At 41.9% G+C, this 142,964-nt stretch overlaps 2 protein-coding genes across 2 annotated transcripts; both read right to left on the bottom strand.

Moving 5' to 3' along the window:
* Positions 1 to 22,791: 22,791 nt before the first annotated feature.
* IL18R1 (interleukin 18 receptor 1) lies at positions 22,792 to 58,041 on the bottom strand. The gene is made up of 10 exons (XM_062208793.1): positions 57,984 to 58,041; positions 54,374 to 54,617; positions 49,847 to 50,012; positions 45,511 to 45,664; positions 40,353 to 40,415; positions 36,934 to 37,054; positions 34,477 to 34,616; positions 30,508 to 30,669; positions 25,617 to 25,775; positions 22,792 to 23,147 (listed from the first exon to the last, which is right to left on the bottom strand). Exons 1-10 carry the CDS (start codon positions 58,039 to 58,041, stop codon positions 22,792 to 22,794), a joined length of 1,623 nt encoding a protein of 540 aa, XP_062064777.1.
* A 9,333-nt stretch (positions 58,042 to 67,374) lies between these two features.
* IL1RL1 (interleukin 1 receptor like 1) lies at positions 67,375 to 84,002 on the bottom strand. The gene is made up of 10 exons (XM_062208792.1): positions 83,942 to 84,002; positions 82,903 to 83,113; positions 81,623 to 81,797; positions 81,363 to 81,525; positions 79,439 to 79,510; positions 77,529 to 77,670; positions 77,293 to 77,438; positions 71,589 to 71,735; positions 69,313 to 69,480; positions 67,375 to 67,706 (listed from the first exon to the last, which is right to left on the bottom strand). Exons 1-10 carry the CDS (start codon positions 84,000 to 84,002, stop codon positions 67,375 to 67,377), a joined length of 1,617 nt encoding a protein of 538 aa, XP_062064776.1.
* Positions 84,003 to 142,964: the final 58,962 nt, after the last annotated feature.

Here is a 142,964-nt window from a genome sequence, read left to right as displayed (position 1 = left end):
TTGCCATTTTTCCCTCAGGGAATTCTTTCTTTAATGTTCTCATCTAGTATGCACACATATACACAGGAGTGGGTGTGGGGGGGGGGAGGGATCCACAGACATATACATATTAAATTGATGGTTTTCCCCATGAGTAATTTAGAAAGAGTTGAGTGTAAGTTTTTCCCAAAATGATGACACAACTCTGATGGAAATGTCATGTTCTCCATGGTTAGGGAAGTTAGAGCTATAGCTCCTACGTAAAGCATATGAGACTGTCTGAACAGTTCTTGTTTACCAAGTTAACTGGTAGAGAACAAAGGAAGCCTGCCTCTTGTCTTTCTGTCCCTCCTCCCCATCTCCCATACCCGAGCACTCCCTCCAACTCCCTCCTTCTCATGCTCTCTGGCCATTCCTACCACCACTCTCCCACCCTGATTTTCCCAGACCTTTCTCTCCAGATAGCTTCATCTTTTCTCAGAAAGAAGTACTTTGCTTTTCTAACCTTACAAAAGTCTTCATATCCAACCATTTGCAACACACACACACTTCTACACATACCCACCACCCCTACCACTACCACCACACACACACACACACACACATACATCTCTAACATCTTCAGATGCAGGAAGAGAGGGTAAGTTTAATCAATGTAAATGAACTACTCAGGGGCCAGTGTTGTAGTCTAACAGTGCAAGCCACTGCCGGCAACACCGATATCCATATGGGTACCCATTAGAGTCCCAGCGCTCCATTTCTGATCCAGTCCCCTGCTATTATGCCTGCGAAGGCAGCAGAGGATGACCCAAGTCCTTGGTCCCCTGAAACTACATGGGAGAGCCAGATGAAGCTCCTGGCTCCTGGCTTCAACCTAACCCAGCCCTGGCCATTGCAGCCATTTAGGGAGTGAACCAGTGAATGGAAGATACCTCTCTCTCTTTCTCTCTCTCTCCATCCTCTCTCTGTAACTCTGCCTTTCAAATAGATAAAAGTAAATCTTTAAAAACTAAGTTAATTATTCATACTCAATGTTTCTCTAACAGAAACAACTGGGGAAGCCAACTAGAGCATTCCCAAGGGTGTGTGTTGGAGGGGTCTCATGGCAGCAGCCCAAGGGAGAGGTAAAACCATGGGTCTCTGCAGTGACAGAGGAGAAGCCATGGCCCTGAGGAACACCGGCCTTTAAAAGCAGAGCAGGGACAATGGAGAGCAAACAATAAAAGCCCAAAGGAAGGAAAACAAAGTAGAGAGATCACCCTGACACTGAGGACAGAGTAAGTTTGGGAAAGGGACTAGATGTTAATGTCAAGTATTGCAGAGCAGCAGGCACAGAAGGACTGGAGTGTGTCCATGTGATGTGGCCACCAAGAAGTGTGCCCCTGCACTGGGGTAAGACTCTGGCCAGCTTTGGGCTGGGGGAAAGGAAGAGATGAGAGCATGGAGGGAGGGGGCAGAATCTCACTCTCATGGGATGCTCTGAGTGGGGGATATGAGAGGAGTGTCTGCTCCTATCTTGAACAAGACAGAGCTTCAGGAAGGGTTCCTCTGTTCAGGCAGTGTGTCAGTAGGATGGTGAGTTGAACCCAGATGAAGATGAGAAGTCACTGCAGGCACCCATTTCTCCAGGGAGGCCTGAAGACAGAGGATCCCTGGTCCCTGTGGAATGCATCGTAAGCAGGGGGCAGGCAGAGCTATGCAGGGGAAAAAGGCCTACCCAGGTTTCTCTGCCCAGATGGGAGAGGGAAGGACAGCAGGTTCCCACTTGGCTGCTCACCTGGCCGTGTGCAGGGAAGGACAAGCTTGGGGCAGAGGGTCCTCGTGAGAAGTGCCTTGAAAGTGTGCTCTTAATCCCCAGTGGTGACAACCAAGAGAGAGAACTCATCTGACGAGGACCAGAGTCAGGGAATGAGGCAGGGTAAGCAACTGGTCTCCTGTTTTCCCTTCCTCTATTTACTGAGGCCCTAGTAGAACACTGCCCCCTCCTGTGCCCCTAAGGCCAGGAACAGAGTGTTCCAAGGCATGAACCATTTCCATGCCATAAACTGCAAGACCCTGTGGCCTCTGAGATAAGGAAGTTATTCCAAAACTCCATAAACAGCACCCTGTAGTTTCTGTCTCTCTCATGTCTTCTCTCCTACTCTTTCCTCAGAGTCCTTTCCTTACCACCTGAATAAAGATCCCCCTCCCCTTCATCATGGCACCAGCCAGCATCCATCTCTCCTATTGCTTGTTTTGCATCCCTGTTGTGTTAGCACATTTTATTACCTGGAAGTCTCCTATTCTTAAAACTTCTCCCCCAACTAGACTCCATGACAACAGGAGCTGAGTCTGTCTTCCTGGCTCCTGTATCCGCTGTCCAGCATAGTGTGTGGCTGATAACAGAAGCTCAGGAACCATTGCCCACAGTGGGTCACTTGGCAGTGCAATTGTGGGCCCGTGGGCCTTGTCTTCCCACTGGACAGGGAGATCCTAGAACACAGGGATCCTGTTTCAAAAGTCAGATCCAGCCCAGGGAACACTGCTGATGCTTAAGTAGAAATCAGTTTATTGGTCTGAACACATGAAACAAATGCTTTGGGAGTAAGCAGAACAAATATGCACCAATCTATTAGCACAATCCACTTGCTGTGGGACTCCAGGTAAGTCATTTAGGCTCTCTTTAGATTTTAGCTTTCTTACCAGCACAATAAATTGTTTCCACTGTTTCAGTAGTTATTCTATTTTATAGCTAGTGGATTTGATTTTTTTTAGGGGGGTTAAGCAGGGAATTTTTTTTTTCTTTTTAAAGCTCCCTGATTTCTGAGGTCTAGTACTAGATGGTTGGTAAGATTATCCTAGCTCTCCCATTCTGTGAGTCTGAACGCCAAAGCTGGTAGCAAATTGGTTACCGCAAAGCCCAAAGTAACCCTACTGAACACATCTCTCTTTTCCATCTCATGCTCTGATGAACAAACGCTAACCACTGAGCTTGTGACTCATCACAGTGTTCAATTCCACAGACAAATAATGCTTGCTTTATAATTCCACAAACTGACCTTGGGATTGGCAGCTGAAGTTGCAAAGTAATCTGGCCTTCCCTGGTCAGCACAGCCCGAGGATCAGAGTTATGACTACAGGATGAAAGTAGCCACTGTGACTCCACCCAGCCCCTTATGGTGTGACTGGAGGCCAACATGCAGCTGGCTGTATACTTTACTCTCCTTATTCCTGACTGCCCTTATCTCTCCTTTATGTTCATTTTAAAAGGCCTTTTGCTAGTTTGCAATTTGGGAAGAACATATTTGGGACTAAAAAGAAGTCTGCCATCCCCCAAGAATGCTGGCTTCTATATCTTTGCATCAACTCTTTTCTCCTGAGTAATGGCTTTCAAGTGGTAAGCAGCCTGGACCTTATTTTGACCAATAACACTAGCAGTCTCCAGTCCTCAGGAATCCCATCCCAACCTTGACCTATAGATTCTCCATACATGGTGCATCCACCTGCTGATCTCCAATGTCACACTGCCCAGGGCTCTTCCCAAACTGCAGCTTTGCCTCTAGGAGAGTGTATCTCAAATTACCTTGACTATATAAACCACCAAAAATACAAGCTACAAATGCATCTTTATGGGCTCCCAAAGATTCCCTAAATCATCTCTCCTTCTCAAGGAGAGAACGCTAGACCCTAATTTGTGAAGAAGTGTCAGGGCAGTCATTGTGACCCAGGAGATATCTTTGGGAAGCTCTCCATGGGGATAAGAACACAGCTTGGGCATGTGAGTTACAAGAACTGCGACCAACGTAACTACTGAACAATGCAGGAGCAGCCCGTACAGGAGATCCCATTTATGGAGGATAACACAGCATGTGGCTTAGTTGTCAATACCTACCTGATTTTCAAGAACATCTAAAGGCTAAGTGATGCCTCTTATCCCACCATCACCAATGTGCTTCACTGAATCCTAAGGAATCACCAAAGCACAGAGTATGTTGTTCATTGAGCATCAGGCAACTTAAGCTACACCAAGCTGGGAGTACGATGACAGACAATTTTACTAAATGAATCAATTCTTTACTTTCTGGTCACACTTGGAAAGATAGGTGTTGTCCTTCTCAATTTACGTAGGGACAACCAAGACTTGCATTGTTTAGAATGACAGTCCCCATTATCAATGACAGGCACCTACCTGGTCAGTATTAGGAGAGAGACCCTTACACAGAAGCAGGTGGTCTCACAGCCTCTGAGTTCCCCATCACCATGGAGATGAGAGCCCAATGGGATGACTTTAAGAATCTGCAGTCTCCTTCCCCAAAGCATTTTCCAGATGTGTTTTTTTTTTACTTTTAATTTCATTTTTAAAAGATTTTATTTATTTATTTATTTATTTATTTGAAGGGCAGAGTTAGAGAGAGAGAGGGGGAGAGAGAGAGAGAGAGAGAGAACAAGACCTTCCATCTGCTGGTTCACTCTTCCAAATGGCCACAACAGCCAAAGCTGAGCCCATCCAAAGCCAGGAGCCAGGAGCTTCTTCTGGGTCTCCTACATGAGTACAGGGGTCCAAGTACTTGGGCCATACCTGCCTGCCTTCCCAGGCCATTAGCAAGGAGCTGGAGCAGAAGTGAAGCAGCTGGGACTCGAACTGGCACCCACATGGAATGTCGCTGCTGCCACCCCCACAGGCAGTGGGCTTTACCTGTTGCCCCAGTGCCAGAGGCTTTATTCCCTATGCCACTGCCTTGGCCCTGGCCTCAGCTTTTAATATCTTTTGTGAGACAATGAAGATTTCTCCTCCAGTTACTCAAGGCTATGCCTTCAACTATCTTTGGGAAAGATAATGAACCAAAATTTTTACCAACAAAGATATGGCTGGGAGAGAGGACAGTGCTACAGAAAGCAGGTGTCAACAGGTATCTGGGGAGGAGGACTCTTAGTTGGAGGCAGATTTAAAACACACATATAAGTAAACTTGGTCTGGTCTAATAGTAACAGCAATAATCTGACTAATATCATTATGAGTCTCAGTTGATCCATGGTATTTTTAGATCCCATTGGGTAGGGATAATATAAAATAAAACACAGAACTCCTACTTTCACAGACCTTACAGTCAGTCAAGAGGGATGTGCTATCAGCAAGCATCTTGAATACCTTTGCCTTCAGTGCATCCCATGAATTTTCAGAGCACTATAGATAGGTTTATTTTATAACCACCAGGTGTTTTTTTTTTTAATAGTAAGATTTATTTAAGTCAGAGACATCCAGCCAGAGTAGTCTGGAGGGGGGCTCCAAGAAAGCAAAAACCCAAAGGGGCTGGTGTATTGGGGTTTTCAAGCACAGTTTTGGGAAAGAAATTGTCAATCAGTACAAGGCAGGGACAAACCCATCAAAAGACCTGATTTGTAATCTTTTTACCCTCTCTTGCCTGCTCATGAGAAAACAAAAGGGTAGACTACTTAATTTGTTTTACATTAAATTGGGAGCTCAGAAGGGTGGAATCACCACTCCCTTGCAATTCTCATGGTAAAATTGGAAATTCTTAAAAATTAGGCAGGTACTTTTGAACTTGCTAAAGACAACTTTTGGAGAAAGCAAGCATTGTGCATTCTAGATTTCTACTGGGACCAACTTGACTGCCTATTAACGTGTGTAACTCCTCACATTCCTCCCCCCAGAAGAATGGACCCTAACTTCCATTAGGAGGTATAGGACAAGGACCAATCTGGTTTCTTCAAGCTGAGTAGGGGTGGAGTAGGGAAAGACAGTCAAGATAGGGTTCCAGCAGGAGGTGGCCTCTCAAGGGGGAAATGGTACCAACTTGCAGAAACTGCTTCCGTCTGAGGTTTCATGTGCATGGCCATCCAGAATTTCACTGTTTCAAGTCTGGAGAAACTGAATCTAACAAGCAGATTAAATACACAGTCTAAAACAAAGGACAGTCATTATTAGAGGACCTAAGAAAGACGCTATCAACACCACATTGAGAGAAAAATAGAAAGTTACAAGAGGGGCCTGATTATAATCAGGTGGGCACTAAGGCCCGGCCAGACCTACCTATCTCTTCACATGGAGTGCTGAAAGCGGCAAACAAGGAGGAGTGAACCTCCTTAGGGAGGACACCCTGTTGACTTCTGTTACCTAGCTGGCCTGGGAGGAGAGCTGGCCTGAAGAGAAGTTAGGTAGAATCTCTAAAAGGAAATTTACAGTTCTGCCTGCAAAGTTACTGACCTTACTTGGCTGTCCCCTCAACAGGGAACCACCAGTTTTTTTCTAAGTAAAGACTATGGAGATGTAAATGTTGCTAGTTAGATAGCACATCTGCTATCTAATATTTCATGAAAAATAATTTTGATAGCAATGCATTTTTTAAATTACAAAAGCTCCTTTTTCAACTTACATTATCCTGTTAGGAAATCCAGTGCAAAGCAATGTATTGTTCTCTTACCTTTATTTCCTGTTCTTAAGACACACAAAAAGAAGAAGGAAGTTCATGTTCTTTTTTCAGTGACTGCTGGATTTGTATCTGAAGAAAAGCAAGTGAAAAATATCCATATTCAAAGAGTTTCTTCCTAGCCAGAGATATATGAAAGAGATGAAACACAGCTGTTTGACCCACACAATTTAGAAATTATAAATTACACCTGGAGGGATAAAGCAATCCTTTGTTATTTTGTAAATAACCATTGCTATTGTGAAATACTTGGTCATATAGAGAAAAAAAATCAAATTAACTATCCCTATCAGGAGAAGGAAATGGCTGATAGGTGAAGTGTCTAAAACTCTTCTCTGACCAAGCTTCTTGATTAGAAAAGGCTTGTGGTTGGGTTTAGTTGAAAGAGTGAGTAAGTGTGTTTCCTTTACAGAAATTTCCTGTAAAGAATATTAGCACTCAATTCAAAGTTTTCAGCTGTGGCTTTTTTTTTCTTCTTGTAAAGCTAACCACCAAACTGGCAACCTTTAAGATAAAAGCAGAAGCTTTTCTTGTGATTGACTTTTTCTTCTACAGAAAAAAATGCCCTCTAACACCACTCATTGAGGCAATATTTTTTTCAATACAGAGAGGAAAATAACTTTAAAGTCTAAACTCACTGAGGTTGATATCTATCAATTTATTTTATTTTTCATTTTATTTGAAAGGTAGGGAAGGGAGTGCTAGTTCATTCCTTAAAAACTAACAATAGCTGGGTCCAGGCCAGGCTGAAGCAAAGAGCTAGGAACTCAATCCAGTAATTTGGTAGGGTCCAAATACTTGAGCCATCGCCTAGTGCCTTCTAGTATGCATATTAGCAGGAAGTTAGAATTGGAAGAATAACTGAAACTCAAACCAGGTGCTTCCATATGGGATGGGGTATCCTAAATGGAGGCTTAATCACTGTCTTAAACACCTGCCATGTATCTATTAAGCAAAAGTGTCAGAATACGATTAGCAATGCCTCTGTTCTTTGACAGAGTCACTATAACAACTTAATATTTAGAACATTCTGAGACCATTATTAGTCATACAGGGCTTATCTAAGAAGCTTCTCTGTTAAGAAGAGATATCATCCTCCCTGAAGATTCTAAAATTCTAACAGAAGATTGATGTAGCTGAACACATGAAACTAGGGCTACCCACAAGTACAGAATGATATAAAACACAAAAATGAAGGCTAAGTTCACTCTGGGATGAAGTTCAAAATGTTTATCTAGAAGGATAGGAGGCCAGAAGAGGAATTAGCAATTATAGTCAAAATGAGCCCTCAAATATACTCACTGCTTGTCGCAAGTCTACCTGGGATTCCAGGAAGAACTGAGATTTATTTTCAGGCCTGTTCCAAGAGTGGTAACAGGGAGTGTGGGGAAAACATTCCATACACATGAATCTACAAATTCACAGTGTCTGGCGGAAGCAGTGCCAGTGACGAGAATATAAAAAGTCATCAAAATATTTATGGAGTGTGTAGGCACTATGAATTCACCAGGGGCAGTTGGTTTACCTTGGAAGAGAGGGGTGGAGGCTGGGAGCATACCAGCCAACCCAATCATACCATTCCCCTGCTGATGCTAACAATAGAGATCTACCACCCTTGAGCATTGGCCTGGGTCATGGGCCTCACCCAGCACACACCTCTGGATATATGCTAAGGAAGCTGACACTGCACTAAGCTAGAGAGTCATATTTCAAAGATAAAAGTCCTCAGAAGAAAATTAACAAGTCTTTCCACAGATGCCTAAAAATAACTGTAGAAATAGAAGAAACATGAACAAGGAACACAATATGACTCCCTAAAAAGAAAACAATCTTCAACATTAGAATGTGAAGATTAAAAGATTGATGAAATTCCTGAAAAGGAAATCAAAAGAATAATCATAGTATTACCCAGAAGCAATGAGTTGCAAATTCATGGCTTAAAGAAATCTATATGTGATATGGATGGAAAATTTTCCTATGAGATAGAAATTTTGAAATCAAACAAATATTAGAAATGAAGAATTCAATATGTCAAATAAAAGTGGGAAACCTTAACAACAAGGCAGAAGAAGGAATATCTAAGCTAGAAGACAAATTGTTGGAAATGGCTCAAATGAAGGAGGAGAAGGAGGAGGAGGAGGAGGTGGCAAAATAATTAGAAAAACTGAAAACAGTGTTCAAGATTTATGGGATACTATCAAACAACCAAACTTATGTGTCTTAGGAATTCGTGAAGGTATAGAAAGACAGAATGGGTTAGAAGACCTATTCAGTGACATTAGAGCACAAAACTCCCTAATTGGTGAAAGATATGGGTAACCAAATACAGGAAGCATACAGAACTCCTAATAGACATGTTCAGAAAATATCCTCACCATGACACATTGTAGCCAAACTTTCAAAAGTAAAACATAAAGAAAAAGTCCTAAAATGTGCATGAGTGAAATGCCAGATTACCTTCAAAGGATCTCCAATTAGACTGACAGCTGATTTCTCAACAGAAACCCTATAGGGTAGGAAAGAGTGGAAAGACATAGTCCAAGACCTAAAAGAAAACAAATGTCAATCCAGAAAATTGTACCCAGCAAACTCTCATTTATAAATGAAGGTGAAATACAGACCTTCCATAACAAACAGAAATTTAAAGAATTTGTCACCACTCAGTTTTACAAATCATGCTTAAGTATGTGCTACACACAGAAACACAGATAGCATCATGAAAGACTATGAAGGCAGATAATCTTATACACACACACACACACATAAAGGGAATCCAAAACAAGCAATAGGAATGTTTATGCGAAAATGGTAGGACAAAATCAATACTTATCAATAATAACCTTGACTATAAATGGCCTAAATTATCCATTTAAAAGCTATAGGCTTGTGGCCAACACTGTGGTATAGTGGGTAAAGCCACCACCTGCAATGCCAGCATCCCATATGGGCACTGGTTCAAGTCCCAGCTGCTCCACTTCTGATACAGCTCTCTGCTATGGCCTCAGAAAGCAGGAGAAGATAGCCCAAGTCCTAGGGCCCTGGCACCCAAGTGGGAGGCCTGGAAGAAGCTCCTGGCTCTTGGCTTCAGATTGGCACAGCTCTAGCCATCGCAGCAAATTGGGGAGTGAACCAGTGGATGGAAGACCTCTCTCTCTCTCTCTCTCTCTCTCTCTCTCTTGTTCTGCCTCTCTTCTCTCTCTGTGTAACTCTGACTTTCAAATAAATAAATAATACAGGCAGGCTGAATTGACTAAAAAACGAGACCGAGCTATTTGCTGCCTACAAGAAAAGATACCTCACCAACAAAGATACACACAGACTGAAAGTGAAAGAATGGGAAAAGACATTCCGTTCTAACAGAAAGTAAAAGAAAAGCAGAACCAGACATCCTAATATCAGACAAAATAGACTTAAACACAGAAAGTATTAAAGGAGACAAAGAAGGTCATTATGTAATGATCACAGGATCAATTCAACAGGAGACATGACTATCTGTATATGCGCCCATTACAAGGGCACTTGGCTATTTAAAACAAATGTTAATTGATCTAAAGGGAGACATAGGCTGTAATACAATAATAATGGGAGACTTCAAAACACATTCTCATCAATGGGCAGATCAGTTACACAAAAAAATCAACAACAACAACAGAGCTAATCTACACTATTAAGCAAATTGACCCGAATTATATCTGCAGAACATTTCATCTCACAGCTGTAGAATGCACATCCTTTTCATCAGCTCATGAATTTTCTCTAGGGTATGCCATATGCTAGGCTTAAAACAAGTCTCAACAATTTTTAAAAAGTTGAAATTGTACCATGTATCTTTTCTGACTACAGTGGAAAAAAGATAGAAATTAACAATATAAGAAACTAGAAAACATATGAGCACATGGAGACTAAACAACATGCTCCTGAATGAGCAGTTGGTCATAAATGATATCAAAATGGAAATCGAAAAATTCCTAGGAACGAATGAAGATGAGAACACAACATATCAAAGCATAACACAGCCAAAGCAGTATTAAGAGGAAAGTTATATCAGTTAGGGCCTACATCAAGAAATTGGAAAGGCATCATATAAATGATCTAACAATGCATCTCAATGATCTAGAAAAACAAATACAATGGGACTGGTGTTTTGGCATAGAGATTAGGTTTCTGCCTATAATGCTGGCATCATTATGGGAGCTGCTTTGAGTCTCAGGTGCTCTACTTCTGATCTAGCTCCCTGCTAATATGCCTGGAAAGGCAGCAGAAGAAGGCCCAAGTTCTTGGGCCTCTGCACTCATATTGAAGACCTGAAAGAATCTATTGGCTCCTGGCTTCAGGCTGGCCCAGCACTGGCTGTTGAGGCTGTTTGCAGAGTGAACCAACGGATGGATGACCTCTCTCTCTCTCTCTCTTTCTCTCTCTCTCTGTAAATATGCCTTTCAAATAATTTTTAAAATAAATATTTTTTTAAAAAGAAAAATAATCACAAACCAAACCCAAAATTAGTAGAAGAAAAGAAATAACAAAAACTAAAGATGAAATAAACAAAAAAGAAAAAATGATACAATAGATGAATGAGATGAAGAGCTGGTTGTTTGAAAAAATAATAACATTGATAAACCATTGACCCAATAACCAAAAAACAGGAGAAGACTGGAATTAATAAAATTAGAGAGGAAAAAGAAGATGTAACAACAGATACCATAGAAATATAAAGAATCATCAGAAATTACTACAAACAGCTATCTGCCAACAAACTGGAGAAACTTGGAAAATCTCTAAGAAAAGGAAAGATTTCTGGACACATAAAATTTACCAAAATTGAGTCATGAAGACATAGAAAAAGCTAGATAAATCAATAACCAAGACTGAGATTAAATCAGTAATAAATACCTCCCCCCAAAGAAAGAAAAGTCCAGGAATGGATGCTCCACTGCTGAATTCTATCAAACTTTTAAAAAATAACTAATTCCAATTCCTCTAAAACTATTCAAAACAATTGAAAGAAAGGGAGTCCTTCCAAACTCCTTCTATGAGGCTAGCATCAACTTAATTCCAAAACCAGGAAAAGATACCACAAAGAAAAGAAACTATAGACTAATATCTCAGGTGAATATAGGTACAAAAATCCTCAACAAAATATAATCTAATTTAATCCAGCAACACATCAGAAAGATCATTCATCCAAACCAAGTGGGATTAATCTCTGTTATGCAGCAATAGTTCAATATATGCAAGTCTATTGTTGTGATGCATCACATTAACAAACTAAAGAACATCTCAATAGATGCAGAGAAAGCATTTGATAAAATACAACATCATTTCATTATTAAAAAAAGAAGACCTGAAGCAAATTGGACATAGAAGGAACATATTCCAACACAATCAAGCCAATATTTAATAAACCCACAGCCAGCCTCATACTGAATGGGGAAAAGCATTTCTACTAAGATTCAGAACCAGACAAGGACAATCACTTTACAACTACTATTCAATATAGTTCTGGAAGTTTTACCCAGAGGTCATTAGACAAAAAAAGGAAATCAAAGAGATTTAAATTGCTATGGAGGAAGTCAAATAATCCCTATTTGCTGAGGATAAGATCCTATAGATAGGAGAAAAGACTTCGCTAAGAGATTATTTGAACTCATAAAAGAGTTTGGCAAAGTTGCAGGATATAAAATGAATACACAAAAATCAATACCTCTTGTATACACAAACAATGTCATGGCTGAGAAATAACCTGTAAGATCAGTCCCATTCATAATATCTACAAAAATTAAATATCTTGGGATAAATTTAACCAAGGATATGAAAGATCTCCTTAATGAAAATCACAAAATTTTGAGGAAAGAAAATAAGACAACACACACAAAGAAACAGAAAATCTCTTCCTTGTTCATGGATTGGAAGAATTAATATCATCAAAATGCTCATACCTCCCAAAGCAATTTACAGAATTAATTTACATAATCAATGCAAGTCCAAACAATATATAAAAGATTTTATTCTCAGATGTGGAAAAAAAAGCTATCCTAAAATTCATAGGGAATGATAGGAAACCCCAAATAGTTAAAACAATCCTAAACAATGAAAATAAATTTAGAGATATCACAATGCCAGATTTCAAGACATATTTCAGGACAGTGTTAATCAGGCATCCCATATGGGTGCGAGTTCAAGTCTCAGCTGCCCCACTTCTGATCCAGCTCCCTACTAATGTACCTGGGAAAAACAACTGAAAATGGTCCAAGTACTTGGGACCCTGCACCCATGTGGGAGAGATGGATGAAGCTCCTGGTTCCTAGCTTCAGCTTGACCCAGCCCCAGCCACTGAGGCCATTTGGGGAGTGAACCAGCATATGAAAGATCTGTCTCATTCTCTCTCTCTCTCTCTCTTTCTGTATCTATCTCTCCTTCTCTTTCTGTAATTCTAACTTTCAAACAAATAACTAAATAAATCAAAAATACAGGAATCTGGCTGTGGATCACTAATTGTGACAAATACACTTATACGAGATATTAACAGGGAAATGGGATGAGGGGCATATAGGAACTTGTTCCATTACTATTTCACATGTTTGTTATGTAAATTTAAAATTAATAATAAAATGAATTTTAAAAAGCTACATTTATTTACATTTTATTTTATTTTATTAAAGATATATTTATTTTTATTTGAAAGGCAGAGTTACAGACAGAGAGAGGGAGAGACAGAGAAAGGTCTTCCATTGCTGGTTCACTCCCCAAATGGCCTCAATGGCCTGAGCTGAGCTGATCCATAGCCAAGATTCAGGAGCTTCTGGCTGGCGCCATAGCTCACTTGGCTAATCCTCCGCCTGCAGCGCCAGCACCTCAGGTTCTAGTCCTGGTTGCTCCTCTTCCAGTCCAGCTCTCTGCTGTGGCCCGGGAAGGCAGTGGAGGATGGCCCAAGTGCTTGGGTCCTGCACCCGCATGAGAGACCAGGAGGAAGTACCTGGCTCCTGGCTTTGGATTGGCACAGTGCGCCGGCCATGGCAGCCATTTGGGGGAGGTGAACCAACGGAGAAGAAAGACCTTTCTCTTTGTCTCTCTCTCTCTCTGTCTAACTCTGCCTGTCAAAAAATAAAAACATATATAAAAAATAAAAAGATTCAGGAGCTTCTTCCAGTTCTAACCTAGTATGCCAGGTTTAACCTAGTATGCCACAGCACTGGCCCTAATTATCTACATTTTAAAAAGAGATTTATATAGAAACATGAAATCATAACAGAATACTTCATAGACCGCTTTATACAAATAGCCAAGCATTACATTCATGTTTTTGCAAGCATACACACTGAGAGATAAATGATAGTTACACAGGTATAACAGTTATAAACAGATGAACTGCATTCATACAGAAATAAGTCATAAAGAAAAATGTGTAACTGCACCTCACAGTGGCTGATAATTGTATGCACCAGCTTTTTTTTATATGGTCATTTAAAATACCGTGACAGACAACCTAAATCTTTTGATCATTTCAATCATAATCCATGATGGGTCATCACTATGTATGCAGTTGTCCAAAGGGTCACGATCCTGACAATTTATCTTTCACATGGAAAGATGTGCAAAACGGGCGCCTCTTTGTTTATTGAATTTCAACATTTCCATATATATATATATATATATATATACACAATGATTACTCAGAAAATCAACATTGCAATCATTCACATTCTTGTAGTTAAATTTACCAAAAAAGTGAATTAAATCAACTAGAACTCTTCAAAAGTCTTTATATAATATATACCTCCAATTTTGAAAAAGAAAATGCAACATATGAAAAATTCCATTCCAGCAAAAGATGATAGTAGAAGCTGACATTACAGCACAGACGTAGTCAGTGAGAGTTGGCCAACTCCCATGATCACAGGCTGTTTTGAAGCTTTGCGTCATGATGCGTAGCTATTTTTCCTATTAAGGCATGTGTCTTTGGAGAATGCGTTCACATTCACTTTCTTTTCTTTTTAATCTTTTTTTTTTTTTTGATAGGCAGAGTGGATAGTGAGAGAGAGAGAGACAGAGAGAAAGGTCTTCCTTTTTGCCGTTGATTCACCCTCCAATGGCCGCTGCGGCCGGCTCATCGCACTGATCCGAAGCCAGGAGCCAGGTGCTTCTCCTGGTCTCCCATGCGGGTGCAAGGCCTAAGCTTTTGGGCCATCCTCCACTGCCTTCCCAGGCCACAGCAGAGAGCTGGACTGAAAGAGGAGCAACCGGGACAGAACCGGCGCCCCAACCAGGACTAGAACCCGTTGTGCTGGCGCCGCAAGGCGGAGGATTAGCCTGTTAAGCCACAGCACCGGCCCACATTCACTTTCAACATGGCGCTACTCTTTTTGAAATTCTTAAGTTATTCAAGATTCACTGACATAGCATTCTCTATTAAATTTTCCCATTTTGTGTGCCATGCTTCTACGTTCTTTTGAGCACATGGAAAGTCCTTCCAAATGTACTCATAAGCAGACCACAAATTTGGCAGAAGCAATTCTGGTGATCAAACAATAATGCCGTTGTTAAAGTGTCTTCTCATCCCACCTTGCATATAATTCTTTGCCAACCAGCCAGTAACCTCTCTGGCTTCTTGAGGCGAATGCAGCAGCCCTAGCACCCTGGCTATGGCTTCAAAAGACAATTTCCCACTCCTTGCAGAACTGGCTCCACCTGAGACAACTAGAACAGCTCTTATCAGAAAACCACACAATAACAATAAAAATTAAGCAATCAAAATAGCTACAGTGATTTCAAAAGAACTTCAAAGGCAACCTGAAGATGGCCCACGATGGACAACTGGAGTGCTAGAGAATTATTGTTGATTTCATTAAATACTGACCACCATGTTGTGGCTATATAGATAGCATCTATTGCTGAAGAAATTGAGAGTACTGTCATGATACAAAAATTTATAGCAAAAAGAAAACCACACAATACAATGAGTCATAGATTAAATAAGGGAAAATGTTCGCAATTTTTAATCTGGATTATGGGTATGTCAGTATTTGTTGTGTATTTTTTTTCTCCTTCTCTGCATGTTTCTGATGTTTCAAAACAAACATTTTGAAGAGTGGGGATAAAATAGCTAAAGAAGAGCCTTCCTTTTCTCTACTTAAGATAATCTTGAATTCCTTGTTCACACTTTTTTAATTTCAGAATTTGAATGTAATAATGTAACAATGTTGAAAATGAAGAGATTGGGGCCTGTGCTGTGGTGTAGCTGATTAAGCCTCTGCCTGTGACGCTGGCATCCCATATGGGCACTGGTTCGATTCCCTGCTGCTCCAATTCCTATCCAGCACCCTGCTAATTACATGGGGAAAGCAGCAGAAGATAGCCAAGCTGCTTGGTCCCCTGTACCCATGTAGGAGACCAGGATGAAGCTCCTGGCTTCTGGCTTCAGCCTGGCCCAGCCCTGGCCATTATGGCCATTTAGGGGAAGATTCTCTCTCCCTCTCTCTCTCTCCTCCTCCTCCTCCTTCTCCCCCTCCTCCTCTTCCTCCTCCTTCTCCTCCTCCTTTTCCTTTTCTCACTATAACTTTGCCTTTCAAATAAATTTTAAAAATCTGAAAAAAAAAAAAAGAAAACCAAGAGAAACAATTTGGAAAGACAATAACAAATACAAATCTCACTGCAGAAAACAAATGTAGCCTTAACATCACACTTTCCTTTTTGATTTAAAAAAAAAAAATCAGCTTGATTACGAACATTGTTCATCAGGGCTAGCTCCAGCGATGTTTATAATTTCAAAAATATCTAATCTAATAAAGGATGAAAAAGTAAGAGTATTAGCTACCAGTGCATAGGAGTATGAGTCTCTAAAGGCAAATTTAAAATTCTTAAAACATTTTTATTTTTTGAAAGGCATAGTGACAAATAGAAAAAGAGAATGAGAATGAGAGAGAGAGAGAGGCGGGATACCAGCATCACAGGCGGGGTTTAACTTGCTATGCCACATCACCAGCCCCTTTCATTTATCTTTAAACTTCATTCTGCATTAGTACAAATGCTATTGAATATAAATATATAATGCAATGGAATTTTGTGGAAGTTTTAAGGTTTATTCTTGAGCCACACATTTTTGAAAGAAGCCATTTACTTATTCATTCACTGTCAGAGGTCATTTCAGACAATCATTCTAATTCACAACCAAATGGAGAGTGACAAGTTTTCAGGCATATTTTAGAAATTACATTGAGGCCTATTAGGTCAAGCTGCAAGGGGTATAAAACTTAATATAAGTGGCCTGAGTCTATTTCTTTACAGCCTCACCCCATGACCATAATGTCTTTAGTAGGTTTCATGAGCAGATAAGCAGAGACAAATCTCATCAGAGAATGGCTTAAAGCCTAAAGGCATTGGTTCCCTGACTGCTGCCATTCTCTCTCTCTCTCTCTCTCTCTCTCTCTCTCTCTCTCTCTCTCTCTCCATCTCTCTCATCTTATAGTAGCCACTTGCAAAGCACCTAAGGCAAATGGCTTGGACAGGAAGGCCAGCCCCTTCAATGTCATCTTTGCCAGCATTTGAGTGGCAGTGCCCAGTGTAGCCACCTGCTATGACTGTCACTCAAAGCTGCTGCCTAGAAGCAATTGGCTTTTTCAGCCCTCAACAAGTCCAGGTTCAGGGATTCCCGGTCATCTTAAAGTGCAAGCTGTTTGGCCCTGGAGCTCGCAGTCATAGCCAGAGCTTCCAGACTGAACAGCTTTCTTCTTGGCTGTGGCAAGATCAGCAGCTCTGCCGGCAGACCAGGCTTTTCATGTGGCTTTGGAAGATATCCCTGAAAGATTAGTCTCTGGTCTGTTTCTTTGTAATCATGTCTGCTTAGGGTAACTACAGAGAATAATGTTCATGGCATGTAAAGCCTGACCTCTTTAGGGGGATTTGGTTTTGTAAAATAAGATGTTATGTGAGAGTCTCAACACACGGGCAAACACAGTGTGTCTCTGGATGCAGTACCGGGGAGTGGACGCGAGTGGTGAGGTGCAGGGGAGGGGCCTGGGCCCAGCTCACAGAGAATTAAAAGGCACAATTATTTTGGACCAAATAACCCATGCATTGTTTGACATAATATGCATTTTTCATGAATGTCAGATTAACATGTGCATCGAGTTGTAGCAACTGTGTGGAAAGTGAAGAGTACCTGGGGTATGGTTGTGTACCAGCAAAATATGCAAGAGAGAAACGGGGAGAGAGAAATTGGTTTTCAGAAGCCTCACACACAAATATAGGTGCTGGCCTCAACGCTCCCAGCCCGGACCATGATCGTTATCAGTGTGGCTGGCGTGCCGGGGTGGCTAGAAGAGGTCTACGTCCTGCCCACAGCATTCACACATGCCATTTCCTTTAGATTTGTGGCTTGGCCAGTCTTTAAAGAGCCTCCCTCACTCAGGTTCCCATCTGCTCAGAAAAATGGCTTCCCCTGACTAGGGGCCCCCGCCTCAGGCCAGCACTTTAGGATGGTGACAGGTTATTTTCTCGGAGCGCTTAAAGCTACAAATCACAGCAGCACACCTGTCCTTCTACTCAGGATGAACTCAGACTGCACGGCTGGAACCTGCTGGGGGCACATGCTCCCTGGATCTGCACAGACACTTGGGGGGCATGCCCCAGCCAGGTGTGCACTTACATCCTGCACAGAACTTGAATGCGGTATTTGTCTTTCTGGTCCCCCTACTTTGATTGGAGTGGCTTAGAAGGCACCCTAAAGATTCCTCTCACTCCTTTTCCTCCTCTGAGCCAGACCAAAGCAGCCTGTTTCCTCTCTGCAGGACCTGCCCGATGCTTTCTCCGTGTAAGTTGCCTTCCCAGAAAAATAAATAAATAAAAGCCTGCAATTTCCAAATACTTCCTGCTGTGTCACTACCCAAAGGGCAGCTTCTAAAGAGGAGATGGCAGCCCCCGCTTAATAGTATACCTCACTGAGACTTACCAGGTCTCAGGTTTCTGGAACTGGAATATGTGTGTCATCCTGTATCCTCTGCTTTGAGGCTCTAACTCTGTAAGTTCACCTGGGACATAATAGATGTGAGGCATTCCCTCACACCTTAAAAGATATTTGATTGTTCTGATTCTCTGCAATGACCTCTATTGTTTAAGAGCATGTGAAATCATGGGAAAGAAGGATGTCCCTATACATAGAAAGTTATTTATTGGGCCCTGGGTGAGCATGTTTGAACCTAAATTTTAAAATGTGCCTATTAGGGCCAGGCATTTGATGTAACGGTTAAACTGCCCGTTAGCAGGCCCACATCCAACATCCGAGTGCCTGGGTTAAAATCCTACTCTGGGCCGGCGCCGTGGCTCAATAGGCTAATCCTCCACCTGCGGCGCCAGCACACCGGGTTCTAGTCCCGGTCAGGGCGCCAGATTCTGTCCTGGTTGCCCCTCTCCAGGCCAGCTCTCTGCTATGGCCCGGGAGTGCAGTGGAGGATGGCCCAAGTGCTTGGGCTCTGCACCTGCATGGGAGACCAGGAGAAGCACATGGCTCCTGGCTTCGGATCAGCGCGATGCACAGCACGCTGGCTGCGGCGGCCATTGGAGGGTGAACCAACAGAAAAGGAAGACCTTTCTCTCCATCTCTCTCTCTCTCTCACTGTCCACTCTGCCTGTCAAAAAAAAGAAAAAAAGAAAAAAAATCCAACTCTGGTTCTGTTTCCAGCTTTGTGCTAAAGCAGACCCAGGAAGCAGTGGGAATGGCTTAAATAATTGTGTTCCTGCCCCCTAAAAGGAAGACTCGGATTGTATTCCCAGCTTTGGCCTGATCCAGCTCCAGCTGTTGCAGATATTGAAGGGAATGAATCAGTTCTCTCTCTCTGCCTCTAGAATAATTTTTTTTAAATATACATGTACATTAATGAACTTGCATGTGCTGGCCTTCCATGTCCAAGAAGTCCCTGTATTTAATATTGAGTGACTTTGTGAGAAAAGAAAGGGAAGTGCTTCATCCTAGGTGGAAGGCAAGACAAGAAGGTAGGTACAAAGTCATCTGACACTTAACAAGATGCTGACATTCACTCTGAAAGGCTCACATCTTAATAAAACAGATTGGGGTCTTTCTGATTGTTTATTGACATGATATTTATACATATTATGAGGTACAATGATTCATGTCTACTTTGAGCAGTTAAGTGAAGTAATTAGCATTCCATCATATTAATCTTTAATCATTTCATTAACATGACTGCAGTCAAAATCCTCTCTTGTGTTTGGAGGTATTTAATGCATTATTGTTAATTATATTCACCTGCTGTACCACAAAAACACCCAGAACTTGGTGCTTCTAACTGAATCAACTGGTCAACCTCTTTCCCTATGCACCCCTCCCACTCTCCACTTTTTTACTCCCAAATTCTAAGAGATCAACAATTTTGGATTCTATCTATGAATGAAATCATGAGATGGTTGTCTTTATATGCCTTACTTCTTTCACTTAACATAATGTCCTCCATGTTGTTGGAAATAACAGGATTTCAAAATTTTATGGCCATATAGTATTCCTTTGAGTATATATCCCACATTTTCTCTATCCATCTGTTGATGAACATTTAGATTGAGTTCATAGCTCAGTTATTGTGAATAGTGCTGCAACAGGCATGAGAGTGCAAATGTCTTTTCAACATGTTAATTTCATTTCCTTTGCCTATATACCCTGCAGTGGGATTTGCTTGGTTGCATTGTATTCTTTTTTGTAGTTTTTTGATGCACTCCCATAGTTTTCCATAATAACTGTACTAATTTACATTCCCATAGTATATAAGACTTCCTCGTTCTCTACATCCTTTCACAGCATTTAGTTTTGTCTTCATGATAACAACAATTCTGAGGTGAGATGGTAAGATGATATTTCACTGTGGTTTTTGACTTGCATTTTCCTGATGAGAAGGCTGTTGAGCAATTTCTTATGTACTTATTGGCTTTTGGTTCTTTTGAGAAATGTAGGAATCTTAACACAATTGAAACAGACATCAAAAGTCATTTGAACAATAGAGGCAGGAGCCCAATGGTTCATTAATGGACCTCAGTGTATTTTACAACTGTTAAAGCACAAATCTAACATATGTATACAATCTATTGAATATGAAATACATTTAAAAGGAAAATCTCTGTTTTAGACACTGGTTATAGCAATAAAATTTCTATGGATTATATATTTTCACATGCAAGACATAAATTATTAAATTATTTTACCTTTTTTGCCATCCAATTAGCAATCAAAATCATAAGCACTACAAAAATTAAATAAATTTCTTACACAGAAAATATCATTCTCCTTTTTCTTTTCAGCAATATCTACGACATCTATTTTAAAGTCATTGTTTTAAACTTTTCTGGAACATTCACAGTGTACACATGTTTGAATCAGCCTCCCAAGCTAATGGTTTCACTTGTCCGACTCTTTCCTTTCTCTTTAAGGCTGAAATTCACCAGTCCTTGATTTTGTGGACAGCCATTATTTCTGAGACCATCAGAAAGGCTCATGGTGCTGTGCTCCTTTAGGGAGATGGATGTGCCAGGAAACTTAAAAGTTTGTAGAAACATTAAATTAAAAGACAAGTTTATTTTGATGCAAAAAATTTGAAAACTGTGTAGAGTTTTGAATCATGCATATTTCCCATGAACTCTTTGAAGATCTCTCATGTACATGGGAGTCAAAACTATTTTATACCAAAATAACTTTATCTTAATTCCACTTAGCAATAGCAATACCAATCCTTCTGTAATGTTCACCCTCTAGGAGGAATGGCTCTAAGTACTTTCTTCGCATTTATTTCTTCAGTTCCCCGGTAAGGTAGGTCTGTCATTTTACATGTGGGGAGACTGAGGCACAGAGAGACTAGACACGATTCCAGAGGACAGATATGAGCAAACACAGGGTTAGAGCTATGGATTGGCTGACAGCCCACACTCTCAACCACCACGCCTTGTTACCTCCATGCTCCAGGCAATTTCAATATGTAATTTTAAAAATTCAAGCAAATAGCTTTTGTTTTCCAGTTTAATATCTAATATGTTCTTGGTTTTTTTTTTATTTTTTTCTATTTTTTGACAGGCAGAGTGGACAGTGAGAGAGAGAGAGAAAGGTCTTCCTTTCGCCATTGGTTCACCCTCCAGTGGCCTCCGTGGCTGGCGCGCTGCTGCGCTGATGCTGATCCGATGGCAGGAGCCAGGTGCTTCTCCTGGTCTCCCATGGGGTGCAGGGCCCAAGCACTTGGGCCATCCTCCACTGCACTCCCGGGCCATAGCAGAGAGCTGGCCTGGAAGAGGGGCAACCGGGACAGAATCAATGCCCCGACTGGGACTAGAACCCAGTGTGCCAGCGCCACAAGGCGGAGGATTAGCCTAGTGAGCCGCGGCGCCAGCATATCTAATATGTTCTGACACCCATCCTGGAGAAAAGCATTTATATCAAGGCTGTAGTTTAGATCATTAAAAGTGAACAATCCGGAGAGTTATCTGAACTAAAATGTGTGATTCTCATGAAAGATAAAAGGTGTTTGAGGTATGGTGGGGAGCTTCCAGGCCAGGGCTGTGTAAGGCCCATTAAGTCATTTGGTCTGGCCCTGGCAAGGCACATGGAGGTGGACTCTACACTCAACAAATCTATAACAGGCTAATTTTTAAATTAATAACTGTGTATGGCTTGTGAATGATGCTATAAATATCCAAATGGCCCTTTACATAAATTGTCTGCCCACCCCTGGTGGGTCTAAATATGCACATCCTCTGCAGTGTCTTGCCAGAATTCCAAGAACAATTGTCTTGCAACTATGAGGCAGTGTGCATCAATGCACTCAAAGCCCAGACCCTGCTGGCATCACATTCCTGCCCCACCCTCCTGATTGGCAGACAGCCCTGCAGGTGTACTGTTCTTTCCATCCACGTCCCTGGCAGATTCTACAGTGTTTGGGTTCTAGTTGAGGGATAAAGGCAGCATTGCCTGTTACTCTGTTCCCTACTGGTTCAAGGAAAATGCCTCTTCATGCACTTAACATCTTCTAATTCAAATTAACCATGAGCATCAAAAACTCTTAAAGAAAGGTCCTTTTTGTAAGGTATAAGTTCTTGTGCATCATGCCTGGCCTCATACTTTCATTGTATATGGGATCAACTATAAGCGGCTGCATCCAATTGTGGAAGTGGAAGAAATAGGACCTCCTCGTTGTTTGAATTTCAGAGCCTTCAGGGAGCACATGACCACAGTTCAACACTTGGTCTTATCCCTGATAACCTAACGGCAAGTTTCCTCTTCCAAACCATGAGTAGGATTTTCACAGAGTTCAATATTTGGAATAATGGCCTTTGTGATCAATTGGCTGACACACTCAATTCCCAAAACAGACTTCTTTCTGACTTGCAGCTTTTCTGAAGATCAAGGTGCTGAGAGAACAGGCATGATTTCCGAGTCACCTGCAGCTGGCTTGACTGTTTTTGCAGGCATTAAGTAAAGAAGATTTTTCCAGAATCTTGAGTTATAAGAAAGAGACTTATCAGCCTTCCACTTCAGAAATCTGTGGGATTTCAAAAGCGTTAGTGACTGAGGCAAGAATGTCAAGTCACTAACAGGTGTAAATTCGATTAAGATTATTTTAATTTTCCTTTCCACCAATGCTTCGTGGAGTCCACTTTCAAGTTCATATCTCACTCTATCACACATGTATCTTTTACTTAAGACAATGATGAGTCTTCGGCTCTTTTCTATCAATGAGTGGATCTCATCAACAACAGCTGAAAATGCAAGACATGTCATATTACTTTAAGAGAATTGAAAGGCTAAGCATGGGAGATAAGTCATTCTGCAGTGTCCTATTTTATATTATTTAACTCTTGACCTCACTGATAAGTTTCTCGTCAAGATAAACTATTTACTCTCAATTTTATATGCCTATTAAGGACAATTTCCTACATAACAATAATAATGATCTTAGCACTTATGCATATCACACCTCCTCCTATTTTTTGTTTAATTCACTTACTCATCAGAAAAACCCTATTATCATTCCCAATATGCAGACAAGGAGGCTGAAGCACAGAGTGGTTAAGGAATGTCCCCAGGGCTGCACAGCTAACAAATGGCAGCACCAGTACGTGAGCCCAAACAGAGTATGTTGTCCTAACCAGTATACAGTCCTGCTCTCCATCTGCATGGAAGAGCATGCAAAAATCAAGAGGCAAAAATTACACACAAAATAACATTTTATGCCACAGATTGGCAAAATTTTTCTTCAAAATATCAGGTATAAACTATTTTTGTTTTCTGGGCCATACAGTGTTTGTCACTGCTTTGTCACTCTTTCATTGTTGCTCAAAAGCAGCCATAGAGGACTGTGTTGCAGTCAGGGGCCCAGGTTGCTCTCCAGCCCCTGTTCTAAAGCTCTGGGCCTTCACAAAGAGAGCTATCAGCCAAACCTAACTACAACCATACATACACTCTTTCTGGTTGTGTAATAACTACAAAGATATACACTTTCAAAATCACTCCTATAAAATAAGGGGAAAACAGTTCAATTGATGTAGAGTCAAACATAAATGCTTTGTACATAACAATATGTATTCAGAGATAACATAAATACCATCATTGCGTGCATTTGACAATCTGGCACATTATTCCCTATGAAACACCATTTATTAAAAGACTGTAGTATATTTTGTCTAATTAGTAATATTTTTCCCTTCTGATTTATAATTATAGGAAAGAACATACAATTACTTATTTATTGCAGTATCTTCAGAAATTGACACGGGAATGGAATTTAATAAATATTGAATGAATGAGTGATGTAACAATGACGCCATTTGTATTTTTCGTTAGCATCAGTGTCCAAAACTTAGCTTAGAATCAGATTTCAAATGTTTTCTCTGGAAGACATCAGAGAAAACACAGAAATATCACTAAATTTGATTTACTACATTTGATTGCAACTGTAATTTACTTCAATATGTGTACCATAGTTGTTTATACTCATATGTAAGTATTAACAGATTATAATTTGGTAAGAATCACCAACTTCCTCTTATTTATTCTTTCTAATTTCCCTGTTTTCTTTTTTTTTAAGATTTATTTATTTATCTGAAAGGCAGAGTTACAGAGAGAGAGGAAGAGAGAGAAAGGGAGAGGGAGAGAGAGAAAGGGAGAGGGAGAGAGAGAGAGAGAGAGAGAAAGCTTCCATCTGCTGTCCCTCCCCAGATGGCCACAACAGCCAGGGCTGGGCCAATCAGAAGCCAGGAGCCTGGAACTCCATCTGGGCCTCCCATGTGGGTGGCAGGGACCCAGGCACTTGAGCCACCTTCTGCTTCTTCCCCAGGCACATTAGCAAAGAGCTTGGTGAGAAGCGGAACAGCCTGACACTCAAACAAGCTCTCATATGTGATTCTGGTGATGCAAGTGGCAGCTCAAACAGCCATGTGGTAACACTGGTCCCTAATTCTCCCATTTTCTACTTAATCTTCTCCCCTATATTCATACAATAAAGAAGCACTTTCTAGTTGGAATTATCCTGTATTTATAGTGTGAACATCACATTTTAAATCCACAGTACAATTCTGCTTACTGCAGTCATTTCTAGATAAATGCTGCAGATTATCCCAACAGGATCTTGAATAGAAATACCCTGTTTGGGCCAGTGCAGTAGCGCAGTGGGTTAATGTCCTGGTCTGCAGTGCCGGCATCCCATGTGGGCACTAGTTCAAAATCTGGATGCTCCACTTAGGATCTAACTCTCTGCTATGGCCTTGGGAGAACAGTAGAGGATGGCCCAAGTCCTTGGGCCCCTGCACCCACTTGGGAGACCCGGAGGAAGCTCCTGGCTCCTGGCTTCGGATCGGCGCAGCTCTGGCCATTGCGGCCAATTGGGGAGTGAGCCATCGGATGGAAGACCTCTCTCTCTTTCTCTCTTTCTTCCTCTCTGCCTCTCCTCTCTCTGTGTAACTCTTTCAAATAAATAAATAAATCTTAAAAAAAAAGAAATACCCTCTCCCTTTCCCAAAATTTCAGAGAACCTTGAAGTAGACCAAGAGAAGAGGTTATTTGAAGCACAATTTTAATGTATTTTCTCACTACTGAATTTGTTGGCTTGCCTGGTTACTGCTGGTTTAAGGTTTGTTTATTTTTAAGGATAGCCATCTAAATGGTTAACCAATTCCTTTGTTAAAAGCAAAACATCTCCCCTGGTTTTCCCCTGGTACTCCTTTTCTTACCTCCTCCAGGCATGACATCCCTTTCAAATATACATAACTTATACCCAAAATGTTTCTCCAACACCCTGGGCAAAATCTCCACAGCAAATGTGTATTCCTCTCCATCTTCGGGTCGACATTCTTTTAGGTAAGACACAAAAGCATCGTATGTTTTTCCATCTAGGAGATAAGGTTGACTCTTTTCATTAGTGTGTAAATAACAGTTTAGGTGAAAATGTCAGTGAAAGTCATAAACAGTGAGTTTAGAATCTTTGAAAAAGAAAGGTTAGATACAGCATTGTTAAATCTCAGATGCTGAGCAAAAGAACTAGTTAGCCAAATGTCTTTTTGAGCATCTTCTTTAAGACTACCATTGTTTGACTCTGCAAAGGGATTAAAAAAAAAAAATCCAAAAAACAATCAGAGTGGTAATGGAATTTAAAGAAAATAAAAGCAGAAGGAGCACAATTAGGCCCTCATTCCAGGAGTGGGAAGCAAATCTCACCTTGGTTTACTCATCACTCAATTCTGCCACCATTCTAATTACTACCCCTAAAAGAACCCTCTAGCAAGTGAAGGCAGACACAAAATTGGATATTTCCACTGAAGAGCAAGAAGAAGCAATAGAGGTGATGGAAACCTCTGTGCTGTTAGAATCGCTGCTATGATACCTTTACATTTTATAGGATATTTTATGTCAAAAGGAAATTTTCACTGATTATCATTGCTCCAATTTAATTCCTAAAAATTAAGCAATATTGGAATGTTACCTAAATAATAAAGATCATTTTCTTGGGTAACTAAGAAAATTATGTCTTTTTAAATTTATTTATCAAGAGGAAGAGTTACAGAGAGAGGGAGAAAGAGACAGAGAGGTCTTCCTTCCTCTGGTTCACTCCCAAATGGCCGCAACGGCCTGAGCTGGGCCAATCTGAATCCAGGAGCCAGGAGCTTCCTCCCGGTCTCCCACATGGGTGCAGTGACCCAAGCACTTGGTCCATCTTCCAGTGCCTTCCCAGGCCATAGCAGAGAGCTGGATCCGAAGCGGAGCAGCCAGTGGGACATGACCTGGCACCCATATGGGACACAAGCACCACAGAGGGAGGCTTAAGCCACTATACCACAGCACCAGCTCCCAAAATTCTGTCTTCTAGCTTCATTGGAAATGTTTGAGAAAACAACGCAAATAAATGCAATAACTTGAGAAAAGTAGTACCACATTTACAGACAAAAACAGGATAATACAGCATAATACAAGCAGAAATAACAAAACTAGCAAACAAAAAATCTTGGCCAGAGGACAGTGAGTTATTCCATGCTTTCTGAAAGAAGGAAATTTTGAGTCAGGTCCTAAATATAGAAGTGATGCTAGGAGCATTGGGGTCTGTAGAAGGAAAAGGAAAGTTAGAGGAATGATCTCTCTTTATCCTGTGACAATTGGTCAGACAGCAAAGGAGTTAGCTTTATGCTCGAGTATATTAATGGAGCTGATGAATTTGCTGCTGGGTGTTTTTGGAGCCTTTATTAATATCGAGTGGCATGAAACCATTCTAAATGTATGTCCTTTGTACTAGCCACATCATTTATGCCCAACTGCCAAACTCAACATCCTCAACAGCATTCAGGCTCACAAGATAACCAAACTTCTTCAGTTCTATCTACAGTTTGCTGGTTCAGCAGGTCAAGTCAGAACCTGCTGTTATATATAGCAATTACTCTTCAGAATTGCATGCACAACAAGGAAAGGGCATTTTGGTAAAAATGGGCTAATTATTTGCATGTTGGAGATAGGGAAAGTTAGTAAAAAGTAAGACCAATTAGACCAGTAAGTAGGTCTGTTGGATAATCCTGTTAGATTTCTGTGAACTACAGCTATCTACTAGTTACAGTAAAAGCTAGTACTTCCATTAGTATGGTCTTTGTGACCGTGATGAAATCAGACACCAAGATGTATGGCAAACTTTTTAAAAAGACACATTTTTCTTATAATCAGCATAAAACCAATTGCAATAAATGAGCAAGACAGTTCAAATATTAATTTATACTATATATGAAATAGCTTTGATCTTACCCATGAAAAATTTGATTAATCGCTTTCAAATACTTTATTTCCCTCAATTCTCTTCTTGTGATGCAAATCTGTTTATTTTTTAAAGATTTATTTGTTTGCCGAGAGGCAGAATTACAGAGAGGGAGAGAAGGAGAGAGACAAAAAGAAAGAGAGGGGTCTTCCATTTGCTGGTTTACTCCCCAAATGCCCACAACAGCCAAGGCTAGCCAAGACTGGAGCCAGGAACTCCTTCTGGGTCTCCCACATGGTTCTCAGGGGCCTGTGCTCTAGGCCATCATCTACTGCTTCTCAGGTACATCAGGAAGATGATGGGGAGTGTGGACAAGCTGGGACTCAAAGCCACACTCCAATATGGGATGTGAGGGTCCCAAGAGACAGCTTAACCTGCTGCACCAGAAATCTGCTCATTTTTAATCACGATTTATTTTAAATGTAGACCATGAAAGGCGTAGTGACTTTGAAAATTGACAAAATAAAGTGTCCAAAGAATTTGAAATCAAATTATATTTATTCTTCTGGTTGTGCATAAGTGAAGCCACCACAGGAGTGTATATTTGGGAAACAAAAGAGTCCATCAGACCAGTGCTTCCACTATGTGTGTTGACCATGATCTGCTTTTAATTTTTTAAATTAAACTACTTACATTACAATTTAAATTTTTTTTGATTATTTCATTTCCAGTCTTTCACAAAGCAAAAGTGAACACACTCTTGGATATTGCAGCAATGTCGAACTGCTGTATAAGTGTTCAGTTTTGTTTATATAGTTTCCTCCTGTCCTTTTCATGGACTGCACATGTTCATGGAGCATGCTTTTAATGGAAATGATTTAGAGCGTGTCTTTAAACATCTGTGCACTTGCCCTACTGAGAATTAGGAAATATGAGCTGCAAAAGTTATCTGTGAATCAGGTCAAACACAGCCAGAGAGGAAAAGTACCTTAGCTGAAAATCAGAAGGAAAATTATTAATCAGCGTCAATTTTAAGACAAATGCTGATCTTTGCAAACAGAGATCATTCAGAAAACATCAGTTATAGATGTCCTGGTTTGTGGAGCATCTCTCCATAGAGAGTCACACACACACACACACACACACTGGCTCAAAACTAAATTCATTAGCTTTGTTAACTTTATTAGATAGAAAGTTTTAAGTGTAAAAAAATGCATCTATAAAAATACCAGAGGATCTATATAATAAATCCTTTACAATTTGATCAGAGAGCCTTTGTAAGTATTTATGACTCCAAATCCAAAAACCATAAAAGCAAAGATATATTTGAGTAGATTTTTAAAAAGTATTCCACACAGTATAGCTCTAGAAGCAATGCTAAAAGACAGCCACAATCTGGCAATATTGGCATTTCACATTATAAACAATGCATTTACCTCCTTAACATGTAAATAGCCCCTAGAAACAAGTAAGTAAAGAAAAAAACTAAAAGCCATCAGCCCAATGGAATACTAGGTGACTGGCATGAAGAAGTAGGTGGAGAAAAGAAATTCAAGCAAATCTTAAGCAAATGAAAAATTACCCGTGTTCTTATACAATAAGAAAAATCCAAATTAAAACTACTTTGAGATAACAACTTTCACTTATCAGACTGGCAATTATCCAAAAGGCTATGGGTGAGACTGGAGAACAAAACTGACTCCCATTCCTCGAGGGCAATAGTCAGTATGGTTGTGAGGTGGGAAAATCAACAGCGTCTATCAAAATAATAGCTGGGTATGCTCTTTATATTTCTGGACATTCAACTTTGGGGATATATTGTGCACACATGAAACAATGAATGTATAAAGATATATACCACAGCATTTCTATGATAACAACATATTGGAAAGAAACCAGACATCCATGGACATGAGGCTAAATAAAAAGCACTACTTTGACAGAAATAGAATGTTGAATCCTAAAAATTAAAGGAATTTTTTATAAAGTAATACGGAAGGCTGTCGAAAGTATGGTAAAGTTGAAATTGTCTACATAATAAGGTAAAATTTGCTTTTTAAAAAGGAGGGGTGGAAAAGGACTCTACATTATTTAGGCAGACATGCTATCAACAAGGGGGTACAGTGAGAATTTCAGACTTGAGACAAGGCTGGCAGGGTGACTTCCTACTCTATAATTTCCTAGACATTTGGGTTTTGAACCGTTGAAGCCGTTTGAAGGTTTTTTCCTACACACACGCGTGCACATACGGACACAGACACATGCACACACATAGAGAAAAACAAAACAAGAGCAATGAATTAAGTTTATTTGTTTGTTTCAGTAATTTTCTTGAAACTTGAGGGCTTCCAGTCCCCTTTAAATATAGGGAAACTGAGGCACAGAGTCACCAGAAAAACATAGTAGTAGATAAAAACTAGGAGGTCTAGGAGACCAGAACCTAGTCTAATGTAGCTAACTCTGGTAGCTTAGGGTTCTTTCTGACACACCAACTTCCTAGGCCAAAATAATGAGCCATAATACAATTCAGTTCCATCTAGACAGACTTTATTGAGCATCATATTCAACACTTAGATAAAGTACATACAAGGACAACCACATGGACAGTCACTGGGCTCAACCATTCCACAGGCACTTAGGAGGACAGGACACACAAAACCGAAACAGCTAGAAAGTAACTTTCCACAACACAGAGGTAAGCACAAGGAGAGGTTTCACAAACATGTTCACAATGGATGCTACACATAGAGCAATTCTTCCATGGAAAACCTCTCCCCTAGATTAAGCAGTAACATTCCTGTGATCAAACTAAGAGGAAGATTAACACTTCTTTATTGGGTTTCTTAACGAGAGCATAAAATAAGAAGTCCCAGCATTTCGGTAACTGTTACCTGTTAATGTTTCATCTCTTCCCATGAAACGTCTATACAGCAGAACCAAGTCCACTCTATAAATGACACCCACGATCACAAGGCACACGACTACTACTGAGATTGAAACGGCTACGATCATTCCTCCAGTGAAGACATGGCCCGGGATATCTGCCCCAGGTGCTAGCAAAGAAAGAGAAAAAGGAAAAGAAAGTGATGAATCAAAGAAATGGTCCCAGTGTCTCCCATGGTCATGTTGCAATAGTCATTTTCCCTCCTTCACACCAATGCAGCTGTCACTCCAGCTGCTTCTACCTTGCACAGCGTTACCTGGCCTTCCTGCCTTTAGTCTGGAGCCATGATCTTTCTGCCCCAACTTTTAAAGAATAAACATGTACCCAGGGACTGTCTGAGACCTGCACAGCAAACACCATATTGTGTTCCATCAGCACCCGCGGGAAATTGGATTTCTGGGGAGATAAGGTACTAATGTGTATAGCACGGAGGACCCAAACATCCATCTCAGGTACTGTGTTGAGAACAGAAACAGGGGCTTTGATTGAGATTGCCTAGGCTTGCAGCCAGCTTCACCTATTGTTTTCTATCAAAGTGAAAACCATGGATGCCCTTGAACCTTGATATCTTCATCTGTCAAATGAAGACCGGAAGAGTCCCTTCTTCAGGGACTTCAGGGCTGGCTCTGTGGCAAAGTAGGCTAAGCCTCCGCCTGCAGTGCCAGCATCCCATGTGGGTGCCAGTTCGAGTCCCGCCTGCTCTTCTTCCGATCCAGCTCTCTGCTGTGGCCTGGGAAAGCAGTAGAAGATGGCCCAGGTGCTTGGGCCCCTGCACCCATGTGGGAGACTCAGAAGAAATTCCTGGCTTCGGATTGGCACAACTCCAGCCATTGGGGCCACCTGGGGAGTGAACCAACAGATGGAAGACCTCTCTGTCTCTCCCTCTCTCTGCCTGTAACTCTACCTCTCAAATAAATATATAAATAAATCTTAAAAAGAGAGAGAATCCCTGTTTCACTTACACAGTTTCTACTTGGGGGATGAGTAAAAGAGGTTCCACATAAAGTCTTGAACAAAGTGCCTGGCACACAGCTCTCAGCAGTTCAGCAAAACTTTGTAGAAAAGTGTCCTTTGGGAAAAAAAAGTTACTTCCTAGGCTGATTCTTTTTATGCATATTACCAACGACATGAAATAATACAAAGGAGTGTCAAGAGATAGTTAATTTTTTTTATAGTTTGAGTTTAAAACAATTTACTTTCTATTTTCATGTTTTATTTTTTCACTTTCTTTTTTTAATATTACTTAGTTTTTAACAGATTCCATATAGTTTGTTGATACAATTCTAAGAATATAATGGTGGGTGTAGTGTACATAAACATACAAGTATATTTAAATGATTACTATAATAATTATAATATTCCATGTGAGTAAGATAAACATTTTAAGAAATTCTTGATGTACATGCACAAATCCTGATTATGGATTGACATGATTAAGCTTGTCAGGGGAACAACTGGGGAAGTGTCTACTTTAATTGCTGCTTATTTAAAGAGTATGATCCCTGAGAAATGGAAATCCTTGGAGAGCATTTGTCCCTTTGATATTTAGTACTTTGCAGATCCAAAACCTGGACAGACCTTCACAGTAGAGCCATCAGAGTCACACAGGTGACTGTGAGAGATGTGGATGTTTGCTCCCCTGAGACTGGGGAAACACAAACTGAAGAACTGATGATACTGACCTGGGATGCAGTCCAGATTCAAAAGTTACTCTGAGACTAAGAGCTGGACCCTGTCATAGTTAATTTTTAACAACCGTTCCACTATGTGGTAACAGCAATGCTGATGAAGCAGTACATTTCCTTCTGGGTTTGCATTTTGTCTCTGCAAGTTTTTGCTTAACTGAGATCACGTGGGAATCACTCTTTGTCTTTTTCACATTATATTATGAGCACTTCACCACATCATTAAATTAGAATTCATAATATCCCAATATTTAAATTGAATGATTTTTTGATAAACACATTGTGTTGCAATAAAAATATGCAAACACATTTATCTATACTTCTGAATAGATTTGAGTGATAAGAAGATTTCCAGGTCAAAGCAGACACATTTAAAGCCTTTGCTGGGGCCAGCGCTGTGGCATAGCGGTTTAACACCCTGGTCTGAAGCGCCGGCATCTCATATGGGCACCAGTTCGAGACCCAGCTGCTCCACTTCCAATCCAGCTCTCTGCTCTGGCCTGGGAAAGCAGTAGAGGATGGCCCAAGTCCTTGGGCCCCTGCACCCACATGGGAGACCCAAAGGAAGCTCTTGGCTCCTGGCTTCGGATCAGCGCAGCTCCGGCCATTGTGGCCATCTGGGGAGTGAGTGAGTGAGTAGATGGAAGACCTCTCTCTGTCTCTGCCTCTCCTCTCTCTGTGTAACTCTGACTTTCAAATAAATAAATAAATAAATCTTTTTTTTTTTTTTAAAGCCATTGCCAGCTTTGCTAGCACAAGGTTTAGCAATGATTTTTCCAGCAAAATTAACGTTTAGGATGCAAGTGTGAGCTTGGGCATTTTTCTTCACTGTGAAAGCTGCTTGATAAGGCTGATGAAGTCAGTGAAAGAGCTTAGCACCGAGCCTACCATATACTCACTCATAATCCATATGTCATGAATGTGATTTGTAGTTATTAAAGTTGCAGGAGTCTGAAGACATTAAACCAGGTGTTCTGGGTGAACTGCAAATGGACACCAGGACAGCACATAGGAGGCACTTGGCTCTAATTCCTTGGCCTCTCTCTCTTTATTTCTCAACCAAAGTTAAGACACCGTCATCTCTGTGTCCCTCTGTAGGTCAGTGTGTCTCTGTCTCTCTGTGTCTATCTCCATCCATTCTTTATCAGCCCTCTCTGTCCGCCTTGCTTTGTGTCTCTGCCTGTCTCTATACATTTCTCCCTCTGTCTCTCTCTCTCTTCTTTCTCTCTCTCATTTTCTCTCTCTCTGTCTCTATTTCAGTCTCTTGTTTTCTGCCTTTCTCTACATATACATGTTTCTCTTTTCTCTCTGTGTTTCTATATCTGTCTCCAGGTGTGTTTGTCTCTCTCCCTTTCTCTCTTTATTTCTCTCTTTTTCTGTCTCTGTCTCTATGTACATATGTCTCTATCCTATGTATGTGTTTCTGTCTGTTTCCAAGTGTGTTTTTCTATCTCCCTTCCTTTCCATCTCTTAGATCCCAACCTTTCCTTCTATATCCAGGGAATTGATATCCAAGCCTGGTAATGAGCAGTGGCAATGGGAAAACAGAGTTTTTTGGCTCCAGACAAAGCCACAAGTCAACAGCTATGAACTCTATTGTTTTTTGGTAGAGGATGGGTTGGGTATACTTGGAACACCCCCATCAATTGTGCACTGAAAAACATCAAGAACCTATGGGTCAGAACCATTAGCTGTGTATCTGCACTGTCCAGAGGCTGCCCAGGGCTGGAGCCCTCAGTAATCTTTGTTGAATCAATGGCCACACCAAAAGGTCCCTTGACCCCAGGGCCCTGCTAAGATAGGCTGGAAGTTCAATTAAACCCAATCCTATCCTGGCCTGCAGACTTTCTCCAATGTGTTCTGGGTGTGAAAGGTTGAGTATGCAAGGGATGCTCTGAGTGCCTCCCCACAGCCCTCACCCACAGTCAGCTGCATCCCTGCGCCTAGCCCACCTCACGCTCTGATATCCTGGTCTCTGTCTGGGATTGGATCATGACTGTGGCAGCAGATGATCAACTCTGCGCTTTCATTCTCTGCCGGGGATCACGACATAGGAGTCCAGCAAGGGCTGAACACCAGCTCTGCCACTGAATGCCATGGCATAAGGCACACTGCTTCACCTCTCCAGAGCTTGGTCTTGGTGTAGGAAAGGAGGAAACAATGATTTCAGGGGACCCCACAGCAGCAACATGCTAAGTTTCCACAATTGCCTACAAATAAAACTTGCACACCTTTTCTCAACAAGATGTAGCTCTTTGTGTCTATGCCTCCTTCGCTGACCGCAGTGCAATTATATGAGAAATTTAGATTGTTTTCGTTGACATTCTCAACTCTCAATATCTTTGAAGCATACCATTTGCCTTCTGAAGTCCTATAAGAGAAGAAAATAATTTAGCAATAGACTGTGTTCATTGCCGGCAAAGGTACTCACAAAAGGGCAATCATGTGTTTAAATATGCAAAGGCTTCCACCATGTTGACCACATCAGGTATTCCTTTTCTGTGGGAATTTTCAAAGTGGAGTCTTCAGTGAGATTCGTGCATCTCTGAGACAACAGAATAGACAGAAACAGTCCTCCTGAGACTAGCTGGAGGACAGGGCTATCAATGATCAAGGAGGAGAATGATGCTAGGTGAAAGAAAATATCCTTCCCCTAATTATGTTTCTTGAATTTTTTTTTTCACAACACTTCCCATCTCACTCCTTGAAGTTCTTCCCAGAATGCAATTTTCACTAACTGTGACAAAACTGTAAATTGTTAAGCGTAGATACAGATTCACATTGATTCTGTCCACGCAATTCTAAATATCACTCTTATTTTGTTACGCCTTAAAAAGAAAACATTATAATTGACACCTCCAGCACATGGGAAATACCAGTTAGGCTGTTCAGGAGAGTGAGAAATGGACTTGATATAACCACTACATCAAGCTCTCTTCTCAAAGGATCTGAGACATCCAATCATTTGTAGGGGGCAACGCTCATGGTGCCCACTTACCCTGTGAGTGACAGACTCTGAGAGTCTGTGGTTATCAGCACAGCTAGCTCTGGTTCCCATATACCTGCTTACATATATATCTCCTAACAATAGGTTTCTCCAGTACCTGGGACATGAAACACGTTAGCACTCAAAGTCTCAAATATATCATAGAACGTAATTCTGTTCATATATCAGAAATAGTCATCCAAAAATGCCATCTAGCACAAATGAAAATCCAGAATAAGACTTAAAAGCCACTGAGAAGCTAGAACTGATGGCATATAGACCTTACGTACCCAACTCCAAAGACCTATCTCCCTACTCCCATAGCTTTCATTCTTTTCTAAGAAGTTTGACTTGGGTGATTGTATTAAACTCAGGGCTCTTGGCTTCAGTTACATCCATCACCAGCCATTGTGGCACATTTGGGGAGTGAGCCAGAGGAAGGGGGCGCCCTCTCTCTTTCTCTCTCTGTAAGCAAATAAACAATTTTGGTGAGTTTGTCTTCTATCTCTCCAAATATTATAAATATACCCTTGGAAGGGGAAATGAAAAACTTCAATGGAGGACAGCTTTTGGGAATGAGATACACTTCCAGGAGAGCCACACAACGCACTGAATTCAACATTTACTGTGCATGAATCACATGTTTGCTCCTTCCCAAGGAGCAGACCTAGCAGTGTAAAGAGCTTATAGACAAATGCCTGCAAGAACTGAGACATTCCAGCATGTTGGTGACAAAGAACATACCCAAAATATGTGGAAAGTAGGAAGAAAACCTCAACAGTGAAGCTAAAGCAAGATATACTTACTAGACCATGAGTAGTGTTATTGGATAATTATTAATAATTACAGTATGATCCAATATCATTCAGAGAAGTTTAAATGGCCATTTGTTTTGTATGTTTTACTTTAAGAAATCTGGTCATTCCTTAATAGAAGAATACAAGCTATCAAAATGTAAATACACATGTGTCATTTGGAAATTTTTTGGCCCTTAGCAGGGAAAAAATCCACAACATTTGTAAAAATCCAAAATACTAGAATGGGCAATTAGTCTAATGGCTAACACACCAATGGGATGGACACATTCCATATCAGAGTGCATGGGTTCCAGTCCCAGGTCTGGCTCCTGACTCGTTTCCTGCTAATGTGCACCTTGGGAGGCAGCAATAATGACTCAGCTAAGTGAGGTTATACCACGAAGGTGGCAGATGAAGACTGCTTCTCCAGCTCCTGGTCTCAGCCCAGGCAGCCCAGTCCCAGACATTATACAACATTTGAGGAGTAAGCAGATGATGGGAGCTCTGTCTGTCTCTTGCCTCTCAAGGAAAAAAAAAAAAAAAAAAACTTCCCCCCAAAACATGGCTTAAGTGATTTCTCATTTATAAGAAGCAAAATAAAATCCCCCATCCCCTCAAATCCTTACTGGCCAGAAGCTACTTTTGCAAGATGAACCCTCATTGATTTTCTCATGGGTCCTCTATCTCTAACTCAGATCCTGGAAAAGTTTTCTGCATCAACATAAGGTATGGCGATTATGCTGATAAAATACATAGATTATAATTATAATTAAAAATAACCTAAAATACCACATCAGTGACTCACAACCCCATACACATTTCCATGTATGCATAGCATATGAAAACCATGTATACATGTTATGAAAACCATTCCATGATATATACCATATTGTGCATAGGCATACCTAGTTCTCATTCCTTCCTCTTCGTGTACATTGGGGTCTGATCCATTTTCTCTCCAGAAGTTCCAATAAAGCTGATCCTTTTCATTCAGCAGAGCAGAGCAGTTGAGCTGTACATCTTTTCCTGGGTAAAAGTTGACAACCAAAGTTGTGACTTTATAGAAATCCAGATTTCCCAAAAGGCTTAAATTAATATAATCATTCCATGTTAACCTAATATAAAACATAGGGTTGCATCCCATAAAGAGAAGAGGAAGGCCTTAATTTTATTTAAAAATAATAATAAAATGGAAGAATTAGGAAGCTATTTTATTTCTCTTTAAATGTTAAATTTTATATCCTTTATTAAAACTTAGGGTTTATTTCCTTTTCAGTATACAACTAGCAGGTAGCGTCAGGACAATATTCTTACTACAACTTCCAGAAAAACAAAATGGATAAGTCAAAAAATATCAATAAAATTAAAAACTTAAGATATATGCAGAAAATATGGACAATAATCAATAGAAAAATACACATTATAAGCAGAACCAGAGATTGTTCTAGATTTAACAGATAATGACTTTGAATTACTATTTGAAAGACAATAAATAAGTTGAATAAGTCAATGAAAAGGTGGACATTATCAACAATGAAGAACAGTATATTTAAAATGAATGCTTTATATCATGTGTATAAGATAAACTGTATCAGTAGTTTATTAAATATAGTAAAAAAAAGACAGTTTCCAAAACCCAAATACAATATTTTCCCAGTTCTGTGATAGCAAAGAGAATAGCAAAAAGGTAGTCTATAGTAGTGAAATTGACATTTTGAGATTAGATGATTTTTAGCAGCCCTTGTCTCAACTGTTGAGAAACAGTTTTTTTTTTTTTTTCCTTCATACTATTTGCTGATTTCTTTACTTGAGGATTAATCTTATGAGTATAAAGTTAACTGAAAATAGGGGCTTGCGCCATGGCACAATACATTAATCCTTCGCCTGAAGCACTGGCATCCGTTATGGGCACCAGTTCTAGTCCTAGCTGCTCCACTTCCAAACCAGCTCTCTGCTGTGGCCTAGGAAAGCAGTAGAGGATGGCCCAAGTCCGTGGGCCCCTGCACCCACATGGGAAACCCAGAAGAAGCTCTTGGCTCCTGGCTTCGGATCAGCGCAGCTCCGGCTGTTGTGGCCATTTGGGGAGTGAACCAGTGGATGGAAGACCTCTCTCTCTGTCTCTCCCTCTCACTGTCTGTAACTCTGCCTCTCAAATAAATAAATAAAATCTTTAAAAAAAATTTAACTTAAAATAGGTCTTTATAAAATTGGAAAAAATAAATATAATGGACTAAACACTACACTGACTGTATTTCAACAAATAACCAAATACATGCAAATCTATATGAGTCACACTTTACTTACAAAGAAATCTTAATAATAAAAGGATGTTAAAAAAGATAAAACATTCCAATCCCAAATAAAAGGAAATTGGTGTGACTATTTCATATTAAAGTTTGTTAGGAAACTGGCGCAGTCTTATCTGTGGCGCGATCTGCACATTGATTTACATTCTATACCCCAGTTCCTGCCGCCATTACTGAAAGCCAGGTAGCCACATGGCCCAAACTACCTGGCCAAGCTCCACCCCCAACCTAATGGGATTCGCTACTCCTGCTTCCCTGCCCGACCTCAAGCAAAATTTTAAAAGGACCTGTTCCTGAACACGTGGCCCTCTTGGCTCCTCTCTCTTGGCTCTGCTCTCTCTTCTTTCTTGGCTATCTCTCTTGGCCGTTCTTGGATCTCCTCTCCTCTGTCTCTTTCTCTCTCTCATACTCTCCTCTCCCTTTTCCCTCTTTGTCCCTTCCTTCCAGTCTGCTGGGTTTCCCCCAATAAACTCTTTCCCTTACTCCGGTGTCCAGTGTGCTCTGTGACGGCTAACAGAAATATATAACAAAATGTATAGTCTTTGAGGAAAGGAGTGTTATGACAGATATTTCATAATGATGAAAGTACTAATTCTACAGGCATAAATTTATATGCACCTATTATTTTGCCCCATCATATATAAAGCAAAACTAGAACTAAAGGATATATAAACACATGGATCATCTTAGTTAGAGACATAAATATAACTCTCATGGCAACAGGGAGAACAAGGACACAAAAGATTAGTAAGTTTATAAATGATTTGAGGAATACTAAAGCCAACTTAAACTAGTCGACCTACAAAGAATGGTAAAACCGAAAACTTCAGAATTCACTGTTACCACAAATACATTTGGAACATTAACATGCTCTACCATATTCTAGGCCTGAACCAACTCACAACAAATTTCAAAATGTGCTATGATTACAGGGTATAACCTTGGAACAAAATGAAGCTAATCTAAAAAACAATAACAAAAACCACTAGAATACTCCCCATATATTTTGAAATCAAAGAATACAAGTAATCCATGAGTGAAAGCAGAAATAACAAGGACAATTTAAAAAAAAAAAAAAAGCTTTGAACTGAATAATACGAAAACATGGTATACCAATACATGTTGGAAATACCTTAAACATTGCTTAGGAAGAAATATTGGAGCTTCTCTAACTCTCCACATCAAGAAACCAGAAAAAAAAAGTGCAGATTGAATCCAAAATGAGTAGAAGAGAATAAACAATAGGCATAAGGGCAGAAAACAATAAAATTTAAAAAGCAAGCAAAACACAAATACAAAGAGTCTGATATCTGAGCAGCACTGAGCATGTGCTATTGTGTAAACCACTGTGATTTCAGAGGTAGATAGAGGGTGTGGACTTTGAGGGCAGTCAACAGACTCAATGCCAAACTGCCATCTTTCAACAGTTTAACTGTAGACAAGTTACTTGGCCATTCTTCACTTCAGTTATTTCATCGATAACATGGGATAAAACCCCTCAGGGTTGTTTGAAGGATTTAGTTCAAGAGTATATTCCAAACACCTAGCACAAAACCTGGTTTAACATATTTAGCATGTGTGAATTTCTTTCTTCTTTCCCTTCCCTTTTGAAAGGAATTACTCAATTGGTCATATTGATTCATAAGAGTTGGCTAGAGGAATCCTAAATGTGTTATCAATTCAATCCATTGACTAAAAGTCAATATTCAAATCATAAAGTTACTTTGAGTCATTGCTTCAGAGTGGTCTCACTGAATTTTTACTTAGAAATTACTTTGGAGGCAATTCGAGGTAAAAACCCAGTCTCCAAGCCATAGGCAGCTCCACCCTTTGATCACATGGCACCAGTAGAACAGTAATTAACGGTAATTAGCTTCTTCTGGGTTTGTAATGTTCTTCACTAAATATAGAATGTGTTGTGCACACAATGTTGATCAATAATGAATCAAATTTACCCTTGGAATACTCAATTGTAACCTCTATTTAAAAATGCACAATATATTTATGTCAAAACATACCTAATTCCACTTCAACATGGTTAAGCTTTGGTCCAAGAAGAGCTGGCATTATATTATTGTTATCTAACAGTGAAAAAGGAAAAGAAAATGGGTGAGTATTGCCTTGAGTTTCTTTGAGAAAAGCATCTGTTATTGTAGGTTCATTTCCTTTCATGCAGCAAAGATTTCAATACAGTAGTCCCCCTCCCCCGCATCTGAAATTTCACTTTCTGCAGTTTCATTACCCATGGTCAGCTGTGGCCCAAAAATATTAAATTGGAAATTCCAGAAACAGACAGTTCATCCGTTTTAAACTGTATGTCATTCAGAGTAGCCTGATGAAATCTGACAATATCCTGCCCCATCCCACCTGAGACACGGATCCTACCTTTGTCCAGCATTCTCACACTATATGCACTACCCACCTATTAGTCACCCAGTAGCTGTCTCTGTTATGAGATGGATGTGGGGGTGTTGGTAGCAATGTGCTTGTGTGTGGAGTTCAGCGTTATCCACGATTTCAGCTATCCATGAGGAGTCTTGAAACACCTCCCCCACAGACCAAGGCAAACTGCTATCATCTTCCCTTTACAACATCTTGAGTTATATTTTCATTAATTCAAGGTTGTAGCTCTGATTTTTTGACAAACAAGGCACTCACTTTGAGGCGCCAATCCTTTCCTTGCAGAACATTGAGAGAATTATCCATTTAATGCCATGCTCTGGCTGCCTCACTTGGTTCAGCTCAGTCCAGGCTCTGCTGCGGTATCCACACGTGTAGGTCAAATTCTACTTCTGCTCCTGAATGACTGTTGACCCCAACTGAAAGTGCATAATATTCTCCCCAACACCCCCCCATCTAGTGATGTCTGGGAAGTAAATCACCACTTGGCAGCTTCCTATTCAATGTCAGGATACAGCTAATGGCAGCTGATAACAGCAGAATTCTGAGAACCCTTGCTGTCGCACTTCACTGATGAGTAATTTGAGGCAGAGATAAACTACAATATTTAACTCATTCAAGGTCATAAACTCACAGAGCTGCTGTGAGGACGGTACGAGATGACTCAACTAAAGCACGCAGTACCATCCTTGGCCCACAGTAACTGCTTCTTGAATAAAGCATGATTACTGCTTCTTCAAATAAGGACAAGTTTGCCCAGGGCCTGAAAAGCAGAGATGGATGGAGGGAGAGGGCGGAACATCAAAGACAAGAGATTTCTATGAGATTACATATACATATACATAAACTTGAAGAATTTAGGGCATATGATTTTACATAGAATTTAAGATTTTTAAGTTTAAGGTTTCAGGTGTTGGATTTCTGGACCATGGATGGATCAGAAGTGGCAGAATAATAGCCTCCCTCCAAAATTCCCACATCCTACTTCCTAGATCCCGTGACTATGTTGTGCTACATGGTGCTATGGTTCGAATGTTCCCCAAAACTCATGTTGAAATTTAATTGCTACATGGTTCCAAGATGGTTGACTAGGGAAACCACATGCTGCTTTTATGACTAGGGAAAAATAGAAGAAAAAGCAGAGTAAGTGCATCCCCAGAGGAGAGTTGGAAAGAAGCTTGCAGTGGAAATTCTACAGAAAGAAGAGGGACCTCATGGAGCAGCATGGAAGGTCCAGACACACAGCAGCAAACGGGGACACCACACATGACACCACACATGACACCATCCAAGACAGGTGAGAGCAAAATGGAGTGTGGCAGCCCATGCAACTGGTGATATTGCCTGAAGGAACACACTTATTTTGAGACCAGCCTGGAGCTCAAGTGGAGGGAAAAGTACCCAATTAATCCAGCAAAACCAATGCACATTTTTTTTCTCCCCGTCCCCTGACTAGGGTGCCCAGAAACTGGTGGCTGGAGGAGAGAAGGCACCATCTTGACACCAGTAGAAGCTATGGCAGCTCTTGTGTGCATGTGTAGACTGGGGATTTTACCAGAGGAAAAATGTTTCCTGCTGACTTTGAATATGACAGGGGGCTAGGGACCCATGTAGCATTGTGGGGTGCTCCCATCCCCTCAACCTATCACAGGCTCTGGGGCTCAAACTGCCAAGATAGAGCACCCACGGGCAGCTGGTTCTGGAAACTTCCCTGCTCTCTCTGTGGATGGGACATGCTCATGGGGCTGAGCAGATCTTCTGCACCCCATGATGGTGGTGGCCTTGTGCACTGTGACTGTGGGAATTCTGTGACTGCATGACAGGGTGTGGGGTGTAGCTGTGTCTATGGTCAATTACTGTGTCTGGCATCAGAGGCTGAGAGCTCCCTGATAGCCTAGGGTGGGCCGTTGCAGAGAGTTCCTTGCTCACGCTGAGGACAATACAGATCTTTTGTGTGGTTCATGTGTCAGCACTGAGTGGGGTTATACCCCTGTGGGCTAACCAAGTCTTAAAAGAAAAAAAATCTATCAATCTAGAATACTGTACATTTATGAATGAAGGTGAAATGAAGACCTTCCACAACAAACACAACAAACAGAAATTGAAAGAATTTGTCACCACTCATCCAGCCTTACAATTGATGCTTAAGGATGTGTTACACACAGAAATACAGAAAGCCATAATTATGAAAGAATGTGAAGGCAGAAAATCTACTAGTAAAAATATAAAGGAAATCCAAAGCAAACAATAGGAATACTTATGGAAAAATCACAAGACAAAGTCATTACTTATCAATAGTAACCTTGAATGTAATTGGCCTAAATTCTCCCATTAAAAAATACGGACTGGCTGAATGAATAAAAAAACAAGACCCATCTATTTGCTGCTTACAAGAAACACACCTCCTCTTTTGAAAAAATAATCAAAATTGATACACCATTGGCCCAACTAACTAAAACAAAGAGGGAGGAGACACAAATCAATAAACTCAGAGATGAAAAAGGAGATGTAACATTGGATGCCACAGAAATAAAAAAAAGTTATCAGAAATTACTACAAAGAGCTGTATGCATGTCAACAAATTGGAAAATCCAGAAGAAATGGATAAATTCCTTGACATATACAAACTACCAAAATTGAGTCATGAAGATATAGAAAACCTAAACCTAAACAGATCAATATCCAAGACCAAGATTAAATTAATAAAGAACCTCTCAACAAAGCAAAGCCCAGGACTGGATGACTCCACTTCTGAATTCTAACAGACTTTTTTTTTTCAAGATTTATTTATTTAGCTGAAAGGCAAAGTCACAGAGAGGCAGAGACAAAGAGAGAGAGAGAAGTCTTCCGTCTGCTGGTCCACTCCCGATGGCTGCAATGACCAAATCTGTGCCAATCTGAAGCCAAGAGCCAGGAGCCTCCTCTGGGTCTCCCACGCAGGTGCAGGGGCCCAAGGACTTGGGTCATCCTCCACTGGTTTCTCAGGCCACAGCAGAGAGCTGTATAGGAAGTGGAGCATCCAGGACTCGAACCAGCACCCATATGGGATGCCAACAACACAAGTGGGGGCTCTACCTGCTACACCACAGTGCCAGCCCCTCTAACAGACTTTTAAAGAGCTAATTCCAATTCTTCTCAAACTATTCAAAACCATTGAAAGGGAGGGAATCTTCCCAAACCCCTTCTATAAGACCAGAATCACCTTATTTCCAAAGCAAGAAAAAGATACCATAAAGAAAGAAAACTATAGAGCAATATCACTGATGCACATAGACACAAAAATCCTCAACAAAATACTACCTAATCAAATCCAATGATCATTAGAATGGCCATTCACCTGGCCTAAGTGGTATTTATCCCTGGTATGGAGGGATGATTCAACATACACAAATCAATAAATGTAATATATCTCATCAACAAATTATAGAATAAAAACCATACAATTATGTCAATAGATGTACAGAAAACACTTGATAAAATACAACAGACTTTCATGATAAAATCCTTAAGCAAACCGTGTATAAAAGGAACACTTGTCATCACAATCAAGGCAATATGTGACAAACCCACAGCCAGTATCATATTGAATGGGTAAAAGTTGGAAATATTTCCAGTAAGATCCAGAACTAGACAAGGATGCCTGCTTTCACCGTTTGATATTCAATATATTCCTGGAAATTTTAGGCAGATTCATTAAGCAAGAATAATTTCCAAAAAACAACATGTTCGATTATTTGCTGGGCCATGTGAAGGATTTCTTCACTGGGTAAGGTTTAATTACATTTCTGGTAGGGTCCCTGCTCTCTCAATTTCCAGGCTTCTAGGTAGGTGTTTGGAGCAGTGATAATACGCCAGTTAAGATGCCTGTGTCCCACTTCGGAGTACCTGGAATTAATACTTGGCTCTAGTTCCCTGCTACTATAGACCCTGGGAGGCAGTGGTGATGGCTCAAGTAGCTGGGTCCCTGCCACCCACATGGAGAGATCTAGACTGAGTCCTCAGCTCCCAGCCCAGCAAACCAGCAGATGGGAGCGAGCTCTTACCCCCCCCTCCCTCTCTCTCTCTTTCTCTTTCTCCCTTCCCCTCCCCAATAAATAGATACAAAATTCCAGGCTTCTGTTTTTCCATTATACATGATCTAGCTTCACAAGGAACTAGACTTGGTGCTGTCCTTCCTCCCTCCCCACAAGTATTCTCTGCCCTGGAGTCCTTTCCCCTCATGTCTCACTGCTCATTTCTGAGCCTGTCCCTCCAAGACCCAGCTCAAACGGAGCCTCCTTCATCCACTGCTCTCTTGCAGCCTCAGAGCTGACACTTTCTCAAGATGATGGCACCCTCTGGCTCACTGCTTCTCCTGATAGAATCAAATCCCTTGAGAATAGTGCACTCCTCACTTTATCCCATGTTCCCCAGCTCCCTTCGCCTCCTAGTACTAATTACAGTTTATAGTGTATAGGCATCTCCAACAAATATTTGTTGAGTGAAAACATATGTTTAACATCAAAGATTCTACAACTTACTTAAATTCCAAAGAGAAAAGAGAGAGCTGACTCATGTGAGGTTCACCCAAACATACCTTCGTTTGCTGTCAAAATATTTTTTTTTTCTGCTGGGTGGATGAACTGCAAGTAGAAGGTTTGAACCTCATATTTTAAATAGTGGTGTGCTCACACGTCTAATTAAGTGGTACCTCAATTCCTAGGTGGTCATAGAAGAAAGGGGAAAAAAAATCACTTGACCAACTTACAGTTGTGCCAATTCTAAGATTTCTCTTACCTCCAACTATTGTTATATTGAAGGTCTTGATGATGTTAAATTCTTTTCCATTATGATGAATGGAAAACACACAGGAGTAATAACCCTGATCTTTAAACTCAGCATTCTTCTGTAGCAATGGGTTTGTATCTCTCTCAGCTATCTTTTCACAGTCCTGTTTTTAAAGAGCAAGTTGAAACACTTTGTTAGTGAGAGAAGTATTGAAATAACAATAGTTCAAAGTTTTTAAAACTAAAGATCTTTAGAGGGAAGAAGAAACAGAATGAAACACACAACTCCTGAGTGAATGTTTTACGTCTTGGCATTGCTTCTATTGGAACCAAGTCCAATGGCTGTTAAGGTCATTATCATCATCAATACATGTTGGGGTATGCAACATAAAGGCACTGTAGCTTTTCTCATCATTTTCTTTTAATCTGGGAGAGAGAGAGAGGAACGCTACAACAACAACGAAAATTTTTGCTAGAGTCAAAACCTTCTGCACAACTCTACAACATTTTTAAATCCAATTTTATGTGCTCAGGACTACTCATCCTGGAAATGGCTAGTGGAGGTTGGTGCAGAATTAGAGAACTGAGTACCTAGAAGCCACTTTGATGCTTCCCACTAGAAGACAGAAGAGGACTAGAAATGCATCAGGAATACTCAACCCCATAGGCACATTCACACTTCCACCTATCTATTATAATTCCCATATGTGTTATAGGGAGCAATAATTAAAAAGCCACCTTCTTCATTGTAGTTGTCAGTCACCCATAGGTAGTTCCTGAAATAACCCAGGAACAGATGGGGAGAATGGAAACTGCATGGTTGACCTTGACTATTCAACATTGTTTCTACAAATACAAAACCATGAGAACCTATTGCCACAGACTTCTCCCTCAAAGCTGGCCTGGGTGTGCACACTGGAGGTAGAACCAGAGAGAAATGGCACCATGGGTTTGTACAGTACATATGTGTGCACCTCCTGTCAATAAACTGTATCTGTATAAGTCAAATTTTTATAAACTCAAACTTATTTTTTTCTCAAAATATGTAAAATATAAGAGACTCTTTATGGCACTCTGACCCAGTGAACTGATTTGAAATACTTAGGTGTATGACCAGTTGTTCAGCTTAAAATATCCTTGGTGGGAGAACATTAGGCCTTGGTGTTGAGATGCTGTTAAGACACTCGCATGCCCTATCAGTACCTGGGTTTGAGTTTAGCCTCTAGCTCCTGACTCTATCTTCCTGCAGACCTTGGGAGTTACCAGTGATGACTCAAGTAATGGATTTCCTACCACCCATAGGGGAGACCTGGATTGAGTTCTCAGCTACTGGCTCAGACCTGGCATTTGGGAAGCAAACTAGTAGATGGGAACTCTCCCTCTCTCTCTCCCTCTCCCTCTCCCTCTCCCTCTCCCTCTCCTCTCCCTTCCCCACTCCCTGCGCACCCCCCCCCCCACCTGTAAGAAAACAAAAACAGAGGCCGCAACTATGGTACAGGGGTTAAAGCCCTGGTTTATAGCACTGGCATCCCATATGGGTGTCAGCTAAATCCCGGCTGCTCCACTTCTGATCCAGCTTCCCACTAATGTGCCTGGGAAAGCAGCAGAAAATGGCCCAATTCCTTGGGCACCTGCACCAATGTGAGAGACCTGGAAGAAGCTCCTGGCTCCTGGCATTGAAACAGCTCAGCTCCCGCCTTAGCAGCCATTTGGGGAACGAATCAGTGTATGGAAGATTCTCTCTCTCTCTCTCTCTCTCTCTCTGTTTCTACCTCTCTCTGTAACTATGTCTTTCAAATAAATAAAATAAACCTTGGGAAAACCAAACTCCATGAAGGAGATGGGGATTCCAGATGAGCACACTGATACCAGGCTCAACAAAGCCATCTGGATCAAAGGAATAAGGACAGTCCCATACCACATCCACCTGGGATTGTCAAGAAAATCTAATGAAGATTCACTGAACAAGCTCTACACTTCAGATACCTATGTATCCTGTCACCACTTTCAAAAATCTACAGATAGTCAATGTGGATGAGAATTAACTGCTGATTAAAGTTACAGAATTGCAAAAGTGTGGGAGGGAGGGTCATGAAAATATACATTCTCTTTTAATTGCATTTTACAGAAAATTTTAAATTTTATTTTAAATTATTTATGTATTTAGTGGAGAGGCGCAGACATAGACAGACAGACAGACAGAAAGGGCTCACATCTGCTGGTTCACTCTACAAATGTCCAGAGTTGCAAAGGGTACCCAAGTCTGGAACCAGAAATGCAATTCAGTCTCCCAGATAGGTAGTAGAAATTCAATTACTTGTGCAATCACCACTTCCTGTCAGGGTCTGCATTAGCAGGAAGATCGACACAGGAGCTGGAGCCAAGTAGCAAACCCAGGCACTCCATTGAAGGATGAAGGCATCTTAAACACTAAGAAAAAGGCCTGTCCCACCCTAAACTTTTTAAGTATTCCCATATATGCTCCAGAGCAGAGTCTAAAAGAGCTCTTGCAATGCAGCAAGCAGAAGGCACACAAACTGAAGAAAATAATCAGGCAGTCCACAAAGGCAGTAACAGTAAGATGCCATAAGTAACTTTAAAAGCTTAATTTACTATTCCAAAAATAAAGGAAAAGGAAAACACTAAGAGTTTCAACAATTTCCCATGTCCGATTTTTAGAACTTTAAAAAATATTGCTTCCCGGCCAGCGCCGTGGCTCAATAGGCTAATCCTCCACCTTGCATGGCCAGCACACCGGGTTCTAGTCCCGGTCGGGGCGCCGGATTCTGTCCCGGTTGCCCCTCTTCCAGGCCAGCTTTCTGCTGTGGCCCAGGAGTGCAGTGGAGGATGGCCCAAGTGCTTGGGCCCTGCATCCCATGGGAGACCAGGAGAAACACCTGGCTCCTGGCTTCAGATCAGTGCGGTGTGTCAGCCGCGGCGGCCATTGGAGTGTGAACCAATGGCAAAAGGAAGACCTTTCTCTCTGTCTCTCTCTCACTGTCCACTCTGCCTGTCAGAAAAATAAAAATATTGCTTCCCACTATGTGGAGATGTGAGCTTGTTTTACCAGGGATGATATTTAAAACTGACAGAGTTCTCTGGAGACTATTTGGTAATGGGGGTCATCAGTCATGCTCATAGCCTTGGATCCACTCATTCTACTTTCAGGGATTTGGTTGAAGGGCAAATCATATATACACCCAAAGAGCTATGGAAATGTTATTTGCTACTTAAAAGAAGGAAACTCACAAATGTACAATAACAAGGGAATTATTTAGATGAAACATGTCATACGCAAAATAGAATTCCATGTTTGGAAGAATACTTCAAGATGTGGACGAATGATCACAATAGAGAAACCTACCACTCTTCGTTTCTTCCTTCCTCCCTTCCTTCCTCCCTCCCTCCCTCTCTCTCTCTCTCTCTCTCTCTCTCTCTCTCTCTTTCTTTCTTTCTTTCTTTCTTTCTTTCTTTCTTTCTTTCTTCTTCTCCTTCCTTCCTTCCTTCCTTCCTTCCTTCCTTCCTTCCTTGAACAGTCAGATTTAGACAGTGAGAGAGAGACAGAGAGAAAGGTCTTCCTTCCATTGGTTCACCCCCCAAATGGCTGCTATGGCCGGTGCGCTGTGCCAATCCAAGCCAGGACCCAGGTGCTTCTTCCTGGTCTCCCATGCAGGTGCAGGGCCCAAGCACTTGGGCCATCCTCCACTGCACTCCCGGGCCGCAGCAGAGAACTGGACTGGAAGAGGAGCAACCGGGACAGATCCGGTGCCCCAACCAGGACTAGAACCCAGAGTACCGGCGCTGCAGGTGGAAGATTAGCCTAGTGAGCCGTGGCGCCGGCCCTACCACTTTTTCAAAGGAGTTGTTCACCCAGACAAATACCCAAAGTCTGGTTGGTGGGAGTCCTGAGTAATTTTTGCTTTCTTCATTATCTCTTTTTCAATATTCCAATTTTATAAAATGAACTCACATAGTCACAGAAAATTTATACAATAGAGTTTTAAATTTCTAAGTATATGAGACAGAATAAAATGAAAAATATTTATCTAGTGTTCCTAAAAGTTGATTGCAGGAAAAAGAGGGAAAGGGCAGAGAAGCAGAAGTTGTTATTATTGATTGAACATCCAACACAGGGATGCTTCTGGGCCACACACACACACACACACACATTGAGGCTGTCAGCTCTTTGCAACAATCTCATGAGGACACTTTACTCAGACAGGCCACATCAAATACATAGGCTCAGTTTATTAGGAGACCACTAGCTGTCCACAGCCACCAGATCCTCATTTTGGAGTTTCATCTTTTCTACTAAGTCTTAAGTTAAAATATTCTAGAAGCATTACCTTATATAGTGTTGTTCTGTTAATGAGTCTTTGATAGTAACTGTTTGTACAGGATATAATCAAAGCTTTTTGAACTTCTACACTTTTACTAGTTACTCGTTTTTCAGTAAAGCAGCTGTTCTTATTTCTTCTGATGACGTTTAATTTCCATTCCCGAGTATTATTTCTATAAAACAAGGGTGTAAATGTATTTTGTAATTACCACAGAGACTTCACAAGTGTCATTTATCTTCCTTTTAGTGACCAACCCATTCAATTGCTTTTCTTCTTTTTGTTTAAAGAGACTGATTGGTGTTCAAACCCTGCGCCACCTTCCCATGGTTCAGAGCAGTAAAAAATTTAGCAACTGTTCATGGGGTGGGATGAGGTTAAAAGATAAGTCTAAATGCACTACATGTGCACATGTGGTACACACACATGCAGGTACACACACATGCAAGTATAAATACACACATGCAGGTATACACACACATTCAGGTATACACATGTATGTACACACAAACATGCAGATAATACATACACACATGCAGGTACACATACAGATACAGGTACACACGCAGGCATACATATTTAGGTACACACATGTAGGTACACACATATTGGTATACAGACATGCATGTACACACACATGAGGCACACACATGGGCATATCCATAGGCAGGTACACTCCCCTGCCGGAATACACACATGCAGGTATACACATGCATGCAGGCACACAAACATGCAGGAATACATGCATATAGGTACACAAACATCCAGGTACACACACATGCAAGTATACACACCCACTGACATCCTTCTGCAGGACATGCATTATAGATGTCACAGCAGCAAGTGTTTGGACTGTCAATGACATTTGAGGATTGACAAGTTCAGAGATTCTTCACCCAGGATGAGACAGTAGCCTTGGTTTCACAAGATCTATAAACAAACTCCTGACATTATTTTTTGAATGAGTATGTACAAGACATCTTCAAAAAGTTCATGAAAATGCATTTTATAAAAACTATATATGGAATTCACAAAAATTTGAACCTAAATAAGCTTAATCTCTTTTTAAAAATTTATTTACTTACTTGAAAGTCAGAGTTACAGAGGGAGAGAGAAAAAGAGAAAGAACTTCCACCTGCTGGTTCACTCCCCAAATATCCTCAACAACCAGTGCTGGAAGTTTCTAGAAGCCATGAACTTCCTCCAGGTCTCCCACATGAGTGACAGGGGCCCAAGCACTTGGGTCTTCTGCTGCCTTCCAAGGTGTATTAGCAGGAGCTGGATCAGAAGTGGAGTGGATCTTGAGCTGGTGCCCATATGGGATACAGGTATCAGAGGTGGCAGCTCAACCCGCTATGCCGCAATGCTGGCTCCTGTTCCCTTGACATCTTTTTAATGTCATTTTCTATGAACTCTCTGAAGTGCCCTCATATCTGCATCAGGTTTTATATTTCTCAGGGCAGTTTGCAACCCCCTCCTCTTGCTTTTGAGTAAATTGAAGTCCTGTTGTATTGGCACTGTAAATGCCTTACTAAAAAAAGTGAGTTTGAACAGAGTTTACAGTCATTGTTCTTTCTGAACAGAAATTAGTCATCTAGAAAAACAAAATAATTGAAAGTAATTTTAAAAGGAGCTCTTAAAATGGAAAATATTTGCAATCTGATATTTGTTCACACCGCTAAATACAGTAACAGGGGCTGCTAAGTTGTCCCATGTATCTCACAAATTTTCACCCATTTTGGCTCTTCCAATTCCCTTTTTAGTATGCAATAGGGTGAAGACAAGATCAGCACTCGCTGAGGTTCAGGTATGATAGCACTCGTGTGCAAGGGAGATGACTATTTTCATTGTGTTCAAATGAGAAAACTAAGTCTCAAGAGACATTAAACAGCTTGCACAGGTTCACACACCTGTCTCAGGATGAGGGCCAGAATGCAAGCACACTTCTGTTTGATCCTTTGCCTTCACAATGCATGTGAGTGGTCCTTTCACCTTGGGCATGAATTTATACAAGGTCAGCCACTTCTGAAGAGGGTGTTGAGCCGTCTCCATTACTAAAAGCAGTGGGCCAGAGGCCACGGAACATGAGAGCTACCTGAATGTGGTAAGGACTCGGAATTCCACTGGCAGCATCCTCTCCTCTATTGTGAAGATTTCCCAAGTTCAGCCTCACTGAGCTGGAGAGGGAGAGATTTCTGTATCTCTCTGGTCTTGTTGCTTACAAGCCATAAGGTGCATGGCTGTTCCCATTGTGTCAGATTTCTTTGTTCTCTACCTTGAAGTTCTCAATCTTTCATGGTCAACAGATACTGAGAGCCTGAGTATCCCACCCTGCTCCGGTACTCATCACTGCACTGGGAGTGCTGAACAATTAACAGCCTACACCAACCGTCAAAGAGTTAAAAGGCTGGCATGAAGCAGAGGCAACTGACCCAAAACTGCAAGTACCAATTCCCTGTGACCAGCAAATCCACCCTGCACGTACACACAAGCACACACACATACATGCATGTACTTATACATACACATTCATGCATATATTCATATACACAAATGCATATAAACACACATGTACAGATCTTCAGTAAACAGAACACTGCTTAACAATCACACACACTATATATTTTTAGTTTAATTGTTCTTTTTGTGGAGGACTGTATAATGTTGCATGTATACAATGTGTGATGATTGATTATTTTAGTAAACATTTCCATCTCTTTACACAACTTTTAAATAATGTCTGAATAACACACAATAATGGTGCATATTTCTGGGGCATGGTGTGATAGTTCAAAATATGTATACAAGAAGTACTGATCAAATGAGGTTATTAACATCGCTGCTTGCTTATCATTATATTATGTTTGCAGCCTTCAGACATATATTATATTTGAAGATGTTTATATTCTCTGTGCTCTCAGATATCCAAAACAAACAACCCCCATGTAGAATCCCATGTATTGTCACAGCCATGGTCAAAGCTGCTTCTCCTATCATTGCTTAACTCTCCTATTACTCATCAGTCTCCAACACTCTTAAGGATTTATCACAAAGGCCAATCTTAGCCACCTCTCATCTCTGTCATCCCATCCCTCCATGCCTTACTGACTCCCAGTTTCTGTCTGATGATTCCACTTTCTCTCCCTAACCCAGGCAATGGACTCCCCATTTCATATCAGAAAGATGATGACTGTTTCCTGCCTCTATCATCTCCAAGAGATGGTTGGAGCTGATGGAATCTTCCCTTGGATGCTCTGAACAGAATGCTCCACTCTTTTAAATCACGTCTTTATTTAACCGTGATTTGGAAGTGGGGATATTCATTTTTTTTCACCTACCCCAATTATGAAAATTCATTCTCCCTTAGCTTCCTTAACTTCCTAATGAGTTAGCTAGTTGTAACCCATTTCTGTAATCTCCCTTTAAAGTTCATATGAAATAGGTGAATTTTTTGAGCTCTTTAATTTCTTTCTGACTCCTCAGAGTTCCTACATATACAAACAAAAATGACCTCACTTTTTGCAAAACCACAAGAGTGCTATCAAGGTTTCAGTGTGAGATCTCACTTTGCTCTCAAGAGCATGGCTGATAGAGATCGGGACTCATTCTAGAGGCACTCCTGCAAGAAATCTGCGACATCTACAACTCACCACCACCACTCAGTTGACCCTGAGCTATTGTCTACAGGCCAGTCTCAACTCTATAAAATTACTTATATGAGGGCTATTCAAAGTTTCACTGAAAATGTTAATGGTGAAAAAAATGCGAGGACTTCAAAGCATTTGCACTAAAATAAATGTAGCATTTAATTCCATTTTTTTTTTCAAAAAACTTTTAAAGTACCCTAGTATATACCCACAAAGAGAAGCAAGTTCAGTGATAGTGGCTGACGCATTTGGTTGGTTGCTCCCATCTCATAGAAGTTATGCTCCTCCATGATGAGGATCCTGGTAGGATCTAGGACCATGCCATGAACAGCTGGTCAAACACTTCCAATGCCCTCTTCATTTGCTGCCCCTGGCTATGAGTTTGTGAGTGGCTACCAAGAAAAGAGCTCCTTCACTACCATGGTGACCTGACTCCTGCTGATGTAGACACATAGGTGTCTACATCAAACCCAACTGCCCTCTCTAGACTAAAGATACCACCCAGGAAGCAGACCCTGCACCCCTCTCTCTACATGTTAATATCATTGTGAGGTACCAGCTGTTGATTTCACTCAACTGGGACATCTTAAACAATAGGAGCAGCCGAATTTAAAATCCAACTTTCATTTGATCTTTGCTTATCATTGACAAGAATTCCCAAATGGAAATCCTGTGAGGGTATTCAATTTTCATTAGGGTTGCTAAGAAAACAAACATCAAAGATTATTTCATTTATTTTTTCAATAATGAAGTATTTCTTTCATGTAGTAGGGCAAATAAGAGAGAAAACAGGAATGGATGATCTATCCTCTCAGCTTACTATAGACTTAGTTGCTGAACACAGGACAAAGAGTACAATGACATAAAACAAAGAAAAAAGTACACTCACCCCATCTGGAAAAAGTAAGTTCCTCTGTCATCCAACTCAATTGGCCAAAACTCCAAAGAAAAATCATGCACAGAAATTCTGGGTGAACTGCTTGTGTTTAGCCCAACACGTCCATGTGACTCGCCACTTTTGTACCATCTTATAGTGCTTGGTTCGCTCTTTTGCTCAGATGAAGATAAGCAAAATTTCAAATAGAAGGGTTCCCCTTCCACTGCAGTAATGTGAGATCGTAAAGTGCAAGTTTCTTTGAAAGATGAGCAAAGGAAAAAGGAAAAAACAAAAATGGTACAGGTAATTCTTTTTCTTCACATAATGCACTATGTGAAGAAGCAAGGTTAGTTAAGAAATCCCTGCAAAATCTCAACAACACGTTCCTGTACATTCTGTTATCTAAGCATCATTTTTTTCCCAAAACTAGAAAGGATAAGACACTTTCAGAACATTGGTGAAGGCAAAACTCCCAACAGCTTTTCCCGAATAGGAAGGTGTCAAAACTTGACCCAACATAGCTAGATGTTTGGTAAGCATTGTGTCATCCTTTAAAAGGAAATATTACACATCACAACTGGAAGAAAAAACTAGAGAAGTATTGCCATGCAAGTATTGTTTACTCCACACACCCCCAACTAAGGCGGTGTCTGCATGAAACAGAAGACAATAACCTAGAGACCTCGGTGTTTTTCATCTGTGTCATCAGATGTCCCTTCCAGCTTGTGTCCAGGCAGTCGACCTAACCATTTCCCAGGCAGGAGAGCAGCTAGCTATAGTATACATGAGTAGCTTATGGTCTGTGTATATCTGTCGTTACAGTAAGGGATAATCCAGAACTGATTCATATAATCTCACTTCCCCTTTTTGAACTCTCTCTCCTCCTCCTCCTCCCTCCCTCTTTCTCAATTAACCTAGTTTCTGTAGCTTTGAAATTTTATCTGATCCTTTCATCTACACAGAGTAGGTGCTGAGTCTCCTCCTTTTGTACTTCTGTGAGTTCAAAGGCATCCTTAATGGGTTTCTCTCATAGCCCGTCCTCCTGTGGCTGAAGGATGTCTTTTACCTGTATCTGGAGAATAGGAATCTTTTACTTGGATAAAACATTTCCCTGAGGACATAAACAAAATGCCCTCCTTAGAGTTAGGGCTTATTTCACAAAACAACAGTCTGGTTTTAACTCAGTGTTGTTAACCACAACAAAAGGAGGAAGTGGCTCAAATGACAGAGTCGCTCTTTGAAACCATGAATGTCAAGTCTATCATAGGTACAAGAGTTAACGCTTAGTTGATGCTAAACAATCTCTAGTCTACCTTTCAATACTTTAGCAGAGAAGTTGTGGATATTAGTTTTAACTGACATTCAACACTATGGCAAGTCATTAGCAATTTATTTTTGGCTTTTAGAGACAATATAATAAAGTGCATGAATCACAGGCCATCTGATCTTTTGTGTCTGGAATATTTTGTGTGTCATCATGTCTTTGACAGGCAACAATGCTGTTGCATATAGCAGTCATGTGTTCTTCTCTCACTGTTATGTAATATCCAAATGTGTCCTGTGAGTATCTGACAACTTATCCATTCTATTAATTAATGAATTTTGGGGATTTGGGTTATTGGCCAAGTATCTGGTAGATATTTAAGTTATTTCCAGATTTCGATGTTTTGGTAATATATAAAAAAGTTTCCATAAGCACATACTCTGTATTTTGAGGGACTTAGGCACTCATTTGTTTTTGGAGGTAGTTATCATTTGAAGAACCTAGTATGAAACATATACTCTGCAGGGGTGGGTGGCTGGCAGTTGAAAGAGAGCAAATGGTGTTCGACATCTAATTTTACATTTTTAACACTGGAGGCTTTGTTAATTAACATAATGTTTGTTGGAAATAATAGTACAACAATTGTACATTTGTAGAATGAAGAATTTGTAGGCTGCAGAGTTGTAGAATGAAGAATGAGTGAAATTCACTTTGTGTGGAGTTCAAAGTGCCACAATAGGCACTTCCTCTCTTCCCCAAACCCAGCAGGTCCCAGAACCTGCATCCTTTAGAATGAAACCTGTGTTTGGAATTGTCTTGACTTTGGAAAATGATAGGATGCCATCACCTAATTTCAACTGGATTAAATGAGCCTAATCTTAAGTATAGTCTATTCATGAAAGGTGTGCTCCAAGCATCTAAAAGGACAAAGAGCTGGGATCTCAGTGATCATATACCACAAGCTGTAGAGTTGCTTTCTGTATCTGGAACTTGTCTTGGTGGTACCTGGGAGTGAGGTTATCAGTGTGTGTCCACAGAGCCCCGGGCTCATGACACATTTTCCTGCACCTTGCTTTTTCACTTAGTAGTTTTGGACAGATCATCCCACATCAAGAAGAGAGGATCGACCTTGCCTCTCTAACATGTTGACAGTACGGCATCATATGAATCTGCACAATACACAGACCATTTAAGTAACTACACCCCCAGATTGGAATTGTACTATTTGAACACAACACAAAATTAATTCTGCCTTCTCTTCAGCAGTAATTCTCAAGATAGTGGTGATGGGCCCATATGTTTCTCTCTCCAAATCAACAAAAATTACATCTCTGCTCCCCTGTTCTCTTCCAAAGCTGAAGAAAAATCTTCCTATCCTATTATGGAACTCTTCTCCAAACAATGAGCATTCAGACTCCTTCCAATTTAGGGGGAAAAGGCATCAAAGCAGTCACTGTCAATACATTAAAACTGGCATCTGACACCTGCTGTGACGTCTACCTGAGCTCCCCAGTCTAACCAGTCTTTCTGGTGTATTAATGATAACACTAACACGTGTTTAAGATCTGTAAGGTACTTTCCCACTCTCTGTCCTTATTATCACCTAAATAATGAGATGAAACTTTGCCTTCTCCTTCAGGAAGGAGAATTTACACAAAACCTTCTAAAAACCAACAGTGAAGGTGTCTGTTTGCTCCTCAGTTTCACATAACACAAAGCAAATTTTCATTTCAGACAAATGTGATTTATTTCCTGGCACAGGTGTTTATATCTTGCTCTCTCTACATAAACTCAGAGAGCTAAATCTTTTCCAGTTGTACCATACATGTCTTCTCTATTTAATCCCACTCATGTGAAAGTTTCATTCATCAAGTGGTGCAACTTTTTAAAATTTAAGATATATATTATTTATATGAAAGGCAGAATGAAAAAAAGAGAAGGAGAGGCAGAGAAAGAAAGAGAGAGATATCTTCCCTCTTCTGGTTCACTCCTCAACTGACCACAACAGCTGGGTCTGGGCCAGGCTGAAGCCAGGAGCCAAGAACTCCATCCTGGTCTCCCACATGGGTGGCAGGGTCCCAAGACCTAGGCCCATCTTTCACTGCCTTCCCAGGTAGATTAGCAGGGAACTGGATAGCAAGTGGAGCAGCTGAGACTTGAACTGGCACTCCCATGTGGAATGCCAGCATTGCAAGTTGGCAGCTCAACTTTCTGTGCCTCAACTCTATAAAGTAAAACTTTAAATCACCAACTTTAATAAATTCAGCACCAATTAGCTTCCTCCAAAGAAAAACCAAAGCCTGATTTTCCTGCTAGATTCCTAATGGAAAATGTTGGTGAATAATTATTATCACTTACCTGCTGTGTGTACAAGTACAAGCAACAAAATTGTCAGGGGTAATTCTCTCTGACACATGCTTGGGTAGAATTTAGCTTCAAATGATGTCTCTGGAAAACAGAATAACAGTAGTACAGGCAGAGCTTTCTCAAAAAAGCATACCTAACTTAGAAAGGCTTTAAACAAGCTTCTGGAATACAGACTTTAAAAGCCAGCCCACAGGATTCTCCTATTCCTTATACTGGCATCAATTGTTGAAACTTCAATCCATAAAGAATTGATAAAATTGGTACAACAGTAAATTTCACCTTCCAGAGGAAATTTCTAATAATGTGATTTTCTAATACAATGGAGCCTGTTAAGTTTTAGCCTGGCCTATTAAATTGTGTCTCTGAGGTCAAAGTGGAAGGCCATGATAATTCTAGAAAATCTCTTATTCTATCAATAAAAGCCTGTGATATACCAAGATATGTATGACAGTTCTGTCCATGTAGGATTGTGTTTGTGTGTGTGTGTGAGTGCAAATACTTGACTGCTGCTCGTCTCGGGGCAGCAGGTCTGATGGAGCTCCTCAGGGCCAGCCTGGGGAGCTCCGGGGCCGAGCGGAATGATGAGTGTCGGCGGCAAAGGAACCACACCAGAGCCGGGAGATCAGTCAACACCCAGGGCGCAGCCGGGTTCTTGACTTTCTTGGGAGGGGAAGAGCTTTTATAGACACAGAAAGGGGGCTGTCCAGGGCACAAGGGAACCGAGCCAACCAGCTGAAAGGTAAGGCAAGACACGAGCCGGGCACACCCTCAAGGGCCAATCACAGCCGAGGACTCATACTGTTCATGAATACGGAAGTCTCCTGTCGGGCTAGGTACCTCCCCCAGGGGCCATCTTAGATTGTTGGAAATGCTGAGTCACTGGGATGCGGAAGTGCGGCAAACTTGAGCAAAGGCTTAGCGGCCTTGTCGATCAAAGGCTTGGCAACTATGTTTCCTTTTCGATTGGAGCACCCTGCACTTGTCATGATTTGTAATTAGATCTTCATTTTAGTTGAATTTTTAGAAATCCATGTTCTTTCTGCAGAGAGTGAGTTTCATAAGTCTAGGAAGTAAGTCTATTTTGCTCATGAGTAGAACACCAAAATCCAGCACAATGCCTTGCACATAGTAAGCACTAAGATTTTGTCAATGAAAAACAGTTGTGTACATTTGTGTAGGTCTGCACTCACATGCTCATATGTGTTTTCCTTAGTTTTATTTATGTATTTATTTGAAAGGCAGAGAGAGAGGAAGAGAGGAGAGAGCTCTTCCAACTGCTGCCTCACTCCTCAAATGTTTGCAATGGGAAGGACTGAGCCAGACTGAAGGCAGGAGCCAGGAATTACACCCAGGTTTCCTATGTGGGTAGCAGGAATCCAAGAACTTGAACCAGCATTTGCTGCCTCTCAGGGTGTGCAGTACCAGAAGCTGAATTAAAAGCAAAGGAGAGGTGGGGGCTGGGATAGGTTACTGCCTGCAGTGCCGGAATCCCTTATGGGTGCCCATTTGAGTCCTGGATGCTCCACTTTCCGTCCAGCTCCCTAATAACGTGCCTGGGAGAGCAATGGAAGATGGCCCAAGTACTTGGGTTCTTGCCACCCAGGAAGACCCAGGAGAAGCTTCTGGTTCCTGACCTTAGCTTGGCCCAGCCCTGGTTGTTGTGGTCATTTGGGGAGTGAACCAGTGGGTGGAAGATTCTCTCTCGCTCTCTCTCTCTCTCTCTCTTCTTTTCTCTCTCCTTCTAACTCTGCCTTTCAAATAAATAAATAAATCTTAAAAGAAATTGCAAAGGACCCAGAAATCAAAGTGCAACTCTCATATGGAATGCAGTGTCCCAAGAGGTTGCTTCCAGCTGAGCCATGATGCACAGCCACCATGTGTGTTTATTTTGGGGAAATGGAGAGACAAGTGCCAGTTTCCTGCACTTCAGCACCATCCTCCACATTGACCATGACCCTGGGGAACTGAGATCTGCATTGAAATTTTATCCCATTTCAACCCATACTTTATCTTCCTAATTACAATTTCAGGGAGTAGGATGGAGGAAGGATTCTGCTCAGTGTGTTACCAACCCCACGTTGTTTGGCTCACTTGCAAACAGAAATTAGCAGGAGGCCAAGGTGCAACCCAGACAAGGTTTATTGGGGGCTTGTGCTGAAGCTCAAGGGAGACAGCATGGCTGGAAGAAGTTCTATGGACTGTCCCATGAGGAAAGCTGGTTAGGGCTTTTCATTGGGTAGGGGGGTGAGGTGGTTCATTCTCAGCACATAGCACTTTGATTTACACCATAGTCAGTGTCCTGCACAAGTATAGTTGCTTTTTGGCACAAGATCCACTCAAAATGGAGATGTTGCTCACAGCTGCCACCCCAGGACAGAACATTTTACAAATAATCCTACCTTCCTTGTTTACTGCACACCTTGCTGTCTCTGGACGGAGGGCATGCAGCAGGATGGAAAGAGCTTGGTTTCAGGGATATGCACACTGGAGCTGCCAGTTTGAGCCCTCAGAAGCTGTGCAACCTTGAGCAAGTTACTTAAAAGTCTCAGAGCCTGCTTGCTCATTACCAACACAAAGATGATAACAAGGCCTACTGCCCAAGTCACTGAGTGATAAAACCATCAGATATTTATGAAAATTTCTGGGTACATGATAACCTCCCCAGCCAGGATACTTCCACTATCACCAACTGCCACTCATCTCCCCATCCTAGAAAGGAGATTACTCATGCCTGAATCCTAGAAAAAGTTCCGTGACTCAGCTTCCAAATCAGTTACGCTAGTCTTATGAATTACATCACCAAATAGTTGATGGAATTTCCAGGAGATAATAATCAGTAATGTAAAGGCAATGAGGATATATGTATGGAAAGTACCAACTGCACATAATCAAATTAGAACAGCACTGAGGTGTAAAACGTCCCCCATCCCTGCACCCCAACACACATTTTGTTACTAATGCTGTCTATCCTTTTATGTTACTTATAGTGAAAACCCTTGTTTTATATCATTTCTCTGGATGACATAGCCTTAAAAGAGCATAATCATTTTTTTTTAATTTTCAAGATCTAAGGATGATGATACTATTCAGTAGTCTGTAAGTCAACTCTGAGTTTTAATATGAAACATGTTGAGATCCCAGTAGACCAAAAAACCCTCATATTTGTCTCTATGTATACAAAAATTTTAATGCATTTGGTAATTATCATGAGTGAATTTGAGATTTTATTAAATGATGAATTCATTTCTGAAAGAAAAAGAGAGAGAACTCTTCTGATCTCATAATCACCCTAACAAGTACAAATGAAGTAGACATAGGAGAACATATATACTAAATTTTTTGCATGTAAGAATTTGGGGGTATTTTTTAGTGTTATGTGTGATGTTGATAACTTTGTGCTTTTGTTTTCTGTAACTTTTACATTTCTTTTTTCTTTCTTTTTAAAGTCTTTTTCTGTTTTCTAAAGCAATATATGTCCAATGTAGAACATTTATAAAATGAAAGTGGAAAGAGGAAAATAATGTCAACATATACAGTATTTTAGTATGCTTTCTCTTACTTTTTCCATGTGTTTTCATATAATTAAAATGGCAGTTAAATAATTCCATACCCTGCCTTTCCACTTAATAGTAAATGATGAATATTTTCCAGTGTCACAAAACTCTCTGTAACACCATCTTAATTGCCAGCTAACACTCCTTCATGTGGCTCTATTAGCATTTCCAAGATGAATTACATTATGAATTCCCCCAACAACCATCTTCATGTGTAACAGGGAATGGCCCAGTTTGGGGGCCATGGCCTCTGGTGTCACCCTGGCTGAGTGATGAACTATTCATTCTACCCTTTACCAGTTGCACAATTTTGAGCTTTACCCTCTGAACATCAATTTCTTTTTCCACAGAAGGCTATAAGAGAACAAACTCCCAAAGCTGATGGGAAAGTTACTTTTGTGAAGTATCTGGTGAATAAATGCTGGCTATTATTATAATATGCTTACATTTCTATTACTATTATTTGCTTATATTTCTTGGACGACTACATGGCAGTACAGTGAAATGCATTGAAGAACACATTTGGAACATGATAAATGAATACTGCCAAATCACATCCCAAAAGCGCTGCAATAATTCATACTCCCTCCGTCAGTAGTACAGAATAGCACCTCGAGACCACATTCGGAAAATTAGCATTCTCATTTTCAAAACCTATTCGGGTAAGCAAAATTTTTTAAAATATATATATATATATATTTGCTTACAAATACATGTGTCTCTGTGTGTGTGTGTGTGTGTGTATGTGAGAGAGAGAGAGAGAGAGAGAGAACTCCCATGTGTTGGTTAACTCCCCCCAAATGCCTAGAATGTAAGGCTGGCTGAAGACTGAAGCCAGGTATTCAATCCAGGTCTCTCACATGTGTGGCAGGAACCCAATTACTTGAGCCAACACTGCTACGGACCAGGATCTGCATCGACAGGAACCTGGAGTCAGGAGTCAAAACTAGAAATGGAACTGATACACTTTGACCTGGCACTCGGGCATCTTAACCAGCACCTTAACTGCTAGATCAAACACCTGCTCTTCATTATTTTCAGAATCTGCATTTCTTTTGGTATAAATGATGAAAACACTAATCTTGTATTAGTAACCATTTTATTTTCATGTTTATACACCATTTAATGATATCTTTGTCCAATTCTTGGATTTTTAGTGTTTTCTCCAACTTGTTTAGTTTAATTTTAATTCCTCTTTTGACTTGTTAACATATGGGAAACTTTATATTGATGCAGTCAAACCAATCATCATTTTGCTTTGTGATTTCCCTATCATTTCTAAGGAAAGAATATTGCTTTTCTTTTCTTTTAATGGTCAAATAGATGATTCTCTGTATTATTTCATTTAATGGCTTAGTTATTTTATATTTAACTATTTCACCCACCAACAATTTATTTTCTTGTTTGGACTGAAGATATAATCTAATTAAACTTACTTTTCCCGAATAGTTACTAAATACTTTTCTACTGTTGAGTACATAGTCTTGTCTTTCCTTTAAAATTTGTTGATACCAATTCCTCCCATACAGGTCCTCCCTGAGCACTCCAAGGAAAAAGCAGCAGAGCTGGCTGGCCCAGGTGCAAATACACACACACACCCCTCTCCTCTTCACCTAGCTTCTTTCATGTGTGCATAGCACTTATCACTAATTGGCATATTTCCACTTTTGTCTACTTGTTGGTTTATTATTTGCTAGAAACTGATACTCAAGAAGGAGAAACAGCCAAGCTAGTTTCACAGTCAAATGGTCCAGCCCAGATTACAGTTGATGTCATCAACTGGCACCACAAATAGATGTAAATTGCCTTGATGCAAATTGTACCATTAGCAAAACATGCAATTGAGCACCTCCTAAGATAAACTGATTTGATGGAAATCACAACAGCAGCAAATTTGAATAATGTAAATTCATTCTTCACAGCATCCCATGCACGGTCTATAAAACGATAGAAAATGATCTCTCCCTCCTGCGCGCGTGCGCACACACACACACACACACACTTCCACATTAAGGATCAAAGAATCTGTGGGATTTGGCTTTCCAACTGCCGGACAAGGAAAGTCACTGCTACTTCATGGCCTTGGTCACAGAAGCACCGGTCACTGTCATCCTCATGATTTTCCCAAATCCCACCCCGAATGTGCGTTTTCTGCCACCTGAACGCCCTCCCCTCTGCCCCTGCCCCAGGCTCCTACAGCCCTTCCAATGTGGTTGCCTGGTTTTCTGCTCTTCAACTGCTGCTGCCCAGGCAGTGCAGAACTGTCGGAGCCTGCACCACAAGGTGTCTCCACCGCTCCAGAACCAGCCCCTGCTTCCCAGCCAGGCACCACGCATTCCCAAACCAGAAAACTCTGCCTTGATCTGCGCTCAGGGACACCAGGCATGCTGTCCCCAGCACCTGTACAGACCCAGTTCCCAAGTGCACCCTTTCCAGCTCATCCAAGGCCCTTGGGTTGAGAGGCCTGCCCAGGTCCCAGCGCTGCCTTTGCCACAGCAAGTGTTTCCGGATGCCCTGAGACTGGAGCAGGAGAAAGATGTGACATTGCCACAGTCGTTTCAGACCCCTATCTCTGGTAGGTGTGTCTGGTATGTGTGATACAGTGGGGCATTGTAACTTCCGGAAGACCTCAGATCAAAGACAAAGACCTTGCGATAGGGAAAATCCAGGTGCCAGTCTGGGATCTAGTCCTCGCTAGCTAGATGCCCTGGGGTGAATGAAAATCGGTAATATAGGTGACTTGGTCCCTCTCCCTTTTATTAAGCTTGAATCAAGTGCCTACTTTGATTAAAAGAAAATAAGCGTTCTACATTGTGTGGGACACACAGTAAGCGCTTAATAAATGATCACTATTGTCATTTATCCCAGCTGTTCCCACCTTTCCAGAAAAAAGAACTGGGAAAAGTTAATGATGCTTTCCTGTCAATTGCTCCTCTATTCACGTGCACACGGGGAGCACACACACACACACAGGTATACATATTTATCTTTTTTTCATGATCCTGAGGCTGCGTGGTCCCAGGCTCCTCGCAGTGAGTAGGGGGCTCGAGTGGTCGCAGAGCTCGTCCTTACCTTCCGAGGGGCGCCCCCGAGGCTGGGGCAGGGATGGTTGTCCTTTGCTGCACACCAGGTCGCGGCTACTAAGGGGAGGCAGAGCTGAGAAAGCAGGTGAGAAGGGGAGACCCCGGCCTCAGACAGCTGTGAAATAGGGCAGGAAGGAAAGGAGCCGCGAGGGCCGGGGAGTGGGCAGAGGGCTGCGATTAAAGCGATAAGGCGAGGGTTTGCAAAAAGCCAAGGCACAGAGGAATCTGGCTACTGCAGGCTGCAGGTGGGCGCTGCTCCCCGCCGGGGATGCTCCAGGTCCGGGAGTCTCGCGATGCGGGGTGCCGGGGTGCTCCCGGTCGGGAGTGTTCCAGAGTGCGAGGTGCGCCGTGCGCTCCTGCCCGCGAGCCTGGCCGGAGCACCGGTTCCTCCACCCGAGGCCCCGCCCGCCCGCTCCCCGAGCCGCAGGATCGCGGGGGCGCTGGGCCGCGGCTGGAAAATCCCACCCCTCGTCCCTACGCTGTCGGTACCTTCCGCCCCAGCTGCAAGACGGGGCGTGGGCCCTATGAACCCCCGGGCCGTGTGACCTGCAGGACCTGGAAGTGGCGCTTGGGAGCGCGAAGGCTGTAGCGCGCACCCTTCAGGCCAGCGGGTGCCAGGAACGCGAGCACTGAGACCGGGGTGACACCTGTGCCCCGCCGGCCTGGGAAGGGGTTGGGGTGGGACGGGCAAGCCAATCTAGGGACACAGATTAACCCAGAAGCAGGGAACCTGTGGATCCCGCGGACAACCTTCTAGAAACGTAGTTTCCATCAGGATTCTGAAAGGTGTCGACTGACAGTTGGGTCAAGACTGCAGTTCCATGTTCTCTTGCCCATTAAATGCAGCAGCCGTACGCTATGGGGAGCAGCTCCGCGCCCTTGGCAAACGTGAGGCCCCAACAGGACTCGCTGGGTACACTCATGTTCTACTGCTGGGCTCCTGGCGTCCCGCTATTTCGCCTCCCTCAAGGGGACTGACCGGATCAGCCCTGATGTGTCAATTAATTCTATCTTGCCAACATTTCATGAAAAGTAGTAACAACCAAAGTTAACTCGAAGTACATTTTTGAGAGATCTTTTCTATATACTGATAGGCCACTGGAGAGTTATCCTAATTAAGAGGATTTAAATTGTGTCCACCATAACACAACCATGAGATGGAGCATAAGTATTTTCTAAATGTTCAGAAATTTTTCAATGACATGCCAAATGTTTTTATTATGATGTTAGGTAGAAAAAAATGAAAAATTTCATATAGCATAATCTCATTTATACAAACAGTGTATGTAACTATAAATTAAAATGTTTTGAAATAGAAGATTTACCAACTTAATCTTAAGGTCATGGATATTTGAATGATTTTTTAAATTGTGCTTTTTTACTTTCAGGTCTTCTATAATATGCTTCTGTCACTTTAACACTGGGAGAATACTATTACTAAAGTGAATAACAATGAAAAAATCTAGAATTTGAAAAAACTCATAAAGGCAACTGAAATAAGATAGTTAAATAAGATCAACAGCATTGAGATGATAAAACTGAGCATTCAATCATACAAAATAAAATAAAATGTTGGAAACAAGATTTATACCAATAATCTGCCGAATGGGCTTAGAATACTCTTTAAAACAATATTTATTTATGTTGAAAGTCAGAGTTACAGAGAGACAGTGAGAGATCCATCTGCTGGTTCACTCCCCAGATGGCCACAATGGCTAGCACTGTGCCAGGCTGAAGCCAGGGGCCAGGAATTTCATCTGGGTCTCCCACATAGATGGCAGGGGTCCAAACACTTGGGCCACTTTCTGTTGGCTTTCTCAGGCCATTCAGCAGGGAGCTGAATGGGAAGTGGAGTAGCCAGGACACAAACCATGGGATATTAGGGTATTGCAACCTTGGCCCCCAGAATGCTCTTCAAGATGGCATGACAATCTAACTGTAAAACATTTAGCTTCCAAGACACTGTGGAAAAAAAAAAAAAACCTAAGTGAAAGATCTCTGTGAGTGAGATCCCAGAGGGAAGAACAGATCATCAAAGAAGGAGGTACCTTTCTCTGAAGGGAGGAGAGAACTTCCACTTTGAATATGGCCTTGTCTAAATAAGATCGGAGCTGGAGAACTCAAGAGGCTTTGATAACCTTGGCAGCTCATGACAAGAGCCTCAGATGATTACTGACATCATAAAGAAGAGTGTCAATTATCAAATCAACAACAGGAGTCACTGTGCACTTACTCCCCATGTAGGATCTCTGTTCTTAATGTGTTGTACTATGTGAATTAACTAGTACTCAAACAGTACTTTATACTTTGTGTATCTGTGTGGGTACAAACTGTTAAAATCTTTACAGTATTTACTAAATTGATCTTCTGTATATAAAGATAATTGAAAATGAAAAAAAAAAAAACATTTAGCTTCATGTTGAGAAAGTGCAGGGTGAAGGATTGAGGATACACATTTCTGGGCCTTGTGCATCCAGCCAGATTGGGGTAAATAAAGTAAACTTACATGATGAAACCACAACTCAACCTTGGGTCCCCTTGATGCTCCTACTCCTCAGACCTCAGGTCCCTGAATGTGATACAGAGCACAATTCAGCAAGGAGAAACCAGGAGATCTCTCAATGTTTAAGTTTATTTATTTACTTTAAAAGCAGAACAACACAGAGAGAGATACAAACTCGGATGCATTTGTCCATAAAACCAAGCGCTGTTGCCCTGGGCACCGCAAGAAGCCAGGCTGGAAGTCTATCTGGGCAGTTTGTGCGGCACAGGCATTTGGTATCTCACGTGTTTCCAGAACTTGGACTTCAGGGACCATTTGTTGGCAGCATTGTCTTCCCTCCACTTGATAGTGCCCTGCACTTCCATCAGGTGCTTGAGAGAATCCTGCAGAGCGTCTGGCTCGCTCAGAGCCTCCATCTCAATCAGGATCGCCTTGGAGTCGTTCTGGATGAGGGTGCTGTGCAGGGCGATCTCCTGCTCATAGGCAAACTCTTTGCTGTGCACGATGACAGGAGACAGGATGAAAATGTGCCGCCTGCTCTTGCATATGCTGGATTCCACCGCAGTGACCGCATCTAGACATTCAAGAAAATGGATAAAGATTTCCTGTCATTGTTTTTTTTTTTTTTTTAAAGTCTAATGCTTTGATTATGTTTTATTGTTGGGGCTGGCTCTGTAGCACAGAAGGTTAAGCCTCTGCCTGCAGTGCTGGCATCCCATACAGGCACCAGTTGGATTCCCGGCTGCTCTACTTCTGATCCAGCTCCCTGCTAATGTGCCTGAGAGAGCAGTGGAGGATGGCCCAAGTATGGGCCTCTGCACCCATGTGGGAGACCCGGAAGAAGCTCCAGGCTCCTGACGTTGGATCGGCCCAGCTTCGGCAGTTGCAGTCATTCAGGGAATAAATCAGTGGATGGAAGATTCTCTCTCTCTTTCTCTCTCTCTCTCTCTCTCTCTCTCTCTCTCTCTCCTCCTCCTCCTCCTCCTCCTCCTCCTCTCTTTCCCTATAACTCTGCCTCTCAAATACATAAATAAATCTTTGTTTAAACATAAGTGCTATTGTTATACTAGGAATATATACATACAGATTATAGTAATATAAGCAAGTTATACTGGTAAAATCTGTTATGAGATTCTGACATTGACCAATTCTCCAATTCAGAATGGTGGACATATACATGGAGAAAGGACTTGATTTGTTTTTCCTCCCTTCATCATGAGAATATCAGCCTCAGTACCCTCTTTTCCCCACATAGGTCAGTCCTAAGACAGACATTCCAGCTCAAAGGAGGGTAGAGGTATTTAGGCTACCATTTCACAGAAGACTTAGAATTCAAGTTCACAGGGATTATATCTTCCTAGAATATTATCTTTGTAAAATATTTGCTTTCTTACATTAAAAGGCCTTGCTACTCAAAAGAATACTAATCCAGGAAACCTTGCCCTTCTCAACTGACCAAGTCTCTAGGGAATTCTTAGATCCACTTTGTCCCCTTTCCCCCTCATTTGTCTGTGTATCTATCATCTACCTCTATGTCTTCCACCCTCTCTCTCAAATAAGTAAATTTTAGGTTTATGCTCATGATGTCCTGGCCCCATTCACATGCCAAAACCTTCCTGATCTCTTGGGATTTAGAGAAAAGTTCACAAGGAGTCAAAGGTATTTGATGTAAATATATGTAGGAAAGAGAACAATAACTACTGAGATTACTATCAAACTGACAAGACATGTGAAATGGACTAGGACTATTAAAGAAATAGAAGCCACAATTCCACCTGTTCTGTTGCGAATATGAATTGGCAAGTGTTTCACTTACATGTATAAAGACACAAAATCCTCTAAAATGTTTTAGCCAATACCTGTGTATATCAGAGCAAAATTCTCCATTTTTAAGTCTGCTTTCAGACCTTCCCAAGGGAATTAAGAAGACTGCCAATTATCCTGATGGAGAGCACAGGAAGTAAAGTTGGCCATTCAGCAATGTAGCTAAATTCATAGGGTGAAGGACTGCATGTCACTGACCCAAGGATAATGATGAAGTGAGAACAGCAAAGGACAAGTGTCTACTTTAAGATCTTTGGTCTGAAGGCCTTTCGTAGTAAGTGCAGTTCCTTATCTGCTGCAGGGCTTGGTTCACCTAGACTTGAATTTCTGTCACTGGGGTATATTGGTAGCTTTACCTTCTCCAGGTAGTAGATCTCTCCCATAAATGCATAATTTATATCCACACTTATCTTCAAGGACATTGGGCATAATCTGGTGGACAAAATGTTCCACAGAACTGATCTCCTCTGAACTCTGTTGGTAATCGTGTGGATATATAACATAAGCATCATAGAGCTTTCCATCTGAAAATGAAAACAAGATGTACAACTCCATTACTTGGTTTTAAAAGTTCTCACTTGAGGCCTAATAGATATCCCTTGTCGAGCTTTATGGTTGAGGTGAAGGTATCTCATCTCCCAGAATATTCTAGAATCAAGGGATGATGACAACCATCCATTGCCACAAAACATGATCAGAAGGTAACACTCTCAGTCCCAAAGTTCTCTTCCTTTTCATTCTCTCAAGCTGAGCAATAGTAAGCAAGACCCTGTCCAGTATAGTTCCAGCTATATTGCCAAACTTAGTTACCCATCTATCAGTCTGTGTTTACAGTAGACAGGGGCCTTCTTCTAGGCTCAACAGGTGTCAGTTTCATCTTCCATTTTCCCCACACAGTAGTTCCTCCCTTATCTATAGAGGATGCATTCCAAGACCCTCAGGGATGCCCAAAACTGTTCCAAACCCTGTATTTATTATGTTTTTTTTCCCTATCTATACATACAAATTAGGCACAGTAAGAGATTAACAACAATAACAGTAGTGTAGAACAGTTATAAAAATATATGGCAATAACTTTGCCATCATCACTATTCATGTGTTTGGGGACCATTATTAAGTAAGATAGAGGTTACATGAACACAGAAAGCATTGCAATACCACCATATTCAGCCTGAGAACGGAGACAGCACCGAAGTGACTGTAGTCACTTATCCCGACTGAGTGATTCCCATCACAGGCAGGCACTATTTTGGAAATTCTGCATTAATAATTTGAGACTGGGGGCCAGCACTGTGGCAAAGCAGGTAGAGCCACCACCTGTAGTGCCAGCATCCCATATGGGAGCCTGTTCGAGTCCCAGCTTCTCGTCTTCCAATTCAGCTCTCTGCTATGGCCTGGGGAAGCAGTAGAAGATGGCCCAAGTCCTGGGGCCCCTGCACCCTCATGGGAGACCTGGAAGAATCTCCTGGCTCCTGGCTTCGGATAGGCACAGCTCCGGTCATTGCAGCCAATTGGGGAATGAACCAGAAGATGGAAGACCTCTCTCTCTCTTTCTCACTCTCTCTCTCTCTCTCTGCCTCTCCTTCTCTCTCTGTGTAACTCTGACTTTCAAATAAATAAATCTTTAAAAAAATAATAATTTGAGACTGCAGATGAACACAGGCAACTGAAACCATGAAAAGCAAAATTATGGGTAAGGCAGGGTCCCTGAACTTCCCCTGAGAAAGAGACAATGCTAAAGGCTGATACTGTCAAGGGGTCGAATTTTTTAAGGGGTCTCAATTTTCCACACATCAGTCACAAATTAACTGTTTGGAAAATCTAACATACAACTGCTTTGCAATTAATGACTGTTTTCATTCATGAATTTGTATGCACAGATGCAAAGATCTGATACTGGGTTTCAGGTAAATTGCACCTGCATTCTGATGAACCTGTTTAATCTGTTTACATATGGAAGACAAGAGAAATTTTATTACTGTGCTTAATTTAATAACGTTTTTCCGAAACAGTTAAGCCTTTCGGGGCTCTTCTTGGAGATTTAGATGGCAGGGTATCCCAATGGGAAGAAAATCTGAGTTATTGAGATGAATCCCAGGACCATGAGGAGCTACAGAGCAGGATGGGAAATGACCTCTAAATAGACTCAAAAAAAGCTATTCGTGGAGCCGGCACTGTGGCGTAGTGGGTAAGGCTGCCGCCTGCAGTGCTGACATCTCATATGGGCACCAGTTCAGGCCCCGGCTGCTCTACTTCCGATTCAGCTCTCTGCTATAGCCTGGGAGAGCAGTGGAAGATGGCCTGAGTCCTTGGGCCCCTGCACCCGTGTGGAAGACCCGGAAGAAGCTTCTGGCTTCAGATTGGCGCAGCTCCAGCCTTTGTTGCCAGTTGGGGAGTGAACCAGTGGATGGAAGACCTCCCTCTCTCTCTTTCTCTGCCTCTCCTTCTCTCTCTCTATAACTCTTTCAGGTAAATAGATAATCTTAAAAAAAAAAAAAAAACTACTCACTGATAATGTTAGTAGGCAAAATGGAATCTAGATTTAACCCCATAGCTGTTATGCTATTGAGTACCTGGACACTCATTAATGGGACTTTTTCTTTAGAAGAAAAGTTTGAATCTTGCCACTTACCATTCCTAGTTTTGTAAGGTCGAACTGTGTCTCTCCAGAGCAGAATCACCTCAATCCAGAACACTTTTAGGATGATCACCAAGACAATGATTAACACTAACAATATACTACCTCCAGCAACTAAGTGGTAGGTGCTCTGATAATTAGCTATTCAAAAGATAAGGGGAGGAGCAGAAAAATGAGCATTGTTGTTACTAAACCAAGACAAAATGAACAAATACAAGGTTGGTGCCCCCCCCCACTGGGATTGGAAAAACTCATCCAAAAGATACCCACATGGAATTTTTGTGGTTTCTTTAAGAATCAGTAAATTAACATTTATTGAACCCCTACACTGTACAAGGCACCAGGTGAGGCATGATAGGGGATTCTCAGGGACAAATGCAACAGAGACACATATGAATTTAAACTAAGGTGGGATATAAAAGCACAATTACAGCTGCCAGAGAAGTTTAAAAGGAGAACTCACTCCATGCTGGACTAAGCACAGAAGCCTTCCTACAGGAAGAGGTCCCTAAGGTATGGCTGGGTTTTACAAAGGTGCATCCTCCTCTTTGCTGTGGACTCAAGTGCAGAGATAGGAGTGTGTTTTATAAGAAACTGGAGTAACTCAGTTTGGGAACCTTGGGGAAGGTATGAAGAGAAGTGTAAGGGCTGGCCTCTAGCCAAGGTTTGAACTCCAGCTAAGGCATTTTGCCTTATTCTAAAGGTTATGAGAACCATGGGAAAGGGGGCTGATGCTGTGGCATAGCAGGTAAAGCCGCCGCCTGCAGTTCTGGCATCCCACATGGGCGCCAGTTTAAGTCCTGGCTGCTCTACTATCCAGGGCTCTGCTATGACCTGGGAAAGCAGTGGAAGGCGATCCAAGTCCTTGGGTTCCTGCACCCACGTGGGAGACGTGGAAGAAGCTCCTGGCTCCTGGCTTCAGGTCAGCCCAGCTCTGGCCATTGAAGCAATTTGGGGGGGTGAACTGGTGGATGGAAGATCTCTCTCTCTCTCTCTACCTCTCTGTAACTCTGCCTTTCAAATAAATAAATAAATAAATCTTAAAAAAAAAAAAAAGAACCATGGGAGAATAGGGAATAACAACAAATGTGGTTTTCACCTAGTTAGTTTGATAATAGCTCAAGGCATATTAGGATGGGGTTCTAATGCCTGTAATATTGAGAAAGAATGGACAAGGCTCTTGCCGGGGTCATTAAAAGGACTGACTCAACAGATCCAGAGACTTATTGTTTCAGAAGGGGTGATAATGTAGGAAGCAAAGAAAGAGCAAGAGCCACAGAAGTCTCTATATTTGATGGGAAAAAAAATCAAATGATTGGGTTCTAGGTCTTGTCCATGCCTCTTGCTTCTCTTATAGTGACCATTGTTTAGCCATCTCTGAACTTTATGTCAGGTCTCCTTGCACGTCTACCTGTTCCCATCTTCAAGGACTTGCAAAAGATTTGTGCTAGTTGAATTGTGATTCTTCATGGTGTCTTAGGTGTTTCAGGTTTAGATCCCTCTTTAGAATTATTAACTGTCTTAGAAATAGCCTCAATTAAAGACAAATGTGAGAAGAATCTCAAATGAGAATTAGTTACATGGTTCTTTTTCATTTACATCTTAATTCTTTTTTTTTTTTTTTAATTTTTGACAGGCAGAGTGGACAGTGAGAGAGAGAGAGAGAGAGAGAGAGAGAGAGAGAGAGAAAGGCCTTCCTTTGCCATTGGTTCACCTCCAATGGCCGCCGCAGCCAATGTGCTGCGGCCGGCACACCACACTGATCCAAAGCCAGGAGCCAGGTGCTTCTCCTGGTCTCCCATGCGGGTGCAGGGCCCAAGCACTTGGGCCATCCTCCACTGCACTCCTGGGCCACAGCAGAGAGCTGGCCTGGAAGAGGGGCAACCAGGACAGAATCCGGTGCCCCGACCGGGACTAGAACCCAGTGTGCCGGTGCCACTAGGCGGAGGATTAGCCTGTTGAGCCACGGCGCCGGCCTGCATCTTAATTCTTAATACTTGGGCTCCCAGTTTTCACAGAAAATCACAGGCTCATATTTGCGAATTCCTCCAGCATTTCTAGTAGTTCATTGGTTCTATGAGTGTCCTACGTCATGAGATCAAGAACGATTAAGTGGTCCAAAGATGGGAGGAAATCTGAAAATTGATGAAGAACTTACTGTCTATACTGTCATCAGTTTAAATTATAAAAACTAAATAAAGCATTTCAATAAAATTCCTTACTAGATTGCCCTAAAAGTCTTATCTGGGGCGATCATTTGGTTCAGAGGTTAAGACACCCCTTGGGATGCCTGCATTCCACTTCAAAGCATCTGGGTTTCAGCCCTGGCTCCATTCCTGATCCCAGCTTCCTACTAATGAGTACACTGGAAGGCAACATGTGATGAATCAAGTAGTTGGGTCTCTGTGGGAGAACCAGATGGAGTGCCTGTCTCCTAACTTCAGTCTAGCTCAGCCCCTGCTATGCAGGCACTTGGAGAGGGACGCAGCAAGTGGGAACTCTTCGTTTGTCTGTCCCTGTCTCTGACTTTCTGCCTCTCTATTTTTCAAATAAATAATAATAATAGGCTGGTGCTGTGGCGTAGCAGATAAAGCCACCACCTACAAGTTCCAGCATACCATGGAGGGTCAGTTCGATTCCCAGCTGCTCCACTTCCCATCCAGCTCTCTGCTATGACCTGGGAAAGCAGTGGAAGATGCTCCAAGTCCTGGGGCCTCTCCACCTGCGTGGGAGACCCAGAGGAAGCTCCTGGCTCCTGGCTTCAGATTGGCCCAGCTCTGGCCATTGCAGCCATTGTGAACCAGCGGACAGAAGGCACCTCTCTCTCTCTCTCTCTCCCTCTCCCTCTTCCTCTCCCTCTCCCTCTCCTTCTCTCTGTGTGTAACTCTGACTTTCAAATAAATAAATAAATATTTAAGATAATAATAATAAATCGTAAAAGTAAGATAAATTAAAATAAAACCCTATGTAGGTTCACACTGAATTATATATTTCTTATGGGGATTGTTGGGAAGTAGCTATGCTAGTAGCTGGCCATTTTCAGCTGAAGAAAATAAGTGGATCCAAGATGTCAAAGGAAGTTGAATTTCAATATCTTCCCAGGTGTTGTTGATTTTATAAATGTGTTGGTAATATTTGTGTATGAAGACTACACACTAAACACACCCTGTATGTGTTTGCAAACAAGAAAATGTTCAAATCTTGGCTCTGTAACTACACAGTACTTCAGTCATTCAATTCTCTTTAACTTCATTTCTTCACTTATAAAATCAGATGAGTATAATAGTCTCTCTTTCATGGATTATTGAGAAATGAGTAATCTAGTGGAAAATAATCAGGGCATGGTATGTAGGAAAAATGTATAAATGTTTACTATTAGTAAAGTCAGCGTCAAATATTTACTTAATAAAATGTGGACATAGCTTTCTAAGATTCTGCTTCTTAAATTCAAGAGAAGTTATAATTTTAGAAATGAAGGAACTCACTGTGACAATTCAACAGCAGTAACTGTTTAATTTATACAGTTGTTTTAACAGAGTGTAAACAGGTTGAACTTGAACAACAACAACAAAAAAGAGGTGAAACACAAATAAATTAGAAGGACCGATATCACGAAATACATGTAACATGGAAATACACAGTTAATTCCAATACGCAGGCAACCAGGGAACATTTATAAGTGATAATGTAAATAAAACATGGAGATAAGGACAAAAAATTGGTGCCTGATCAGGAATAAGGACAATGGCTTCCCCTTCCCTGTCGGATCCACTATGCCCACCACCACCCCGAAAGTAGCCCTGATGTAACATCCATGGCCATCCGGGGTGACTCAGTTAGCACTGCCAGAAACCTGCTGGAGGCACGTAAAGTTATTCACATGAGTCACGACTCTGTGTGTTTTATAAACCAAAACTACAAACCAGAGGTTCACGTTGAAATTGAACAAGAAAAATGCCAAGCAGCACCTCAGGCAGAGATCTGCCCCGACCCTACCAAGCTGCTGATCTGCTTTTCTTAAGCCCTCAGTCCTTGGTCATCATTCTGTGCCTCACTGTGGTTATGCAAATGAAGCTGGGCCCCGCCTTTCATAGGGATAGGAACTCAGAGTGTCCTTCTTTTTGGCAGCTTGGTAAGCACATGGAATAATTTCTACAGAGTGGTGAGTGGTGCAGCCACTAAAGGAGTGAGGAGTGTGAAACAACAACAACAACAAAATGCCATCCCTCTCCACCCTTGTAGATGCGATCAGATGCTTCATATACCAAACAGGGTGACATTGCCTGGAAATGCAAAGAACAAGCCAGGAAATGGACAAGGACTGAGGAACAAAATACTGGTAAAACTGCTTTCCACAACAACATTGTCTGCAGAGATATAGCCAGGGATGGGGGAGAGACAGACTGTCCGTGCAGGGACCCTTGTCTAGGTGTGGTGACAATAAAAATCACAATGACAGGCAGATGGTCTTACTGTTGTTTTTGAATCTGGTACAGACAATAAATCCCATTATTGCCTATCCCAGGAAAGGAATGACTCACTCCACTCTGTTTCTCTTGTGTTTGATATTTTTGATTATTGGTGAAGACCACACAGAACATCCGAAATGGATTCGTTGAAGTGTGTCAGTTTCATATTTTTTGATTGAATTGTGTCAAATTAATGATGTCATTAAAAGCATGGTAAATTCAGATGAAACCGTATAGAAGTTTTTAAATTTATGTGGAAAGGCATCCAATTTATGAAGCATAAGTACTGAATAGTATAATCAAGCCTTATACTTGGAGAAGTGGATCAAAACAATTCTTATTAATAACTTTGTGGTGTGTTCATTTATTCACTCAACAAGATTGAGCACAGGCTAGGGAAGGCACTGAAGTACAGGCTGATGACACAAATGTGTGTAATTTGCTATCCCTGCCCTCAAGGAGTTTGCAGCCTTTTTGGACAGATTGCTAGATGGATTTTGACAAGGCAATGTGATGGCCATCACAGACAGGATGCTGTAGGTGTATTTACCCAAACCAGAAAAGGTGGGTCCTGAAATGTTGACTAACATACTGTAAGCAACGGGCTGAGCTACCAGACTTCTGAGTTCCATCTAAGTGGAATGATTTGTAACAGTGACAGTGCATGTCTTCTTACAAGGAAGCAGCTAAGATGTTCTGAAATGGGCAGTAGTTAAGTATGTCCCTTTTTTTGTCCACTTTATGGTCTTCACCAAGGAAGTATGCTTTCATTATAGCAATATATATATATATATGTAAATATATAAAAGGAAATATGCTTATAATGTGTCTTGTCTTAAAAGTTATACAAGGGAACAAAAGAACATGTTTATTTTCCTACTGTTATGTTTTATTTCACATACAGTGAACAGGGAGCTAGTGAGGTTAGAAAGTAGCGGAATGACTCAGGAAGCAGTGGATTGTTGAAGAGAAAGCCATAGAGGAAGAGAGACAAGAGGAAGAGGAGGGGGAGAGAGAAGAAAAGGAAGTCAAGTAGTAGAGAAGCAAACAAAAACATCAGGGAAGAGCACATTGCAAATAATTGGTATCCTCATGAAGAGAAGTGCACTTCCATTGTCTTCACGGGTCCCTTGGAGCTAAACGCCAGCATGGGCCATCTGAAAAAATGATTTCAGCTTACAATTGTCACAGCATGCTCCAGCGACCCACGCCTGAGGAACATTCCTTACTTGGCTTTTTCCGACTTAGTCTCGTGGTGTGCCTTTTTATAACATAATGATTCAGGGCCACACAGTCAAATTGCAGAGATAAATCCGTCTCGTTCACGTCAGTTATCCTCAAGAGTTTGTTGCGACAAGTCATTTCATTGCTAGAACTGAGAAGGCAACTTGTTATCTTAATGCTACCTTTGCAAGTGCAATGCGTGGGTAGGGAAGAGATTGTTTTACCTTCAAGAGAAGCGTACCTTTCATTGGGTCCTTCCTCCTCTCGGATTCTTGCTTCACCAAAGTCTCTAACGTTACTTCCATTAACTTCCCACAGGACATGAACAAGGAACTGAGGGCCTTTCCCAAAGCAAGCGTAGCACGTTAGGTTTGCTGTTTCTCCTGGATGGGCAGGAAAGATATTCACTAATAAAATCACATTGTACAAGTTGTGCTTAATTGATTTAATGTGAGAAGAGTTTAATGAACACCCAGTGTGTGCTTTGCAAAGATTTCCATTTGCATCCCTGGCACCTTCATCTCTCTATGTCCTCATTCTGCCTCCCCTGCCTTCTGTAGTGTCTCCGTTTCGCTCACTGTTAAGTTGGAAGCTTACCTCCCACCACCCACCCACCTGAAGAGGAAACACAGCCGGAGACTGGTCCACCAGCCTCACATTATCATATAGGATTTCCCTTTACTAGAAATTGGAATGCATTTGAACTTCTCTCTTCCATAACTTTCTCCTCCTGCTGAATTGTGTTCATCTCCCCACTAGTTAACCATGGAGGCACAATTGTGTTTTACCCAACCAAACATGTTTACCCAACTCATCCCAGGACTTCAGCATCCAGAATTCCATCTCAACTTCTTGAACCTGAGACTTCCTCCTTCCAGAACTGAAAGCCTCGCGGCAGCTTTCCCCCCCCCCCCAACACACACAGTTAACTATCCCTTCTTAAGGTCCTGGGTCCCTTCAGAAGCTGGAAGCTGTGTTAAGAATTCGGTATATCAAGAGGAATGATGAGATGAGAGTCTCTGGAGAGCTCGCAATGATTTAGGCAAAGAGTGGAACTCAAAGTGCTCTGGTGCTCTAATAAAAACTGCTGGTGCTGTGGCGCAGCAGGTTAAAGCCCTGGCCTGAAGCGCCGGCATCCCATATGGGTACCAGTTCTAGTCCCGGCTGCTCCACCTCTGATCCAGCTCTCTGCTATGGCCTGGGGAAGCAGTAGAAGATGGCCCAAGTCCTTGGGCCCCTACACCCATGTGGGAGACATGGAAGAAGCTCTGGACCTTGCAGCCATCTAGGGAGTGAACCAGTGGATGGAAGACCTCTCTTTCTCTCTCTCTCTCCTTCTCTGTAACTCTGTATTTCAAATAAATAAAATAAATCTTTAAAAAATTGACAAATGGCATAGGAGGCCACAGGAGAAATGGCAGGGAGTGAAGCCGTCAGACTGCACATGCAAATGGTGCCCTGAGTTTGATCACAGGTAGCTTGAATCAGGCTCTCTAGTGGGGTATGGAGGGCCAGCTCCAAGGTGGGATATTTGAGCTTAGTCTTAAGAAAAAAGAAGGAGAAACAACATGGGCTAAAACAGTGAAGAATGTGACCAACATTGCTTATCAGTGAAAAAAAAAAAAAAGTGAGGCCGGAAGTCAGTGAGTGGCGTTAACGGCTACAGATGGCCAAGGAGGGAAGGAAGAGCCCCATGATAGGGTCACTTGTTCTAGAAGCTAAGAGCTTTGCATTGTGTCCAACTTCTAGTGAGAACCAGGAAACACAGACACAAAAAAGCCAGTAAGTCTATGTTCTCATCTTTGTTCTGTCATTTATAATCCATGACTTTGGATGTATCGTTGGGCATTTCTGAGCCTACGTTTTCTTAACATCAAAGCAGAACCACTGGATAGAAGTGATAATGAAGTGAGATGCTTGCAGGAAAGGCCCGTGAGTTTCAAAGTGCTATGCATATAGAAGGGCTGTGTGTTGCCGTGATGGGGCCTCCTAATTAATATGGAGTGCCTGAGGCAGGTGCTTCTCTCTGGCATCTTGTTCAGGGCTCAGGGTCTCTGCTGATAATTGCCTGACCCTACACCAGGGGAATTCAGGACAAGTGACATGTGGAAGGACTTTCCAGGTAACACAACATTCTTAAAGATGTCTTACCTATTTTGACTTCTTTTGTTTCATTTGGTGGAGGAGCTAAAATTACTGGGAACATGGAAAAGCCTTGCTTCTCTGGAGTTAAAGACAAAAAGAGAAAATAAATATTAAGAGTGTATTGGATGGCCCTCCCTATAAAGTTGTATTTTCATATGTCTATCCTATTTCATAGCAATGTGTCCAAATTACTCTGGCAATAACCCTTGTCAATAAGCACACACATGAGTTAAACAACATTTAAATAATACAAAGAATCTTCAAAAAGTTTGTGAGAAATACCTATTATGGAAAACTATAGATGGATTTAAAAATCTTTTGCACCAAAATAAACACATTTTTCCATGAACTTAGTGATGAGCCCTTACTATCTGCAAAGTTCTTCTGTTTTGGATGTATAACAATTCATTTTTTTCATAAATACAACTTTAGGAACATAGTGATTCTTCCACTGTACCCACTCCCCCACCCGCACTCCCACCACTCTTCCTCCTTCCTCTCTTATTCCCATTCTTGTTTTTCACTCAGAACTATTTTCAATTAACTTTATACACATATGATTAACTCCATACTAAGTAAAGAGTTCCACAAATTGTATGAAAAAGAAAATACTCTTCAACAGTCAAGACAAGAGCTGTTCAAAGCCAATGTAATGTCCTTGAACATGTTTTATTCTTTTCTGTTTCACTAAAAAAAATGCAAGTTCAAGCCATTAAAGTAACTGCAGAATCTAGTAATTGTTAGAAAACCACAATTCCACAGAATAAGCACAAAATGTATGCTATGGGTAAGAAAAAAAAAAAAGATGTCAAAATGTTACTGGAAATGACTCACGCATCTGTCAGCAGGCTCCTGCACAGAGCAGTCTCTTACTGTGGCCCACTGAGGCCAAGAGATTTAAAAGCGAGGGATTTCTCAAAGCACTGCTGTATTCCTTTCCCCTGGATGCGTGTGTCTCAGGACAAGAGTGACTAGGGACCACTGCAGCAGTAACTCCTAAACGATGAGGGGCACTGAAACACTGGCTGCCTCTGATGCTTGTCTGACAGTAAGTAAGCACTGGAAAACACTGGACAAAAATTGGTCTCCAGGTTACTTTGCCCAAAGACAACTGCCACTTTAGAGGTGCTTTTTTATTTACATCTATAGGTCAAGTATATTAAGGAAACCCGACTCTTTGTGGATTTGCTAAACGATGGTTGTCAAGTCTTTCCCTTAAATAGACTTTTTAAAAAAAGTGTTCTTCATTTTAGAATTAATGACCTACTTGAGGTCATTGACAATGCTGAAAGTGTTGCACACCAGGATTGCAAACCACTCAACATCGATGTCCACATTGTAGCCCATTACAGTCAGCCCTCGGTCCCCTCGGTTCTGCATCCACAGATTCAGCCAATCACAGTTCAAAAATATTCAGGAAAAACAAGTTGTGTCTTTACTGAACAAGTACAGACAATTCCCTATTGTTCTCAAACAATACATAGCATTTTTGCATTGTATTAGATATTATAAATAATCTGGAGATGATTTAGCGTAGAGAAAAGGATGTGCATAGGTCTTATGCCAATATTATGCCATTTTTTAAATAAGGTATTGAGCATCCACATATTTTGGTATCCGTGCAGGATCCTGGAACCAATCCACCACAAATTGCTGTATATTCATTAAAAAAATTAGTATTCAGACTGCTATATCTTGAGAAGATTAAGTTGCAAAAGGAAGAATACATGTATCTTTGGATTGGACATGCAATCTGACCCTTAAATTTCTTAAAATTTGATAATGCATACAGAAATCTCTTTGCATCATAATAGAGAACGTGGAAGATAAATGGCATAGGAAGAAGTTTCAAGGAGGGAAACGCAACCAGAGGGCATGACTCTCCCCCACTTTATTTTGATGCATTCATCTATTCCGGCTGCATGCATACCTTTGACTATGAATGATCTGGTTGCTGTCACAGGGTAATGGACTCCATTTTCACTGTGTAATAATTTACATGTGTAATCCCCTGCATCATCACTTGTTACGTTGTCAATGGCCAAATATGCCCTGTGTGTCACGTATCTTGGTCCTTGCAGGGCCTTACAACCCTGAAATGAAAAAAATCCAGTCCCTGTTCAGTAATTCCCAACTGGCATCTCCTTCATTGTGTAATCTTCATTGGTTCCCCTTCAAATTCCCCTTTACCTTAAACCACACAAGAGGTGCTGTCCAATTGTAGAATTCAGCGTTAGGACAATGTATTTTGGCATTTTTTTCTGATCCATGTACTGTTGAATATATGAAATCGTCTGGTATCCGGCAATCTGGTTGTCTTTTATATATGGTGACATTAGCATATCTAATATTACTGAGGGTGGGACTACTAAGATAAATAAAACCATTAAAAAGAGTAATTCAGCATTTTGAAATAGGTTCAGCCAACCTTTTCTTAAATCACTTTTCTCCTAAAATACTTGATACATAGTGTTTCTTTATTTATTGAAAAATAGTCATTGAGACCTAGAGATTCAAATAAGGTTTTGCTACTCTTATGCAACTACATAAGCCATTTCTTCATATACTACGTCTACTATAGCACCACTGTATCATGTGATAAAGAGAATTGCTATTGAGAATTTGCTGTGTACCAGTTATGCCAGTAAGCACTTTTCATTTTATTCTAACCAGAGTGCTTTGAGGTAAATAATATTATGAGATGAAGGATCATGAAAATTCCTATTGTAAAAAAAAACCCATGCATTGATTTTTAAATATTTTGCACCAAAATAAATGAATATCTCAATTCCATTTTCCATGAACTGTTGCAATGCTCTAGTATGTATTTTTCAGAAGAAGAAACTTCAGGACAGAGAAGTAGCTTGCTGGCATCACACAGCTAACTTGTGGCACAGCATGAATTTGGAGCTATGTGGCCTCAGAACCCAGGCACTTCACTGTAACCACCCTTCCTGTGAATGGAGTTCTTCTGTCATTTTGGATGGGCCAAATAGGAGCAGAAAATCAAGACATTAATACTTTCTATAGAGAATAAGTAATCTGTAGACACATAATCCCATGTCATCTTCTACAGGTTGACACTAAGTTATAAGGCACTGGTTGATCACTGCCCTGTTTTTAACCCACCAGAAGCGTCTAGGCTACTGGATTTTTTGCTGGCTTATTTTTACTTCCAATCAAAAGTGAACAATTACAATTATTCTCTGTTCTGTTGGACACTAAGAAAGCTAAACCTTTTTCTAATTAACCTATACGTTAATTCCTATATTCCAAATCAAAATATTTAGCTCATAATCACATAAACATTAACCTTATAGTGTCCCTAGATGTAATTTTTTTTCAGATCAATTTAGAAATTTAACCACTCCATAAAGGCCTAGAACAGGAAGGAAAATGATGGCAGCTCAGACTATAAGCCACTAGAGAAAGAGGAGCAGTTTCAAAGATCATGGTGGCTTCCAGGATACCTTCTGATAATGCAAGTATAAATTCCAGAATCGTTGACTTTCGCTGGTAGGAACTTAAGAAGTTCCCCTGAGGCAAATACACGATTTCCTTTCTGGGTAGAAATTCTTTGGTTTGTTGTTGAGTGATACCATTCCACAGGGTAAAGAGATTGCACGTTATTTGGACATTTCACAATTAAAGCCTCATTTTCCAGGCCCCAAGATGGTTCACCTGCAAGTAAGTAAATAAATAACTAAATAAATAGGCCATCTGAAGACCATAATTCCCATATTCTTAATAATTCCTTCAAGGGTTAAATTTACAAATGGGTCATACATTGTGATACTTTGACAAGAAATAAGTAAAGATTAAGATCTTTTATGAAGTTATCTCTGGGTTCTATAGATTAATGCTTTAATTTGGACCTAAATCCCCCATGCTGCTCCAGTGGAAAATCAGCAATTTCCTGAATTAACAAATGCCCTCAACACCTTCTACATACAAGCCTCATGTTAAAATCTGGTGTATCTGAACATATAAAAGTAAAATTTAGATATATTTGCTATGATAGATTTGTGACAAAAATGTCTGAAGGGAAAAACAATTTTTCCGGTTCACAATTCAGCTGGATCAATGAGAAGCAAGTAGCAGGAAACAAGGCAAGCATTCTTGGAATGTCTTAACTTTTTTAAAAGATTTACTTTATTTATCTGAAAGGCAGAGTTACAGAGAGTTTAAAGGAGAGATAGAGAGATCTTCCATCCACTGGTTCACTCCCCAAATGGCCACAAGGGCGAGGGCTGGGCCAGGCCAAAGCCAGGAGCCAGGAACTTCTTCCAGGTCTCCCATGTAGGTGCAGGGACCCAAGCATTTGAGCCATCTTCTGCTGCTTTCCCAGGCACATTAACAGAGAGCTGGGTCCAGAGCAATCCAGACTGGAACAGGCAAACATATGGGATGCTTGCTCTGGAGGAGACGGTTTAACCTGTTAACACCACAATGACGGGCCCATAACTTAATTTTTAAGAATTTAAATTTTAGTTGAAAAACAATACTTACTATCTATAGCTGATGTGAAATATATGGGAACTGTTAGAAATGTCAAGATCCACGGTGTCATTTTTTATCAGTTAGGAGCAATGTTGAGATTACTGGAGAGGAATCAGTGCACGTGATGTGAAGTCCCCACTAAGCAGCAGATGGCGCTCCGGATGACTTCAAGTTGGGAAGAGTGGTCAGTGTCCCTGCTGGAAAAGCAATCATGGAAAACCTTAGCACGTATTCATTAAGGTCAAATAGGAGACGCAGCGGGTTCCAGCCAGGCAACTTTGCATTGATTCCTACTGAATCTTGGGGCCACCCACATAACCCTCTTAAGGATCATGCTATTTTACAGTTGTATTTTACCAGTCTCATGAAAATGCCTGGAAAGAAGTGAAATAAACAGGAAAGAAAAAGAGTTCTTGAAAAAAAAAATAAGACCGTAAAACTCAGTAGATTCTAACAAATGCAATATTATATAAAACCACAGACCTCTCGTCTGGCTGGAGACATTGTGCGCACATGCATAACTCATTCTCCGGCACACACGCAAACCCTCAGCACAAAGCCACCAGGAATAAAGGAACATGAGAGCTAGAGAATCAGCCAGGGGATTATTGCAGACTCCATCCCTAAGCCTCAGACACTCTCTCTGCTTCAGCTGGTTCCCAAGAGCACCACACTTCTGTAAGACAAGTTGAACTTCTGCGAACAATTAACTACTTCTTTTCTGTCAGCAAAAATCCATTTGCTATCTTTAAAAAAAAAGAAAAGAAAACTCAAAGTCAGAGGGAGGATAGAACCGATACAGACATAATATATTCCCAGGGAAAGCAAGCACATTCCACTTAAGCACAAATTGTTGATACTTACGACAAACTTTAGCTAAGTGCTGGACACCTACCCAACCGAAGGGGAAAAGACAAGAGCTCCAAGATGAAGGCTGAGTTGAGTCTCCAGCCCTCCTGCTTCCTTCTGTGTGGATTACTCACTGGGACACATCCTCTGCTCTATTTGAAAGGGAAGGCACTCCATTTGCCACTCCACCCACCCTGAAATCTGGTTTTTAGCCAAAATCCGTGACTTGGTCAAAAATCTTAGTGTATCCTGTACTAGTAATTCTGGACCTCGGTACACAGATAAACTTCAGAATAACAGTGAATAATCCCTTCGGGGGAAGTGATCAGTTCACTTCCCTGTTTCTGCATCCATTTCTCAAGCTCCATAATGAACAGTGCTTATTGTTCATCCGCCTGACACTCTACAGTGTTGGTTCTAAATGATCTCGACCTCACGGGGCCTTGAGGCTGCCCTTCCCGACTGTACTTTGACATCTCATTTGGTAGAAGGAAGGCTCAGGCAGTTTGGGTGACTTTGGTGCATAGAGTTTCAAAACCAAACAGAGGGAGTAAATAATGAAGACATATTGTGTCTAAGGTGGGGCAGAACATATATAAAAGCAGATTCTGGTTCCTCAGCCATTGAGTCCAAGTAGGGCTCTCAGCTTGGATGAAGAAAAAAAAAAAAAAGAATTGTTCTAAGAAGCATAGAGAAATAGAGTGAGCCTGTAACTAAGTGTACTTCGAGATTGATGACAAAGCAAACCATAACTCTCAGCTCTTGGATTCCGTGTGGACCAGATAGTACTGAGCAAAACTTGAGTTTACTGATGCATTGTGTGAGAACACTGGGCCTGAACCCCCAGGTCTGGTGAAACTGGGTGCATATAGGTAATGGAAAGGCCAGTAGAATGTTTACTGCTCAGAAATCCATGCACCTGGGGAGATTGCAAACTGCTAAGACCCTGTGAGAGCCTACCTGCATGTTTATCAAGGTCCATGTGACACTCTGCACCTCTCCCAACAAGCAGCTTAAGAAGAGACTTAGCCTGCTGCTCAAACAGAAAGAAACCTGGCTTCAAATCCCCTGCCCCTGTCTGGGCAAGCTCAGCCTCCACTCTCTTTACACTGCCCCCCATGCTGCCCCCCTTTAAAATAAAGTACCCCCTACTTTAGCTACCTCCTCTCCTTCTACCAATCCTAAAATCCTCAAACCTAACACATACTCGTCGTGACTTTATTATGCATAAACTCAACTTATTTTTTTCTTTTTTTTTTAAGATGTATTTATTTGAAAAATTTAGAGAGGCCGAAGCAGAGAGAGAGAGAGAGAGAGTCTTCCATCCGCTGGTTCACTCTCCAAATGGCAGCAATGGCCGGAGCTGGGCCAATCCAAAACCAGGAGCCAGGAGCTTCTTCCAGGTCTCCCACATGGGTGCAGGGTTCCAAGGACTTTGGCCATCTTCTACTGGTTTCCCAGGCCATAGCAGAGAGCTGTGTCAGAAGAGGAGCAGCCAAGACTGAAACTGGTGCCCATATTGGAGGCCAGTGCTTCAGGCCAGGGCTTTAACCTGCTGTGCCACAGTGCCAGCCCCTCAACATACTTTCACTTTGCAGCCATCATTGTGGTGAAGCAGGTTAAGCCACAGCCTGAAGCATCAGCATCCCATATGGGCACCAGTTCATATCCCCGCTGCGCCACTCCCAATCCAACTCCCTGCTAATATACCTGGGGAAAGCAATGGATTATGGCCCAGGTGTTTGGGCCCCTACCACCCATGGGAGAGACCCAGACGAAGCTCCTGACTCCTGGCTTTGGCCTGGCCCAGCCCTGGCCATTGTGGCCATTTGGGGAGTGAACCAGCATCTGGATGGTATCCCTTTCCCTCTCTCTGTCTCTCCTTCTCTCTCTGTAACTCTGGATTGCAAATAAATAAATCAATCTTAAAAAAAAAAGCCACCTCACCTTAGAAGAATTAAGGAATTGACTGCAGACCAGCACAAATAGAATGAGAATAGGTTACTTTTACTTCCTCAACATCAGTTTGTGACTTAAGTGGATTAACTTCTTCATTCTTGCAATCACCCAATAAGGCTATTTTTGTGCTTCCATTCACAGACAAGAACACTGAATCACTCAGAAATCAGCACTAAGAGGTAGAGCCTGAAACCCAAGCGGGCTGGCTCCAAAGACTAGAGAAACTGCCGACTCATACTACCCCCAGATGTGGAAGACTGATCAAGGAGGGGCTACCAACAAGGAGTTCTGAATAAATATCTGGAGCTGGTTTCCTGCAGCATCTTTTGCTCCTTTGTGGCTGGCCATACTCTCCAGCAGGACTGTTGCCAGACCCAAAGGCTTTGCCTGCCAGGGGACACAGGGAATGGCTCTGAGAAGTAAAGCTGTAACTGGGTGACTCAAAACGTACAGTTTCCCACAGGATATAACATACCTGGGCGTGGTTATAGGTTAACTCTATTGCTTGCTTCAGGTCAGGAGTTGTTCCTTTGAAATAAACAAGTTACAGATATTGGTCTGCTCATCTGGCTTTAATCAGCATATTTCTGGCTTCTGTATTTCTGTTTGCTTGCGTGCTTGCCAAGGCCAAGGCCACGGCCACCAAGTAGTGTTTTCTGTCTTCAAAAACTCCCCACAGCTGCAACCTGGGGCTGTCTTCTCCAGACTTGTTCTGTGAGCAGGGCAGCCACCAGCTGGCTAATAAAGACTTGGCAGTTCGATTTAATCGTTAGAGTGGTCCTTTGCTTGGTGCACCCCGCAACAAAGCTACAAAGTCCTTTGCTACCAGATGAGCTATGAGGTGTTTGGCGTAAATTCCAGGTATTAGGACTACTCATTCTGATATGGGATAAGGCAGGTAGCTAGATTAGGGTCACCAGCTGGAAGCCACACCTTCCCGGCCCCCATGTAATCCTATCTGCCTTCCTGTCAATCAAACGACCCCTTCCCCAGGATGTACCTCCCCTTACTGGAGACCGTGTAACCATTCCCCTTTTTAAGTTCACGAAAAGCCTGGCAAAAGGGTGGGCTCTCTCGCTTTCTCTCTCTCTCTTCACTGTGGATCCAGAGTAAGCAGGATATGCACATCTCTCTCTCTTTCCTCATCCTGGCCCACTCTTTTGAACAATGCCTCTGTATGTGTGTGTGTGTGTGTTCCTCACTTTTGTACGTTGTGTCTGTGCCTGCACTTAGAATACTTCTTTAAGTAAGAGGCAAGAGCCTGGAATAGGAATGTGGGCCCAAGCTAGCCCACCACAATGCTATCTTCAAGTCTTATTATTCAGATTGTGATAGAGGCAGGAGACTGTTCAGTTGGGAGGTAGGTAGCCAGGGACAAAGGAGACCACATACAAAAAGACTTGTCTGAGGAAGACAAGGGGGCAGGGGGGCCTGGAAGTTAGCAAGATAAGAGAACTGGAGAGAAGGACCTAAGACTGAAGGCTAACAAGTGGGAGGAATTAGAGATAAGACAGGATGAGAATCACGGTGGGATGGGAGAACGCCTGGACACTACCTGGACACTATGTAACTTGCTTTGAAGACTGTGCAAAACTTCTCCTTAGCCCTGAAGGATTTAAGATCCCAGACCCACCTCCTGTCCTTGGCCTTCCTGTTCTGGGGCTCCTCTGGCTGTGCTGTAAGAGCTTTGCCTTTGTTTGAATAAACTTTACCCACTCTTCATTGTCTGTGTTCTCATTCTGCATGGGCACAAGACATGTGTGGTTTATAGCAATTTAAGACAAAATAGTGGGACCGGCGCTGTGCCTCAGCAGGTTAAAGCCCCAGCCTGCAGTGCCGGCATCCCATCTGGGTGCCAGTTCTAGTCCCAGCTGCTCCTCTTCCAATCCAGCTCTCTGCTGTGGCCTGAGAAAGCAGTAGAAGATGGCCCAAGTCCTTGGGCCCCTGCACCCACGTGGGAGACCCAGAGGAAGCTCCTGGCTCCTGGCTTCGGATCAGCTCAGCTCTGGCCATTGTGGTCATTTGGGGAGTGTTTCTCTGGAAAACAACGTTTTTAAGACTTCTCATAACTATGGCTCATTTTCAAAATTCATCTAATAAAATCGAATCAAATTTGACCATTTTCTACCCCTGATTTTGAATCACAGTTTTGAAATATTTTATGTGGCAATTCACAATCCGCTTCTCTGAAATTTCCACAAATAAAAACAAACAATTAAAACATTTACTGTTACAGCTAGTTGCTTGGCTTTGGAATGGGACACTTAAATTTTCACTCATTTAAGAGATACCATGTGAGGCTTATTCATTGACTGGGCAAATGTGACTAAATGAAAGATACAGATGGCAACACACACCACAAAGCTGGCCATCTGTGTCTCGTTTTACTATAAATCCGTCTCAGAAGCCGGGAAACCTTTATCACATTAAACTTACATGAAGGCAGTTGAGTCAGGCTTTGCTCCATGATTTTCAGTAATTCACAAGAATTGCCACAAAAATAAACAGAGCAGCTGTTTGTTTTTCATTTGCCTCATTTCATTAGAAGCATTTTAGCTGACATTTTTCTTTTCTTTTCTTTTCTTTTTTTTTTTTTTTTTTTGACAGGCGAAGTTAGACAGTGAGAAAGAGAGAGAAAGGTCTTCCTTCCATTGGTTCACCTCCCAAATGGCTGCCACAGTCTGCGTGTTGGGCTGATCTGAAGCCAGGAGCCAGGTGCTTCCTCCTGGTCTCCCATGCGGGTGCAAGGCCCAAGCACTTGGGCCATCCTCCACTGCCTTCCCAGGCCACAACAGAGAGCTGGTCTGAAAGAGGAGCTACCGGGACAGAACCGACGCCCCAACCAGGACTAGAACCCGGGATGCCGGTGCCGCAGGCAGAGGATTAGCCTAGTGAGCCGCAGCACCAGCCTTTTTTTTTTTTTTTTTTTTCATGACAAAAATGCATGTAGTGCTTCCAATGAATAGAGGCAGAACCTATGTGGAGTAAGGTTGTCTGATGTGGCCTCCAGAAAATTCTCTGATCCCAGCTCCATCAACTGAGTCAGCTTATTGTTTATTTCCTGCTTCTCCTGCTGGCTCTGTCCACTGGTACAGTTCGTGTTCCTGGAACACTGCCCAGAACAAAGCAGGCACTCAAACATTTCCATTGGATGAACCAATAGAGCCAACTAGGTCATAGAAAAATCAAGCATTTATTTATTAATCTGAACAGGAGTAATGGATCTTGTACCATGATTTGACACCTCTCCCCTAAACTCTCCTTTATCCCAGGTGAAGAAGTCACCAAGAAGAAATTCTGTGGACCAAGGACAGGACATGGGGGTGGTGACGATATGAAAAACAACCAGAAAGCTGCAGTGTTTGCATATGAGAAATGACTAAACCATAACTAAGGTCCCTTTGAGACTAATGTTTTAGACCATAATGTAATTTATCATATACTATCATATTATTCCTGGAGTGTGCATTTATCATCTTTTTTGGGGTTCATATACACCTTTTTTTTTATTATGTATTTGAAAGTGACAAAGATAAAGAGGGTGAGAGCAAGAGAGAGAATTCTATCTGCTGGTTCACTCCCCCAAATGGCTGCAACGCCTAGGGCTGGTCTAGGCCAAAGCCAGGAATTTGGGTCTTCCACGTGGGTTTCAGGGACAAAAACACTCGGGCCATCTTCTGTTGCTTTCCCAGGCACATTAGCAAGGAGCTGGATCAGAAGCAGAGCAGCTGAGACTCAAACCAGCCCTCTGATATAGGAGGCCAGCATTACAAGTGGCACCCTAACCCACTGCACCACAATTCTGGCCCCTCATATACATCTTTGTTTGTCTTGAGATCGCTGTGGCCTTTATTGTCACAACATCAGACTCAGTTTCTATATTTTCTATGGAAATCTAAAAATTTTACAAAGAAAAGTACTTAAAATATTCAAAATATTCTTACAAAATAAAAACAAAGTCAGAAAATTTACACATCTTAACTTTCAGACAATAAAAAGCTACAATAAGAAAATAGGGTGTCATTGGCCTACAGATTGACCTAGCTATCAAAAGAAAAAGAATGCCCAGATATAGGCTCAAACATATTCAGAAAATTGATGTTTGAAAGAAACACAAATATTAGTCTATAGGGAAAACCGTGTTTTCAACACATGATAATGGAGAAACTGGCTACCTACAGGGAAAAATCTCTACCTCATACTGTACACAAAATAAAATTCCATTGCAGAAAATCTCTGAAACTTGGCGTAAGAACAATATTTTTCAAACTGGTTATAAAACTCACTAACCATGAAAAAAATTATTAACTTTGACTTTTTCAAAATTAAGAACTTTCATTCTTCAAAAGACATCATTAAAATTTGAATAGATAACTCACAGATTCACAGAACATATTCCAAATTTATGTATCTAAGGAAAGACTTACATCTATAATCCATAAGTAGCTTTTATAACTTAACACGAAGAAGACAAAATAACCCAGTTTTAAAAATGAGAAAAAGACTTGAACTAAGATTTCACAAAAGAAAAACTTACCAATGGCTAATAAACACATGAAAAGGATGCTCAAAGTCATTGATCATTAGATACATGTAAATAATTAAAACCTCAGGGAGAGTCAGGCACTTGGCCTGGAGTTAAGATGGCAGGTAGGTTGTCTGTGCCTCAATCGGGGTACCTGGGTTTAATATCCAGCTCTAGCTCTTGACTCCAGTTTCCTGCTAAGGCAGAGCCTGGAAGGCACTGGTGAGCCTCAGGTAACTGAGTCCCTGCCATCCATGCGGGAGGCCTGGTTTGAGTTCTCCCAGCTGCTGGCTCCTGGCTGCTTGCTTCCACCCAACCCGATCCCAACCACTGGGTATTTGGGGAGAGCATCAGGAAATGGGAAGGATCCCTTTCTCTTTCTCTCTCTTTCTCTCCCCCACTTCATCTCCCATTCAAATAAATAATCATTTTTTTTAAAAAATAATTGATTAAAGAAGCCTTAATGAGATTTCATGGCTAAGATGAATACTGAAAATATCAAGAGTTGGCAAGGATATAGTATGACCAGAACTCTCACATGGAAATGCAAAATGATAAAATGACAAGATTGGCAATTTCTGATCATACCATGTGACCAGGAATTCCCCCAGGATTTTATCCAAGAGAAATTTTTAGAAATGCATATAAAAAGACTTATACAAAAATGACACAGCAGCTTCTTTCAAAGTAGCCAAATACTGAAAACTATACCTATGTCCAACAACACATAAATAGAAAAAAACTATTTTGTAATCATACAATGGAACACTACTCATATATATATATATATATATACATATATACGACATATATATATACATATATAAGAAGAAACAATTGAGTCACACCATATGAGTGAATTTCAGAGCATAGAGTATGTATGCTCAATTAAGGAGGCCAGGTTTTAAAAAATGCACACTGTATTAGTCCACAGATGACTCCATTTATATAACATTCCCAAACCACAAAGCTAAGGAGTAATTACCTAGGATGGAAGGTATGTGTGTGAGGGGTAGGGTGTGGGGAAATCAACTACAAAGAAACATGAGAGAAAGTGGTGGGAGAATTTCTTAATTGAGATGACAATTTCATAGCATATAAATTTGTCACCACCCCTTGAACTTTTATACTTTGTGTATTTTACTATATGTAGAAAACTATTGATAAGATAATAAACTAAAAGTTAAAGAACAGCTACCATATGACAATAATGCCAGTCCCAACATCTACTCAGGAGAATGAGAAACACATTTCCCCAAAACACTTAGAAAATAATGTTCAGAAATGCCACATTCATATTGCCAAGACCTGAGTATCATCCAAATGTCTACCAACAGAAGAGCAGATAAAGAAAAAGGAATAGGAACTACTCAACAAGCAGAACAAGGGAACTACTGACATAAAAACACAATGAATCTCTAAACCAGAAAGTTCTGTGACTTTGAGTTTGTTTAAAAAAAAATAGTTCTGGGCCAGTGCTGCGGCTCAATAGGCTAATCCTCCGCCTTGTGGCACTGGCAACCGGGTTCTAGTTCCAGTTGAGGCGCTGGATTCTGTCCCGGTTGCCCCTCTTCCAGGCCAGCTCTCTGCTGTGGCCAGGGAGTGCAGTGGAGGATGGCCCAAGTCCTTGGGCCCTGCACCCTCATGGGAGACCAGGAGAAGCACCTGGCTCCTGCCATCGGATCAGCGCGGTGCTCCGGCTGCAGCGCACTGGCCGTGGCGGCCATTGGAGGGTGAACCAACGGCAAAGGAAGACCTTTCTCTCTGTCTCTCTCACTGTCCACTCTGCCTGTCAAAAATTAAAAAAAAAAAAAAAAAAAGAATAGGTCCTTCTCCCAAATTCTGCTAAGCAAAATAAACCAAAACACAAGCATGCATAGGACTTATAAATGTTACTCTTATACGAAATCTAACAATAAGCAAATTTTAATCTATGTGTGCTGAAAACCAGGAAGTATGTAGAAATTTTGCCAGTGGGGGGTGCGATTTCTGGAAAACTACTTGTTTTCTGTGCTGTTTGGGATGGTGATCATGTGGATAGATAACATTGATTGTCAAATCTCACTCAGCTGAATATTTAAGATCAGGACTTTTCATTGAGTGCCAGGTATTTCTCAACAAAAAGGAGAAGTCACATCCTTCCACACATGTTCTCGGAAGAGCACGGTGCTAAAATAGGTGACACAGATTCACTGCTGAGATCTGCCAAGCAAAGTCTCCTCTAGAGGCCTCACCAATATTTTACTACCGAACTTCTCATAACAAATAGTATGTGCAAGGAAGGGTTGATTCATTTTTGAAAATTATCCCAAGAACAAGCTGTCCTGCAAATAGCCCTGTAATTGTTTTTCCCACTCATAACTTTTAGAGAGGTTCTGCCTTAGAGTTCACTTCCATTTTTCTATTTACAATTAAGGGCAATCAACGAGGCTTATTTCTGGTTTCTTGGGTGAGAGTAAAGATGGTGCTCAAAGTATTTTGACGGGGGCAGCACATAGGCACTGGGCAGCCAGGACAACCCACATAATACGGATGGCCCTCAATCAGCTGAGCATTTCAGAAGAGATCGAGGTTTCCCAAAGAAGAAACTGTGCTTCAAGACTGCAACGCAGAAATCCTGTCTGAATTTCCAAACTGCTCTCCTGTGGAGTTCTGACAGCACGGCAGCCTCCACTCCCGCCTGAATTTCCAGGCTGCCACACTGCCTAGTGTAGTTCAAACTTCCCATCGCTCGCAATCCCATGAGCAAATTACAGAAAGCAACTCTACTGATGGATTGATGAGTAGACAGGAAGGGAGGCATGATAGAGCTGGAGAGAGAGAGACAGAGGAGAGAGAGACAGAAACCCAACTGGTTCTGATTCTCTGGAGAATCCTAACTGATCAGAATATCCAAGGCTACTTCAAAAAATTAATGGATGGCATGGGCTTTTGGCACAGTGGTTAAGACACCACTTGGGATGCCCACATGGTGTATTGAAGTATTGGAGTCTGTGTCCCAGCTCCACTTCAGATTACAGCTTCTAGCTAAAGCACACTCTGGGAGCACAGCACTGAGGTGATGGCCTAAGTATTTAAATCCAGTCACCCAAGAGCAGACCCAGATTGAGTTCCAGGTTCCTGGATTTAGTCTGGCCCAGTTCCAGATGCTGCTGACATTCAAGGAGTGAGTGAGCAATGGAACATCTCTCTCTCTCTCTCTAGGAAATACTTAAAAGTTCATGGAAAATGAATATTATGAAAAACAATATGCATGGATTTCAAAATCTTTTTACATAAAACTAAACTCATCTTTTTTAAAAAATATTTATTTATTTGAAAGAGTTACAGAGAGGCAAAGAGAGAGGTCTTCCATTCGCTGGTTCATTCCCCAAAGGGCCTCAACAGCCAGAGCTGGACCAATCTGTAGCAGGAGCCAGGAGCTTCTTCCAGGTCTCCCACACAGGTGCAGGGGCCCAAACACTTGGGCCATTTTCTACCGCTTTCCCAGGCCATTAGCAGAGAGCTGGATCAGAAGTAGAGCAGGCCAGTTTTGAACTGGTGCCCACATGGAATGCTGCCACTGCAGGTGGCGGCTTTACCCACCATGCCACAGCGCTGGCCCCATAAAGTCATCTTTTACCTCAATTTTCTAAAAATTTTTGAAGTATCTTTGAATCAATGACAAGATTAATTGGAATGGAGCTGTTTGAATTAAGACTGTTATTAGTGTCCCTACAATAAACCACACAATATTTTTACTTTGACTACATGAGAGTGATTTAATTTTTCTCTTAATCTCTATTGTGTCCAAGCTTTGTCCATTCAAAGCAGAGGATCTTATTTGCTATGTATACTTAATATTTCTGTGAAATACATTTATTGGAAATTTCCTTTGTATGAAAAATGCACAGAGAAGCAGATTCACAATTCCTTGGTGGTTTAGTTGGCTCGAGAGAGAGATTGGATTATCCAACACAATCATGCTTAGAAAACTTAACTCATATTGTTTATAGCCTCAAGAACACAACCATCCAATAATTATTATGACCAGAAAGTAGTGGCTCATTTCCTGAGACAGAAACACATTGCACAGAACTGTTGCTTTCCAAAACTCCACAGATTGTGCATTGCAGTATCCCGAATCAACACTGAGTGGAAAAGAGCACTGATATACGCTTCCACAAACCTGGGGCTAAAATGGGCTCAAATAAAAGTTGCAAGATGGGGGCTGGCACTGTGGCATTGTAGCCCAAGATTCTGTCTGCTGCGCCAGCATCCCTTATGGGCACCAGTTCTAGGTCCGGCTGCTCCTCTTCCGATCCAGCACTTTGCTATGGCCTAGGGAAGCTGTGGAAATGACCCAAGTGCTTGGCCCCCGCACCCACTTGGGAGACCTGGTTGAAACCGCTGGCTCCTGGCTTCCGATCGGCCCAGCTCTGGCCATTGCTGCTATTTGGGGAGTGAACCAGCAGATGGAAGACCTCTCTCTGTCTTTTTCTCTCTCTCCTTCTGTAACTCAGCCTCTCAAATAAATAAAGAAAGGTCTTTTTTTAAAAAAAAGTTACAAGATGGAGTCAGTATAGAAGAAGAGCAACTTCAACTATAATAAGCACTATAGTTTCTGGATGGTGGGGAGGATTCAGGGGTAAACAGTGAGGGCATAATAGAGAAACTTCTGCAGAGGTACTGAGGATCTAACACAAAGCAATCCAGGCTTATGATCCACCCTGGTTGCACAGTCTCCTGCAGCCTAAAGATGTTCCTGGGGCCAAAGAGATGAATGTAGAATCAAACCCAGTTAACTGACACTTCATAAGGCACTTTTGTTTTGAAAAACTTCCCTCTTAAATTTAATAAGAATACAGATAATGGAACAAAAACAGAGAAATTATGTCTATAAAAAATAAACAAATAAATGTGAAAGCTAAAGTTTGACAAATTCTCTTCCATTGTGTTGCATCTCCCTTTCCTTTTAAACTGATTTTCTTCTTTGACTGCATTGTTTAGCAGCAACTGTCCTCATTAACAGTATTCATGTTTAAAAATTTGCTCTATCAAAGCATGTTTGTTACTACAAAGGGGTGTGGTTGCAGCTAGCTGAGGCATTGGGTTCCCATTGGTAGCAAAGGAGAAGGAGACACCTTTGATTATATGGCCTCTGTGTTTCCAAAATGAATTCTACAGGACAGCAATTTTAAGAGTTTTCAGTTGGCTCTCAAATGTTAACAAATATTAAGAAACATACAGCCGGGGCCAGCGTTGTGGTGCAGTGGGTTAAAGCCCTGGCCTGAAGCGCCAGCATCCCATGTGGGTTCAAGGCCCAGCTGCTCCACTTCTGATCCAGCTCTCTACTGTGGCCTGGGAGAGCAGCAGAGGGTGGTCCAAGTCCTTGGGCCCCTGCACCCACGTGGAAGACCTGGAGGAAGCTCCTGGCTCCTGGCTTCGGATCAGCGCAGCTCCGGCCATTGCAGGCAATTGGGGAGTGAACCAGCGATGGAAGACCTCTCTCTCTCTCTCTCTCTCTGCCTCTCCTCTCTCTGTGTAACTCTGACTTTCAAATGAGTAAATAAATTAAAAAAAAAAAAAGAAACATATAGCCAAACGAATGGCAGTAAGTTCTGTTTTCAAGGAATTCTGAGAACTTTTAATGCACTGATACTTCTGATCACCATGAAGACCCATCAAGCTGAGTTTCCTGAATTGTTATTTCTTTCAATTATTTTGTCTTATATTGTTTTCTTTATTTTTCTTTTTTTATTTGTCTGTCTGCATGTAGCTTACAGGTTTGAATTCACTTTGGGAACTTTGCCTTACACTAGTTTCCCCCTTATCCACAGTTTTGCTTTCCATGATTTGAGTTATCCATATTCAATCATGGCCTAAAAATATTCAATGGAAAATTCTAGAAATAAAAAATTTATAAGTTTTAAATTGTGCACAATTTTGAGTGACATATCCTGCCTTGGACATTGAATTGTCCGTTTGTTCAGCTGAAGGGAGACCGCATTCACATAACTTTTATCACAGTAGAGTGTTGCAACTGTTCTATTTGTTTAGCTATTGTTTGTAATGTCTTACTGTACCTAATTCCTAAATTAAATTTTAGATTTTTGGGACTGGCACCATGGCGCATTAGGTTAATCCTCCACCTGCTGCACTGGCATCCCATATGGATGCCGGTTCTAGTCCCAGCTGCTCCTCTTCGGATACAGCTTTCTGCTATGGCCTGGGAAGGCAGCGGAAGATGGCCCAAGTGCTTGGGCCCCTGCACCAGTGTGGGAAACCAGAGCAGGGGTGTGGGAAGCTCCTGGCTGCTGACTTCGGATCAGCACAGCTCCAGCCATTGTGGCCATTTGGGGAGAGAAACAGTGGATGGAAGACCTTTCTCTCTGTCTCTCCCTCTTTCTGTAACTCTAGCTCTCAAATAAATATCTAAAATCTTTAAAAAACTTTTTGAAAAAATTTTGTACTTTTATCTATAGGTACAGGAAAAAGTAGTATGTGAGAGGGTCTTCAAAAAATTCATGAAGGGGTTGGCATGACACAGTGGGCTAAGCCGCTGCCTGCAATTCTAACATTCTACATCGGAGTGGCAGTTTGGGTCTCAGTTGCTCCACTTCTGATCCAAATCAGCCTTCAATAAATACATTTTGAATGAAAAAAAAATGAATGGAGGGCTTATTTTTGGATGAGCACTAAGATTAATTATCCTTTCAGGTATTTGTTTACTGGAATTGAACTCTTTTTTTTACGTGAATGTCAGATTCAAGAATGCTTGCATTACAGAGATGGACATAGAAATAAGAAGTGGGTAAATTAGCTCTGGATTTGAACTAGAGATTGGAGGGGCAAAGCATTGCTGGCAGACTGAATGGAGAGGAGGTTTAGGGTGGCAACAAACACAAGGAGCTGAGGGACAAAAGAAATGAAAAAACTAAAAGGAGCCATGGTTACATTGAACATATCATTTGCCCAAAATACTTCCTTAATGAAAGTATGAGCCAACCCCACTCTAAAGTCATTTATTTGTCTCAGTTTTAAACATCTTAATGTGACTCACATATTGACTAGATCATTGGCTTTGCATGGGGGCTAGTTTGCTACAGGATGCCTCTAATGTGTAATTTTCCTGGTATCTTTTATGAACTGTTGTCTGTGTAAGTGATCTAACAGAGGTCTGTTGGAGAAAACACAGCTCAAATGTCCAAGAGCCATTTTTCAAGAACAACATGAAGTCAAAATGAAGATATAGCAGTCTTGAGCATCACAACCCCAAATCTCTCAATGTTCTGCTCGAGAAGAGAAAAAAGACAAATTCACATCTGAATGCTCGATGTACCTCTCACACTCACAATCCCTACATTGTGGAGGAACCCAAGGAAACTTGTCCTGGACACGGATGTTGCAGCTTTGATTTTCTTTAGTTTCTCGAGGTGGCTACTCAGAGGTTGAATACAAGACATTCAGATACTATTCTGATGCAGCCTGGGTTCCTTCGGCCAATCATGCACCCAAAGATGGGTGGTGTTTTCTGAGTAACCAAGGATCCAGGACAAATAGGAGTTTTAGAAAGTAGTGACTGGTCCCAAGAAGGAAGGCTGTGGTATGGGGAGAATGAAACTGCGCCCATACCTCTAACGCCACCAATGTGGAATTCATCAGACCCCAGTGTCTATCCCTCAGCTTGTTGTTCTCTGTCTTCTCTTTGATACTGACAAATCAACTTTTGATAAAGACTAACTCATTAAATTAACAGAGTGCACAAGAGTCAGGCAGGCCCCACAAAACCCCAAATCACAAAGATTCAACGATCACCTCTAGAGTTAACATCTCAGTGCTACTCTATTCTAAGACAATTCCCCAGAACCTCAGGCCCAGATCACACAAATCTACCCATGGACCCTAGACTGGCGGGAGCCCATTTTGCCATCATAAAATACTCAAGCATCCCTTCACTGACCAAAGGAAGGCCATGAGCTCTGTGCACCAAAACCAGAGATCCGTGCATGAGCTGATCACGCGCTGCTCAATCTGTATCACTCAGTAAGATCCACCACTCTGAATCCACTGGGGAGTCTGGGAATTGAGCTCTAGCTACCTTGTACTGTGCATTGCAAAATCAACAGTTTCTTCCACGACCCCTATGGCAGTGATTAGCTTGCTGCATGTCAGGCAAGTAGAACTGGGTGTTCTGAGATTCAAGAGCAAGAGCAACCAGGAGCCCTCAATGCATCCTTACGACCCCATTCCTTGTCCTTGGTCATAAACCTCCACCTGGGCTTTGAAGCTGGGGCTCCTGTGCCATGACTCAGCCCTCAGTCCCTCCAGGCTTTGATTACAAAGCTTCAGTTAGAAGGGCCATGGGGGAATCTAGAGTTTCACCTTAAAATGGTCTCAAAATGGGCCGGCGCCGCAGCTCACTAGGCTAATCCTTCACCTTGCGGCACCGGCACACCGGGTTCTAGTCCCGGTCAGAGCGCCAGATTATATCCCGGTTGCCCCTCTTCCAGGCCAGCTCTCTGCTGTGGCCAGGGAGTGCAGTGGAGGATGGCCCAGGTCCTTGGGCCCTGCACCCCATGGGAGACCAGGAGAAGCACCTGGCTCCTGGCTTCGGATCAGCGCAGTGCGCCGGTCGCAGTGCGCCAGCCGCGGCGGCCATTGGAGGGTGAACCAACGGCAAAAGAAGACCTTTCTCTCTGTCTCTCTCTCTCACTGTCCACTCTGCCTGTCAAAAAAAAAAAGTCTCAAAATGAGTACCTAACACTCAAATAATAGTTACAGAAGTTCTCAAAAGACATAAGTGGTTTGGGTAGGGTCTGTAGCAGTTGAAACTCAGAACTATCCCTCTTCATTGAGACCAAGTTTAAGCTAGTGTCCAAATCTCTGCTGCACTTTGGCAGACACCATCTTTATTCTGGTTTTCCATCAGCGCAACATCCGGTTTCATCTGGGCCTCAGTCACACCTGGCTCCAGAGCTAATCCCACATCTTTGATCCCACCATGCATGTTCAGTCTTGCTGAAGGGAGTCCAAGACCCTCACCTGCATGAGTTGAATGCCCAAGATTTCAGTCAACTCGGGTCTTGGTTGCATCCTTACTTACAGAATTATCATATGAGGAACATGCTTGGCTCAAGGTCTGGCAAACAGCAGAGTCTCTGTAAATGATTATCACTGTTGCTGCTGCTACACTATTAAGTCTGCTAGGCACACATGTGTCCCAGACCTGTTGGAGCCTCTTCACTCCGTGCCCAGATTCCCATCATATCCCCATTTCTCCATTCGCCCCTGTGTCTGAGTCCTGTCCTCAGCTCCTACGCAGAATCCAGCCAAGTTGCCAAGTCCTTTCCCTTCCTCTTCCTGGAAACTGGACTCCTGATTGCTGCTACAATTTTGTTCCAGTCCAGATGGAACCTTCCCTCCGTATTGCATCAGGTCCTACTTGCACACACAGATACTTGAACAATTTTAGCATCATTTCAGCTGGCAAACATCTGCATTGCATCCCACTCATTGATGCCAGCCAGGGTCCGATTCACCCAAAGCCTTGGAAGTCCTTTCCTTTGCAGTCATTTGCCTCTGTATTCCCAGAAAACCAGGATGCATAGAAGTGTGGGCAGAGAAATACAGACCCCCGTAAGCATGGGACCAAAAATGGATGTAGATGAAGAGAGTTCTCCTGCAGGAAAAGCAGGCATCTGAAAGCCAAAGATATCCCAGATATGCTTGAGCTATGAGGCCACATCTCTAACCTCCTCACCTAAACAACCATCTAAGAACAGCAAGAACCCTATGTCCCACTGGAGATTCTGTAACATTCTTTCCTTTGTTAAAAGTATTTTTGAAAGATACCCCAGAGACACTTACCCTGATCCAGCCAGCGAGTGGAATTGGAGCCCTTTCTTCCTCAGCTTCTTACCAACAGAGTTTATTAACTCTAAGTGCCACCCTCACTTTAAAAAAAAAAAATTTCTAGTTTTCCTTATCAGTTACACAGGAACTGAGTTACTGATAAACTGGAACTGACAAATTGTGCCGTTCACAAATGTCAATTGCAGCCTTCACCACATTGTTCTCTGTTTGAAAAACCCTTGCTGAAATTCTGGTTCCAACTGTGGCACTGCCTCCAGAGATGACAGAATTCCATCTTCACTGTGCTTTGCCTTCCTTTGCATGGAGGGCCTGTCATCTAGATGCAGCACAAGAGCAGCTGGGCAGCGAAAGCTTCCCTCTTGCTGCATCTCTCTAACAGCAGCAGGTGCACAATTTTGCAACAAGTTTTACTGTCGATGTTTCAACATCCGTGTTTTGAAAACTGGCTGCGGGAGTGTCCACTGACTTCGCATGCGTGGATTCTGCACACATTGTGCCCTGCAATCTGCAGAGGCTGACAGGAGTGCCACAGAGGCTAATTCCCTAACCCAGAGCAGTGGCTGGTACAAGGGAAAACCAGACTCCAACACCCCCCATCCATGGGCTCTTTCCACAAGCCCCTACTGACAGAAGTTAGATAAACTGCAGCAAATATGAGGAAGAATACGGACTAAATGCAGGTCTACAGAAATCCAGATGTTTCTGTCTCAAATTCTATGTGTGTAGTAGCGAAATTGAATTAAGAGTATTCATAATGAGATTTCTGGGGCAATGGCGTATGAATAGTTTGGCCTCAGAATCTGGTAGGAGAGTTGTTGTGTCATCTATGGAGATGATGCTACACCTGTCCCACCCCTCACTTTTTTTTTTTTTTGCAGATGTTTGTAATAGAGATTTAAGGACACGTGTTGCATTGTTGGAATTCCAGATAAAACAACTTTATCCATGCAATTATTTTTTTTCAAATTTTTGATGGCTTTCAAATAATGTGGAAATTCCATCTGCCAACGTCCTCCCAAATCAAGGAGCTAGAGCCATGAGCTTTAGGCACAGCTTGGTTTAGGCACAGCCTGGTTTAGGCACAGCCTGTTTCCTCTCACCAGCTGTGTGGCTGGGGGCAAATTCCCTTACCTCTCTAAGTCTCTTGTGCAAAAGGTATTGCTGAGGTGTCATGTGTATTCTGTGTTAATGAATTCTAGGGCTCTTCACCCTCGCATATGCTCATCTTATTTCACCCAGCACAACTGTGTTTAACATGAAAATAAACCTTCAAACCGTACTTCAAAAGATAGAACTAGCGATAACATGTGCTATATCTAAATGTCACATCTATGTCAAGTCAATTTGCGTAGCACTTGACCTTAATAAAAAATAAAAACCTATGGCAAAGAAACAATGGTGGAATACAATTACATAGTAGACCATCTCTATAGGGACCATGATTTCATATGATGTCATCTATCACTTATCTTCCACTGCTAGAGAACTGGAGAAAATACACCTAAGCGATAAGTCCAAAAGTCTTTATTTATGTTTCCAACATTGTGTTGGACACTCAGAAAGATGCAGAAGAAGGTGAGACCCGTCCCCGACCTCAAGGAGCTTAAAATGGGGGAGGGGAAAGAGAGGAGGAGAAAGATGGAGGTTTCATAGTGCCAAACCTGTGATTAGACAGAAATTTGCAATAATCACATTTGTTTTAGTTTGTTCATTCATTTGCTTTGTTTTAGTTATGGTGAGCTGGGGCAGGCATAACAGCATCTCACATTGGAGTGCCTGATTGGAGTCCCTATTACTGCACTTCTGAGCCAGCTCTCTGCTAATGAGCTTGAGAAAACAACAGATGATGGCTCAAGTACTTGAATCTCTGCCACTCATATGGAATTTCAGATTCCTGGTTTTGGCCTGGCCCATCCATGACTGATGAAGGTGTTTGGGGAGTGAACCATCGAATGGAAAATTTCTCTCCCTCTCCCTCTCCCTCTCCCTCTCCCTCTCCCTCTCCCTCTCTCTCTGTCATTCTGTCTTCCAACTAAATGAATAAGTCTATTTTAAAGTTAGAGTGAGTTATTTGAGGGACTGTAGTCTTTATGCAAGCATGGAGCAGTATTTCATCTGTTTTGCATACTTGAGCTGTAACTGTACCCTAGTTCTCTGTCTCTTGATATCCTTTACCATCGTGACTATAATGACAGCAGTAGCAGGAACTTGAACCATCTCTGCTGTGCATTGATCTTTCAAAGACACCTATGTACTTGACTGAAGTTAGAATGAATAATAACAACATTTTGAATGTTCTCAACAACACTTGTAAAATCTAAAGCCAGCATCCATCACAGTCCTTCAGAGAGTAACAAAGAAGCTCACATCTGGGGCCTGAGCAGTCATGAGTAGTCTCGTGAAATTTCTCCTGAATAATCTCCTTCTATCTGCCAGGGCTGTCCAAAATGTGCAGTGGCAGAGACTCTCAGAGACCCACCCAGCGAGGAGAGCCTAGGCCTTCGCCCCTTCTGAGGTGTCTCCTCAGGTCTAGAGTGGTTTTTTTTTAAGGTTATTTGTTTTTATTTATCTAAAGTACATGTATGGCTATATGATAATAAGTTCATTCAGATCTTACATGATTCCATACTGGATACAAACTCTTCTCGTATTCAGGAGTTTACTTGGCTGTTCTTGGTTTTGCTAAAGCCTTCATAATGGACTCTTACACACTTTGATATGATCTATAAAGATCAAAGCCTTTGGCTTATAATTACAGGGTTTTCTCTCCCTTTCTTTGCAAACTAAAAAAGAAAAGTTATAACCAGGCCTAAAAGCTAGTGTTTTACCCTTCCCCTCACTTCTATGCCCAAGTTCAGGGAGGATTCTCATTCACCTGAGAATAAATTTGGGATCTGTGGAAATAAGAATTATGTCCAGACCATATGTTAGCCTGGAAGAAAAATAATTTTGACCAGAAAAGCCAGATTTCTTCTCTCTCTCTCTCTCTCTCTCTCTCTCTCTCTCTCTCTCTCATTCACACACACACACACACACAAACACATTTATCTCTTCCTTCTCTAAAAGAAGAGTAGAAAGCTTTTAAGCAGTGGTTTCTATAAGACACATTTCCATCTCCCAACATTTTCACAAGCTCCACATGTTTTCCGTCAGCCTTGGGTTGTTTAAGCAAAAGAATGAGCAATTGTGTGGCTAGAAATCGTGAGCTCTCAGTAAATGGTACCTTGAGTAGGTGTGGCAGCCAGCCTCCAAGATGGGCCCCAGTGAGCTCCACCTGCTGGTGTTCAAACCCTTGAGTTGTCTGCTCAGACACTGTGCCAGGGCAGGTGCATGTGTGCTTACTTTTCATAAACTTGACTAAAATTTCAGAGAGGAGCCACTTAAGAGGGAAGAGCTTTGGCCTGCAGTTTGGAGGTCCAAAGTCTAAAGTCAGGTGGCCCCATTAGTCTGGCAAAGAAGGTGCTGACAAAGGGTTGCATGGTGAACCAGAGAGACAGGAAGAGGCTGGTAGAACCCACTGTCTAATAAAAGAACAACTTTCTGAGGACATGGCCCCCAGTGACTTGAAGATCTATTAGGCCCACCTCTAAGATGTTCTAATTAGATCAGGTCTCCACTCTTACTCCACTAACGTTAGCGCAATGACCACTAACAAGAGACTTTGGCATTTAAATGTGATTTGGGGGAGCCAAATCCTGTTGAAACCCTAATGCAATGTAATGTAAAACTAAGAGATTACATGTTATTTCCAAGTTAAGTTATAAAAGGCACCCAGTATCTACCTAGGTCTGCTCTCCTGAATCACCCACCCCAATAGAAGACCAGTCATGAGCAAACCCATGGAGTAAAACCTCCTGGGAGGGCCGGCGCTGTGGTATAATAACTGTTCTCCACCTGCGGTGTCAGCATCCCATATGAGTGTGGATTCATGTTCCGGCTGCTTCTCTTCCTATCCAGCCCCCTGCTAATGTGCCTGGGAAAGAAGTAGAAGACGGCCCAAGTGCTTAGGCCCCTGCACCCATGTGGGAGATCAGAAAGAAATCCTGGCTCCTGACTTCAGGTTGGCCCATCTCCAGCTGTTGTGGCCACTTGGGGAGTGAACTAGTTGGTGGAAGACCTTTCTCTCTGTCTGTACTTCTACTTCTAAAATACATAAATAAAATCTTAAAACAAAACAACAACAACAACAAAAAATACCTCCTGCCCACAGCCAAATGAGTGAGTTTAGAAACAAATCCTCCAGGTTCAATCAAGTCTTCAGAAATAACCAGTAGTGGTCAACAGCTTCCTGAGACACCGAGGCAGAAGCATCCAACAAAGTCACCCAGTTTCTGACCTTTGGAGACTGAGTGAGGAAACAGGTGTCCCTTATATAAACTGCTATATAATACGAGTAATTCGTTACACAACAACAGATATCTAATAGTTAATAGAACACAGGCCTATAACTATTTTCCTTTTGGATCTAACACCAAGAAAGTAGAAGTCATGAGTAGTTGCTGGTATGAAATGATGAGCTCATCATTGTTCTTGAATCATACTCACATTTTTCTTACAAGGCTGCCAAAAATTCAACTTCTACTCAGTGGGTCTTTTGGGGTTTGTGTCATTGGGAAGCCATTGCTGCTATAACTGTGGGGTTTCTATTATCAGAGGAAACTTCTGGTGTTACAGATTGTTCCCATAGCCCTTAAGAGCACTTCTTCCCTAGTCTAATCAGATAAAGCATATGGCCTTCTATGTATGTATTCTAGATCAATACATCAATCAGAAGAAGGAAATTCATGTTGTCATGGAGAGCACATTTTGTCAGACTGCCCTTGAAATATGGGGTGTGCTCCCATCCAGTGTGGTCACCAATGGTATCTGGAAGATTCCAAGGGGACAGGTGTTTGCAGGCAGTGAAGGAACCCCAGGGCTGCCAGGAGTGCAGTGAGAAGGCAGCAGAGGTTGGGATAGGAGAAGCAAGGGCTTGGGATGGCAGAGGCAAGGGCAGAGCTAGGCCTTGGGCAGGGGGCTGTGACTTTGGTAAACAACGCTCTTCTACTTCATCAGAAATGCTCTTGGGATGGATAGCTTCCTGTTGTAGCGACCTTGGCTTCCTGAAATCTCAAACCCTTTGCCTTATAAGACAGCAAAGGCATAAGGGGAAAATGTGATCTGTAGGTCGTATTTCCCATATCTGCCCTGGGGGGTGGCTTTTGTTCTCTGCTGCCTTCTAACCGTGTAAGAACAGGAGAGAAAAGGTTGGTCTGTGGATTGTGTCTCCTCTCATTCTTTCCTGCTATTTAAGTACATGTTAACATTTTCCATCATGGTTCAAAGTCTTCTAAAACCTAGAGATCCTAAAACTTCCATCTGGGGCTGATAAAATTTAAAGATGTAATTAATTTACTGAAATTATCCAATACTATAAATATGCATGACAGATTTTCCCATGTGTTTAAGTCCAGCTATTTTGACACATTCTAAGAAAATTTTTATTTAAAAAGACAAAAAAATGATTGTGGAACGAGGAAATTAAAAAAAGGAGGGGGTGGGGTTTGGAATCCACAGAGCCCGGACAGCCGAAATTTTGGGAAGCCATTGTGGTCATCCACTTAAAATTGTTTTGTTTCAAGATCTGTTCTGTTCTCTTGAAATCAAGTTTTCCAACAGATGACACATCTTTTTTAAAACAGCAGTTTATTTGTCAACATAACTTGTGTAATACACAGCACATGATATCTGATAGGGACTGGTCCGAGGCACAAAGCACCGGAATGTTGAGGAACCACAGTCATTTTAACATCATGTATTCTGACTGTATAAGTAATGTTTAGTGAAAAGAGAATTTTAAATGTATACACATTCGTAAACGTACTCTAAGCATTAGGGTCAGCACTCAATATATAATCTGATATAACCTTTCTAAAGGATAATTTGAAAGTCTGAGTCAAGATATCTCTTAATTTAGCAATTCCTCTTCTAATACATTTGAAGGAATTATAAATGTTCAAAATTACTTACCTGCTCATTGACAATATCATCAAAAATTACGGGGAAAAAACTAAACATATAAAATAAAGAACTGATTAAATAGTCTATGGTACTTACAAATAATAGAATATTCTGTGGCAACAAATAGTGCAAAGTAATAATAGTTAAATAAACTGGAAACATTCATGATGCACTTTAAGTGTTTAAAGAATGAGTTTTGCAATTTCCACTTCCAACCAAGTTGGAGTGCAGGAACCATATTTACCATCCTGTCCCCATGTCAATGAGAAACTAGAAAAAATGGAGGAGTCAGTGGCACTTGAGACATCGACGTGTTCTCTGAGAGATGGGACACAAATAAGAAGAATCTTCGCAACCGTCCCACCTTCCTGCCCTGACAGCTTCTGGGGTGTGGGAAAGGGAGAGGGGATACTTGAATCATGGAAGTCTCCCCCTGAGTTGCAGAATCTGAGCTGGGTGCCCAGGGCGGAGTACCGAGGAGGAAAGCACTGTGCGCCCAGAGATCTGTAGACTGTCTTCCTCAATTCCTTCACCTGAGAGAGACTCAACACAGGCTCATGAGAAAATCTGAGATTAGGGAGGGAGCATCCCACAAAATATGATGGAGAGAGCAACCACCACATCTCACACAAGGCCAGAATAGAACCTATTTTCTCTCTCCAGAATGGAGAGTGACATGATCCGTGAATCATAAAATACAGTACTTAGGAAGGCTTTGTCTCAGTAAGAGTGTGAGTTAACCTGAGACTAAATGCTGCTGTGTTTACATGTAGGAAAACTAAAAGACCCCAATGGATCAAATTATTTAAGGGTGACTTAGTGTTGCATAACAAAACCAAAGCATACTTACAGAAATACAAACATACGCAGCACTCAGCAAATTCAAGTTCACATTGTCAGGCTTACTAACCTATGCTACCCCCACTAAAGAGAGAAGTTGGTCAACCAAATCCCACCCAGAACTGACATAGATGATGGAACCAGGACATTAAAGCAGCTATTGTTTCTGAATTCCATATGTTAAAAAACCAGATTAAAAATTGCAGTAAGCAAAGTGGCGGTAGTATAAAAAAGGCCCAAATAGAGATACAACAGACAAACATTTCAATATTTCAAATGCAGAACACTTAGTAAGGGATAGGAACTATACAAAATGAAACACAGAAAGAAAAAAAGGCCAGAGAATGAAATAAAACATCAGTGAATTGGAAAACTTCAATCGATCAAAATAAGTGTAATTGGAATTCCTGAAGAAGAAACAATGACCCAAAATGTCACAGATCTGGTGAAAATCCACAAGCCCAAGAAAGGAATTGAAACTCAAACACTAAAAACAGAAAGGAAATTACCCAAATTGTTCAAGAACAGTCATAACGAAATATTCTTAATACTCAGAAAAGACATACCGCTACTTGAGGAACAAATATCTCAATGACATCATCATATTTCTCATGGAAGAAAAAAAAAAAAAACAAACTCAAGGAAGAGGATGAGGGAATAAATGGGGTAGGTGATTGGCCCAGCAATTAAGACACCACTTGAGATAGTCACCCCAGACTGGACTACCTGGCTGAGTCTCAGCTCCGCTTCCAAATGCCCTTAGCGGAACCAGATACTGGCTCAGTATTTGGGTCCTTGCCATGACGTTGGAGACTCAGATTGAGTTTCAAGCTCCAGGATCAAATCTGGCTTCATCCCTGCCATTGCCATTTCAGGCATTTAGGGAGTAAACCATGGATGAGATTCTCTCTCTCTCTCTCTCTCTCTCTCTTTCTCCCCCTCTAGTAAATAAAAATAAACAAAAACATTTTAAAGACAAAAATCTTCTGCCTTGTCTATATTTACTCTATAAAATATCATAAAAGGGTGAAGATAAAATAAAGACTTTCACAGACTTACAACTGCCAAAAGAACTTAGCAACAGACAAGGGTTAAAAGACATTTTAAAGAAAGTCCTTCAAGCCGAAAGAAAGGATACCAGATAAAAAACTGAAGCCAAACACTGGAAGGCTGAGCCTAGTTATGTGAGAAAGTATAAAAAATGTTTAGTTTCACCAATTAAAGCATTTCAAAGATGATTGATTAAAGCAGTAACGAAACTGTAATGGGAAATTTTTAATATATAAAAGTAAAACGTATAGCAATAGCACAAAGGACAATAGAGAAGAAATGGAAGTTTCTGTTGTTTAGCTCTTATAAAATGAGTTGTTAAAATGTCACTTGAAGATACACTACACTACTTATAGATATATACTACGAGCCATAAAGGAATCAGTAAAATAGCACAACAAAGAGTTACTATGAATGAGCTTACAATGGAGACCAATTATATAGTAAAAAATATGATGAATTGAAAAGAAGACACAAAAAGAGAAATGAGGAAAAAAAGAAAGGATGAGTCAAATAGAAACAAATGACTAATGGTTTAATCCCTACCATATCAACAATCATGTTAATTGTAAATGGACTCTGAACACTTCAACTGAAAGGTATTTTCAGATTGAATTTATGAAGCAAAGCCCAACAACATACTGTCAACAAGAATACAGCCTTACAAAGATGCAAATAGGTTAAAAGCAGAATGAAGCGAAAAGGTATTCCACATAATTGACAACCACAGCAAAGAGTACCTATATTAATATTAGATAAAGAAGATTTTAGAACAAAAAAAATATTGTCAAGAATAGAGTCTTTCCATATAATAAAAGGTCAATTGATCTACAGACTATAACATTGTAGATATTTATGCTTCTACTAAGGGAGTTTCAAGATAACAACAAGGGAAAACTGATAAAATTACAAGGAGATATAGAGAAAGTTGAAATTACTGTCAAAGATTTCAGTATCCTTCTTGCAGTAACTGGAAGAATAATGGAAAATCATAGAGGATACAGAAGACTTGAAATCCATCGTCAACCTAATTGACACTTTCAGAATTCACACAACAGCACCAGAATATTCTTCTCAAGCTTACAAAGGTCATTGCTGTGGTAGACCACATTCCAGTCCCTAAAACAAAGTTGTTGATGTAAGTTTAGGTGGACTCAGTGAATAAAAGATGTTATCAGACAATAATGGGATTAAACTTAAAATATAAATAACAGAAAGATAACTAGAAACTTTAGAAATATTTGGAAACTAAGGAAAACATCTCTAAATAAGTAGAAGAAATCAAAAGGAAAGCAAGGAAGCACTGACTTGAATCAAAACAAAAACACAACAAATCAAAATTTGGGAGATGCTACAAACAGAGAAATTAATAACCTTAAATTCCTGTATTAAAAAAGAATAAAAGTTACAGATCAGTGCTCTTTGGCTATCACCTTAGATTCTAGGAAAAGAAAAGCAAAGACAACGTGGCAGTAGAAGAAAGGAAATGACAAGAATCAGTGCAGATAACAGTTAAACAGAACACAGAAAAACAATTAAAAAAAAACTCACTGACACTCAAAGCAGGTTGTTGAGATGATCAGTCAAGTAGATAAATAGCCACATTGACTAAGGAAAACAAGAAAGAAGACACAAATTACCAACAACATGAATAAGGGAGTTGACACCACTAGGTTTCTATAGATACTAAAAAGAGAATAATGTTATGAACAATAAAAAATGATTTCTTGACACATATAATCACAGATACATTTCAAAATAATCATGTCAAGTGAAAAAACCCAGACAGAAAAGAGTACATGCTTTATGATTCCATTTATATGGAGTCCTACAGAATGCAAACTAATTTGCAGGGACACAAAGCAGATCAGTGGATGCTATGGAGCAGCTGGAAGAAGTGAGGAGGCCTTGTCTTGACTGTCAAGGAACAGGTTTTTGTTTTTGTTTTTGTTTTTGTTTTCATAATGGAGAATGGGACAGTGAATGGGGAGGGAGGAGGAAGTGAGTGGGAGTGGGGGTGGGAGGGCAGGTATGATGAGAAGAATCACTATATTCCTAGAGTTGTACTTATGAAATTTGCACTCATTAAATAAACGGTTTCTTTGGGGAAAAAAAAGAAGTGAGGAGGGCATTGAAAAAGGCATTTGGAAATTCTTGGTGGTTATGGATATATGCTGGTTGTGGTTATGGACTCACAGACATGTACTATGTCAACACTTAACAGAATGTACAATGTTATAATTTACAATATTTCATATGTCAACTATTCCTTAATAAACCTACAAGAAATAGCAGATTTAAATTGTAATGTGTGTTATGATCTGAATGTATGAGGGCAAATATTCACACATGCATATACACAACACGCAGAGACATAGGAAAAATGTTCCAGAAACAATAACCCCATTAGTAATTTGCATCAATAGTTTTCTGCCTGAGGAGGATTGCAAATAATCTTTTTTCTTTCTTTTGGTTCTTCTGAATTTCCTACAATGAAGGTACTACTTGTGAACATATATAACATGTTTCTTTCTTTTATTGTTCAATATTTCTTTTATGTTGGTTTATATTTCTGTATTAGGTCTACATGATAGTGATGATAAATACGCCAGTCCCCAGTGTGGGAAAAAATATCTATTCCTGCAAAGAAAGAACCTAGAGCATAAAAACTCAAAAGTCTAGGCTGCTCAAAAGTCAGATACAGCCCTGCAAGGATAGCACAGACTTAAAACGTGGTTCAAGACAAATGCCGGGAAGCAAAAGATGAGCCTCAGACATCTCTGTTTATCACACGGTGTTCCCTCTTTCAAGCCTTCTCTCTCTCTCTCTCTCTCTCTGTGAGTCTCTCTCTCTCTCTCTCTCTCTCTCACTCACACACACACTTTTAATACATTCTCTATGAGAAGGCATTGGCAAGGCTCTGAATTTTGGCTCTGAGATTGGTAAGGTGCACAGAAAGACATATTCCAGATAAATATAAGAGGTCATGCAACCTTCTAATTCTAGGCAATATGACATCTAACTTTAGACATTGAATCCTCTTATTTTAAAGTTGCAAGAAAAGGGAGTTATGGTTGTATTAGTTTTTCATTGCTGTACTAAAATGCCCAAGTAAGTTAACTTTACAGAGAAGAGAGGTTTATTTAACTCATAGTCTTGGAGGCTGAACCTCCAAGCATCACCGCCCAGGCTCTTGTAAGGGCCCCATGGTGGAGGTGTGTGTGGGAGGGAAGATCGGATTCTGAAACTGGAAGCCAGAGATGATTGGGTGGTCACAGAGTGGGCTCAGGTAACAGCACTCCTGGGAGCACGACCAAGGGATTCCATGAGAACCACTTTAATCCCTCAATGCCCTGCAGCAAGGCCCACTTCTTAAAGGTCCCTACCATCTCCCAATACCACCACCCTAAGGACCAGTCTCCCAGCACACAACCTCTGTCAAGGACAAATATCAATAACATAGCAATGACATGATATTTAGCTCCGTAAGAGAGTGTGAGGTCTGCAGTCCCTCGTTGTGGGGAATTCTTCCCCTAGCAATCTACTGTAATCAATTATAATCATTTATAATTTATTCCCAACTGTCAGCTATCTCTACACCAAGTTGTCCAAGGCTACTTTCTCCAAGGGCAGGGATGACTACATGTGCTCATCACTCAGTCAGTGCTAAGGTGATCCAGGGAACCTGCAAACAGCGCACTTCTTTCTCACACAACTTTCATTTATTTATTTGAGAGACGTTTACCATGCTGGTTCTGTATCTCACATCATATGTTAGGTATTAGAATAAGATGGAATAACAGACAATATATATCATCATGGAAACAGACTTCTCTCTACACTAATAACCATGGCAACACATGCAAGAGCACAAAGAAATATGAATCTCTAGTCACATGGCATTTTTTTTAACTTTCAATGCCATCAAAGCTTTAGGAATAGTAACACTCCCCAGATATCTGACATTTGGGAAGAATGAAAAATCTATTTCTCACTTTCAGTCTAAATCAAAAGAACAGTTGAGTGGTATATATACACTATGTAGGACCACTCAGCTGTAAGAAAAAAAATGATATCTTGTCTTTTGCAACAAGATAGATGCAACTGGAAACTATTAGATTTAGTGAAATAAGTCAGTCCCAAAATGATAGGTATCATATGTTTTCCCTGATCCAAGGTAACTAACAGAATACCTAAATTGTAATATATTGGAGTGAAATGGACACTTTGAGATTCGATGATTGTTTACAGTCCTTGTCTCTTCTGTTGAGGAACAGAGTTTTTTTTTCTACATACTATTTGTTGAACTCTTAGTGCAGGGTTAACTATAGAATCATTAAGTAAACTGAAAATAGATCTTTGTAAAAATTAAGAGTGGGAATGGAGAGGGAGGAGGGAGAAGGGTTGGAGTGTGGGCAGGAGTGAGGTTGGGCAGGAGCATCACTACACTCCTAAAGCTGTATATATGAAATACATGAAATTGTATAGCCTAAATAAAGAACAATTTGGGGCCAACATTGTGGCACAGGGGGTTAAGCCTCCACCTGCAACGCTGGCATTCCATATGAGTGTCAGTTCAAGTCCTGGTGGCTCCACTTACGATTCAGATCCCTGCTAACGCACTTGGGAGAGCAACAGAAGATGGCGTGTGCTTGGGCTCCTCTCAAAAGGAAGGAGTTTGGAGCTCCTGGCTTCAATCTGCCCCACCCTGAATGTTGAGGCCATCTGAAGAGTGAACCAGTGGATGAACGATCTCTCTTCATGTCTCTCCCTTCCCCTGCCCCCATAGTTCTGCCTTTCAAATACATAAATAATTATTGAAAAAAAATAGGTAAGAAATACTTCAACAAATTAAAAGGCATATGGAAACTAAAAACAAAGAAAGGATCAATTGCCGGTCAGTCTTTATTATCTTTAATACATTAAGGGACCTTACCAAAATTTTGTTAAAATCTTTTAAAAACTGATAAAGCCAACAGATTACATAAGAAAAATGAAAATGCACCAAGTTGGTAAAAATCCTAATGTATGGCTTCTGAAAAAAAAAAAAAAAAAAAAAAGAGCTGTTTTTCCAGGATGAATAGTTGGTTGCGGGGTTGAGTCAGAGATTTAACTGATGCCAGGACATCAGCGAAGAGATTCGGAGCTTCTCAGAACAGCTACCTGGACTCTTGATGCTCAAAGGTCAGCTGGGGAAATGCAACAGGAGATTGTGCACTGTTTCAAAAAGGCTTCCTGCTCCTTCTAGAAACTAAAGATAGTCTTCTTGGTAAAATGCATTGTATCAGTCAGCATTTACCCCAAATTTTCGGAAGTCAGCACTGAGAGGCCTGAGCAGCAGAAACTCTGAACAAAAGATAATTTAAAGGCTGTCTACATCCAACTCCCTCCCTTTATCAGTGCTGACACTGAGTCCTGATCACGGGGCAGGATATGCAAACCCACACTGCCAATTTGCGACAAAGTCAGGGGCAGCCGTTGCTAAGCCAGAGGAGCCGATTTGTCTTTAGACATTTTTTTCTGGCTTAGGACCTCTGTTGTACCCAAAAGACTTTCCACTGGTTAATCTTTAGGAAAATCACCTGTGTTTATACAAGTCACAGATGTTATTTGTTTTTGAAAAATTGCATATTGTCAAGTTGTTGGGTGGTATTAATTATAAGATGAAAGAAGCTAGCATAGTGACAGTAACCGCTCCTTAATAACTACTCATTTCTTTTCCAACCTTAAAGGCCTCATGCACAGCTCCTGTGCACTAATCATCTAGGAATGTAGATTACACTGGTTAACCTAGTACTTATATGTACACTCTCTATCGGAGAAATAAGAAAAATTGGAAGAGAAAGGATAGCGGTCAAAATTTATATGGAGAGGATCATTAAGGATTGCTTCCTGGTGTCTTCTGCAGTCAGGCTGTATGAACAGCACACTTGGCCTAAGCCTAGGAGAATTTCTGTTTCTGCAAGCTGAGCCTTTATCATAATGCTTTTACTATGGCACAGTGCAATTTTAAACTACATAGTTCTACAGAAAGAGGCATTATACGGCCTGCAAAAGAAATGCCAAGGTTCTCAGCTCATCTATCTAATACAAGCATCAGTATCGGCAGCACAAGTTTGGCATCTAGGATGCCGTATGTGTTTTTCTCCAGGTGAGCCGCCATGTGAATCAGTGGTGAACCCACTACCACCACGAGGATGAGCACTACACCCCAGGGAAAGACAGAGCAGCAAGCTACAGGCACCGGGGGTCCTGTGTGCCGTCGCGAAGCAGATCCAACCACCATCTACTCCTGTTCTATTGAGAATGGGCATGGATGCTGTGATACAGTTGAAGAGAAATTCAGTGGGAATGTAATGGGGATGATGATTCTTGGTTCACAGCCATTAATCATTTTCTCTATGGATAGGAGTATGAAATGTACTATTCAAATTCTTGTATCCTCTTAGATGCTGCAACGTCCTATCAATGACTGTATTCTGCAGATTAAGAGACTTAAGCTTTGAGATTTCTACCCTAAGTACCTCCACCTCAGACCAAAGAAGCAAATTTTGTGTACCCTAAATGCTTAGGTATTAGGGTCACACTATTATGTGAGGGAGGAATGAACTCAGGTCTTGTCTGAGATGCTGTATTTTTAGTCCAACCTTAACCAATGCATAAGGTATCCTGTGCATCCCAGGACTAAGAGATGTCAACAAGACTAGCACTACGAAGTAGGGTTTGCCTAGGGAATGTTTACAGGCCTTGCAAGAGTAAAGTGAAGGACAGAGATTAAGGAAATGATCATACAGGGAATTGAAACTGTTTTTGATCTTTTCATTTTCTCTTCTCTTTCTCCATTACTTCTCATTCCCCTTTTTCAGTTAAGTTTTTTTTCAAAAGCAACTGTTACTTAACAGAACCTCTGTGAGACGTCTTGGCAGATTATCTCACTGAACCCTCACTATAAAACCATGAGTGGTTCTTTGGCTTGGAACACCTGAGGCTCTGGGTCCCAGCCTGGTGATCACTATGGGGCACTTAGAAGGCAGGAATCCAGCAAATACATGACTATGATGCACTCAGTTTCTTTATACAGTGGTCATGGCTTCTGTAACTCAGACGATGCTGTAGCCCTCAAACACATTTGTTAACAAAGTCTGGACATATGCTGAAATGAGGAGTACTTCCATTTATTTTGCATGTTTTTATACAATCCACCGGGAGAGCCACCTTGGAGCTGTGACCAAATACCAAGGCAAATCAATGATTCCTGTAAGAAACTGGGTCACTTTTCATATCCATTAATAGTCTTTAAACAATTAACATGTATACTGTGTGTAACTGTATCTTTGAAACTATGTACTTAGAGGGCCTAAAGCGTTGACTCCAAACAGTCCTTCAATTCTTTATGAAAAGTTATAATTGAGTCATTGATTTAGGCTTCCAGTTTTAAATGGAGTTAATATACAGCATTTAAGTTTATATGTAGCATTTGGGATTCCTAAGAGAACTTAATTTCTAAGAATTAATTCATTACCTGGGAAGATTTCAGTCAAAATACTTAAGAAGAGAAAGCAAATATATTGGCTTACAAATGCAGTTTAAAATATGTGGTTGTATTTAGTTTGCTCAACTTGTAAATGGGCTTACCTGTTTGTTAAATTGTACTGGCTTATTTGAATGTCATAATATGGTTTTACCTTCAACCCACAATAAAGGGGATCTTTTAATTTCTTTTTTTTAAGATTTATTTATTTGAAAGTTAGAATTACACAGAGAGAGGAGAGGCAGAGAGAGAGAGGTCTTCCATCCGATGGTTCACTCCCCAATTGGCCACAATGGCCGGAGCTGCACCGATCTGAAGCCAGGAGCCAGGAGTTTCTTCCGGGTTTCCCACACGGGTGCAGGGGCCCAAGGACTTGGCCATATTCCACTGCTTTCCCAGGCCATAGCAGAGAGCTGGATCAGAAGTGGAGCAGCCGGGACTCAAACCAGTGCCCATAGGGGATGCTGGCACTGCAGTCGGCTTCTTTACCCACTATGCAATAGCGCCAGCCCCGTGATCTTTGAATTGCTAACTTTGACAAATTGGATATTAATTTTAAAGCTAAAATAAATCCCTAAGTAGTCTTTTCTGCTCATAAAACTGCCCTTAAAGGTACTTTTTGAAGCCCATCCACCAGCACTCTCGGTAGAGGGTCTTGATGTTCTACTCTGCCTGGATAATGGATTTTCTCTGGGTCCTCACAAACAGGGGTTTGAAACCTCTTTGAGAGGAAGTGCCTCTCTCGGTGCATATCACAGTTGGGAAGGTACAATATGTTACCCTCCCCATGTCACTACTTCCCCCTGGTTAAGGTCTGCAGAGTCCTTGAGATCAGAAACTTGACACCCGCCATCTGAGGATTACAGTACCCCGCCCTAACTCTCTTACCCAGAAAGAAATCGCTCCTCCTGCCTGCCTCTCTTCCTTCCCCTTTGGCCCCTTCTTCGCACACTCCTTTTTCTGAGCAGTTTCCTCTTTTCCCTCTTGACCTGTCTCTAGCATCCCTTCTATCCATCGGCCCACTCGCCAAGGGCACTGTTTGGCTTTGCATCTTCAAGTTCAAGTGTTGCTCTCTTTTCCTAGATGGGAAAAAACTGCTGTTACAATAATATTTTTCCCAATGGAAAAAAAAAATCCTTTCTCACCTTGAAACCAGACATCTGCTACCAATGTACAAGCTTGGGGAATGCTGTCTCCCACAGAGCAGGAAGTGCCTGGTGCCTGGTGCCTGGTGCCTGGCGCCTGGACCAAGCCACTGTCCTCAGGCCTGCAATGGCTTTGCAAGGTGAGCTCTGAAGTCAGAGGCAGGAGGAAGAACTGGGAAATGAGATAACTTGAGTTTGGGTACTGACTCCATCACTTAACCTGTGTAAACCCGAGAACCAGAGTCCCTCGTGGCTATCGGTCTGCAGACAGGGCCTGGGTGTGATCCCACCTGTGTTCTGTGGGTGCCAGTCAGAGTTCCCCAGGACTTGGTGAGGGCAGATCCTGGGGTCTTGGCTACAAAGTGGGCTTTATGAAGCTCCATTTGCGAATGGCCTGTGGAGGGGCTGAGTGAGATTCTGTAGGAAGAGCATTTTAACCCTTGAAGTAATCCGATCTCATTGACCTAAAGCGCCCTAAACCAACAAAAATATTGTGACGCATGGGTAGAATAGAGAAGCTTTTACAAATAGAAACTCCTCATGTTCAAGAGAACATTTGTTCATTCCTCTCTTACAAAACACACAATGTTCTTCACAAGCCCTTTTTTATAATGTCTATTTATTTTGTTTATTTATTTTGGAAAGGCAGAGCTCCAGAGAGAGAGAGAGAATGAGACAGGGAGAGGGAGATCCATCTTCCATCTGCTGGTTAATTCCCCAAATACCTACAACAGCCAATGTTAGGCCAGTCCAAAGCCAGGAACTTGATACTCCATTCAAGTTTCCCAAATAGGCAAAAAGAATTCAAATACTTGAGCCCTCATTTGCCGCCTCCCTAGATGCACATTAGCAGGAAGTTTGATTGGAAGAAAGTACAGTAGCCAGGACCTTAACAAGGTACTCCAATATGGGATTTTTTTTTTAATAGCTATCCCCAGTAATTTATTTGGAACTTATTTGGAGATAGGGTCTTTTTTTTTTTTTTTTTTTTTGACAGGCAGAGTGGATAGTGAGAGAGACAGAAAGGTCTTCCTTTTTGCCGCTGGTTCACCCTCCAATGGCCGCTGCGGACGGCGCATCTCGCTGATCCGAAGCCAGGAGTCAGGTGCTTCTCCTGGTCTCCCATGCGGGTGCAGGGCCCAAGGACCTGGGCCATCCTCCACTGCCTTCCTGGGCCATAGCAGAGAGCTGGCCTGGAAGAGGGGCAACCGGGATAGAATCTGGCGCCCCAACCAGGACTAGAACCCAGTGTGCCGGTGCCACAAGGCGGAGGATTAGCCTGTTAAGCCATGGCGCCGGCCCCAATATGGGATGTTTAACCCACTGCCCCAGATGCTCACCTCTTCACATGCCTCTACCATGCAACATAATTTGCAAGGACCTGGGAAGATGCCCCACAGCCACCATCACAACTTTTGGTGAAGTATATGCCTTGCTAAAATGGAGCTGGAAAGTAGAGGCTAAACATGATCTTTTCTTATTAGTCACTCCCGATTTAGTATGAATTACTATACAGACACATTCACTTCCTTGCCTAATATTTAAGTGAGAGAAGAATCAGCTAGAACGGGCTCCCAGAGCAGGGTTTCTTCACACTGTGAGTCCCTGACCACATTAACCAAAGCTCCCTCCCTGGGTCCATCTGAGAAAAGGAGACTCCTGGCTCACTTCTCCATCCTAGCTTCTCTCAGGCTTGTTGCATACTCACATTGCTAGGATGGAAGCAGTCCTGCAAGATACAAATAGAAACTTGTGACCTTGGCACTGCATCACTGTTTTGAAGACAGCTCGGAGACTACATCAACTTCCTCTCTTTAACAACGGGCAGTCCTCTACCCAGGTTGAATAATGGGAAGGTACCTTCAAGGGGGAGTGGTGTTGCCCCCCTGGTCTTGGAGGTTCTGGGATGCTACAGGCACAACAGATTTCTCTTTCTGGCCAGTGTCAGCTGCCCTGCAACTTGACCCTGAGTGGAGCTAACCCAGAAGGGAACCTCAGTCCTTCCTGGCTCCAGGACCAACATGCCCTGTGCCCTCCTTGGACCTCAAGGAGCTGCTCTGTGTGCAGCCTCAGGGGTGGAATTGGAGGCAGGATTTGGTGTGAGGTGGCCCCTTGTGCTACTGGTTCCCACCTGGAGTGTGAGCAGCCTTCTCCCTGCCTAGCTGGGGGCTGAGCCCCTGGGCTTGCTGACCCAACTCTGTCCCTCTTGTCTTTGTGGCCTTTGACTGGCTCACTCTTACTGCAGCTGCTACTTGTCCAGACCATCTCTTCCTCAGTCTGTTCCTGTTCCCATAGCCACTCACCTCCTCTCCTTGCTGACAAGCCACTGTGCTTGCTGCTCTGTCCATCCGCTCACCTCCAATGGCCTCCCTGCCACAATGTCCCCTGTGCAATGCCACCATGCTCGTACGCTGGGCCAGTATGCACACCACCAGTCCCTGCAGACAAGTGTATCACCACTTTACTGTGCCATCAAAGAGATATGCGTTTCACTGCATGTTCCCTCATCCCAGAAGCTCTGTGTCTTCATCCATTTTCTCCTTCCCGTCTTCTATTAAAAATAAATTTTTCCAAATCCACCCTTCTGTCATCTCCTCAGAATCTTATTCCCCTTTCACTGCCCCTCTGCTGTACCGTCTCCAGGTTTTCCCTCGTGCCACTCTTCTCGGTCTACAGCCTCTCTCCGTCTGCAGTCTCTGCTGCTCTCAGAGATGCAGCCACGAAGAACGTTCGTCCACCTGCTCACCCCCTTCCCTAACCAGTTAGATCCTGGTTCCCTTCCCTATTCACTGTTGCCATTTTTCTTGACCCTGGAATCTGATTATCCCACCTGCCACTCTCTGAAAATTGTTCTCAGTGAACGCTGTGACAACCGCAGTGGGCTCTTGTTGGTCTCTCCCCTCCTTCACCTGTCTTTGCCATCTCTACCTCTGGCCCACCCTGTCCATGTTTAGATTTCCAGGATATGGTCACCATAGCAGTGCTGTGTTAATCAGGATGCTGTCACCATAGCAACAGTACATGCTACTCAGATCCTGGTAACAGCAGCTATAATCCTCAGGACTCGGATACTAGTTGCAGTCATTGTAACATCTACATTATTACTGTAGCAGGTGATGTTAGGACATTGACATGTCCTAGCTTAGTTTAATATTCTTGATGACTCTGGATGAAAGCTATTGCTTTCCCACTTTTAAAGAGAGGACAGTGAAGCTTGGAGAGATTATGTAACACAGCTAAGCTGAGATTTCAAGTCCCAATCTTTATGACTGCACAGCCCATGCTTTGAATCATTAGACAAAGGCTCTCCAAGTCATGTTACTAACTTTTCCTGGCTCTCCTTGTGCCTCACTGATGTCTCCACCCTGATTCTACGCCATCTCCCTGCCCCTAAATGTAGGTTTCCATTTTCATTAATATAACCCAACTCCCTAACAAAACACACTGGCATCCTCTTCCTTACCCTCACGTTCAACCAGGCACCAAGTCCTGTTGATTTTAACAATGCGTATCTTCCTTGTATGCCTGCTTCCCTTAATCCTCATTGGCAGGTGCTGTCAGTGGTCCCACCCTTCCTGTACACCCTCTAGGGCATGCACTCAGTTTCCCCAACAAATTCATTCTATGGAACATCACAGACAAATGTGAGTTATGGATCATCAATTTGAGTAAGATTATTTCCCATGTTGAATAGGCATAAAGTATACCCATGCTTGGGAAATATTGAAAATAAGGCAAAAAATGAATTCCAAAAACATTCCTTAACCAGCCAATCTGAAGATCAATGTTTTCTCTCAAAAATGTAATTTTAACTCATAATTGATGCAGGCCTGGTTATTTTAGAATTCTGTAAAGTTAGAGTTTATCGTACAGAAAAATGATAAATAAGATAAAATTTTATTCCTATGTGGTACAGAAATGGCTTAACCATTATTACATTGTAGGATAGTAAGCAAATTTTGTATCCAACTTATCAATGTAAGCATTATTTCACCATCCCAGATAAATCTCAGTTTCTCATATTCTTATGGAACCAGTCCTGGCACTCTATTGCTTCCTTCATTAAACTTTTTTTAAAAGATTTATTTATTTATTTGAAAGTCAGATTAACACAGAGAGAGAAGCAGAGGTAGAGCCAGAGAGAGAGAGAGGTCTTCCATCTGCTGGTTCAGTCCCCAAGTGGCCGCAAAGGCTGTAGCTGTGATGATCCAAAGCCAGGAGCTTCCTCCGGGTCTCCCACATGGCTGCAGGGGCCCAAGGACTTGGGTCATCCTCCACTGCCTTCCCAGGCCATAGCAGAGAGCTGGATCAGAAGTGGAGCAGCTGGGACTCAAACCAGTGCCCCTATGGGATGCCAGCACTGCAGGCAGCAACCTTTACCCACTACGCCACAGCACCGGCCTCTCATTAAACTTTGACAAGTGCTATTATATGAGAATTAGAAGTTTCACAGTTTGAGAATTATGCTTTCACATTGTTTACTGGATCTCAGAAACATTCTCTTTCCTCCACCTATCAGCTAGAAAATAGAACTGAAGCATTTGCTCACACGTTAGAGTATAGCACTAGACATGGGAGTCAATTACAGCTGCCACTTAGAGGATCAATTACCTATAAGATTTTTCCTCTTTGGTCCATTTGAAATCACATTTTATGGACTTACCTCAAGTGTTGCCTGTTGGTTTCTTACATACAAATCCCCTGTCTGCATTTTTTGAGAAACCATTCATACATCATTCTGGAACATTCTGAAATATGGAAAACTACACAAATTTGTCCCTAAGAAACCAATAGTAATTTCTTCATGTACTCTTCCATTGGGTGAAACTTTCAAATCTAAATGTTTTTTACATACAGCACAATTTGTTTTTAGTTACAGTTACATACTGCAAAACTCACATATCTATGTGTAACTGATGCCTCCATTATAATATAGAGGGTTTTCGTTGACTTCAGCTTGGCCCAGCTCCAGTTGTTGTGAGCATTTGGGGAGTCAACCAGCAGATGGAACGCTTCTCTCTCTCTCTCTCTCTCTCTCTCTCTCTCTCTGCCTCTGCCACTCTGTAACTCTCTGCCTATCAAATAGATAAACAAAGCTTTAAAAAATGTATTCATATAACAACTCCAGGGTAATACATAAAATTTGCATTGTACACGTGGTATATTTTTTCCATTCTATTTTTTCAACCTTTTTTATTGAATGCTTATCTCATAAACAGAATATAGTTGCAATTTTCTCAAATTATCTAGTATCATAATTTCTGTCTTTAATTGAATACTTTAGTCCATTTATTTTTAATGTAACTATATTATTGGCTTTTGTCTACATTTTGCTTTTTTCCACCTGTTTGCTTCCTATTTCTTTTTATTGATGTTGTTTTAATTTAAAAAAGATTTACACATTTATTTGAAGGTCAGAACTACAGAGCAAGAGGGAAAGACCCAGAGAGAGGGAGAGACAGAGAAAGAGAGAGAGATCTTCCATCTGCTGGTTCACTCCCCATATGGATGTACTTGCCAGGGCTGAACCAAGCCAAAGCCAGGTGCCAAAAGCTTCATCCGGGTCTCCCACCTGCATGGCTGGGGCTTTCCTCAGGCCATTAGCAGGAAGCTGGATAGGAACTAGAGTAGCTTGGACGTGAACTGGCGCCAATTCTGGCATTTCTGGTGGAGGTTTTACCCACTATGCCACTATACCAGCCCTGTTGTTTTCTATTCATCATTTCATGACTTCTTTTGGGAAAATTTTTATTTCATTATTTTATTCTCTATTTTCTTATTATTCCAACCTTTTATTTTTATTCTTGCACAGGTTTCTAGGGTTTACAATATGCATTTTTTACCTTTAAACATTATTGTACGTATAAATAAGATGAACAAAGACTAGCACAATATAATTTATACCCCTCTTCCATTTGTGTTGTTACCATCATACATGTTATTTCTTTTTTTTTAACTTTTACTTAATAAATACAAATTTCCAAAGTATAGCTTTTGGATTACAGTGGCTTCCCCTGCCCTCCATAACTTCCCTCCCACCAGCAACCCTCCCATCTCCCACTCCCTCTCCTATTCCATTCACATCAAGATTCATTTTCAATTATCTTTATATACAGAAGATTGATTTAGTATATATTAAGTAAAGATTTCAACAGTTTGCACCCACACAGAAACACAAAGTGTAAAGTACTATTAGAGTACTAGTTATAGCATTGATTCACATTGTACAACACATTAAGGACAGAGATCCTACATGGGGAGTAAGTGCACAGTGATTCCTGCTGTTGGCTTAACAATTGACACTCTTGTTTATGGCATCAGTAATCACCCTAGTCTCTTGTCATGAGTTGCCAAGGCTATGGAAGCCTTTTGAGTTCGCCAACTCCAATCTTATTTAGACAAAGTCATAGTCAAAGTAGAAGTTCTCTCCTTCAAGTACTCCTCAAAAAGTTCATGGGAAAATGCATATAGTGAGAAAACTATAAATGGATTTCAATCTTTTTGCACCAAAATAAACTTATCTTTTAATTTCATTTTTCTATAAAATATTTGAAATAACCTAGTATATGTTAAAATCTTACAATGCATGATTGTTTTTTACTTTAGTCATTCACAAACAAAATTATTAAAAATATTGTACAAAATTATCTTCAGGTCATATGTCTAGGTGAATATGAAAGATAAATGAATTTCATATTTAGACTGGGGTCCCATCCCCACAATTTCCCATTACATATATGCAAATACTCCAAAAAAAATTTTTTAATTCCAATAACACTTCTAGTCCCAAGGATTTCAGATAAGGGTTAGCAAATCTGTGGTAGAGGTAAAGGAAAAATATGTAAGAGGTGAAATTAGCAGGGTTTTCTGATAAAACAGATGCAGGGGGAAAGCAGAAGTACTAAGGCTTACTTCCAGGTTCTCTGCCTCTGAGTGGATGGTGTGGAGCTACAGATCAGAAGGAGAGGACCCTTATTTGCTTGTTGGGTTGAATGAGGAGGATAACTTAAATTCGGCTTTTGAAGTGTAGAATAGGAAGATACTTTGAGACATTCACACGACAAGTCAAGTGGGTAGCTGAATCTATGTACTCAAAAAGTTTTGAGTTTGGAGGTAGAGACATAAACATAGAAATTATTAGTACTTAAGTGGTAATGCAGATGCAGGTGGGACAGAGAGAGAACACAAAGTGGGAAGAACAGGAAGATGAGAATAAAGCTTTGGAGAATTTTAACATGTAACTGTCAAGGCAAGGGGAAGGAGGCTACAGGTACCTGAAAATGTAGTCAGGGAATAGAAAGTCATGGGGTGGCTTCCACGTACAAAACAAACAAAAAAAAAAAAAGAGAGAGAGAGAGAGAGGAAGGTTCCAGAAAGGCGCATGCATGGTGTGACATGCTGAGAAAGGCTAGAGGAGAGGTGATCTGAGATTCTGAGACAGGGAGGCGATTCCCACCTGTTCTGAGGTTGTTTCTGTACAGTTCACAGGTGCATAATGGAAAATGGGAGAATGGAAGAAGCTTATCTGAGTGGGAGGTGGAAAGAGCCCATTCTGTGGTCACCAATGACCTGGACTTCACCAAATTCAACCTCTCTCCTGATGTTGCTGCTGTGGTCACTTTTAGTCGCTCTGTCACTAATCTCCCTTGACAAATAAAAGGAGTAACTCCACTTCTACATTTTATGTTTCTTAGTATCCACATACTTTTCAGAAAACTCACCTGCTTGATTTTGTTGCCTGGCTTCCTACAGCCACCACTTACCTGTTGGTATCCAAATGACTCAGTCAGCACACTCCTCTCCTTCCCACAGTCTCACTCACCTTGAGATTGCACAGTGCACTTGAGGTGGCTCCCAGGTACACAGCAGCATCCCAGGTGCTCCTTCCTCCCCCCAGCCTTTTATTTCTGGATGTTTTGAAGGCTGGGTACAGATGAGTTTCTTGCTGAAGCCAAAGTTAAATTAAACCATTCCTATTCACTTGCCCTGCTGTTGTTCTTCTCTGTTTCTGTTCTCTAAAGCTCAAAGTCTGATGTCATCTTCCACTTTCCTACTTCCTGCACTCACCCTTTCTTCCCGTCTCTCCTGAGCACACACACCCAGGCCAGCCTCCTGAATTCTCCTGGATCCCCAGTGGGCTCTAGAGTCATGGGAATGACCCAGAGCCACGGTCACCCAAGTATGACCCTCAGAACTACTCACCAGGCTTATCAAAGCTGTCTCTTAATTTGTGACCATGCCACAATGCGGTCAGTTGATTAATACAGAAAGGGGAATTCTAAGGAAAATAAAGGATTACTAATAGATTCCAACTTGTCTCCAACTCCAGGCCTTTGGCAATGGTGCCCTGGAGCGCCATGTTAAGAAACATTCCAAATGTTCATCCAGCTCTGGTGCTAGAGTCCCAAGGGCTGCAGGTTACAGGGTAGAACTGTCAGTCAAATACTGGGTCAATGCAATTCCTGGTGACAGGATCAGGTTGAACATCGATGGGCCTGTAGTTTGAACCCAAGGAAAGGACTGGCATGCATATTCTGGTAGGCTGTTTTGAAGTGTGTAATTCACTAACGTTTATTGGAAGGTGATATGGCTCAACTTCTGCTCATTCAATCCTTTTTAAAATTTGTTTATTTCTTTTATGCATTTGAAAGACAGAGAAAGAGAGTGACAGAGATCCCCCATCGGCCGATTAACTATCCAGATGCCTGCAAAGGCCCACACTGGGCCAGTCTGAAATTGAGAGCAGGGAATTTCATTCGGATCTCCCATGTGGCCAGCAGGGACTCAACTTCTTGAACTGTCACCTGCTTCTCTCAGGGTGGGCATTAGCAGTAATCTGAAACAAAAGGCAGAGCCAGGACTCAAACCCAGGCACTCCAGTGTAGGATGTGGGCATCCCCAAGGGCAGTGTAACTGCTACACCAAATGTCTGCCCTGCGATTTGGAGTTTTTGGATTATGGATTTAAGACTTAAGTCCATGTAAATATTCCAAAGTCCAAAAAGAAAAAAAAATGAAATCTGAAGCACTTCTAGTCCTGTGAATTTAAGATAAGGGATGGAAAATGCAAAGAAGAACTAAAAATGCCCGTTCTGCCCCATATAAGCCAATGAGTACAGCTTGAAGGTGAAATTGATGGATCTGGCCCAGCTCAGCCTCGTCTGCCACGCACGCACAGGCTCAGCACCAAAGCGGAACTGAGACGGTGAGGGCTCTGTCTTTGAAGAGCCCCCTCTTCCCTAACAAAGGCAGAGCTAGAAATTCCTCCTGTCTCCATGCATAGGAAGCTTGTAGATGCAATCAGCTCCACCCCACCGGTAGGCAAGTGAGCATCAGGTTAAGTCCCCAGCAGAGCCCTGCCAAACTGCAGCTTCTCCCCTCCAGGGGTCCCCACTCAACCCCCTCGTGAGGCCGAGGGGTGTTGACCACACCTCAGGTTGTTTTCCCCTTTCTCCAGTGGTGGGTCTTATTTCTGATATCCGCAACTCACTCAACCAGATGCTCATGCAAAGAAGATCCAGCAGCAGCTCAGAAATTTTGAAGCTTCCTGTTCAGATCAGATTCCTTGTGCTTGAAACCATGTGCAGACTGAACTTGAGTTTGCCCTTCACCCTGGTCTCCTCAGACTAGCTTCAGAGTCCATCCTTGATGTCACCGTTCTGGCCCAATGCAACATCGTGTTCCATCTCCATAGGAGTGCCAGGGTGCTAATTTTCTGAGGGTACTGGCCATTGAATGCACTCAGGACACCTGCTGTGGATCAAACACAAAATCAGTGTTTACTGTTAAGCTGGATTGGAGACAGAAGCAGAGCGCCCTGGCTCGCTCCTTGAACACAAACCTTCGTTTACCTCTATTTACCTTTCTGATTATAGGTGAAGGTTGGCCTGTGTCTGTTACACTAAAACCTGGAGAGACTTGGGGAAAAAGAGGGCAGGGCAGGAGGGAGAGAAGGGGTGTGCCCAATTGTGGCAGAATTCTGGGGTTATAACCCCCTCAGTAAGGTGCTATTGAGACAGGGAGGTGTGGAGAAAAAGGGGCACTTGACACAGAGGTTAAGACACTGCTTGAGACCTCCATGGCCCATATGGGAGTGCCTGGGTGCCATTCCTGCCTCCAACTCCTGATTCCAGCTTCCCGATACTGTGTAGCCTGGAAAGCTGCAGGGCATGGCTCAAGTAGTTGGGTTCCTCCATCTACCTGGGGGACCTGATTTGAGTTCCCAACTTCTCATTTAGGCCTGATTCAATATTCACATAAAAAAAACAAGAGGATGCTTGAATGTTGGACCTCACACAGCCTCATCAATAACAGAAGGCCCCTCAGAGACACACAGGAAGAGGGAAGAAGATGCTGTATAGCATTTTCCTGCTTCTGGTTGGCTTCACCCATGGGGCTTAACAGCCACGTCTTCTCAGCCATGCCTACATCATTGGGAGAAAAGACTAGGGGAGCCCTGGCCCATGCTTTGAGGTCCTTCCCACTGCTCTGGGCCAGGGGACAGAGACCCAAGTTAAGCTCTCAAATCATTCTGCAGTGGACCAGAGCAGGATATGAAATGCATTTCTGCAACCAAGGAACTAGTCTCCTTCTAATCTCAAATTATATACAACTACAGTATTCAAATAAGCCAGCAGAAATTGAACAGCAAACCCAAGTGACTAAAGAGAATAGGATCTCCCAGGGGGGGTCGTGTTGTGGTGCAGTAGGTTAAGCCGCTACTTGGGGTGCCCGTAGCAGAGTCCCTGGGACTGAGTCACACCTCTGCTTCCCTGGCTCCTGGCTTCCGGAATCAGCCTGGTGGAACCGTGTTGCAGGCATTTGGGCAGTGAACAAGCAGGTGGAAGATCTCACTCTGTCTCTTCTTCTCTTTCTCCTTCACTATACCTTTCAAATAAACAAATAAAATGTTAAATTAGTTTCAGCTACAATAACAAAAATGTCCCCTAATTAAATTGCCCTCCATCATCAAAATCTCAAGGAGAAATTACAGTTCCCAGTCCACCCACCTTGAATTAAAGATCACAGGTCTACATGACTTACTCTCCATTTTTTCATTCTGACTCTCAGCCAGAAGAGCCCTGGCTTCCATCAACATCAGCTCACTCCTTTCACCAGAGGTCTCCTACAGTTCATCTCATCCAGTTCCGTCCTTTGTGCACCCTATTTTTCCAAAATACTCCAAGTCCATAGTGTTATCCTATCAGCTGACCACCTAGCCAGATGGAGGGCTGTGGGATACCACTCTCAACTGTCCAACACACACTGCGTTAGCTGGGAAACTGCCAGGCCAGTGACAACAGCAGCTCCCAGGCTCGTAGACTCTCAGCGAGGTGTGCTCTGGGCTCTGGGTGAGTAGATGATTGGGAATCCATCCCGTAGAGACCTTGCTTCTAAACTTCAGCTGGGAGTCTGCAGGATTCATGAACAACAGAATGGTGTGGGGGGAGTCTTTAAGTGCCTTCAAGTCTGTAGCCCACCGCTCTTTCTGGGGCATAGGAAGCAAAAGCGGGAAGCCGCCTCTACTGTGTGAGACTTTAGGCTGAACCTCCGCCCCCATCATCTATTTTTCTGCCCTTCATTCTATTTCTCATCAAGAAATAATTGCAAAACATGCAGAGCTCCTGTATACGAGATTTCCTCTGGGGCCATTAAAGGTGGGGCTGTCCACATTCTGTTGCTCCTTATGCTGCACAGGAGACTGTATTGTTGCAGCACTTACCTGGTGAGCTAAGGTTTTCTGAACACAGTCCTGGAGCAGATCGGCACTTTCTCTGCTTCAAAACTTTATGGTAACTCTGGATCACTAATTGCATAACAACCCAATCTGTGGGTTCACCCAGCAATGGTGGCTGATTTTTATCACAGAAAAAATAAGGGGGAAGGAAGGCTCTATCATGTGGTAGGTCAGCTATCTTTTAGGGTGATAAAAAAACAAGCACAACAAGAAAATCAGCAAAGAAACCCAAACGAGATTCCAAAAATTTGCACTGTTTCTAAGAATGCGGTTTACTTGGGCACTAAAGAATATATAATGGGGCCGGTGCTGTGGCGTAGTGTGTAAAGCTGCCGCCTTCAGTGCCAGCATCCCATAGGGGCGCCAGTTCAAGCCCCGGCTGCTCCACTTCTGATTCAGCTCTCTGCTATGGCCTGGGAAAGCAGTAGAAGATGGCGCAAGCCCTCGGGCCCCTGCACCTCTGTGGGAGACCCGGAAGAAGCTCCTGGCTCCTGGCTTTAGATCAACCTAGTTCCTGCCATTGCAGCCATTTAGGGGGTGAACCAGTAGATGGAAGATCTCTCTCTCTTTCTCTCTCTCTCTCTCTCTCTCTTTCTCTCTCTCTCTCTCTGCCTCTGCTTCTCTGTAACTCTGCCTTTCAAATAAATAAACAAATCATAAAAAAAAAGACATGGTGTACCTAGAAAACAAAACAAATCAAAGAAGAGGAATTGTCAATTCTGGGATCAGAACAGATGCAGTGCTAGGACTTTTACTTTTTAAATGAAGGAGGAGACATGCATATTGAGTTAGAGAAAAGAGGGACATATTAGAACAGAAGGTGGTGGTCATAGAAGACAGCATAGACCTTTACAAAAGGGATACCAAGATGCATTGCCCCAACTATTCCTAAAGACAATGAAGAGGAGGAAAATGCAATATGGAAGAGTGGCATGCAGTACAGCCACTGAGGAAAATTCTCCAAAAGCTGAAATGGAACTATGCAATTCAACTCTCTCACCACAGGGTATACACCCAAGAGAGAAGAAATCAGTCTGTCAAGGAGACATCTTCACTCCCATGTTCATTGAAGCACTATTCACAACTGCCCAGCAAAGGAAACAAACTAAGTGTCCCTCAGCTAATAAATGGGCCAAGAACATAAGAAAATGTGATCTATATATATATATATACACATATATACATATATATGTGTGTGTGCAATGAAATATTATTCAGCCCTAAAGAAGAGTGGAATCTTGCACTTGCAACAATAGGAATGCAAGTAGATCTGTGGATGGTAAGTGAAATAAACCAGGCTTAGAAAGAAAGTACTGCATGATCTCACTCATGTGTATAAAGTAAAAATGGTGCTCTCATCAAAGTTAAGAGTATAATGGTGGTTACCAGAGTAGGGGAGGGGGTGGAGGAAAGGATGGAGAAATGTATTCAGCAGGTAATAAATTATAATTAGATAGTAGTAAGAAGTTCTGGTGTTCTATTGCACAGTAGTGTTGTGGGAAGAGGGTCCCCCAGGTGTATTTATCCCAAGGTTCTTATCTTGAGATAAGAACATGAGAGAAGAACTCAAGGCAGAACTCTCTTAACACGAGAGATGAACTCAAGGCAGAGGCATGGATAAAGTACAGTAATGGAGCAGGATTCATTTCAAGAGATTAAGGGCCGGCGCCGCGGCTCAATAGGCTAATCCTCCGCCTTGCGGCGCCGGCACACCGGGTTCTAGTCCCGGTTGGGGCACCAATCCTGTCCCGGTTGCCCCTCTTCCAGACCAGCTCTCTGCTGTGGCCAGGGAGTGCAGTGGAGGATGGCCCAAGTGCTTGGGCCCTGCACCCCATGGGAGACCAGGAGAAGCACCTGGCTCCTGCCATCAGATCAGCGCGTTGCGCCGGCAACAGCGTGCCTACCGCGGCGGCCATTGGAGGGTGAACAAACGGCAAAAGGAAGACCTTTCTCTCTGTCTCTCTCTCACTATCCACTCTGTCAAAAAAAAAAAAAGAAAGAAAGAAAGAAATCCCATTTCAAGAGATTAAAGAGATAGTATACACTCAGACGTGACTGTGGGCAGCCCCCTGAGGAGAGGCACCAGCATGCAGGTTTGGCCATGCCCTTTATCATGTAGGGCATGAGACACTAATTGAATATACAGATTACTCATGTTGATAATGGAGCTTCCTCCATGATAGAGTAGGTTCAGGTGCACTGTGGGAAAGTGGGTGTACTGAATTGTCATGGAAGGGGATAGAATTTTTTTCACAGTGCAGGGCTAAGGCATAAGACTGTTGGAAACGTCTCAGCTCCCTTTTCTCTCACTAATTCCCTGCCTAGCCCATATCAGTGTGACTATAGATAATGATAATATACTGTATATTTTTCAGAAGAAAAAATTAGAAGAAAAATTGAATATTTTCACCTTAAGGAAATGATAATCATTTGAGGAGATAGCTAGGTTAACCCCGAATGGACACTGAACAATGGATACATGTCTCAAAGCATCATATGCTATCCCATAAATATGTACAATTTTATGTGTCAGTTAAAAATAATGTATGTGTAGATTTGTGTGTGTTTAAAGGGTAGAATGGGATGATCAGCATCCTGAAGGGATCTCAGAGCCCAGAACCACAGGTGGTACTCTCCTAAACTCAACAGGGAAAAATACAATACTGAGGTCAGTATGTCTAGAGAATCCTCCCTGAAAGATGTAACAGGTGGTTTGTGACCATTTTGACAGATCTAGAGGGCTAGAGTGGAATCTTGTAAATATTATGAAGTGGTAGCAGAGACCACCAAAATCTCCTGGCATGTGCTCTGGGGGGATCTGCCCAGACATTTGTGGGTAGGAATCTTCCAGGGAAGATCTCAGGATGAAAAGATGAATCCCAAGGAGCCAGCAGAGAACACCCCACAGATGGCCACTGTCTCTGAAAGACGCACCCACAGATAGCTCCAGGAAGGCAATAAGTGTTAGCCTAATACTTACTTTCATCAAAAACACAACACACATAGCCTGAAATTCCTTGGGTGATACTGTTGGTTCCTTTAAGTAGAGAAGTTCCATGATGCATGAACTCCAAAAATGAAACAAGAGCCTCCAACCCCACGGGGACTATTTGATTTAACATGAGGCAGATAAAGGCCATGATATTTTTTCATAAAAGGAAGGTTTTTTTTTTCCATCCCTACTGGGGAAGGGTTCTTTGAGGAGTTGATCTCACCTGAGAGTGATTTACACTCCATTAATGAATGCCAGAAAGGAATTAAAGCCTTCTTACCTCTAAAATGTCCTCTTATAATCTGGCATTGCTCTTAACTTCAGAGGACTCCATGGTACCAAGACACTAGATGCAGTCCCAAAGCACACACAGTGATATTTTTCTGTTGTTTCAGGGACCCAAGTGGCTGTTTGACGTATACAGATCATGACTTCTCCCGCAAGCTCTTCAGAGAGCTCTCTTTCTTCTCTTTACTCTTTTTAATCTGCCCATCACCTATGCTAATTCTATTGCATCACATGTCCTGTACAGTCAGCTCCCTGACCTATTTCATGAGTCACCTCCAAAGACTCTTGCAGAATCTAGCAGCAAAAGTCTTCAGGGGTTCACAGCTTTTGTCAGCCCCAGCAGGAGCCTGAACGCAGATGAGCTCAATGGTTAAGAGGCCAGACCACCTGTGCAGGAACCACCCCATTGCTTACCAGAAGCATCAGCCCTGGGCAAATTATATAGCATCTCTGAACTTCAGTTTCCTTGTCTCTACAGCAGAGATCTGCTGTACAACTTCACTTAATTATCACAATGATACCTGAGGAAATCTTTGTAAAAACCCCTCATAGTAACTGTACCACAAATGCAGATTTTTATGTCATAGAATTGTTTATGCCATAGAAACAACTCCTCTTGGTCTGTTTTGTGTTGTTGTATGAAACTACCTAAAACTGGGTGACATAAAAAAGGGGTTTGCATAGCTCACAGTTCTGGAGGTTCAAGAGCTTGGCACCAGCGTGAGTTTCTGGTGAGGGCCTTCAAGCTGTGTCATAGGACGGCAAATGGTTTCATGATGAGAGTATGTGCAGCAGTGATGGCTCAGCCCACCTGGGTTTCTCCCTCATGAGAATCTTGAGTTGCATTCCCAACTCCAGTCTGCAGCAGTGGCCCAGCCCAGCTGTTGCAAGCATCTTGGGAGCTCTCTTTGTCTCTCCTCCACTCCCCTGCAACACCTCTCAAATAAATATAAAATAATAATAAAAAAACTGTAGAGTGAAACAAGCTGAATATCCCTTTTCTGAATGTCTTGGGGTGATCAGAAGTATTTTAGATTTTTGAATGTTTTCAGATATGAGATTATTTTCACATCCACAATGAGTTATTTCAGAGATGGGAATCTATAAACACAAAATTTATTTATGTTTTATATACATAATGAGCTAATTTTTTAAAAATTCATTTATTATTTGAAAAGATAGAGTTATTATTATTATTTGAAAGATAGAGTTAGAGACAGAGAAAGAGAGGGGTCTTGCATCGGCTAGTTCACTCCCTATTGGCTGCAACAGCGAGAGCTGAGCTGATCTGAAGCCAGGAGCCAAGATCCAGGAGCTTCCTCTAGGTCTCCCATGTGGGTGCAGGGGCCCAAGGACTTGGACCATCTTCTAATGCTTTCCCTGGTGCAATAGCAGGAAGCTGGATTGGAAGTGCAGTAGCTGGAACTCGAACCAGTGCTCATATGGGACGCAGGTGCTGCAGGCCAGGACTTTTAACCCACCGCACACAACACCGGCCCCAACTTGAGGTAATTTTATACATTATTTCCAGTGTGCCCACAATTTGACTGCCACTCATCTCATGGGGGCAGGAGTGGAATTTTCCATTTGTGGCCTCAGTTTGACACTTAAAACATTTCATACTTTGTAGTGTGTAGGATTTTTGGATCAAGGATGCTCAACTTGTACATTGAAATAAGGCTGTGTGTGTGTGTGTTGTAGGGGAGGACAAGAGTCTGAAACTCAGGTCTGACATCACAGCCTACACTCTCTTTTTTTATTCTTATGGTAACACACATACATGCAACATAAAATGCACCATTTTAACCACTTTAGCCACTTTTAAGTGGACAACAGTACTAAGAACGCTCCCACTGTTATGCAACCATCCCCACCACCCATCTCCTAAAGGTTTTCATCTCCCCACACTGAAACTTCTTCTAACCGTTAGCTTAGGTGTAGGTGTATAGGAAAGAAAATGTGCTATATACAGGATGTTGTACAAACCATGGTTTTAGACAACAACTGGAGTCTTGAGTTGTATCCCACATGGAAAAGGGGGCCCTACTGCCATATGGCTGGCCCTTGAACAGGTGTCCCTCTAACAGAGAGAGATGCTGGGGATATGAACACATAGAGGAAAGAATTTGGGAGGATGCAGTGAGAAGGTGACCATCTACAAGACCAAATCAACTCTGCCCACACCTTTATCTTGGACTTCAGTCTCCAGAACCATAAGCAAATAAATTTCTGTGGGCAAAGCTACCCTTCTGTGGTCTTTCGTTTTAGCAGCCCTCACCAGCTGACATAGACAGGGCTGCTCGTGTCTCTCCAGGGAAGAACTGAGCTCTCACACTGGCTTCTCCCAATTGCAGTTTTGGAGGCTGGGGGTTCCTGAAGTCTACCTTTGTGTATCATGCAGAGAGGGATGTGGGTTGTAAGCCCGCCCTGAGGACAGGCAATGGAAGACATTTCAAAGTATGAATTTCCATGAGCACAGCATTACTGCTGTCCCGCCCAGCAGGGGTTTCCTGGGGCATTCCCACCTTCTTTCCACCAAACTGCAACCTTGCTCAGAAACTCAGCATGTGTGAACCGTCTGTCTTCAGCCTGCTGCTTCGGAGCACTCAGAGAGCAGCAAAGCCCCCAGAGGAGGTGACACAGCCTGAAAAGTGAGCTCCCACCCCTAGAAGGAAAGTCTGCTATATTTCTCCATGTTTCACAATGGCACTTGTCGGTGCCATCATTAATAATGAAGTTTTTGATTTTCAGTAAAAACAATTATAAAAATTTCTCTAATTTTTTCACTCTAAGACACATTCTAAAATGTAGGCGCTAAGATGAGCTAAGGAAGCTGACTGCTTTGCAAGGAGTTCCAAAGGTGGAGAGGCCTGGGGATGGAAATGCGGTTCAGACACAGCTGGAAAAGCGACTGAAAGAACCAGACACTTGTTAGAAAAGTCTTAGAGGGGAGGAGCCTCGCAGGAAACTCCACTAGGAAGATCACGCCCCAGAAGGGGTCTTGGAAATGTGTAACCCAGCACCGGGAACATGAGAAACAGTGAGAACGCTCCTTACTGGAAATGCAATTTGCAAATTTTCTTGTAAAATGAGTTTATGGGGAGCATGAGCCTGATTCATGAGGTCACAAGTCCCCAGAACACAAGTTGTATCCAGAAGCCAAAGACAGTAAGACATAGATCCCCAGAGAGGGAAGAGATTCTCATGCTTCAAAGATCAGAAAATAAATGGAGGAAGTTTGCAGTAAGGAGTAGTGATGGAGCCAAAGAGAACAGATTGGCATAGAATGATAGGATAGAAATGAAAGACAAAGGAAAAGCTAAAAGGGGAAATCTTATTAGCAAAGAGGAAGGGTCTGCAGCCACTCATGAAGTCCAATCCCAGGACAGGGGTTGCTGATGGCTTCACACTCGTGCTGCACTAATAGGAGGTCTTCTGTCTGGGACCCAGCCCTGCCCGAGTTGACCAGTTCTAGTCATGCACCAGCCCACACCTCCAGAGTCACAGGCATCATCTGTCATATGATGGCCTGTAGCAAGCTAAATAAATAGGTTTGAGAGGTCCCTAAGAGTCAGTGATACATGTAAACTGAGGGAATCCTGACAGCATCAGATGGAGAAAAAACTCCATAGGAGAATAAAGAGTTTATCTACACAACTAGCAAACAGGACCCCAGATTTGAATGGACAGACAATGCAGTCATAAGCTGCAGCAAGATTTTTTTTTTCATCCAGGGCAGCACACAGGGAATTTACAAGTCCGGTGTGTATGTGGAATAGGAACTTGTTTTACAACAATCCTGTATGTGTGCTTTAGTTGCTAGCCCCTTAGGCATTCTGCTGGTCTCCTTGACATTAGCAGGGAGACTGGTGATAACACTCAAGCTTCTAGAACCAGGGATCATTGTCAGCTGGACCAGTAGATGGACAATGTCCTTATGAGGTAGAGGGAAAGGTCAAACAGGAGTCTCAAGATGTCATTACTAAGGCTATGGAAAATGTTTATGGTCCCAGGATGAGGTATGTCTGTTTCTCTCACTTCAGAAACAATGAGAAGTTAACCAGCATGACCACAAAGGGGCCTGACGTTGGGTGAAGGACTCAGGGTGGGGTTCCTGTTTGGCCCTGTGTTTTCCCTGTCCCTAACTCTGTTTTCTCTAGTGACTCATAAATAAATGCTAGCTTTACCCATCAGCATGATTACAGAGTGTGTTCATTGAGCAAATACTCTTTTGGCCTGGCACTCTGTTCTAGCTCTGCCATGTGATGGCAATGGAATGAAAAACAAGATAAACAGGCTCTCTTCTCATGAACTAACTAATGCGACTCTTGCAACCGCAGTTGGAGGGCCTACATACTCCTGACTCAGCCTCCCACTTATCCAAAATTCAATTCCTGTCCTTTCCCATCCTTTCTGATATTCAGATATTCTGCTTGGCTCCAATCAGAAAATCCATCATCAACCCCTTGGCCGTGAGAAACTGATCATCTAATATGCCATCACTAGCTCTTTTTTACCAATCCAACATTTCCAAGGATCTTCACCCATCTTTTCCTTGTAAAGATTTATTTATTTATTTGAGAAGCAGTTACAGACAGAGAGATGGAGAGTCAAAAGAGAAAGAGCTTCCATCTGCTGGTTCACTCCCCAAATGGCTGCAACAGCCAGAACTGGGTGGATCCAGGTGCTTCTTCAGGTCTCCCACATGGTTGCAGGGGCCCAAACACGTGGACCACTTTCCAGTGCATTCCCAGGACAGTAGCATGGAGCTGGATCAGAAGTGAAGCAGCTGGACTCAAACCAGCACTACAGGCAGAGGTTTAACCCACTAGGCCACAGCGCCAGCCCCTCTCCTATGTTCTTACAAAAGAGCTCTTCTCCAGTCTTCACCACCCCACCACAAACCTACACCTTGGACCTTTACCAAGTCCTATGGGACTACTGAACTGCTCACTGAAGTTATCCGAACACCTTTGACAGACTTGCTAAAGCAATCCTCTGTATTTTCATTAATTCTCCATCAGCACTGTTTGAGACTGTGACCACTTCCTCTTCAATACACCACTGTGGCCTCCATAGCACTCGGGTCCATTCTCGGTTTCCCTCCCATCACTCTCATTTCCCTCTGTGGGCCTCTCTGCTCTACACTGATTCCTCATAAATGTAAGCGTTTCCTAAAGCTCTGCCCTTGCTTTCTTGGATTCTCACAGCTTCAACTAGCATCCCTGTTAGCTTTGAAATCCACATCAAAATTGTTCTTCTGACCCCTCCACACATCACCCCACTTGAAAATTCACTCGGGTGACCTACACACACCCGTTGTACCATCCACTCCTTTCATTACTCAGCGCCAACTAGGCTCTATCATCTCTCACCGGGACGACAACAGTACCTTTCTAGGTACTGACTATGCTTGCCTCCGTGCACTGAATTGAGTTCCCTCTTTAAAAACTAGCAATGGATCACTCAGTCCATAGAATGAGGTCCAAAATCACTGCTAGGGAGTTTTCACTCTGTTCGCACATCCCTGCTCCAAATGAGCAGTGGGACTTTGGACAAGTTATTTACCTTCTTTTTTTAGCTCTTAGATCGTTGCCTCCCAGTACTTTCATGGTAACAGTCCAAGACGATGCAGCAAGTGGAAGTTCAAATCTGACCCATCCTCCAAACACTCTCATTTCCACAGCCTTGGAGAGTCTGAGTCTGCCCAACTTCGCAGAAAGGTACAGGGAGGGGTGAGACTCCCCAGGGCTGAGGCTTCTTCTTTGACACATTCATATCGCTCCCAACACTTGACACTCAACTGCAATTTATTTTCCCTTATACATACCACATACATTCATAACTCAGTGCTCATGTCCCCATTGTCTCTGCAGCAGACAGCTCTCTCATTTTCCATCAGGGAAAATCCCTCTCACCTTTCAGTGTTCCTTGCTCGGCAGGTCTGTGCATCCCTCCCAGCTCAGAAGTTCCCCTTGAACACCACATCCTGGTTCCGTGTTTATTGAGCACAGGTTACTTTGGTTTTAATTGTATCTCCTCCATTTTAATCTGTCTCCTCCATTTACTTAGACTAACCTGAGGGCAGGATACAGAGTGGAGCCCACTCATTTTTGTTGATTTGAACTCAATACTTCTGGTAAACCCATATTTGTAGCTAAGCACTCTAAGCAGTTGATAAACAAAGGGTTACAGCCAAGAGAAGAGTCTAAGGAGTTAATATGTATATCTGGAAGGAGCCAGGTTAGAGAATTTTAAAATAACCCCAATTAAATGCAATAATACACAATAGCCATAGAAGAATATAGATAAGCAAAAAGAAATTAAAATTACTCCAGATTCTACTACTTGGAGATAACCAGTGTCATCATTTTGCTTTATAACCCGACAAATGCTTGTATGCATGATTTTCATCAAAAATGAAAGTATTTCATTACCTACTTTTCATTTAATATACAATAAGCATTTTAATATGGTATAAACTATTTTTCTATGGCATCATTATTTTGTTTTCATATATTATTGCATTAGACAGTTATACCACAATTTGTTGAAACAGTCCCCAATTTTCATCTTTTTTCCTCTAGTTTATAAAATCCTGGAGTCAACATCATTGAAACCAAATATTTTGGACAACATTACAGTTATCCTTTAGTATCCAGTATCCATGGGAGGTTGGTTCCAGGGTCCCCTGTGGATATTTAAATCTGCAGATGCTCCAGTTCTTTACATAAAATGGCGAAGTATTTGCATGTAACCCAGACACATCCACTTCTGTGCTTTAAATCACCTCTAGATTACTTATAGTTCCTAAATAGGTAATACAATGAAAGTGCTATATAAAATAATTATTTTGCTGTATTGTTAGGGAATAATGACAAGTAAAGAAGTCCATATTGAGTTCAGCAGATGTGATATTTTTCCTGAATATTTTTGGCCTATGATTGGTTGAATTCATAGATGGGAGGGCTAACTGTAATTGTCACCAAAGAATAAATGTCAACAAATAGAACTTTTCTGGGCTCTTACTTAAGGTTTTTTTTTTTTTTTTTTTGACACCTATTAATAAACCGGCCCTCGGAATCACAATACCAACCTTATTCCACAACAAAGTCAACCCTGATGGTATAAGAATCTGTTTCATTACAGGGAAAAAATGTAAAGTTGTAAATTAAAATATTTTCTAGGGGCCGGCACCTTGAATCATTTGGTTAATCCTCCACCTGCGGAGCTGGCATCCCATATGGGTGCTGGGTTCTAGTCCTGGTTGCTCCTCTTCTAGTCCAGCTCTCTGCTGTAGCCCAGGAGGGCAGTGGAGGATGGCCCAAGTGCTTGGGCCCCTATACCCGCATAGGAGACCAGGAAGGGGCACCTGGCTCCTGGCTTCGGATCGGCGCAGCGCCGGCTGTGGCGGCCATCTGGGGAGTGAACCAACGGAAGGAAGACCTTTCTTTCCATCTCTCTCTCTCACTATCTATAACTGTCTATAACTGTCTATAACTGTCAAATAAAAAAATTTAAATTTTTTTTTAAAATATTATCTAGTAGCAACAGAATGCTTTAACTCCATGGCTCTGAGAGTTTTCAGTGAACAACAGTAAAACACTATTGGGTTTTGTATTTATTTTAGGTTGCACTCATTGCACTTGGAAGAAAAAGTGTAAACTTGTGTGATGTGTCATTGCTACTGGCCTGTGCTTGAACAATTGTGTGTGTGTGTGTGTGTGTGTGTGGTGGGGAGGAGGTAGAGATGCTGAAGAGTCATGTCTAAGATGAAATATCATTTAGAGAGCAGCTGAATTAGCAATTACAAAAAGTGTTTCTTCCAGTTACCACTTTACAAGAAAAAGTGATTTTCACACCTTTTTTTCTCAGAAAGCAAAGAATTTCACTTTACTGTTTTCTATTCTCAGGAGACATGCTACTTGTGGTTTTGAGAGTTTTGATTACCTGTCACTAAATCCACCCAACCACTTGCAGCATTGCAATGAAGAGTTAATTCTTTAGTATCATCCATGGATGGTTGACTCTGTAGATGGGCTCTACCTGCATTGTTGTGAGCTGTGCAGACTGGCCTTGCACCCCGTAGCTTAGAACATAGATGGAAAGAATATGAGGCCAGCACTTTGCAAGCTTCTCAAATCCCATAATCTTCTCAAGAGAGGGCTCCCAGGGAGACAGGGTTTGCGTAGGAGACAACCAAAGACAAATGATCTGCCTGTGCAACCATCGGACCCAAGGAAAAGAGTGACCAGTAGTGTGGAGGAGCCAGAGCAGCTGTGTTCAGGAGGTGAGTGTTCTGGGACAGTTATGCTCAACCTGAACCAGGGCACATCAGAATCATCTGGTGGGAACTCCCTTACTGGTTTTGAGACTGCTTCCTTCCCTCACCGTGGAGAGCGTGTTTTCTCAACCCCTGTGCCATTGGCATCGGGACCTGGAGTTTCCTCAGCGTGGACATCGGAGGATGTTCAACAGCATCCCAACCTCAGAGGCCAGGGGCACTTCCTCTCCAGTTATGATAAAGAAAAAGCCCTCCAGACCTGCCAGAGGTCCCTATGTACCCTAGCAACGCTCGTTGAGAACCACTGTTCTGGAACAGAGGGCTGTTCTGGAAGAGAGAGTGCACAGGTGGGTGAGAAAAGCATTAAAGATGATGCATCAGCATGAACAAAGAAATAGACCAGAGAGGGAGCATCCTGTATTGCCTACAGCACCAGAAGGGGTCCAGGCTGGCTGGGATCAGCCAGAACAGCTGCAGCTTCAGAGCCCACCGTGCTCCAGGCTCTTATTTTTATCTTCAAGAGGACATTACTACATCTTACAGATCAAGAAACAAAGGTGAAGAAGTATTTTAAAGGCCACCAGTTACTATGTCACCAAGTTGGGATCTGAACACAGGTCATCAATACTCTTCCTGTAGCATGACAAGTAACAGAACTAAAGATGAACAGTGGGATTTTGAGCAAGATAAGGCACAATGGGCTCACATTAGAAAGGATCTGAAGAGCCAGGATGAGCTGGCTTTTGAAACCCAAGGCACAGTCTTCTAACTCATTTTGGAATGGGCAAAATTCTACTAATTCTTTAAAAACCAAAGTACTATTTGAAGGAAGTTATTAAGTACTTACCTTGATCATTGGGATGAAGGAAAACAATCACACACACACAAAAAAAACTTTTAAAAAGATCAGGCAAAAGGACTTAAAAAAGAAATTACTGGTTTAGAAGAAATGTCTGCATTAAGAAATCCAAGCGGACAAGAGGATGCAAGGTGAAACAGACATCGCCAGCCAGTTAGGTCCCAGGAGGCAAAAGCGAAAGTGAAAGTAGACAAAAACAGAGGTGAACAGGAAATAGTGGTGTGTACATTTGGAACATTAAATGCTTTAAGAAGGACAACATTATGTCTGTCTGCAGTAACTAATTTAAAAATCATGGTGTGTGCATAATTTCTGGATGATTATGAATTACCAAACTAGATTAAATTAATTTGATTGTTTTTGAGGATTTGTTAATTTTTTTCAAAAGTCAGAGTTAAAGAGAGAGATCTTCCACCTGCTGGTTCACTCCCCAAATGGCTGCAACAGTTGGGGCTGGGCCAGGCTGAAGACAGGAGCCAGGAGCTTCATCAGGGTCTCCTCTGTGGGTACAGGGGCCCTAACACTTGGATCATTTCTGCTGCTTTCCCAGGCCATTAGCAGGGAGCTGAATCAGAATTGGAGAATCCAGGACAAGAATCAGTGCCCATAGTGGGTGCTAGTGTTGCAGACTGTGGCTTTACCTGCTACGCCACAACACCAGACCCTAGATTAAAGAAAGAAATTTTAAAAAAGAAAGCAATGAATCAATAACTGTGATTAAACACAACAAATGTAATTTAAGAATCACCCCCAAAATGGTATTTGACTGAGACCAGTTCATGGGCAAAATCATCAAATCTATAAGAAAGAGTTTCAGTTATTAAAAGATAGAAAACTTCATAACTCATCTTATAAGACCAGTATAATTTCTACAGGACAAAATTAGGGAAAAAAAGAAGAGTTTCCTTTGTAAATATAAAATCCTAACTAAAATTAGACAAATGAGATATATTTACAAATATTAGCACAAGAATACAAAGATGTTTTAATGTGTTTTCAAAACTGCATTGCCATATTTTATCACATCAAAAAGTATGTAATTATTATCATAGATGACTCTTGACAAAGTTCAATGTCTATTCTGATAAAAGCTTTTAGTAAACCAGCTCTAAAGGTTAG

The sequence above is a fragment of the Lepus europaeus genome, chromosome 13 (genome assembly GCF_033115175.1).
Source record: "Lepus europaeus isolate LE1 chromosome 13, mLepTim1.pri, whole genome shotgun sequence".
Classification (NCBI taxonomy): domain Eukaryota; kingdom Metazoa; phylum Chordata; class Mammalia; order Lagomorpha; family Leporidae; genus Lepus; species Lepus europaeus.
Note: the sequence above shows the minus strand (reverse complement) of the source record. Positions and strands in the feature narration are given on the sequence as shown.

Bases quoted from the DNA above. Each gene is read 5' to 3' on its own strand.
- IL18R1 (XM_062208793.1), bottom strand. From the start codon at position 58,041: ATGTGTCAGAGAGAATTACCCCTGACAATTTTGTTGCTTGTACTTGTA. The intron at 37,055-40,352 runs GTATGTTTTGAC...ACTTTTACCCAG, and splicing joins CCATGTTGAAGTGGAATTAG to GAAAAGATGTACAGCTCAAC. The intron at 30,670-34,476 runs GTGTGCAAGTTT...TTTCTTTGCTAG, and splicing joins CTACATCTTGTTGAGAAAAG to CACCTGGGGCAGATATCCCG.
- IL1RL1 (XM_062208792.1), bottom strand. From the start codon at position 84,002: ATGACACCGTGGATCTTGACATTTCTAACAGTTCCCATATATTTCACA. The intron at 77,439-77,528 runs GTACGCTTCTCT...TTGCCTTCTCAG, and splicing joins GAGGAAGGACCCAATGAAAG to TTCTAGCAATGAAATGACTT. The intron at 67,707-69,312 runs GTAAAGCTACCA...TTGAATGTCTAG, and splicing joins AGATCTACTACCTGGAGAAG to ATGCGGTCACTGCGGTGGAA.